The sequence below is a fragment of the Geotrypetes seraphini genome, chromosome 4, assembly GCF_902459505.1.
Source record: "Geotrypetes seraphini chromosome 4, aGeoSer1.1, whole genome shotgun sequence".
Lineage (NCBI taxonomy): Eukaryota > Metazoa > Chordata > Amphibia > Gymnophiona > Dermophiidae > Geotrypetes > Geotrypetes seraphini.
Window position 1 is genome coordinate 269,038,344 of NC_047087.1, and position 144,179 is coordinate 269,182,522.

Here is a 144,179-nt window from a genome sequence, read left to right on the forward strand (position 1 = left end):
TGATTGGGTCCTGGGTTGGCCACTTTTGGAAACAGGATACTGGGCTTGATGGATCTTCAGTCTGTCCCAGTATGACAATTCTTATTTTTTTAAGTTTAAGAACTTTTGTAGAAAGGGCTACAGCCAAGTTATCAGCAAAGGTGAGATGATTTTAGTCAAGATGTTCCAATGGTTGTTTAGTAAGAGATGTGGTAAAGCAAAATTGTTAAAAGAATCAGCTTAGAAGAGTGTGGTGCAGTAGTTAACGCTACAGCCTCAGCACCCTGAGGTTGTAGGTTCAAACCCACGCTGCTCCCTGTGACCCTGGGCAAGTCATTTAATCCCCCCATTGTCCCAGGTACATTAGGTAGATTGTGAGCCTGCCAGGACAGACAGGGAAAAATGCTTTAGTACCTGAATAAATTAATGTAAACCCCTGGGAGAATGGTATAGAAAACTGAATATATATAAAGTAAGAAGCTTTGGCCTGTTTAAGAAGACAATTGAAATGGTGGTTTTCAGACTTATAACGATCACCTAGAGCAGTAGTATGATATTTGTGCCAAAGGCGTTAGAAATGACGCAGGTTGAATTTTGATTGATGGAGTTTGTCATCATATCAAAGGGACCTTGGGTGAGATTTTTTACGAATCTGTTGCAAGGGAGCAAAAGCATCCAGACCTTCCTGGACTGATGTTGTCCAATGATCAACCTTTTCATCTAGAGAAAAGATATCAAAATCTGGGCTAAGAAATGGACCCAAGGCCAGCATGGTAGTAGGGCTGAATCTTGAAAGCTGCCTGGACATTAAAGGAGTTGAACTAATGGCCATAGTCAGAATAGTGGAAATAGAGGAAATACTTACAATGAATAAGTAATCAGCATATGGATGGTGTAAGGTGTTACAAAAATTTGAAGGTCCTGATTAGATCGCCTGGAGACGCAATATAAAACTGCTATCTGTGGGGGGATGGGACGGGAGGGCGGGGGGTTGGGGCTTCTTTGCTGTGGGGTGGGGGTGAGGTGGGTCCGGGGAGGGCATAAGAGTCCAGCCCTCCGCGGTTGTTTGATGAAAATGTAAACCATAGTTATTCTTGCTGTTGTATTTCCTTCTGCTTAATAAAATAGATTTGAACATAAAACTGCTATAGTATCTATCCCAGCATCCATCACTGTATTAAAATCCCCTAAGATTATCATAGGCAATTGGCCCTTCATAAAAGGAGCCAAAGCAGCTAGCAAATCTCTCTAAAAAAAAGATCTGTGGTGCATGTTGGGTGCATACACAGAAACTAGGATTATCTCCTTGTGAAACAGATGCCCCTGCACAACAAACCTGCCCAAAGGGTCTAAGATATATTTAGAGACTTTAAAAGAGAGAGTTTTATGAAAGAATGGCTGTGCCAGAAGAGGCGAGAGAACATTGACTCACCCATGACATCTTTAATTTCTCATGCTCTAGGCCAGAGAGCTTAGTCTCTTGCAGGCATGCAATAACTGCCTGATGCCCGTGGAGTGCTTGTAAGAACTTAGTATGTTTAGCCTGAGATCCAGTCCCTACAACATTCCAAGACAGGAATCTAATTCTCCTAGCGCTCATGGTACATCTAAGGAGCTAAAACCAAACAGCATGTAATTTTGATATTCAGTGAAACTTGCAGGCCCCAGCCCTAACTTCCCAGCCAATCTCACACACCATACATTAGAAAGAAAAAAAAACCCCACACATACATATCCTGGTTGCACACATCCCACACCATCTCAACCCAGAAACTCACCCAGTGTCACCCCAAATCCCCAATTCCAACCCATGGAAGGGAGACGTCAACAATTCAGATGCACACTGACACTCCCTGGCAAGGATATTCCCATATACCGTGTTTCCCCGAAAATAAGACCTACCCCGAAAATAAACCCTATGATGATTTTTGGGGTAGGTCTTAATATAAGCTCTACCCAAAAAATAAGCCCTAGTTGAAGCGCTTATTTTTGGGGTAGGGGAAAGCAAAATAAAAGTCCACTGCTGGTACCGGAATCTTCCTAAATACTGCAGCAGACCCTTCCATCTCTCCTTCCCCACATTGACCGTGAGACTGACCTATCAATACCTACTTCCTAAAGGCAGCGTCGCGGCAGCAATCTAAATGGGCTGCTTCAGGCCTTCTCACATCGGGATGTTCCTCTGCCGCATCACTGATGATGTCATCAGCAACGCGGCAGTGGAACGTCCTGACATGAGAAGGCCCGAAGCAGCCTGTTTAGATTGCTGCCGCGATGCTGCCTTTTGAAAGTAGGTAATGATAGGTCAGTCTCGCGGTCAGTGTGGGGAGGGAGTGATGGAAGGGTCAGTGGAGGTTCGGCTGTGTGGCAGGGGAGATAGAAAAATGCCGTGGGTTTGTGACTGGGCAGTTTTTCCGAAAATAGGGCCCAAAAATAATATAAGACAGTGTCTTATTTTCAGGGAAACACGGTAAATAACACAATAAACAATAACATAAGAAACAGCATAAGGAACAACAGTAGAGATCCATCTTTTGTCAGAAATCAGAATATAAGGTAAAGTCCTCAGTGCTAAGTAGTGGCATAGTAAGGGTCAGCGGCGTCCAAGGCAGTGGTGCCCCTCCCCCACCCTCTTCCCCGCCTCTCCACCACACGCACACCCCCTTACCTTTCCCCGTGCCGTTTAAACTTCTCCGGCATGAGCAGTATACCCACGTCAGTGTCGATTCATCCTTTGATGTCACTTCCTAGGCGTGGGTCCCGGAAGTGGCGTCAGAAAGAGCGCCGATGCTGATACGGGCAGAAACCTCATGCTGGGGAAGTACAAAAGATACGGGGTAAGGCAGAGGGCATGCACGCACGGTAAGGAGAGGAGCGGGAGGTGGATGGGGGTGGAGAGGAGGTGGGGTGCCATGCCCTTAGGCCGGACTGCCCCCTCTCCCCTCCCCCCTTACTACGCCACTGGTGCTAAGATATCCCAATTACTGTGTGTCTCTGCCTAAACACAATGTCCATTTACTACTACTATTTATTATTTCTATAGCACTGAAAGCAGCGCTGTACATTCTAACCCAGGGGTAGGGAACTCCGGTCCTCGAGAGCCGATTCCAGTCGGGTTTTCAGGATTTCCCCAATGAATATGCATTGAAAGCAGTGCATGCAAATAGATCTCATGCATATTCATTGCGGAAATCCTGAAAACCCGACTGGAATACGGCTCTCGAGGACCGGAGTTCCCTACCCCTGGGTTAGAGAAAGGCCACTACAGACAGGTAATAACATTGCAGCCCCAAAAAGAGACAAATATGGAGTGAACTCTCAAGAGACTAGTTCTTTTCCCGTAGATTAGTCATTCTCTCCCAGAAACCACTTAGTAACCTGAGAATGGGCTTCTTTAGCAGAATCAAAGGTAAGGGAAAGGGAATTTTGTGGCTTTGGCATTCAAAGCAGTGGGCAGTAGGAGATTAAAGTGACTTGCCCAGAGTCACAAGAAGCAGCACTGGGATTTGATCTCACAACCTCTGATGTAAAAGGAAATGGCTCTGCACCTTCCTCTGTCCCTTATAGTTCACTTTCAGGCCAACTGGGAATTGCATAATGAACTTTACTTTATGCACAGTTAGGGCCTGATTTTGTAAAAAGTGTCTGATATAACATGTTGTTAAAGGTCAGCTCTGGAAGGGGAGAAGTAGGCAAAAAGATTTGATATACAATAGTCCAGGCAAGAGGTTTATAAGCGAGTGAAAAAAGAACACATAATGGTGCAATGTGAAATGATTATAGACATGGACGCATGGGTAAGACAAGAAACAGAGAAAGAGGAGGGGGAATATTCCAAGAGGAGGGAAACGGAGATGATGGAAGAGGCCCGCAGATATGGTAGGCAAATGCAGTTAAGGAGGGAAGAAGAGACACAAGAGTGCAGAGTGCAGGATAGAACCAGGAAGCTGCAATATCTGTTAAAGTTTAATGATGCAGTCAGAAATAATGTGTCTCTCATACATATGTAATAGTAGAACATTTTGATACCTCCGAATCAAAGACGCTGTATAAATTGCATTCCAATGTGGAAAGTAGATAAGAGCTGTGAAAGAAGGGAGATGAATAGGAGCGGCAGAGTGCAATGGAAGACGAATAAGTTAGGAAAAAAGAAATGAAGGGAAAGAAAGGTTTGGGAGCTGACAATGATGGATGAAAACCAAGAGAGATAAAGGACTGCAGCTGCACAGCATCACCTTACAAGTGTGTGGCTGATTTTGGAGGTGTGTATATGTGTTATATAAGATGTATGTGCCTGTGCGCAACAACCTGTACACTGAATACAGCAGAAAATGGTGTGTGTGAGACAAATATAGCTAACTTTTTCGAATTACCTTATATTGGCCCTTTTTTTGCAAAGGTGCACTAAGGGCTCCTTTTACTAAGGTGCGCTAGCGTTTTTAGCGCACACGAGCCGAAAAATTACCGCCTGCTTAAAAGGAGGCGGTCGCGGCTAGCGCATGTGGCAATTTAGCGTGCACTATTCCGCACATTAACGCACCTTTGTAAAAGGAGCCCTTAAGTGTTTTAGCGGGCATTTAGCGTGCACTAAATCAACATGTGCGCTAACCGCTAACACATCCATAGGATAACATGCACACATTAGCGTTTAGTGTGTGATTAGCATGTGCTAATATTTACCGCGTGCTAAAAGCATAGCGCACCTCTGTAAAAGAGGGGGTTAGAGCTATATGCAGAGCTCACATTTATGAACTGAGACAAGAATTTTATTTCTTAATTATTTTAACATTTTCTAATCTTACCCTCCCCCCCTTCCTTTTACCTAACCATAGTGCGGTTTTTAGCGCCGGCCTCGGCAGTAACAGCTCCAACGCTCATAGGAACTCTATGAGCGTCAGAGCTGTTCCCACCGCAGCTGGTGCTAAAAAATGTGCTGCGGTTTTGTAAAAGGGAGGTGGGGGGAGGGGCTTAGTCTCATAACACAATGTGCCTGACTGGAGACAAGAATAAAGACTAACAATAATATTCTTGTATTACTCTGAACTGTTAATTTAAACTGCATCAGTATTTTAGTAAAACCTGATGCTGATATTATATATTTTTATTATATTTACCTCCTCCTTCACAAAAACACGCTAACTTTTTTAGTGCCAGCCGCGGTGGTAAGAACTACGATGCTCATGGAATTCCTATGCGCATTGGAGTTCTTACCACCATGGCCGGCGCTAAGAACACTAGTACGGTTTTGTAAAGGAGGGGCTTGGTACATTCAATATAGGGCTGTTAGTTATAGGACATCAAAGTAGGTTACAAAATAACTGAAAAATGTTAGACATAAAAACAAAAAGGAGGACAACATAGTAGAAGTCAAAAGAAACAAATACACTAAAGTTAAAATTTATTAATGTAGAGAGGATGACAACAAAAGGGATGGACCACTGTGCCTTACTAGGTCAGACCAATGGTTCATCAAGCCCAGTTGCCCATTCTCACAGTGGCCAATCCAGGTCCCTAGTACCTGGCCAAAACCCAAGGAGTAGCAACATTCCATGCTACCGATCCAGGGCAAGCAGCGGCTTCTCCCATGTCTCTCTCAATAACAGACTATGGACTTTTCTTCCAGAAATTTGTCCAAACCTTTCTTAAAACCAGCTATGCTATTCATTCTTACCACAACCTCTGGCAATGCGTTCCAGAGCTTACCTAGTCTCTGAGTGAAAAAATATTTCCTCCTATTTGTTAAAAGTATTTCCTTGTAACTTCATCGAGTGTCTCCTAGTCTTTGTAATTTTTGACAGAGTGAAAAATCGATCCACTTGAACCTATTCTACTCAACTTAGGATTTTATAGACTTCAATCATATCTCCCCTCAGTCGTCTCTTTTCCAAGCTGAAGAGCCCTAACTGTTTTAGTCTTTCCTCATATGAGAGGAGTTCCATCCCCTTTATCATCTTGGTTGCTCTTTGATCCTTTTCTAGTGCCAGTATATCTTTCTTGAGATAAGGTGATGGCATTCCAGATTCTTAATAATAATAATAATAATAATAATAATTTTATTTCTTATATACCGCTATACCATAAGTCCCCACCTAACAAAGTGGAAAATAACCAGGTTTAACCCTAGCTTTGAACTTTTGTTCTCCTCTCTAGCATATATAATTTATGTTCACAGGTCTCTTTCAAATTATTTTTATTTCAGTAATATCAATGAATTTCTAAAATAATTGAATATGAAATGGTATGCTATGCAAGCAGATGTACTGTATATTTGCAGATTAAAGATACTTAGAGGGGCACATTTGATAGGATGTCTGAAGTCTAAGTTTGGGCGATTTGGGAAAGATGTTCAGAAATCCAGTAATGAAAATGTCATTGGCACTGTTAACATTTGAAAATTAATAAAGATTTATTTAAAAAAAAAAAAGAAAGAAAATGTCCATTTTCAAAACAGCAAGACGTCTATCTTTTTTTTTTTAAAGACTTATCTAGATGTTTTGGCCTTTAGTACATATATCTTTTTTGGTCCATTTTTGAAAAAAAAGATGTCCAAATGAAAAAATGCACAAAAAAAGCTTTTGGAATGTTCACGCAGCCAGCATTCTTAGCAAAATGGCCACACAGACATTTGAACAGAGCAGAGGGGCATTCTAGGGGGTACTGCAGTGAATGTCAAATTTAAAAGTCCCAGAAACACTTCACTATATTGTATGGTGAACTGTCCAAAACCCACCTAAAACGTACTGTACCCACCTGTACTCCACAATAGCTGTTATGCAGTGGCGTAGTGAGGGGGGGAGGGGGCTTGTCCGCCCTGGGCGCCATTATGCTTGGGGCGCTGGCATCCCTCCTGCTTTCTACCCCCTCCTTCCCACTCCTCATCCTGCTGTGCGCGTGCCCCTTCCCTTCCCCCGTCCCTTTATAGCTTTAGCACGAGCAGCCTCCAACTTGCTGCCCGCGTCAGCTTCGGCACTTTCTCTGATGGCACGTCTAGGACCCGTGTCTAGGAAGTGATATCAGAGAAAGCGCCAAAGCCGACACGGGCAGTAAGTTGGTGTCTGCTCACACTGCATTTAAAAAGGTACGGAGAAGGGGAACGCACAGGGCAGGGGGGATTGGGAAGAGGGCGGGGGAGGAGCACAACCACCCCGGTCGCTGCTCACCCTCGCTACACCACTGTCCTTATGTCTGCAGGTGTCATCTTTATGCAGGTACTGTAGGTTTTGGGTGGGTTTTGGGGGGCTCACTATACAATATAAGCAGGTTATTGTGACAAGTATATCTTGGACTTTTAAATATGACATTCACTGCAGTACTTCTAGAGTGTTCCTCTGTTCTGTTCTGCTCAGCTGTCTATGTGACAATCTGAAGCTGGAAAACAGGCTGGAATGTACTGTTTTGTTTTCACACCTTTGGGTGGTGGGATGGAGGTCGATGACCACTGAGGGAGTAAGGGAAGGTCATGCCTTAGGGCTCCTTTTACAAAGGTGCATTAGGGCCTTAACGCGCGGAATAACACACGCTAAAATGCCAAGCGCGCTAGCCGCTAACGCTTCCTTTTAAGCAGGCAGTAATTTTTCAGCTAGCGTGCGCTAATCTTGTGCGTGTGCTAAAAACACTAGCGCACCTTAGTAAAAGGAACCTTTAATCTCTTCAGTGGTCATCTGGTCAGATTGGGCACCTTTTTGACCCTTATTTGTTTTTAAAACAGGTCTAGCTCCAAACATCTAAATGATGCCCTGGACATTTTGTTAAAAGTTATACCTGCAGAGCATCCAAGTCCTAAGCCCACCCAGAGCATACCTCTAACACACCCCCTTAAGATTTAGAGGCAGTGAAGACACAACAACCAGAAAGACATCTGGAAAGTCAGTTTTGAAAATGCCCACTTGGACGTTTTGACTAGTAAGATGTCCAAGTACCAGGGTAGTTGGTTGTTTGTTTTTTTTAAATGAGCCCCATCATTTTTTTTTATTGAAAATGAGCCCCGCTGTTTTCAGGAACCATCTGTTTTGTAATATTTCATTTACAAATTTTCATTTAATCACATTTTCCTACAGATATTCGAACAGTTGGCATTTGGAAGCATGCTGAAGATCAGGAGTCCGACTGCTAGCTATTCTGTACAAAACTGATAAATAGCAGAATGGATGATCTGTAAAGTTTTGTCTGAACTTCTGTTTCTTGGGCTCATAGCAAAATTCTGCCATCCCAGTGCTCACTGTTTCTCCTGTACTCAGAGGAAGGATTCCTGCATTGCAGAAGTTCTTATTTTCTCACGAGTAACAGAAAGTGGATCCTCAGACCTGTTTTGACTTCTCACTGTTTTTGTCCGTCAATAAGTTTTTTTTCCCCCTAGGTCTGCAGTGACTCCTCTCTCCTCTAGGGACCTAGGAAGCAAACCACTGGCATCACACTCATGGCATCTTTCCTTCTGAGGCATGAGATGATTCAGGACTGAAGCCCTGATTCTATAAATGACACCTAACTTCTAGGTTCCAAGGAACGCAATTGTCAATCATCTGCTAGATGCCATTTAAAGAATCGAGCCAAGTGGTGCCTAAGCAGTCTTAGGTGCCAGTAGACGTTGAAACCTTAGGCACACTGCCATTTATGCCAGGGTTTTCTTGGCCTAAATGAGTGCGCCTAAGTCAAACCATACCCAAAGTCTACCCGGAATCCACAACTAACCACACCTATTTTCTGGTAGGTACCTCGGAGTGGACGCCTACCAAGTTAGGCACCAACAGGTGAATTAATATTTTAAAAAATTGCTTTTTAATAGCACTGTTCAATTAATGGCGCTGATGAAGCCAAATTTAATGATTAAGTTAGGTACCTGGATCAGCTAAGCACACCAATCTGCCTAACTTCAAGTGCTATTTTTAGAATCTGGGTCTGACTGTTTATCTCCTTCATGGACTCAAGGACAAGATTTGCTGGGTCAGTGCATATGTATTAGAGGTGCATTATTTCTGACTGTATCATTAAACTTTAACAAGTTTTGCAACTTCCTTTCCTATCCTGAAATCTTGCTTCATGAAATAGAGATAATCTTATGTTGAGCAAACCCTTTCAGGGAGTACATTCCAGAGTATGGGGGCTACTCCAGAGAAGGCAATCTATAATATCTTAATGGAGTTAAATATAAGGTAAGGTCCCCATAGTTTCTCAGTTTTGCCCTCAGTTATAGAAGAACACCAGTCATCTGGTGTGATATAACATTAGCTGAGCTGATGTCACCTGCTGGTAATATTTATTGGATAGTGATGTGGGTGAAATGGGTGTGGTGGATGGGGGCAGAGGGTGAGGGGAATATATGAGGTGATGTCAAATAAAATAAGGATTGACAAGTTTATAAGAGGAGGTAAGAAAGGGTTAATAGACAGAATGGGGAGGCTTCTAAGGTGATGGTGATGGAGCAGTCACAGGATTGTTTGGATGTTGTGGCAGGTTGGAGGGAGTTCTGTGAGGAAAAGGGAAGAGTATAGTAGTCTCTTCAGGAAAAAATTATCCCTCCCTCCCATGTGTGCTGGTGGTATGTTTTGTGTCAGTGTTGGGGGTCTGTGTTACAGGTTATATGTGGACTTGGGTGGGTTTGATTGAGCTTATGGGGTTGGGGAACTTGGTCGCAGCTTTGGATGGGGTGGAAAATGGGGTTTAGCCCAGTTGGATCTGGGAGATGAGCAGTTAATAAATAAATAAATGTAACACTTGTAGGCAACGCCGCTGCGAGAGGAAGCATGGCCTGGTGTCATCATGGATCATGTTTGGTGGTGGGGAAGCATGCCTAGCATCACCATAGGTCATGTTTGGGGGAATGTTATAAGTTTAAAGACTTAACGGGAGCTACTTTCGACACCGAATATCTCCCTGTGGGTTTGTGAAATATGCATTGGGGGCTTGTTGGTTTTGGACACGGATTGTATTGTAAATGGAGATAATATTAAGATGGATAATAAAATTGTAGCCAAATATTTATTCCAATAAAACTGAGTTGTGTAATTATTGATTGATGGTGATTAGCTTTCAGTTTCAGGTGATGGGAATGCGAATGCCAATGTTAAGGCATTCATATCTCTGGTTACTGCTTTGAAGTTCTTAGGAGGTCTGAGCAAATACTCAAGGGCAAAGGGAAATCTAGATAGTATATGGCTTTGCAGTTCCCAGCCACCTATGCTGGCAGATTAAGCCCTCTGATGAAAATTACGTCAATTAGCTTTCGGCTTCCATTTTTATATATTTTAAATTGTGTATTTAGCACTGATTGCACTTTGGCCAGTTTCCAGCGTTAGTTCTCCTAACCAAAAAATAAAGGAAACTGATAACACTTCCCAAACCTCCTCCTTGACAAAGCCACACTGGTGTTCTTAGCGCCAGCCCCTGCAGTAACAGCTCCAACGCTCATAGAATTCCTATGAACATCAGACCTGTTACCGCCCTGGCCGGCGTTAAAAGCACTAATGCAGCTTTGTAAAAGAGGGGGTAAGTTTTTAATCTAAAGTATTGTTTCACTAGACTAGGAGGAAGATTTAATTATTTTGTGAAAATTTAGTTCACAATTTTTTTTTGTTATCTTAAGGCAAGTTATTTTTAACATAACATGACAATTTGCTTGTATACTGCGGCTGACTCTCAGTTCTGTGCGGTTTACAAAGTAAAGATACTGGACATTCACAGTGAATTACAATCTATTACTTAAAAAATTTACCAAACAAGTATGTTTATAATATTTTTCCAGATAGGTGTTGGAAATTAGTATAAAATTACCAAGATGTTTATCTGATATACCGGGATAATAGTTATTTTCATGTCCCTAAGAGTTTACAACCAAAGGGCCTTATTTACAAAGCTACATTTTAAGACCAATAGGAGGAAATATTTTTTCACTCAGAGAATAGTTAAACTCTGGAATGCGTTGTCAGAGGTTAAGGTAAGAGTAGTTAACATAGCTGGTTTTTAAAAAAGTTTGGACAATTTCCTGGAGGAAAAGTTTATAGTTTATTATTGAGACAGACATGGGAGACGCCACTGCTTGCCCTGGATTGGTAACATGGAATGTTGCTACTCTTTGGGTTTTTGCCAGGTACTAGTGACCTGGATTGGTCACCGTAAAGATGGGCTATTGGGCTAGATGGACCATTGGTCTGACCCAGTAAGGCTGTTCTTATGTTCTTAGGCTTTTTTATGCACAATAAGCTATTCCATACAAATGCATGCAAAGCAGTTCATTATTATGTAAAATAATAATAAGGGATGAAACATAGAAACATAGAAATAGACGGCAGATAAGGGCCTCGGCCCATCTAGTCTGCCCACCCCAATGACCCTCCCCTACCTTTCTCTGTGAATAGATCCCACGTGTCTATCCCATTTGGCCTTAAAATCAGGCACACTGCTGGCCTCAATAACCTGAAGTGGAAGACTATTCCAGCGATCAACCACCCTTTCAGTGAAAAAGAATTTCCTGGTGTCCCCGTGCAGTTTCCCGCCCCTGATTTTCCACGGATGCCCCCTTGTTGCCGCGGGACCCTTGAAAAAGAAGATATCTTCTTCCACCTCGATGCGGCCCGTGAGATACTTGAATGTCTCGATCATGTCACCCCTCTCTCTGCGTTCCTCGAGTGAGTACAGCTGCAACTTATCCAGCCGTTCCCAAAAAAATGAAGAGGCAAATGAAGTAGAGGACATGAAATGAAGTTGTAAGGAGGGAAATAATAATAATAAAAAAATCAGGAAATACTTTTTTCATACAGAGGGTGGTGGATGCCTGGGATGTTGTTCCGTGAAAAATGTGACTGAATTCAAAAAGACACAGGATAAACGCAGAGGTTCCCTGTATAGTATGAAGATGAAATAAAAGTAGGTCTATAGATTTAGCATATTAATAACAGGATGAACATGCTAAGGGGCTCATAACTGAAAGAAAAATGCATCTAAAAACCTGTCCAAGTTGGCACTTAGACGATCTAAAAGACAGTTCAAGTGCCGATAATTGAAGCGGGGTTTGTAGACATATCCAGAGACTTTTTAGGCCTCTGAATCCAGTTCTGCGCCCAGAGCAAAAAGGGGCATTTTTGGAGTAGTAGTTCAGGTGGGATGTAGGTGGGATGTGGTCCGACCTAGACTTAGTCATCCTGCAGGAATAATTGAAGGTTTGACGAGACTGCTAAGACGGAACTTATACATTGTGGCTTAGGCAATCTAAAAACAGGTATAAGTGCCCAAAAGGTATCCACAATGACCAGATAACCACTGCAGGGACAAAGTAAAAACCCAAACACCCCCCTCCCTCCTGTGTTCACTGACTCCCTCACACCAACCACAAAAATCAGAATAATAATGTACATATCTGCCTCCGGAACATCAGCACCTGGCATAGGAAAGAGAAGGCTTAAGTAGTCTGGGGTGTGGGCTAGTGAACCATAGAGAGGAGGACCCAGGCCCATAAGCCATTCTAATCACTACATTGATGGTGGAAAATGTGAGCCCACCAAAAAAAACCAAAATCTCATTCTACTGCCAAATAGGTGCCACCTGCATCATAAGGGCTATTGGGGTTGTAGACAGGTGGGTATAGTGGGTTTTGGGGGGGCTCACCCTGACCTATAAGGGAGTTGTGGTGAGATTTTTATGTGGCACCCTTTTTGTGAAGTTCACAGCAGTGCCCTGTAAGGTGCCCCACTGCTCTGTTACCATGCCTGGAAGACCAGTCCATTACAATGCTGACCCCTCCCATGCCCAAAAGGTCTTGTTTCAGACTTGGATGAATATTTGAACGAGAATGTGGTATAAAGATAGACGTACTGGCGCTCTGGACGATCAAACGCCTGGACGTACAGAGAGACGATTTAACAAAAATCTTTTGAATGTCCTTTTCGAGAATGGACCTTTTGAGGTTGCCGACTATGGATGACTAGTGCCCTACATCCAGATCAGATGGACGTTTCTTTCGATTATGCCCCTCCACATCTTTAACACAGATTTTAAAAAATTTAATTACAATTAAAACGTGATTATCTGACCTGCTGTTTCCATGCTGGATCCGCCACTTCTATGTCTCTGGAAAGAGGCTGTAGTGTCAGCGTCAGCATGTGTGCACTGCTGCAGGCTCTGTCTGACCCAAAAGAACATAAGAATTGCCGCTGTTGGGTCAGACCAGTGGTCCATCGTGCCCAGCAGTCCACTCACACGGCGGCCCTTGGTCAAAGACCATCGCCCTAACTGAGACTAGCCCTACCTGCATACGTTCTGCGTGTGTTCTGCAGCAGAATAGGAAGTTACATCAAGCTCTGATTTAACTTTCTGTTTCTGGGTCAGACAGAGCCAACGGTAGCACAGACGGGCTGATGCTGACACCTGCAGCTTCTTTCAGACCCCAAGAAGTGGCAGGTCCGATGCAGGAGCGACAGATCAGACTCACAGTTCATCCACATGTTCCCATTTCTCATACCTCCCACCATGGTAGACCAGAGCAGCAGCAGATAAAAGGTTGGGGCAGGCAGTGAATGGGGGAGTGTTGGGACTCATCCAGTAAGATCAGGCCTGCAAGATGATAGGGCTTGGGAAGGCCGGTCAACTGGTTGCCAGGAATTGAGAGAGGGAGGAGTCGGACAACTGGTTGTCGAGCTTGGGTGAGGTGCTTCCCCTATGCTTCCAGAGATCATAGGTGCCAGGGTATCTGTTTGCTGTGCTCCGCATCTCTTTGGCTTACTGCACTGGTTACAAATGTGTAAGTTTATTCGGTTGTGCAGGTGTTTAATATTTATGACTTAGATTACAATGGAATCACATGCAACATTTCAAATGCCATCCTTGTATACAGTATTCAGGCAATCTCATTTTCACTGATGAAAAAGTGTATTTTCTTGATCGTTCTTTCTCCATATCAATGTGAACTAACCTGGAATCCAAATTATTTCATGTCAGCTATTTGAAATGAAAATAATTTTGAAGATGAGGGTGATTATTCTGTGAGGTAAATTGTGGGGTTGAAATTGTAGATTCCTTCCACTGACTTCTTTGCTAAATGGATTTAGTAAGATATATTTACTGAAATTGGAGGTTTCCTGGTTTATTTTGGATGGAATTTCAGTGGCAGTTCTGGATCATGACCTGAGTGTGACCAGAAGCAAGCCATTTCATCTTCCCGTGTCTCTGGGACCTAGTTGAAATCTAGAGTAATCTAATTATAGATGCCATCTCTGTGGGCGCTTGAGCACCCCCAATATTGAGCAAACACCATTATTCTGACAAGGGAACATTCACTTTTGATGAGGTTAGCACCCCCAATATTTTTGAAAAGTTGGCTTCTATGAACCTAATGGTTAGTGCAGAAGGATCTGATGCTGGTAAACTGGGTTCAATTCTCACTGCAGCTTGCTGTGACCTTAAGCAAGTCACATAACCCTCCATTGCCCTAGGCAGAAAAAACTTACCCCCTCCCCCTTTTACAAAAAAGTAGTGTGGTTTTTAGCACCACCTGCGGTGCTAAACTCATAGAAGTTCTAGGAGCGTATGAGCTGTTACCGCCGTGACCGGCACTTAAAACCATGCTATGCTTTTGTAAAAAGGGGGAAGGGGAGTTAGATTGTTGTGAGTAATAGTTGCTTTCAGGAATTTTTTGTCTTTTCTTTTTAAAATATCTTACGTATTAATCACAATTAATCACTAATGTACAGTATGATTAATCGTGATTAAAATGTTTAATTTTCCTGCAGTCCTAAAGTATTGAGCATTTCCAGTCACTGCAAAACTTTCACACTTTAAAGAAAAAAAAAAAAGAGAGAGATAATGAGGCCCATTCAGTCTGCCCAGCAAAGTAGCCGAAGCTGCACACAACACTCTGTGCAGGCTATAGTTCAGGGGTAGGGAACTGTATTCCAGTCGAGTTTTCAGGAATGAATAATAATAATAATAATAACAGCTTATATACCGCAGGACCGTGAAGTTCTATGCGGTTTACAAAAGATTAAGCAAAGGTACAAATTGATTGACTTCAAGAGGGGTAGAAGAAAGAGAATTAATAGGACAGGAAATTCATTGTTGAGGAAAAAGTGATCAATAGGACAAGTTAATCGCTATTGGGGGGAGAGAGATGAGTGGATCAATTGTCTAGATGCTTTAGGAACAGGTGTGTTTTTAGACGTTTCCTAAATTCCTCATAAGTAGTGGGTGAAAGTAATTGTTCTAGGTCTTTACCCCATGATGCTGCTTGGTGTGAGAGAAGGTGTTCATGGTGTTTTTTCAGTTTGCAACTTCTCACTGGGGGGGAAACGAAGTTGGAATGTGAGCTTCTCTTGTGTCTGTTGGCTGAGAAGGAGAAAAGGTCAGTAATGTATTTAGGGGCAAGTCCATATAATGCTTTAAAGCAAAAACAGGCGAATTTGAACTTTACGCGTGCCTCCATCGGCAGCCAATGCAGCTGCCGGTAGTAAGGTGTCACGTGGTCAAATTTCTTTAGTCCAAAGATCAATCTAACAGCTGCATTTTGCATCAGTTGTAGGCGTTGCATATTCTTTGGGGAAATTGCTAAATAGGCGATGTTACAGTAGTCAAGTAGACTCAGTACGAGGGATTGGACTAGGGTTCTGAAAGCCGATGTATCAAAATAAGCTTTAATGGATTTGAGTTTCCAGAGAGTAAAGAATCCCTTTCTGATTATGGAGTCTACCTGGTCTTTCATGGTTAGGCATTGATCCAGAGTTATACCTAGTATCTTTATGGTAGGCTGGATAGGGTAACTAAGGTTATTGATACATAGTGGTAATTTGGTGTCAAGCGGATGTGGTGAAGCAACAAAGAAGGTCGTTTTTTCTGAATTGAGTTTGAGCCTAAAGTTTGTCATCCATTGCTCCATCACATTTATGGCTTCTGAAGCTTTGGGAATAGTTTCAGAGACAGAATTAGTGAATGGGATGATAATCGTAAAGTCATCTGCATAACTAAATAGTTTTATCCCCAGCTGGGTTAGCTGCGTGCCCAGTGAGGACATGTAGACGTTGAAGAGCAATGGGGATAGTGGAGACCCTTGTGGCACACCGGATGGATTGCTCCAGGTGTCAGAAAGCTCATAATTAAAACGTACCTGATAGGTGCGGGATATAAGGAAGCCACGGAACCAGTTCAGCACCTTATCCCTGATACCAATGGCGTCTAGGCATTGCAGCAGTTTTACGTGGTCTACTAGATCAAAGGCAGAACTCATATCGAATTGCATAACCAGGGCATTAAGGCCCCTACTAAACAGTAGGTGCAAATTGTTTAAGATAGACGCAATTACTGTCTCCGTACTGAATAGCGGTCTGAAACCGGATTGAGTTTCATGTAGGAGAGAGAATTGATCAAGATAACCCATCAGTTGGGTGTGTACCAATCCCTCCATAATTTTTACAATAAACGGAATGGATGCTACCGGTCTGTAGTTGGATATTAGGGCTGAGGATACCTTACGATTTTTTAGAATTGGGGTTATTATAATGTGACCATTATTAGAGAGGAACTTCCCATTTTTTAGGTTGTGAGCCAAGTATTGCATCAGCGATAGTTTAAATTCTAAAGGTGCCACTTTCATGATTTCTGGGGGACATGAGTCCAGAACGCAATGGGATCTAGAGTATTTGTTATATAGTCTGATGTAATCATTCCACTCTAAATCTTGAAAGGAGCACCAGATCATGTCTGCCGGTACATCATTTCCTTGGGTGTTAGCTATTTGATGATCACTAGAGTCGTTTGTTGAGCAATGGATTCTAAGGTTTTTAATTTTAGAATCGAAGTACAGAGCTAAGTCATTTGCAGAGGGTAGTTTAATGTTATGTGTGGGTGAGGTGTAGCGAGTGGTGTCAAATAAATTTGTGATCAGGTTGAATAGCTCTTTAGTATTGATTCCTTGTGAACCATTGCAAGATGAGTTGATTTTAGTGGAGTAGAATGCTTTACGTTTGTCTTTTATCATTTGTTTGTAGATTTTTATGTTAGCTCTCCAGTTGTTACGGTCTGCTAGTTCACCTGATTTTTTCCAAGTTCTTTCCAGTCGTCTAGCTAGTTGTTTCATTTTTAGAAGTTCGGTGTCAAACCATTTGTTATATTTATTTGCATTGCTTTTGCTATTACGTATAGGGGCGATTTTATCTAAAATAGATGTGCTGGTTGTCATTCAATGATCCCAGAAATTGATTCCTTCTTCTATCTCTGTTTGCAATTTGTATTGTGACCAGAATTCTTTTGGATTAATATAGCCTCTTGTGTGATGGTCTCTTTTTATCATTGGGCATGTTTTAGATTTATGATAAGACCAGAATAGCTTGAAATAATAAGTAAAATGGTCAGACCAGATATCATGACACCAGGTGCCTTTAAGTAGAGAGATGGCAGGGTCTGGGATATCCTTTGTAGACATGGCTACCACATTCAATTGATGGCCTTTTTCATGTTTTTGTGTGGATAGAAGGAGGTTGTAATTGAGTAGGGATAGAAAGTTTTTAAACTCTTTCATGTTTGTGTTGTCCACTTCATCTAGGTGTATGTTTATGTCTCCTGCGATGATATTGTAAGAAGGACCGATTGAATTGTTTAGGACAAATGCACAGAAGTCTTCTTTTGCTTTTGGCCAGCTTTTTGGTGGGACATAGAATAATATGCAAGATAGGGATTCTTCTAGTTGACAGTTACTAATTTTACAGGCTAAAATTTCTAGTTGGTCGGTCATTTTGGAATCCAGTAGTTCAAAGTCAAATCCTTCTTTAAGAATAATTGCTAATCCCCCTCCTTTTTTCCCATGCGGTTTAGCGTAAGGATTTTGAAATTGTCTGGTAGGAGATCAATTATTATTGGATCATCTTCTGATAGTAGCCATGTTTCAGTTAGTAAAAGGCTTGTTGATGATCCAATCATTAATTAGGAAGGCTTTATTCCTGACAGATCTAGTATTAAGGTATGCACAGGGGACAGATGTGGGTGGGATAGGTTTGGAAACTGTAGTGGTTTTGATGGGTTTTACTTGCCTTATTCTTTTTATAAGTGTTCGTTGATGTCTTCTTTTATTTGAGATAGCAGTAATGTGATTTGTTATGTTTTCTTGTGAATTAGTGATGTGTAAAATTGATAGATCCGGGTAGTTGATTGATTGTAATTGTGGGTGGAGTGAGTTAACATCTTTGATGTTGCCAATTAACAGACAGATCAGTAAAATCAGTAGCAGATTCATGTTTGCAGGGTAAAGTATTTTTCTTAGCACAAAAGTGTAATGGTATCCCTGTAAATTGTTGAGTTATCGTTTATATGGTTGTTAATTGGATTGGTGTAGTTTTTGAAGGTGGCCCAAGTGGATATAGTTCATTAAGCAGTTCTATTGCAAGTTTCTAGTAATTACGCATGCATCTACCAATTACTCATGCATTTAACAACTATATGTGTCTTTGATGGTAACACATGCCTCTATAGTTCCTAAGCAGTCCTAATTCAAGTCTCCAACAATTACACATGCATCTAACAGTTACACCTCCATCTAGCAATTATATGTGTCTGATGTTAACATATGCCTAACAGTTACATATGCAGGCAGGCAGTTCTTTCTCCCAGCGGACTGCGGGGGGGCGGGGGGGGTCGAGCTCACACTTCCGGCAGGATCGGGTCTATGGGCTCCCGGTAGTGGTGGCTGGTCCCGCTGCTGCTGAGATTTAAAAGCAGGCAGTTGTTCTCCCCAGCGGACTGCAGGGGGAGGAGCTCACACACCTGGCAGGATCGAGTCGATGGGTTTCCGGTAGTGCCAGGCAGTTGTTCAATGCATTTATTGGGGAAATCCTGAAAACCTGACTGGAATACAGCTCTCGAGGACCAGAGTTCCCTACCCCTACTATAGTTATTGGGCTTATTTATCCCTTCCCCCCACCCTTTTGCAAAACCATAGTGTGGATTTTAGTTCTGGACGCGGCAGTAACAGCTCCAACGCCCCCAATGCATGCTTAGGGGCTCATAATCAAAAAATATAAACATGCAAAAACCATCCTAAATCAGCACTAATTGCCAGGATGTCCAAATGCCGTTAATCAAAACTGCCTTTCTAGCGAGATGTCTCAGCTCTGCATTCAGAGCTCGAGATGGGTGGGTGGAGGTGTGTTATGGGTGGGCTTTGGGCGTGCATATGGAGGGTTAAACTTGGATTTCTTGCAGCAATAACTTAATGTTTTAGAAGACGTCCTGGACAGAACTTAGACGTTCAAAGCTAGATTTGATTTAGAAGTATCTAAGTGCTACAAAGGTGCCCAGACTGACCAGATGACTACTGCATGCATCAAGGTAAGACACTCCCCCAGTGCTCACTAACCCCCTTCCACAACACAAAAATAAGAAGAAAAAGTTACTGCATAATTTGGTATGGGGAAGCCTAGTAGAGCATCAGTTGTGTAGAGTTAGCTGGTAGGTGGGCTAGTGAACCACAGAGAGGAAGACCCAGGCCCATAAGACACTCCAACCACAATATCTAAGTATGAACCCATCAAAACCCACCGAAACCCTACTATACTGCCATTTAGGGGCCACCTGCAGCTTAAGGGCTATTGGGGTGGTAGACAGATGGTTATAGTAGGCTTTGGGGGAGTGTAGGGGACTCACTATAAATTATAAGGGGGTTATGGTGAGATACACATCTTACACACCTTTATTTGAAGTTCACAGCAGTGCTCTCTAAGGTGCCCCACTGCTCTGTTGGGATATCTATGTGGCCAATCCATTACTATGCTGGCCCCTCCCATATCCAAATGGGTCTGAATTAGGACATTTTGAACATGGACTTTTTGTATTCAAAAATGGCCCCAAAAGTTAGATGTCCTTAGAGGTCAAGATGTCCAAATAGGTCATTTTTTAAAAAAAAATTTGAACGTCTAGCAGTTTGAAAAATGGATATTTCCTTGCCCCAATATTTGGACTTCTTGCGGGATACATCAAAAGTCGGGCTTATACGTACTATTGAAAACTAACAAGGAATGCTTTAGTGTGCCCTGCATTAGGTTCTCATTTGTGCTTGACACCACTTAGCTACAGGTCCTCTGAATTTCTTCTTATACTGTATAAGAAGAAAAATATGAAAATTGGATTAAAAAATAGGAGCTGAATATATTTCTGTATGTATCTCTGAAAGATGTTAAAGCACATACAAGGCAGATCATCCTGCTGAGTTACTAAAATATACAGTATATTGATATCTCTGTAGATGGGTGAGAAGAAGAAGAAAAAAAACTTCTCAGGCATCCTAATTCATTAGAAAACAGAGATGGGGAACTTGAGTAGTGAGTCATATTCTGCCAGCTCACAGAGTTTCATAACTTTGAGCAGATGCATTATTTAAAATAGGTAAGAGTATATGAGAAGAATTGAAGGAAAACAACACTTAAAAAAAGAAGACACAAGCTCATCAAAATAAGGGGTCCTTTTACTAAGGCGCGTGAGCCATTTTAGCGTGCATTAAATATTAGCACTCGCTAAATGCAAACGTGTCCATTATAGTCTATGGATGCATTAGCGTTTAGTACGCACTAAAACGGCTCACGCGCCTTAGAAAAGGACCCTTATATTTCTGAGATTTGAAAAAAAAAAACCACTACATTGTGAATGTAGTTATATTTGATAAGAAATCAGGAGAATTAGAGTTGGTACAAAGCAAGCACTAATGGACAGGGTTAAAAAAAATTGATTTTGCAAACAAGAGTGGCTATTTAAAGTTTTATAGACACAAAGTTTGAATTTTAGAGGTTTGTTTTAAATTTATGTTCAAGTTGTCACATGAGGAAAGAATGCAATAATGCAGTACTAAGAAAAGGCATGAAATCCAACAGTTATTTCTTCTCCCTCTGCCCAAAACAGCATTGAATAAACAAGAGTAAGGAAAAAGAAAAAAAAAAAAAGAAAGCAGAAAAACAACTGTGTTCCTCAGGGTTATAAGAAACATGAATCAAGAGACTCTTTCACATGATTCAAGAAACTCTTTCACCTCTAGCCTCTGGGAAAATCTATCAGTGCAAAAAAAAAAAAAAGAACAAAAGACAGAAAATAAGGTCTGAAGAGATTTCAGCTATTGCTATACTTTTATAATTGAGGAAAGGAAAAGAAAAACAATTGAGATGTATGTTTGAGAGAAGTTCAAATAGTCTTTACCTTTTGATTTTAAAAAATCATAAAATAAGATGTGAGCATTGGGGAAAATATTAAATTAAAATACTCTTTAGGGAAGGCAGTTTTAGTGCTTACATATTTTCTGTGTGTTTAACTAACCAAAAGATGTTTTCTGTGGAGATAAATTATGATTAAATGTGATAATTTTTCAAGGGTTTTAAGGTTCAAACATCAGCTCCTATTTACAAAATCAGACTACCTAGATCAAAATTAACACGGTTCATATTATCTTTATTGCATGTTAATTAACATGGTTCTGTAATTTTAAATAGGGCTGCTTCATTTTAATCAATATGAAAGAGAATGTGAGCTGCATTAAAGCCCTCTTTTACAAAGCCTTTATAGCGCTGGCCGCAGCAGTAAGAACTCCGAAGCTCATAGGAATTCTATGAGCGTCGGAGTTCTTACCGCTTCAGCCGGCATTAAAAACGCTAGCACGGCTTTGTAAAGGAGGGGATAATTTAAGCATTGGTTAAAATGCTTTGTAATTAGGTGCCATAGCAAGTAAGATTCTGAAACTAGTTCCTTTGAAAAGTGATTAGGACTGATATCTAAAATTTGGGTGGATAAAATGTATGCAGTTTTGTGGAAGGAATTAGGCTATAAAGAAAGGCAAGTATCTATGTTTTTCAGCAAAAATAAAAAAGGTGGGGGAGGGGGGAAGAATATCAGGTATGTGTGGCACAGTGGTTAGACCTAGAGCATCAGCACCCTGAGGATATAGGTTCAAATCCCATTCTGCTCCCTGTGGCCCTAGATAAGTCACTTGACTATGGCGGTGTAGAAGAATAAAGTTATTATTATTATTAATCCCCCATTGACCCAGGTATATTAGATAGAGTGTGAGTCCACCGGGACAGATAGGAAAAAATGCTTGAGTATCTGAATATAAACAGGCAATAAGTGATATCTAAATACTTAAATAAAATAAAAACTGAGGAACATATTTAAGCAGGTAACTTAATTACCTCAGTGGGGTAGTTCTGAAGGTACATTTCATTTTGAAAGGCTGCAGGTGGGATCATTGCACCTTTGTGGCTGCAGTAATGCAATGACAATGGATCCCAAACTAACCAGCTCCATGACAATCCTTACCTCAATCCCTAATGTAACACCCCAGTCTCCAATCACAAGCCCCCACAGCCCTAAAAGTTCTTTTCATAAACGCCCACCTTCAATCCCCTATTCATAACTCTCCTCCTCCAGAAAGCCTATTTTTCAGAGCCACTCCAGTTCCCAAACCTCTGTCTTCTCCAATCCATCCCTCAGATCATCTCCCAGCACCTACTGTGGAACTCATTTTGTGGCTAGCTGGGACAAGGCAGGAGCAATGCTAAGGTTCAAAATGGTACCCTAAGGCACCTAAAAGCAGTCACACCATATTACTAGTAGGAGTCAACCAAATAATGAACTGTTTTGCATATATTCACATGTTTTGTATCTTTTTATTACATAGCTTCTTGTACTGGCTAAAATTTCATGTGTTAAACTAAGGAAAATAACATGGTTTGGGCATTTATTCCTACACTCTCCCTAGGAATGCCCAGGCTAATTTCTTGTTGTAAACCGCCCAGAACCAGGGGCGTATTAAGGGGGGGGGGGTGGTCCGCCCCGGTTGCCAGCCATTAGAGGGTGTTCCCAGCCTAGGAGTCATGGCTCGGGAACTTCCCTTCTCACGGCCCGGTTCCAAGGCTCTGGATAGTCCCCGTGGCCCAGCATGTTCCCAGCCTTCTCTCCCTTTACCTTCCGTGAAGCTGAAAAAAACCTGCCGGCCTCAGCAGTGATTCAACTACGTTGCCCGCGGTTCCCCTTCCTGCTTTCTACATCTGCCAATGACGCAACTTCCTATTTCTGCTCAGGTGGATTGCAGAGGCAGACACGGAAAGCAGGAAGGGGAGCCGCAGGCGATGTAGCTGAATCATTGCCGAGGCCGGCAGTTTTTTCAGCTTCACAGAAGGTAAAGGGAGAGAAGGCTGGGAACATGCTGGTCCATGGGGACTATCCAGAGCCTTGGCACTGGGCTGTGAGAAGGGAAGTTCCCGGACCATGACTCCTAGGCCGGGAACACCCCATCATGGCTGGCACCTGGGGGGAACAATACTAAAAATATTTTTTTAAATTGGGGGAGGGGTTGTCAAAAATGATGGCAGGGGTTGTCAAAAAACAGTGGGCCCCAGATGTCACATACCCTAGGTACGCCTCTGCCCAGAACTGAAAGGTATTGGCGGGATAGAAGACATCAATCTAATGTAATGTAATATTCTATATAGTTTGCCAAAATTTGGGTGTGGATCCCAGATCCACGCACAAAATAATTTGTTAATGAACCCTTAACCATACATAACTTATTTGGGTTTGCATTTATTTGGGTTTGCACTTATTTGGGTTTGCATGCAAATCTGCTCTCATTCTATTTTATAAAATGCGTGCCTAAATTTTATAGCACACAACTCAAAAGGGGTGTGGCCATAAAAGGGGGCATGGGTGAGTGAGGGGCGTTCCTAAATATTAGGAGCAATGTATTCACTCATTTGACCCAAAGTTTCATGACTTTATTTTTTTTTAGTTCAATATTTTTATCGATATTTCAAGGTGTTAACACAAAATATTAAAAACATATACAAACATGAATCAATACATCAACAGTTAGCCAGCAAATATTACATGCCAAGTAGAAACATTAATGAATAGGTAAAGTATGCACAGTCAGTGGGTATTAAGATAGTATATGTAGATAAGGCCAGATATGACAGAGTCGTTGGGATTAACAGTTGTCTAGTAGTAGTAATCTATAGAAGACGATCGCAATAACATAGTATAACCTAAATTGTTGGTTAAACTACTTCAGTACTATTCAACTGTGTATCCGATCGGAAATTATATTTAGTTGAAAGCAGATCACAATGAATAGATAAGGGTTCCCAAATAAGTAAAAACTTATGATAGGAATTTGACTTTTTAGCAATTACTCCTTCATAATGCATAATTGAACATACCAGGTTCCACCAGGAAGCATAAGAGTACCGCAATTCACATGTAAGAGGATATCGGCAGTATATTTACTTTAAACATAGGCAAGAAAGAATACTCCAAGTAACAAGGCAACAATGAGAAGAAATATGAAGTTGAGAATAGCTGTGAGCAGAAATATAGACAGAGGTTTCCCTCAGATAAAGACAGAGCACAGAATCTCAAGCCATCATATATGGCAATATAGTCATGAGGATTCACTGTAATGAAATGTATGCATAACAGTAAGAGAACACAAGTGAGTGGTTACCAACAGAAAGTTTCATGACATTTTAATCATTACAGTCCTCCAAATATGGTGGAGATCTCGCTATTTGTTTAACTGACCATTTGTGACTTCAGAGATTCCTTCTTTTTTCTTCTGTTATCCTGAGATTTTGACGATGAATATCACTTCGCTTGTTTATTTAGTTATTTTGGTTTGTTATTCTTCTGCTTCTCTCAATGTGACTTGGACTCTGCTTCAGTCTATAGCTGATGCTTCAATCCAGTTCTCAAATGTTCACACTGATGTGCCTTCATCATCTAGAAAAGATTACATGTAGACATGGGCCTTCTCCTGTGAGTACATTTTCCTGTGCACTTGGCGGACCATACTTTAAATTTGGTGCTTCTTCATCAAGAAGCTTCTGTAACACTTGCCCCCTCTTTTACTAAGGTGTGCTATGCTTTTTACTGATTTTCTAAAATTAAAGTAGGATGAAGAATGCGGGATGATGTTACCCAGCCAATTGTTCCATTTACCTGCCTGGAAGGCGAAAGTTCTGTCCATAAATCTTTTGGCAGATGAATTTTAAGTATGGGCCTAATAGAACTATCCAGATTAAATTGAGACACCAAGTATGTGGGGGCCAGGCCAAATATTGATTAAAAACAGAGGCAAAAACAAAACTCATGCTTCCAGGGGCAGCCATTGAAGTTTTTGATAATAGGGGCTTATGTATTCCCATTTATTCAGCCCAAAAATCAGTCAAACTGCCGAGTTTTGGATAACTCGGAGTCTTTGAAGGTTTTTTTTTGAAAGATCCCAAGTAAATGATGTTGCAGTAATCGAGCATGCTCAAGATGGAAGATTGGACCAATAAACGGAATGATGCTGCATCAAAGTATTTTCATAGTTCTTCTTCACTCAGAGGGTGGTGGACACCTGGAACGCGCTTCCCGGAGAGGTGATAAGACAGAGTACAATTCTGGGGTTCAAAAAGGGACTGGATGACTTCCTGGAAGCAAAGGGGATTACAGGGTACAGATAGAGTTACCTTACAGGACATTGAGCGAATAGGGTATAGATATTTTAGGTTAGGTAGGGAACACTTCCAGGTCATGGACCTGGGGGGCCGCCGCGGGAGCGAACTGCCGGGCACGATGGACCCCTGTTCTGACCCAGCAGAGGCAATGCTTATGTTCTTATGTTAAAAGTTTTCATAGTGTCAAGAAGCATTTTCTAACCAGTAAATCTGTGTGAGCATTTAGAGTAAGGTGACGGTCCAAAGTCACTCCCAGAATTTTTATGGAAAAGACGATGGGGAAGACCTGACCATTCAAGAAAATCGATGAGTTTTTAATTTTATCATTCGGGCTTGCCAAGAAAAATTTGGTTTTGTCTGAGTTGAGATTCAGTTTGAAGTTGGTCATCCATAATTCAATTTGCTTTAATATGGATGATAGAAGACAGGGTGGTGAGGGGAATAACTATGGTGATATCATCTGCGTATATGTAAAATTTAACTTTTAAGCTTTGCAGTAGGTTCCCCAATGAGGCAAGGTAAATGTTGAATAATGTAGGAGAAAGAGGAGAGCCCTGCGGAACTCTGCAAGAGTTTACCCAGTTGCGTGATTGTTTATTATCACTATAGACTTGGTATGATCGTTTGCTCAAAAAACCCTGAAACCATTTTAACACATTGCCTGAAAGACCAATTGTCCCCAAACAGTCAATCAGAATAGCATGGTCAACCAAATCGAAGTCATTGGTTAAGTCTAATTGCAGAACTAATATGCTTGTGCCTTGACCGAATAAGGTATGAAGGAAATCTAGCAATGACTGTTTCTGTGCTAAACCCCGATCGAAAACCTGACTGATTGTCTTGTAGAATGCTAAATTTGTCCAAATACTTAACTAATTCCTGGTTGACCAAGCCTTCCATCAGCTTAACGAATAAGGGGGTGCTCGCAATAGGTCTGTAATTTGAAGTCAACTGGATAGATTCCTTTGGATTTTTTACGATCAGTGTGATCAGAATCTGGCCTAGATCCTCAGGAAATGTACCGGTTAGTAATAGAGAGGAAAGTCAATTGTATATCTTGGCTTTAAAAGTGACTGGAGAGACTTTCATAATATTTGGAGGACAGCAGTCTAATCTACAATAGGAATCAGCGTATTTCATGTAAAATTTGCAGAATTGCTGCCAGGATGGAATAGTAAAATTATTCCATGGCATATCTACCCTGGATTCATCTTTATATTGGGCAGCTGGGTGGTTTAGATGGTTGGTTGTGGCGCCCATTAGTTTGGATCTCAAGTTATTGAATTTGTTGTTAAAAAAATTGGCCAGAGCATCTGCAGATGGTAGGGGATCTGAGGTAGAACAAGTAAAGGCCTGAACATCATAGAAATTGTTGACTAGTTTAAAGAGATTTTGACTATTAGTGTTTGGTGAGCCAATTTTTTGGGCGTAAAAGTTAGTACGGTTTTTTGTTATTCATTTACTTTTAGTCTCCAATTCACTCTCCCTTCACTGCTCCCTGATTTCAACCATTGTCTTTCGAGTTTCCGTAACTCTCTAAACCCATCTTAGTATTAAACTGTACCATGCAGTGATCACTGGATGCCAGATGATCACCCACTGTAACATCAGATCTCCTGAATTGTAAAATTATACACCAATTATCCTTAAGTACCAATAATAACCTTTAAGTGGGGCCCACTCATTATTCAAACTGGGCTGCTTCATGTATAAGGCCCTTTATGGCCTTAAACTGAAAAGTAGTATCACCGATCATTAGGAAGTTCTCTTATTAGCACACTGTAGGCTAATAAAATCTAGTTGGTCTTTGTTCAATTAAACTGCAAATAGATAGAATATAGCTTTATGTAAATTCTAAGTGCTGCAGTTGTAGAAGCAAAGAAAGAAAACAGAAGATAGTAAAAATATGTTATACTGTTATCATGTGGCTAGTGTAGAAGCCTGGAATCCAAAGGAATAGGGTTTGATTCCCACTACAACTCACTGTTACTCTGGGTATTACCCATAAGAAGTGCCTTTTTATGACCAGTCAGACTTTGTGCCTGACATGTTCCCAGCTAGAAACCCCAGGAGAGGCAGAAATAGGGCTAGGAAAGTTGTTCCCAAGCCCCACAAAGCCCAGCAGCCTAGGTTCCCTGACTACACTAGGGAGAATTCCGCTGAAGATTAAGTCCTATCTGACTATTCAGAAGCTGAGGAGATGGACACTCAGCCCAGCTCTGCAAGGTTTATCTCCAAACCTGTGAATATTATAGGTTTAGGCAGAATGCTCCTGTGAGAAAACCCTGCATTTACCAGAACATCCACAGGGGGAGCCCAAGAGAGCCTCAGAACAGTGCAGGCACACTGAGAGAAGGGTGTGGCTCTCACTCTGAAAAGCCAGCAGCTTTCTCTTCAGAGTGGGAGAGGACAAGGAAGGGAAAGGTTCCTCTCTCCTGTGCTCAGTAGTCAGCCAGACCAGAGCAACTGAATAACCTGGACCTCATGGAAGTGGAGGTCACACCTCAAGTAGAAGAAATGGAGGTTTGTAAACAGATATTTCCAGAACATGAAGCAATGGAAATAGATATTGTATGCAAGGCCACTAACTGAAAAACTGTGTTTTCTTGTTGAGAAGTTTCCCAAGCTAGCCACTGTTTTTGTATGCTGTTTTGAAGCTTTGTATGGACAATTACCAGGGCTAGTGTTACAGCCTGCAGCTTAGTGGGAAAGAGGTTTTTGTTTTTCACTTTCTCCTTTTTGCTACCTGGATCCACAGCACTACTGAGGCCCAGTGCAAGGCCCCAGGTGGAGGCGGGGCTCTTTAGCTGTAATGTTATAAAGGACTGTTGTTAGTGCTTTCATAATTTGTTTTACTGGAGAAATGTTTTGGGTTTTTTTTAACTGCATTGCTTTTGGTTTGAATGCAGTAATGTACAGGGACTGAGAACTGTTCTAAAGTAGGAGAAGTTTGTCAAGATCTCAGGTGGGAATATTTTAATATTTGTGTGAAGACAAACTTGGCAGTTCTCCTGCCCCAGCTCAGCTGCACAGAGCCGAGGGCCTCCTGAATTTTTCCTTTTTGCATTTGTGTGTTTGGTGGAAATAATGCAGTGAAGGTTATTACACCGTGCTAAGTGAGATTAACTCTCTCCAGAGTAAGGCCTAGGCCCAGGTGAGGCTTAGCTGCAGGAAGCTGTGCTATACTTGCTATAGCACAGGGACTTTGTATATCCTGATTTGCTGACCAGGATTTTTGCTTTGAGTTTTTCCTTTTTGTGTCTTGTTTGCCATTCTGATTTTTGGTGGAATAAAGAACCCTGGATAGGATTCTGACTAATTAGCTGGTTTCCTTTTGACTGTTTTATTTTATATTTTGCCTGTAGGGACTGTCTCCTTATTGAGCAGCATGCCAGCGCAGTTTTCCTGCGGTCCACTCGGGGCGCTATCAGCCTAGTCGAGGGCCCAGTGGCCACACTGTATATAATTGGTGAACTGGTACTGAAGGGAATAGACTTGGTAGATAAGGACACCCTCTCCAAGGTTGTTCACCCTCTCCAAGGTAGGGAGAACGAGAGGGCACTCTCTAAAATTGAAAGGGGATAGATTCCGTACGAACATAAGGAAGTTCTTCTTCACCCAGAGAGTGGTAGAAAACTGGAATGCTCTTCCGGAGGCTGTTATAGGGGAAAACACCCTCCAGGGATTCAAGACAAAGTTAGACAAGTTCCTGCTGAACCAGAACGTACGCAGGTAGGGCTAGTCTCAGTTAGGGTGCTAGTCTTTGACTAGAGGACTGCTGGGCACAATGGACCACTGGTCTGACCTAGCAGCGGCAAATCTTATGTTCTAACTGCTTTGATTTTAACCACATCATACTCAGGAACCTGTAAATCGACAGGAGTATGTTCAAAATTGTAATTGAATGTGTGTGTGCGTGTAAGATTGGATAGCAATAAGTATGTTTTTCATACATGTGGGTTGCAAGGTTATCTTTAATTGTAATATCACAATCATAAAAATCTTACTTAACCTCCCTCCTACAAACCTTCTCTATTTGACCAAAGGAGGGTCCTATTGTTTGCAGTGAATGCAGCAACTCAGAAATACATCATTTAAACACATCTGATGTTGTTTCGAAGACAACAGGTCCCAAGTCAAAGTTTATGTACTCAGTTGTCAAAACTGTAAGTAAGTTGTCAGAACTGAATTCTAAACCTAAACTCATAAAAATTTCATGCATCTCGAGAAAGAGAGATCAGACCAATAATACACAGTGCTCAAGAGAGTAGCTACATCTATTTTATTAATGAAAGGAATTGCATTTTGAGTGAATAAATTATCTTTCAGATATATTTCTTACAGTATATAGAGTTTGTCAACAAATAGTTAAATCATTTGTTCTCTTTTTCTATCCTTAATACATACAACATTTATGAAAACAACCAGGCTCTGTACTTTAGGCTTATTTTTCAAGTAGAAATGTGCTTATTCCATGGTTCCAGGAGCCAGGAAGAAGATCCTTTGCTCCATGACCATTAGATCACATTTGCTGACCATATAATAAAAGACTAAATTGAAATACCCTAGTGGGAACTTCACAAAATCATATAAAACACACACTTCCCACTTATCTTAAAGTGCAAATGCTATTCTATGTACACAGGAATCGGCCTCAGTAACGGAGCCTACGCGTAGTCGTAGTCAATGACTGGGGTATTCAGCGTAGTTTGTTTTCGCTCCTTTTTCTCCAATCATTGGCCATATTCCCGTATATTTATTACAAAGTATCCAGTTTATTCAATTTTAATTATTAAAAACTTCTAATAGTTTAATCTATAATTTATTTTTTATATAAATTTTCTTTTTTATCAGCTCACATTAAAACGTTTTTTAAATATTTTTATTGTTTTAACACACTCTCATTTCTAAGTGTATTTGCACTATTTCAGCTCTGAGAAGACTACCATATCGAAAGTTTGTCTTTTTTTTCCCTTATATATAGCAAAAGATATAATGAGTGCTATTCAAAGATCACTTAGCTTTTTTGTCAGCGCTTGTGTTTCAAGGAAAGCCAACGTGGCCAACGTTTCGTGGGTAGCAATTCAAACCCACTGTATCAGGGCCAAGTATATAAGAAACAAGCCGTATTCTATCTGGTTCAGCAGCAGTCTTAGTACTAAGACAAAGTTTCGATATGGTAGTCTTCTCAGAGCTGAAATAGTGCAAATACACTTAGAAATGAGAGTGTGTTAAAACAATAAAAATATTTAAAAAACGTTTTAATGTGAGCTGATAAAAAAGAAAATTTATATAAAAAATAAATTATAGATTAAACTATTAGAAGTTTTTAATAATTAAAATTGAATAAACTGGATACTTTGTAATAAATATACGGGAATATGGCCAATGACTGGAGAAAAAGGAGCGAAAACAAACTACGCTGAATACCCCAGTCATTGACTATGACTACGCGTAGGCTCCGTTACTGAGGCCGATTCCTGTGTACATAGAATAGCATTTGCACTTTAAGATAAGTGGGAAGTGTGTGTTTCATATAATAAAAGAACCTGCAGGAAAGTTTTATGAATTAGGTTTAGAATTCAGTTAAGAACATAAGAAGTTGCCTCCGCTGAGGCAGACCATAGGTCCATCCTGCCCAGCGGTCCGCTTCCGCGGCGGCCCATCAGGCCCATTGCCTGAGTAGTGGTCTATACCTATCTATACCCCTCAATCCCTTTTTCTTCTAGGAATCTATCCAAACCTTCTTTGAAACCATTTAATGTGCTCCTGTCTACCACAGCCTCTGGAAGCGCGTTCCATGTATCCACCACCCTCTGAGTGAGTTCTGACAACTGAGTACATAAACTTTGACTTGGGACCTGTTGTCTTTGAAACAACATCGGATGTGTTTAAATGATGTATTTCTGAGTTGCTGCATTCACTGCTAGAAATAGGACCCTCGTTTGGTCAAATAAAAAGATGATTTGTAGTGGGGGGCTTAGGTGAGATTTTTATGATTGTTGTAGGGAGGAAGACTTAGGAGAAACGTTAAGGACATTCTTTTGCACAGGGAGGGTAGTGGATGCATGGAATGCCCTCCCAAGGGAAGTGGTGGAGAGAAAAACAGTGAAAGATTTCAAAAAGGCATGGGATAAGCACAGAGAATCTCTAATTAGAAAATGAATGGTATAAATTATAGAACTAAGATCAGTATTGGGCAGCCTTGCATGGTCTATGTTCCATATAGTATATGGTGATTCAGTGTAGGATGGGCTGGGAGGGCATCAATGGGAACTCCAGTAACTTGGAACATGAGAACATTACTGGCTAGACTTTACAGTGGGAAGATTGGATGGACTGTTCAGGTCTTATCTGCTGTCATTTATTATTCTACTATGTTACCCTTTTGGGGTTAATTTTATAATTGCTCACATAAGCAAAAATAATTGCTTTCTCTGTAGTGGGGCCATTTTACTAAACTGTACTAGTAAATGGATTTAAATACACAATATTCCTAAAAAAAACTTTGTCATAGATTAATAACACCAAAATGTCACTTAGGACTTGTGATTATTTTGCCTGGGGAAGAAAAAGACTTCAAGGGCTCTCATTCACCTGAATTTAGAACTTGTCTTAGCAGGTCATCGAGCCCTTGAAGTCTTTTTCTTCCCCAGACAAAGTCCTAAGTGTGAAGTTTAAAGTTTAGGATTTACGTTGAGGAAGACAAGAAGGTAATAAGTATAGAAACCCAACAGGTTGTGCATGTGCAAGACCGGAGGGTTAGGACTACGATGGGAAGATAGGACTTCAATGAGAAACCAAGGTGGCAAGGGAGCCCCTTCTGGTGATTCAGACAGGTTGTGACCTGTTTGGGCCGCCTCGGGAGCGGACTGCCGGGCAGGATGGACCTATGGTCTGACCCGGCGGAGGCACTGCTTATGTTCTTATGTTCTTACATCTCCACTCATAACCACTGACATTTTGGGGTTACTAATAAATGGATTTACCATGCTCCAAAGCAGGAGTTTCCTATGCACTAAGCCAGTGTTCATCATTGTAAGACCCAGGAGCTAATGACACCCTCTGGAAACTTCTAGACCAACCCCTCAGCATCATTCTATTTTTTTTCTGCTGCTCTTTGCCTCTCTAGACAAGCTCATGACTGAAAGGGAAAGAGTGGAAGGAAATGTCACATGCTTGAAGGCCAAGGCATTATTTCTTAGTGTACAAAAATAATGTATTTGGAAATGCTCACTTCCTTGAGGAAACCCTCGATAAAATGTTTGCAGGTGGGTAAATGTTAACAAATACTGATCAGCAGTGTTGCAGCCTCCCATGGAAAGATATCTGGCAGCTCTCCAGCTCTTTTGGATTCAAAATTAGTGAAGACCACTGTACCAAGTTCATTTTTAGTAAATTTGTAAAACAGACATTTTATCTATTTGTTGGAATTCTGTCCATGTCCTATTTGGGAGGCACTAATGGCTCCTATATCATGAAGATGCTAATCAATTAGTATGCTGATAATATCAGCTCTGGCCCTGTGATCACATCTCTTATGACCTGTAAATGTCGTTAGAATCTTCATCCTCACAATAGTAGCTGGAACAGTCCTGCAGTAGGTAATGCAGTTCAGAGATGGATCACAGAGATGGAATTGAGCTGAGTCTTTCCAGGTCTGTTGATATGATCTCTTATCAGTCATGACCTTCAAAGCCCAATAACTCTCTCTAGATAAACAATATATTAGAAAGCATGAAAGATATAAGGAAACAAACTATGGTATAGTAATGTAAGAGGATAGAATGAAGAACTAAATATAACTTTAAATTTTCAGGTTACACTAATAAAGAAATAACAATGGACAGTGTAAATATATTTTAAATGTAAACAAAACTATTAGCTAATCTCACTCTGCAGAGAACTTGGCATACAAAATGTATGGCTTTATAGTAACATAGAACAGCAAAAGGCATATATGCATAGCAATACTAAAAACAGTAGATTTTTGTGCCAGCACTTTTTTGTTTGCTCCCCTCTCCTCCCTACCCCTCCAGCAGCCATGGTCCGGTATTTCCCCCCTTCCATCCTCAACCCCTTTCCCCTAGGCCAAGCTTCACTCTGTAAGAGGATAGAATGAAGAACTAAATATAACTTTAAATTTTCAGGTTACACTAATAAAGAAATAACAATGGACAGTGTAAATATATTTTAAATGCAAACAAAACTATTAGCTAATCTCACTCTGCAGAGAACTTGGCATACAAAATGTATGGCTTTATAGTAACATAGAACAGCAAAAGGCATAGATTTTTGTGCCAGCACTTTTTTGTTTGCTCCCCTCTCTTCCCTACCCCTCCAGCAGCCATGGTCCGGTATTTCCCCCCTTCCATCCTCAACCCCTTTCCCCTAGGCCAAGCTTCACTCTGGTGTTTCAAAAGTCTTAGAAAGCAGTGATTCATAAACTGCCTGGCCTCTTCTCTCTCAGTACTTCCTGTTTCCTCAGAAGGAGGCTGCGGTAGAAACAAGAGGCCAAGCTGGCTTCAGATCAGCATTTGAGAATCGCTGCCAACTTTTAAAACACCAAAATGAAGCATGAATCAGTTAGCAGAGCCACATTATCTCATGCTAACTGATTAGCATGGGATTTTCTTTATCAAAAAAATTAATATACAGCCAAACTACGGCACATCCAAATCTTACAAACTATACATAAAAATGAGCAGGAAAAGGGCTCCCCAAAAAATGATAGTAAAGCATGCAGACCAATCGTACAACATAAATGCCTACAAAATAGGTGATAGTTAGGCCTCAGGCACTAATTTTAGTAAATGGCTCTGTATGGCCATTCATTGGGAAATGGAAAATCAGCCATTTTCTGGTGAGGGTAAAAATGGCCTTAGTGTGTGGGAAAGTTCTGTGTAAGGGTGTGCTAAGGATACTTTATGTGGCAGCTTAATAAAAGATTCCCTTAATTATTAAAACATCTTGTGATGGGTTTTCTAAAAGATAATGGAAGGTGTTGTTGCTAGAACACATTCCATTATCTTTTAGAAAACCCATCAAAAGATGTTTAGGCAAAATTTTTTTTTACATTTATCACTTTTTTTCTGGAATAAACATTGTATTATTAATTACGAATGCATTTGTTTTCTTTGAAGTTTTGCACAGCACTGCCTTAGAAAATTCTGGAAGTCGCTTTCTGTTGTCAATATGGAAAATATCTTGCCGCTACCTTTTAAATCATTTTTTATTAATGCCAGCATTCCAGTGACACAAAGTTGCTATAGAAACATTACTTGAGTCTTTCTCACTTTTCCTTTTCCAGTCATCATTTAAAAGGAAACAAGGCAGTGGAGGAGAAGCCTAGTGTCTAAAGCAGCAGCCCAAGAACCAGGTTCACATACCACTGTCACTCCTTGTGATCTTGGAGAATCACTTAGGGCCAGATTCTACCAATGGTGCTGGTATTGGCGACCACCTAAAAAACAGCTGCCAATCGCTTGTCAGTCACACAAAGGTGCCATTTGTAGAATTGTAGCTACCTCAAACAGTGGTGCTGGAATCGTAGGCCAGGGTTTTCAAGGCCTACATTTCTGGTGCCTAAGTTTGGCATGAATTGCATCTAAGGAAGCGCCTAAGGCTACCTACGGTTATTTTTGGTGTTAGCCACATCTACTTCAACCTTAAGCGTTCTGAGGCACCCCTGAAATTGCAATCTAGGCGCCGGCTTTGTAGGTGCCTCTAGGCTTTGCCACTTAAGTTGGGCACCGGTAGAGAGCCGACACCTAACTTAAGGCGCCATTTATAGAGTATGGGCCTTAATTCTTCATGTCTTTAGTTACAAGCATGAAGGCAATTCTATAATTGCATACTTAAGTACGCAGAATATATTCTGTAGAGTAGCATGTAACTGCAGCAGAGTAAACAACTATATGGTGCATGAGTGGGACACAGGTGTGCCTTTCACTTATATGCATACCTTACAGAACACTATAAATTGGTGGCAAGTCAAATGCACGCAAGACAAAAGTGTGCAGACAATTGCGTGAAGACAACTGAGCGCAACGACAATTGTGCGAACCCTATAAATTACACATTTGACATGTAGCACTTAGGCAGAATGAATGTCCGTGGTGCCTGTATAATTTTTATGTACACCCCCCAGCGGGAACAGTGCCATAGTGGTCAGAGCCAATATTGAGCAGCATTGTCTGCATAATTGCTGGGGAACATTGGTCTGGGCCTGCTCAGCATGGTTTAAGCAGACAGGAGGCAGAATGTTAACCCCTGTCTGGATGAGCTAAGAAAAGCTAGGAAATTGGTCAAGAGTGCAAAGATACGAATGGAAGAAAAATAGCTAAATATAAGATCAGACTGTTTTTAAGATTTGTTATTGCCAGGAGGACGTACAAAAGTGGCACTCTGAGACCCAGTTGATGAGGGGAATATGTAGAAGCTGACGAGGAAAAAGCGAAAGAGTTTTACAAATGTATTCTCTGTTAGCTGAAAACTAAAGGAAGAAAACTGTGAAACTGATGTTCGTGATGCCAAAGTTTAGTGGGTAGATATGTAAATGTAAAAATCCGAAATCCACATAGGCCTGAGAAGTACGGACCCAACATGGGCCGTGTTTCAACTTCATCATATTCCTCTGGGGTCCTGGTTAATTGTGTAGGATAGCCCCTGCCAACTTAGTTATATTTTGTTCACTGCATCAGTGCATAGAGGTAACAACTCCTTGCTGTGAGAATTCATCAGGCTCTCCTAGCTTCTTTAGTGAGCCAGACCTTGGAGCAGGAACTGGCTTGCCTCGTGTTTTCCCACTAGCTAAGTCAGGGGTACCCAAATGGTCGATATGCGACCAGTGATGTACTTAAATGTCTCTATCATATCTCCCCTCTCCCTACGTTCTTCGAGAGAATATAGCCGCAACTTGTGCAGCCTGTCTTCATACGAGAAGGTTTCACCATTCAGTACTACAACAGAGCGGGATTTGGGGGTGATCATTAGTGGAGACATGAAATCAGCCAATCAAGTGGACAAGGCTTCATCCAAGGCTAGACAAATGCTGGGATGTATCCGTAGAAGCTTTGTTAGCCGGAAGCCAGAGGTCATTATGCTATTGTGCAGAAGCATGAGACCTCATCTGGAGTACTGTGTGCAATTCTGGAGGCCGCACTACCGTAAGGACGTGCTGAGAGTTGAGTCGGTTCAGTGAATGGCCACCAGGATGATCCTGGGGCTCAAGGATTTCTTGTATGAAGACAGGCTGCACAAGTTGCGGCTATACTCTCTCGAAGAACGTAGGGAGAGGGGAGATATGATACAGACATTTAAGTACATCACTGGTCGCATAGAGGTGGAAGACGACGTTTTCCTTCTAAAAGGACCCTTGTCCACAAGGGGACATCCGCTGAAAATCAGGGGGGGGGGGTAAATTTCATGGGGATACCAGGAAGTACTTCTTCACTGAAAGAGTGGTGGACCATTGGAACGAGCTCCCAGAGCAGGTGATCGTAGCCAGCAGCATACAAGATTTTAAGAATAAATGGGATGCCCACGTCGGATCCCTACGAGGGTAGCATAAAGGAGGGCAGCTTGGGGACGATTTATAGAGTGTAGATTGAGGGAGGGTTGTTGGAGTGGGCAGACTTGATGGGCTATGGCTCTTTTCTGCCGTCATTTTCTATGTTTCTATGTAAAGGCAACGCGAGTTGATCGTGTTGCCTTTGCAATCTTCTTCCTTCCTCCCAGTCTTCTGGGCCCGGCGCATGTATGCACCTGGCCTGGATCGGCGAGGAAGGAAGAAATCGGCATGGTGGCTTGGGGGGGGGGCATCAGGGAGAGAGAAAAAGAATCGGGGAAGTAGAGAAATCGGTGCGATGGCTTGGGGGGGCATGGGGAGAGAGAAAAAAAGACAGGTAAGGATAGGAAGAAAGAAATAAATAAAGAGGGGGGCAGGGGGAAAGAGAAAGAAAAGGGGAGGGGGCAGAAAGAAAGAAAAACAGAAAGAAAGAAATATTGGATTTACAGAAAAAGGAAGTGCAACTAGAGACTCATGAAATCACCAGACAAAAAGGTAGGAAAAATGATTTTATTTTTCAATTTAGTAATCAAAATGTGTCCATTTTGAGAATTTATATCTGTTGTTTATATTTTGCACTATGACCCCCTTTTACTAAACCGTGATAGTGGTTTTTAGCGTTGGGAGCTGCGAGGGGCATTCAGCGCAGCTTCCTGCGCTAAAAAACGCTATCACGGTTTAGTAAAAGGAGAGGGGGTATATCTGTCTATTATTGTATAGTTGTTACTGAGGTGACATTGCATATTTTAGTCATCTGCCTTGACCTCGAAAAAACTCCCAAATACAAATGATAATTACCATTTTCTCTGCATACAGTGTGCTTTGTGTTTTTAATAATTTTATTGTTGGTAGATCATTTTGACTTGGTCATTTTAAAAGTAGCGCGCAAGCCAAAAAAGTGTGGGCACCCCTGAGCTAAGTGGTTATTTTTGTTTGTTGTCTTCTCTATTAGCTGAGAAAGATCCAAGAACAGTACTATTGAAAACATACACAAATAGGGTATATCTCAAAGTAGGATGCCAATCTCTCATTCTTGAATTGGTGACATCATGTTGTCAATAGGGAGTGCAAAGCTTTGGAGTAATTTGCCGGGATCTCTGCACTTCTGTGCAATTAGGTTGGGTTTTAAGAAACTGTTGAAAACACAACTGTGAATGCTTTCTTATGACGAGATAATGTATAAATGTTACTACCTGCTCATGCTTTAATGCAATAGATTTTTTAAAAATTTGGATGAGAGGTTTTTTTAAGAGCAAAATGTTCATTCCTTTATTGAACATGCATGTAGTGTCCAATTTTATGCATGTTCTTATGTAAACTGTATAGGCCTTATATGGTATAGAAATTTTTAAAATAATGAATAAATAAATAAATAAATATTAAAATGTAAGACCCCCTTGTGAGTGACCCTGGGTCCAGGGCTGACCTGACTGGAGTCTCCTTTGAACAATCGTCGATAGGTCCTGGAATAGTTGCACCTGGAGTCTCCACCTGCTAAAGAAAAGTGTTAGCAGGTAGGATTTCCTTACTTTATGGTCTGTGGTTTGTTTATTTATAATCCGCCTTATTCAAGGCAAAGTACAACAGCACACATATAATAGTATTTCAAAGACATTTCAGACATCTTAAAAAAAACAAACCAATATACAGTGGTACCTTGGTTTACGAGCATAGTTCGTTCCAGAAGCATGCTCGTAAACCAAATTACTCGTATATCAAAGCGAGTTTCCCCATAGAAAGTAAGGGAAACTCGCTTGATTTGTTCCTACCCCCGAGGCCAGTGGCACTGCTCTTACCCCCCCCCCCCCTGAGAACCGGCATTGCTCCTCCCCGCTCACGAAGGCCCCCTCCCACATGATCCGCCATCCCCCCGCGTGATCTGCCATTCCCCCCGCGATCCGGAATCGCCCCCCCCCCCGTCGCGATCCGACATCCTCCCCGTACCCATCACCCACCCAAACACATCACTTACCCCCCATCTGGCACCTGGCATCGGCACCAACACACAGGACATGCTGGTGCCGGTGCCCAAAGATCTGTTGTCCTTTTTGCTGGGCCTTGAGCATCTGTGCATGCTCAAGGCCTTATTTCCTGCTCTCTCTGAGATTCTTGAGATCTCCAAGAATCTCGGAGAGAGCAGGATCTAAGGCCTTGAGCAGATGCTCAAGGCCCAGCAAAAAGGACGACAGATCTTTGGGCACCGGCACCGGCATGTCCTGTGCATTGGTGCTGGTGCTGGGTGCCAGATGGGGGGGTAAGTGATGTGTTCGGGTGGGTGATGGGTACGGGGAGGATGTCGGATCGCGGTGGGGGGGGGCGATACGAGTGGGGAGGGTGCCGGATCGCGCAGGGAGGGGTGTGCTCGTACATCGAGGCACGCTCGGTTTCCGAGGCGCTGATTTTGCAAATGTTTTGTTCGTCTTGCAAAACACTCGCAAACCAGTGCACTTGTAAACCGAGGTACCACTGTACATCATATTCAGCTTAAAATCAAAATAAAATACCAGCCTGACAATAATAGCAATATAATCACTTTTCTTATACTAAGAATCAATCTCAAGCAACCTAATACAACTTAGATTTTAACCAACCAACATCTCATATTGTTTATTTCACACAACAAAACAGATGTCTTTTCAACAGTTTCTTAAAGGCATCCAATTTTTTTTTTAATGTTTAATGTAAGACGGGAGTCTATTTCACTCTTCTGGACCACAACATGAAAATGCATCCACTCTCACAGCCAGCAGGCTCAGATCTTTTCTTGATGGAATCGTCAGGTCTTGTTGTGTATCTCCCTAGAAAATAAAAAAAAAAAAAGACCAGCATAAACAAGGCTTGCTGAAATGTTAGTTGATTAAAACAATTTATAATTTATGCTATATAAAAACATTAAGACATTTGTTAATGAGAAGTATTTGTAATAATCAACTTAAACCTTCAGAGTGAATGCTATTCAATAAGCAACCTGCTAATTGACCTTTAAACAGTTCTCTTGGAACCAGTTAATCTCTTTGCTGATGTGGCAGCTTTGAACACATTTTTCCGTTCCTTTATAAGTCTTTTATTAGAGTGTTAGGATTACCAATGTCCCATTTGCTACTTCACTGAGTCTTTCCCCTTGTCCTTCTTCATCAGATCTAGATCTCACTCTCTTGCTGGAGAATTCCGGACCAGTGCTTAAGGATGTTCAGTGAGGGCCAAATCAGTCTGGCTTGGCCAGTCCCTGCTATGAGTGCTGATTGTACTCCCAGGATACTCTGTTTCCAGTGGTATTTGAGTGCTGTGCTCTATGTGCCGCTTGCACTCTCAATACCTTTTCTGCTTCTGGGTCTTGGGCACTAACTGTACCCCCAAAGATCTTGTACTAAGCTGGCTCCCATGGTTCACTCTGCTCCAAGCCTGTTCCTATATGCTGCTCTGCTGCTGGGCCCTGGACAGTGAATGTGCCTCAGAGGCCTTCTGCTTTACCCTGAGAATGGTCCCAAGAGCATGCTCAACCTCACAGCCTTAGGCACTTCATTAGCCATTTACCTACCCTGAGTTTGCTCTCAAGGGCCTCCCTGGCCTGAGCCTGCTCCCACTACACTACTGACCTTGAGGTGTCCCCAGGGGTCCCTTTCCTACTAGGCCATCATTACTGGCTTTTTAGAGGGAAGCATCCCCTCTGAACTAAAAGGCCAAGAGCCAGAGATTCTAGATCAGGGGTGTCAAATTCTGGCCCATGTGTCAAAGCTGGCCTGCAGTGTAATTAGATTAGTCCTTTCCTCCCTCCAACCCATTATCCATCATCTCTCTCCCAGCTTCCCTGTCTTACCTTCAAAGCAGCAGCCTGCAGTGGATCACCGGTTATCTGTAGCGATCCTAGCAGGCTGCCATCAGCCTCTGCAGCACATTCCCTCTGCCACAGTCCCGTACGTCAGAGAAGGGACTGGGACTCCCTGAATATCCTGTTTCAATAGTATCCTCCAAAGATACCTTACACCAGTGGTCTTAAACTCGCGGCCCGGGGGCCACATGCGGCCCGCCAGGTACTATTTTGAGGCCCTCGGTATGTTTATCATAATCACAAAAGTAATATAAAACAGTTTCTTAATCATCTGTCTCTTTAGCTATAAATGACAATATTATTATTAAAATTTAACCAAAAGGAAAGATTTATAAACTATAGTTTTACCTCATGCAAAATTGTCATTTCTTTAATAAGACATTAACTATTTTTTCTGAGGCCTTCCAAGTACCTACAAATCCAAAATGTGGCCCTGCAAAGGGTTTGAGTTTGAGACCACTGTCTTACACTGAACCATCCTCTCCCGGGCGACTGTCGGCTTTCCCCCTCATCTCAGTTTAAAAGCTACATTATCTCCTTTTTAAACGTTAGTGCTAGCAGCCTGGTTCCATCCCAGTTAAGGTAGAGTCCATCCTTTCAGAACAAGCTCCCTCTTTTCCAGAAGGTTGCCCAGTTCCTAACAAATCTAAATCCCTCATCCCTGCACCATTATCTTAACCACACATTGAGACTTTGGAGCTCTATCTGCCTCTTGGGTTCTGCATGTGAAACTGGGAGCATTTATGAAAATGCTACTCTGGAGAATCTGGATTTCAGCTTTCTACCTAAGAGTTTAAATTTGGCTTCCAGAACTTCCCTCCAACATTTTCCTTTGTCATTGGTGCCTACATGTACTAAGACAGCTGGCTCCTCCACAGTACTATTTAAAATCCCATCTATATGATGCTTGAGGTCCACCACCTTCGCACTAGGCAGGCAAGTGACTAATCGATCCTTGGCCTTGAAGAACCTGAGTATCATTATTGCAAGGACTGTTGTTTTGTCTCAGGATCATAGTGGTGTAAGCATATTTCATCAGCAGTAACTAGTTCCAAAAAGTTGGCATCAGCTAGCTGAAAATGCTGCGCAATCAACTTGGAAGTGTCCACTTCATTTTTCATCAGCATTCAAACACCTGGGCACCCACTTGGCTGACAGCTTCTGCATACCCAGCTGCTCGTGGATTATACACTAACATGTTCCCTGGATATCTGTAGTGTCTCAGCAATTGTTTTAGCTGATATTTGTCAATCTGCCAAAATTAGGTCATGGACATGGTCAACAATTTTAGGAGTTGACACCGTTTGAGGCCTCCAGAACCTTGCTGCATCTTTGATCTCAAAATCGCCATGCTGAAAGTTTGTACACCACTTCTTCACTGTGGAGTAAGATGGGCATTTGTCACTCAGTGTTTGCATTATATATTCATGGATTTCTTTTGGCGTTTTCTTCTGAAGGAATAGGAACTTCATGACGGCTCAGAGTTTCATACTTGAAAATTCCACACTTTTTGCTGACATGGTTCAATCAGTGATTGGAAACAATGTCAAAACATAGCATTATGATTCTGCAAATTGGCACTTTGCAAAATAAAATAACACGCTTTTCAGCTACAGTGGCAAAATAACAATCAGAATTTGGGCTGAGAACTAACCAGGTCTCAATCTATAACAGGTCATTGGCTCCTATCCTACGACTTTTTAATTACCTCAGGAATCTCTCAGAGGGAACATATTGAATACAAGGTGCTGGGCCTGATGGACCTATGCAGTGGCGTAGTAAGGGTGAGAGGCACCCGGGGCAATGGCGCCCCTCCCTTGCCATCTTCCCTGCCCCCCTGCCATGCGCGTACCCCCTTCCCATTCCCCATACCTTTTTAACTGCTCCAGCGCGAGCAGAATGCCTGCATCGGTGTGCAGCGTATTTTCACGGTTTTTCTATTTTTAAGACCCATTGTACCTAATTATGCTAAATACTGCTTGAAATTAATTATTACACTCATTTATGTGAAATTTAACCTTTAGAAAATTTTTGGAAACTCAGCTAAGCCTCTACCATTTCCACAAGAAACACTGCACCTAGATTAAGAATTTAAAAAAAAATGCAATTCCGAAACAAAAATATCTGTTTTTAATTTATTAATTAACATCTGACAGATATAATGCTGACTTAATTCACTGTATTCTTTCAAACTGATAAGTAAACATGTCATTGACTTAGAGATAATGCTAAGCTTCAGTGACCTTTCATCTATAGGTAATATCAAGTTTATTATTAGTGGTATATTGCAAATAAAACACAAATTGAAGAAAAAATGAAATACCTGAAGGCAATTATACAGTAATACAAATAACTAAGGGGTCCTTTTACTAACGCGTGTTAACCGATTTAGCACACGCTAACCAATTTAGCACACGCTAAAGAATAGCGCGTACTAAATGCTAAGGCATCCATTATATTCTATGGACGCCGTAACATGTAGGGCACACTAATCTTTAGCATGCGCTAAATCGATTAGCGCACACTTAATCGGTTAGTGCGCTTTAGGGGTCTTTTTACGAAGCAGCGTTAGCGGTTTAACGCACATAATAGCGCGCGTTAATTTGCTGGCCACGCTAGCCGCTACCGCCTCCTCTTGAGCAGGCAGTTTTTCGCCTAGCGCAGGGGTTAGCGTGCGATAAAAATGTGCGTGCGATAAAGCCGCTAATGCGGCTTCGTAAAAGGAGCCCTTAGTAAAAGGACCCCTAAACATTTGAAAAGATTTTTTTCCAAAGAAACAAAGGCCCCTCCTTTTACTAACCTGCATAGTCAAGTGCCATGAGGCAAATGCTCCAACGTCCATTCAATTCCTAGGGGCATCGGAACATTTACCATGCCGGCCCACGCTGTCGTGCTTACTAAAAAGGGGGAAGTTAGCTAGAAGTGTATGACTCTTGTATGAAAGTGCATAAACATAGGCTGTTAACGTGCTAATTAGCTCAGGTTAACAGGCCATGTTATTGACATACATTACATTTACAATTGGAAAAAATGGAGAATGCTTTGAGATCTAGGAACCTCAGATTTCTGAATTTTCCTTTATCTCATTTTCTCTCTCCTTTAGAATTACTTAAAATGTACTTAAAAGATGTGTCATCTTATACTGGCTTAGAAAATTTTTCCCCAGACAATCTTTACTATTTGCCTAGTAGTATTATAAAGATTTCAGAAGAAGGGGGGAAAGATCAATTAGTGTCTCCTGATAGCTTGAATATTTCCCAATTTCTTGAGTCATCTAAAGACTATATAGCCAAAAGAGCAACATTATTAGTCACATTTAGGACTGAGATGGAAAAACAAGATATTCTTAAATTGTATTTCTTAAATAAAAATTCTGTGTTCTGTGGTCAACAGATTAATGTTTTTCCAGATGTCTCCAAGCAAACACAATACAGGAGGAAGCAATTCCTACAACTTAAGGATAAAGCCTTGAGTGTAGGTGCTTCATTTTTTTCTTAAGTTTCCCTGCAAGTGTTTGGTGGTATATCAAGATAACAAATATATTTTCTTAGATCCAACTCATTTAGATAATTTTCTTATAGATAAACCTAAATTAGATGTTTTGCCTATTATTAATGCAGAGGTTGAGATGGAAAGATGAAAATGATGATAATTTTTTTGTTTGACTCTAGAGTGTTTTAAAGTTAAATATGTTGATGCTTAATTATTGCTTCTGTAAAGCTCCAACAGAAATAGCCAGCCCCCAATAATGTGGACTTGATGATTATTATTGTTTTATTTGTGAGAGATTTTCTTTATATTGTTTAATTTGCTTAAATCTGTTATATGATGTAACAATTGATAAAATTTAATAAATAAATAAAAAAAAAAGACATACAAATGAGGTCTGCATTCAATTACTAACATTAAAAACAGCATATTAATGTATATGTTCTCACAAAAAAAATTAATAATTTTGCCTGCCTGAGGTGTTATTGACTCTGGGGCTCATTTTCAAAAGCATCACAAAGCGGTAAATTACGGTTTTCTTAACAAAATGTCAAAATTGCTATTTTTTTTCTGGGTTCATCCAAGTAGCAAGGGGGCATGTTGGGAAACATGTTTTGGGTGGCACCTGGCAGGCTTTAAATTTGCAGGATACCCAAATATATTCGGGAATAAATAATTACCTCAGGTGCATTGAACTAGAAACAGATATAAACATATGCACACACTGGTATAATTAGCACCACAAACTTTGTGACACTATTTAGTGCTCAGAGAACCATTTTTTTGCTTATGAGACCGATGGGTAAGCATAATTTAGCCCACTACTAACACGGCTCAAATTCTCAATCATTGCACTACACTTCCCCCTCCCCATTCACGGTTTCTGCACTCGCGATTTCACATAATCGCGATTTTTTTGTCTGAGGAGGGGGAAAATTTAAAAAAACATATTTTTTACCTCCCTGCCGCCTTCCCGGCCTTACCTGGTGGTCTAGCGGGCTTTCGGGGCAGGAGCAATCTTCCTACGCTCCTGCCCCGTGCAGATCGCCATGAGGAAATGGCTGCTGTGAGTTTCTGTAGTCTCTTGAGACTACGACGGGAACTCCCTACAGCTATTTCCTCATGGCGATCTGCACGGGGCAGGAGCATAGGAAGATTGCTCCTGCCCCGAAAGCCCGCTAGACCACCAGGTAAGGCCGGGAAGGCGGCAGGGAGGTAAAAAATATGTTTTTTTAAGTTTTCCCCCTCCCCAGAAAAAAATCGCGATTATGTGAAATCGCGAGTGCATAAACCGCGAATGGGGAGGGGGAAGTGTAGTGCAATGATTGAGAATTTTAGCCGTGTTAGTATGCTTACCCATCAGTCTCATAAGCAAAAAACGGTCCCTTTTTGTGAAGTTCACTGCATTGACCACTAGATTACATGTTTGCACTGCTAGGATGCTTGTGTGGCCAGTTCACAAGGAATTCTACCAGACAGATGTCCCTATGGTTTGCTTTTCAACATTTTTATTGAAAAGAAAAAAGTTATTGTGGGAACTGAACCTGGCTCCCTTTATTCACTGTCCACTGCACAGACCCATAGGCTAATCCATCCACTTGCTGCTTTTTTTTAGGAATGACCATAATATATAGAGCTGTCACTTTCACATCTTTAGGCTCAGTCCCTCCCCCCGAGCTTCAGTATCTGTTCAATGGCTAATGGGGTAGCTGAAGCTCTTTCAGCTGAAGAAATCTGCTACCAAAATCATCCCCTTCCTCCTCAAGTGTGAATAAAAGTGGCCTCAAGAGTGAATAAGCCAGCAGCATGCCTCCAGCCACCGATGCTTGTACTTTCCAAGCATGCTCAGTTCGTGCATGAACCAAGCATGCTCATGGAATGCTTGTGTCAGCGGCTGGAGGTACTCTGTTGACTTCCTTACTTTGAGGCAGCACAAGGCTGCGATTTTGGCAGTGGATTTGACGGAGGAGGGAGAGGAAATGAAAAGCCCTCCCCAGTCCACCCCTGTGACCCTGTCCCTTCCTGTGCTCTCCTCTCCCAGTGGATTGCTGGCTATGCCTCACCTTTAATAGTGCAATTAATTGCAAGATCAATTGTGATAAAAATGTTTAAAGCTAAATGCAGCCCTACTATAAATGTATCTATATTTAATTATGCACCTAACAGCTGTCTAATTGATGCCTAATTGCCTAATTTCCTTTATAGAATAGTAAAGTAATCAGGTATATATGTGCATATTTGGAAAAATGCAAGCCTTTATGCCAACCATAAATATGTGCACCTCGTATGTTTGCAGATGCATGTGTACCGTGCAGTATTAAAGTCACACATGTAAGTATGTACCCTACCCAACTCCACCTACACTTCCAATAAATACATCTGTCAAATACATGCTATGTAACATATGTACATATTTACAGAATAGCACCCAGGTAGAATTTTGGCATTTACATATGCATCTGTATGTACAGTGGTATAGTAAAGTGCCATTTTTGTGGAGGAACCACCACCTCTCTGCCCCCACGCCATGCTCGTGCTCTCCAGTACCTCTTTAAATCTTTGTCAGCGTGAGCAGCTTCTCTAGCCTGCTGCTCACACCGGCCTGCCTCCTCTCTGAAATCACTTTTGGGTCACAGGGCCAGGAAGTGAAGTCAGAGGGAAAGCCAGCGCAAGTAGCGGGCCAGAAAGCTACTCCTGCTGGTGAAGAGGTATGGGGAAGGGGGCATGAGTGTGGCGGGGGACATGGAAGGAGCAGTGGAGCAGAGAAGGAGCCGGAGGTACGTGGAAGGAGCGGAAAGGATGGAGAGGAGGGCACGGGGTGCCACCGCCTCAGGCACCTCCAATGCTTGCTACGCCACTGTGTACATATATATGCATGAATTTGTCCCCATTCTTTTTTTTTTTTTTTAGTTCAATAATCTTTATTGAATTTCAGAACTTACACAAATAACAAAAATACATCGGCCATCTGCATAAAGGGGAACATAGTACAGAAATATAAGTTCAACGGCCAATGAGCAAAATAAAAGAAAAAGAAAAACCGTAACCATGAACCTAGACAGAAGTGAATATTATAAAACAGTACAATGTAACAATGTATACTTAACAATAATGTCACACCTACAATTTGTCCCCATTCTAATCATTTCTACATGAAATTGTTGTGTAAATATTAGCATCAACTTTCCAATGCACATTTTGCTTTATTATTTTTTCTTGTTTTATTAAATATAATATGCATTTAAAATATGTTAAATGCGTACTCATTATATTTTATTGTTACCACTATCTAATAATTCATCAATATTATCTGACTACCTAGCTACCTAACTGTTTTGTATTTATGTGAAAACTGCTTCCTACTTTTATTTCAAGGAGAAGCAAAGTCTTGGTAAAAGCTATCAGAAGGATGGCAAAAATGAGTAGTTTCCCCATTGAAAGGTCATTTAAATTCAATGACTTTCTGAAAAACCCATTGCCATTGTAGCCACTGAAATGGAGAGGGCATTAACTAAGGGAGGGGATTTACAGGAAATCAATAAATAATGCATCTACTGAAAACGGTTCTTCAAGGATCCAGCAAAATTAAACAGCCACGTTCCTCTAATACCCTATTTCTCAAAACAAATTGTGTTTTTATGTCGGTGCTATTCCTTCTCCCTACTTCCTTTCTCTAGCCCAGTCTAATCCTCAGTCAGGAAATTCACAATGAATATGCATTAGATAAATTTGAATGCATTACCTCCACTGCATGCAAATCTATCTCATGCATGTTCATTTTAGGTACCCTGAAAACCTGATTGGCTAGGTGTGTCTTAAGGTTATCAATACATGCCGACAATACATCTTCTCTGTAATGGCTCCACAACTGTGGAATTCTCTTCCCATTCATCTAAGGCATTGGTCTCAAACTCAAACCCTTTGCAGAGCCACAATTTGAATTTGTAGGTACTTGGAGGGCCTTAGAAAAAAATAGTTAATGTCTTATTAAAGAAATGACAATTTTGCATGAGGTAAAACTCCTTTATAGTTTATAAATCTTTCCTTTTGGCTAAGTATTAATAAGAATATTATAGCTACAGAGACATTTGATCAAGAAACTGTTTTATTTTTTGTGATTATGATAAGCATACTGAGGGCCTCAAAATAGGACCTGGTGGGCCTCATGTGGTCCCCGGGCTGCGAGTTTGAGACCACTGGTCTATGGGAAGAACGCATGTTAGACCGATTCAAGAGTAAATTGAAGTGCTTTCTTTTTAAAGATGCCTTCAACTGCTAGTACTCTTGTCTTGATTCATTTCTTAGGGTCTGCCTTGCGATCTTATTTATTGTTACCCTCTCTTTTGTTCATTCCCTTTTTGTCCTATTTTCTTTAAAATATTGTATTTCTTTTCCCCTTTCCTCACTATGTGTAAGTCTTGTTTGTGGTTAAATGTGGCATGTTTTGTTCCCCCCAAAAGTTGTATGAATAACCCGGGGGGGAAGGGGGGGTTACATATTTGGTAATTTGTGAGTCCTTTGTTTCAGTCTTGAGACATGGGGGTGAGGGTTTAAAATGTCTGCAGTCAGCTGGGAGGGAAGGAGAGACTCACTGTTTAAGAAGTGATAATCGAAACAGTTATCCTCGCACCCAGTTTTGACCATATAGATTAGTATCTAACACAGAAAATCAGCATTAGGCACTTAAGGGATCCTTTTGCTAAGCTTGGGAAGTAATTACCGTATTTTCACGTAGATAACGCGCACCCGTGTAAAACGGGTATAGCGCGCGGAAAACACAAATTTATGTACAGAAATTTTTATATACTGCGCACACCCGTATACCGCGCATGCTGCCTGACTCTCCTTTCGCCTGCCCCGACTCTCCTCTGGCCACCCTGACTCTCCTTTCACCCGCCCCGACTCTCCTCTCCCCCTTGAAGTCCTGTCCCCACTCTGAAAGCCTGACGCCCCCCCCCCACCCCCGACGTCTGATTCACCCCCGCTGGACCGCTCGCACCCCCACCCCGAAGGACCGCTCGCACGCACTCGCACCTGCACCCCCACCCTGAAGGACCACTCGCACCCCCACAGCCTCCCGACCCCCCCCATCATGTAGAAGCTCCTACCTGTGTCCTGCTGCTTTCTCTTGGCTGTCCCGGCCCTTCCGTGAGCCCTGCGCCTGCGCTGCTTCCTCTTCCAGCGGTTCGCCCTTTCTCTAACGTCAATCCCTCTTGCCCCGCCGACTCCCCGACTCCACGACACGATCGGGGCAAGAGGGAGCTCAAGCCCTCTTGCCCCCCCGACACAATCAGGGCAAAAGGGAACCCAAGCCCTCTTGCACCGCCGACTCCCCAATTCCCCGACAATATCGGGCCAGGAGGGAGCCCAAACCCTCCTGGCCATGGTGACCCCTACCCCCACCCAGCACTACATTACGGCAGGAGGGATCCCAGGCCCTCCTGCCCTCGATGCAAACCCCCCTCCCCCCAACGACCGCCCCCCCCCAAATAACCTCCGACTGCCCCCCCAGCTGACCCGCGACCCCCCTGGCCGACCCCCACGACCCCCCCACCCCCTTCCCCGTACCTTTGTGTAGTTGGCCGGACAGACGGGAGCCAAACCCGCCTGTCGGCAGGCAGCCAATGACGGAATGAGGCCGAATTGGCCCATCCGTCCCAAAGCTCTGCCTATTGGTGGGGCCTAAGGCACCTGGGCCAATCAGAATAGGCCCGGGAGCCTTAGGTCCCTCCTGGGGGCGGGGCCTGAGGCACATGGGCCCAACCCGACCATGTGCCCCAGGCCCCGCCCCCAGGAGGGACCTAAGGCTCCCGGGCCTATTCTGATTGGCCCAGGCGCCTTAGGCTCCACCAGTAGGCGGAGCTTTGGGACGGATGGGCCAATCCGGCCTCATTCCGTCGTTGGCTGCCTGCCGGACAGGCGGGTTTGGCTCCCATCTGTCCGGCCAACTACACAAAGGTACGGGGAAGGGAGGTGGGGGTGTCGTGGGGGTCGGCCAGGGGGGTCGCGGGTCGGCTGGAGGGGGCGGTCGGAGGTTCTTTGGGGGGGGCGGTCGTTGGGGGGAGGGGGGTTTGCGTCGAGGGCAGGAGGGCCTGGGATCCCTCCTGCCCGTAATGTAGTGCGGGGTGGGGGTAGGGGGTCGCTGTGGCCAGGAGGGTTTGGGCTCCCTCCTGGCCCGATATTGTCGGGGAGATGGGGAGTCGGCGGGGCAAGAGGGCTTGGGCTCCCTTTTGCCCCGATCGTGTCGGGGGGGCAAGAGGGCTTGAGCTCCCTCTTGCCCCGATCGTGTCGGGGGTGCCGCGGTTGACTGGGGCAAGAGAGCTTGAGCTCTCTCTTGCCCCGATCGTGTCGGGGAGTCGGCGGGGCAAGAGGGCTTGACGTTAGAGAAAGGGCGAACCGCCAGAAGAGGAAGCAGCAGGACACCGGTAGGAGCTTCTACATGATGGGGGAGGGGTCGGGAGGCTGTGGGGGTGCGAGCGGTTCTTCAGGGTGGGGGTGCGGGTGCAGGTGGGAGTGCGTGCGAGCGGTCCTTCGGGGTGGGGGTGCGTCGGGGGGGAACTATATAAAAAAATTTATATATAGCGCGCTCACGCGTATACCGCGCAAGGCTATGCACGGTTTGTAAAAACACATATATGCGTGAAAATACGGTACATGTGCTTGCTGCAGATTAAAGAGCACTACTGAGGCGTGCGCTCAGGCATCCCAAAGTGGTTTTGAGATTGGCATAGGCTTCCCATGTGCTAAAAAGTAGAATTCATTTTTTAGTGTGTCTGGGGGCAGAGAGTAGGCATGTCTTGCACTAATTGGTTAGCTCAGCTATGTTGCTGCATGCTAACCAATTAGCATATGGTTAAGTGTGTGAGCCCTTTCTGCAATACAAAATAAAGCTACAGCCTCGGCACCCTGGGGTTGTGGGTTCAAACCCATACTGCTCCTTGTGACCCTGGGCAAGTCATTTAATCCCCCCCCCCATTGCCCCAGGTACACTGGATAGATTGTGAACCCGCCGGGACAGACAGGGAAAAATGCTTGAGTACCTGAATAAACTCATGTAAACCATTCTGAGCTCTCCTGGGAGAACGGTATAGAATTTTTTTTTAAAAAAATATCTTATTATATCATTTCTAATAGGGCTCATGCACTAATGGCCATGTGCTAATGGAGAAGTTAGCACATAGCAATTAATAGGAATAGCTGGTTTGATCTCTTCCAGAATCGATTTGTTAATTCTTCTGGTGGTCCACGGCACGCATAAAATCTTTCTCCAGCACCAAAGCTCGAATGAGTCAATCTTCTTTCTGTCTTGTTACTATAAAAGATCTTAAACTCAAAATAAATATACAAAAAAAATGCACAAAATAGTGAATAAATTGTGCTCCGTTAAATTAACATCAAACCACTGGGCAATGGTGTTATAAAGTACATCCTAGCACACCCTGCCTGCCTCCCTCAAATAAGTGTACAACCCTTTGCCCTTCGCCTGCAATTTCAGGATTGTTTTCTAAAGCTAGTGTTGCATTTGCAACAACGAGACAAGTGGATCAACACTATGTTGAAGGTTCATTGCTGTGCTTATAAAGACATGAAAAGTGAACCTTTATATTTTTATATCCTGTTGTAGACTTATTTGAGGGAAGCAGGCAGGGTGTGCTAGGATGTACTTTATAACACCATTGCCAGTGGTTTGGTGATAATTTAACTGAGCGCAATTTATTCACTATTTTGTATGATTTTTGTATATTTATTTTGAGTTTAAGGTTATTATAGCAACAGATCTTAAGATTTTTTGAAGAGTCTCCCGATTTATGAGGTCTTGTTTCCATTGTGTCCATCTTTCGCATCCATAATTGACCACTGAGAAAATGAGTGCTTCTGTATTCTGCCAAGAAAACTTGATGAAAAATAGATACCCTGTTTCCCCAATGGTAAGACACTGTCTTATTTTTTTTGGAAGGCCAAAATATGCTCTAGGGCTTATTTTCGGGGGGATGCCTTATTTACCCATGAAGAAGACTACAGTACACAGTTATTGTTGAAAAAAACCAGAATTTTATTACCTGTATTGGATGTTCTGGCCGTGAACAAACTCCTGCAGTCTCCGTTAGGGAGGGATGAGGGAAGCTGCCTGTGTTTCCTTGCACGGAGTCACGTGCGCGCGCTGCAGTCCTGTCACTTCCTCCTCTTCACTTCATGACGAGGCGCGGCACGCAGCCATGGAGGCAAATACGGTAGACAGAGGGACCACACGGAGTCACCCACCGTACCACCCGATTCGGGTAAGCGCAGGTATTGGTGGGTGGCTTATTTGTGGCTTATTTTACATTTTTTTCTAAAAAGGGGGGGCTGTCTTATTTGATGGCCCTGCCTTATCATCGGGGAAACACGGTATATAAGTGGTATATAAATCACATTCATATTCACCAGGCTTCATTTTGACTTGGAAAAGCAGCTCTAAGCAGTATTTTATAAAATAGCACTTCATGTGGATTTTATTTTTGTGATTCCTTTACTGAATCCAGTCCTAAGTGTTCCTACATTTACCCCCTAAACGCTAATGTATGCATGTTATCCTATGGATGCGTTAGCGGTTAGCACATGCGTTGATTCAGCGCGTGCCAAATCCGCGCTAAAACGTTTAACTCGCCTTTGTAAAAGAGGGCCTAAGTCTGTTTTATCCGGTTAACATGTGCAATCAAAATGTTCTATCTGTATAATGCTTCCATACTCGTGACACACCACCTAGTGAAAAATTTGGAAAAAATATAAACATGAGATTAGTGCATATAAACAGGCAAATTGCCACTAAGCACTTTAACACATTTTGCAATAAGACTGATTTGGCACGTTAACTGCGTATTAGGACTGAACACCCTTTAATAAGAGGGCCCTAAATCTTTTGAGTATCTACTTTGTAATATTTAGATATTTCCATACAGAAAATTCTTTCTTAGTTTTGTTAGCATTTTGTCAGCATATTACAATTTAGTTTAACAACAATGTTCATTATTAGGTTGATAAAAATTCAAGCTGGTTCCAGACTTGAATAATGAAATTTTAGTATCAGAAGAATGAAGTCCAGTAATTGCTAGTTATTAAACGATCATTTAGTTCTCTTTATATCTCTTCCACTGGAATGAAGTGCAGTGGAGGTCAACGGAATGTACACTCAGTGTGAGCAGAGGACCTCATTCAATTCAGACTATAAGCTAGAGTATGTTACAGATAATGAATGTTAATAACATAATAATGCTTGTGAAAATGGCCTATAATATTCCATAAACAAATGCAAACAGCACTTTTGTTTGAGATGTAAATGTAGGAGATTGGTCTGGTGCCATGAGCCAGAAATAGAGGTAGATATAGTTACAAATGCAGATATGGAAATACAGTACACAGGCCCTTTTTCTAAAGTGCATTAAGCACTTACCCCTGGATTCTATATATGGCACCCATTATTACATGCTCACATTTTTGTATGTATTGAAAGGTATTAACGTAGAAAAAAATCTATTCCAGAGAAAGGAAAATGGTAAAACCAGAGGGCATAATTTGAGGTTGAGGGATGGTAGGTTCAAGAGAAATGTTAGGAAATTCTTCTTTACGGATAGGGTGGTTGCTGTGTGGAGTGCGCTCCCGAGGGAGGTGGTGGAGAAGAAAATGGTGACAGAGTTCAAACAAGCGTGGGATGAACACAGAGGATCTCTAATCAGAAAATAATGGGTATACATTGAAGGAACAAAGGCCCGATTCACTAAAGTCAGCGATCATTGCTAAACTGACCCGATTCAAAAAATGACCCACCGTGTGCTTTTTCCCTTGATCATCCATTTTACAATGAGGCCAAGCAAATTTGTAAAATCCATGCAAAACAGCCAAGCAATTGATTCACTAACATTTGTATGGTTATTTTGCATCGGGTTTTACGATCCTAAAACCTGACTGTAGACCTGTTGGTAACTGTGTTGGTAACTGTGTTTTTTTTAATTATTATTATTTTATTTTAATGGCACCCTGATAACAATCGTGCACGCTCTCCTCCCCCAACAATCACGGCAACCCATCCGAACCCCCAAAAGATGGCAGGAGGGATGCCCACTCCCTCTTTCCCCTGAAGGTGCCTGCCTCCTCCTCGAAGAAAAAAAACCGGCAGGAGGGATGCCCACTCCCATCTGCCCAAAAATACCCCCTCTTAAAAAAATGGCAGGAGGGATGCCCACTCCCTCCTGTTGTTGTCTCCCCTCACTATCGCTCCCCAGTCAGCCCTCTCCCCCCATTCCTTTATGTCGGGAGCAGGAGGGGTGCCCAGTCAGACCCTTATGCTCCTCTGGCATCCTCATGAGCAATGCGGGCCTGAGGCCCCGCCCCGGTGTATCATGTGATGCATGGGGGAGGGGCCTAAGGCCCTGATTGGCCCAGATGCCTTGGGCTCCTCCCTTGGGAGGGGCCTGAGGTGCCTGAGCCAATCAGGGGCTTGCTTAGGGAGGAGATTTAGTGAATCTGGGCCTTTGTTAAGGAGACAGAGAGGTGATAAAGCAGTTTAAGTTTCTTTTTAGTGGGAAAGAAAATACTTAGAGTACCTGATTTTAAAACTCGCTGTATATCTCCTTGGGTGAATATCTTCATAAAAGCAGTTCATAAATCCCAATCCCAATAAATAACTTACACACCAGGATTCACATCAGATTTCAGTTGATGTAAATCCTCATACACAAAGTTGGGCATGGATCCCAGCACTATTCTATAAATGGTGCCCTACTCATAGCTCTATTTATAGAATAGCGCACTGCACCTACTTTTTCCTGTGGCCAAATTTGGACACCATTTACTGACTATAGTCCTCAACATGCTGTTTAACATGTAGTAACTGCAAGCACACAGCTATATTAAGGGACTTTGTGGTATTTATGCAGGTTCTGCTTGTTAAACTGTGTGTTAAATGCGTTTTGAGCCAGGGGTTAGGACAAGGATGGAAAATAAGCATGGAAGTCTTTTTGCAGTTATTTCCAAATTCTGTATATGTCACCTAAGATTGTATGCACACATCAGTGTGTGTAGCTAATGTACACATATAATTTAATTGGCCTAATTGGTGCTGATAATTGGCAGTTAATAACTGATTGATACTAATTAAAAACTGCACACACAACTCAGCACAATTCTATAAAAAGTATGTGCCATGTGCAGTGTGCGAATATGAAAGGAGGCATGGCCAGGGGCAGATAGTGGGCACTGCTAAAAGTTATACGCACTGTTATAGAATATGCCTGATCTATGCACAACTTAGGTGCACCCATTTAGGTCAGCTAAAACCACGTCTAAATGCCTGGGCCTAGCTTATGTGATGCACAGAGGTGTTAAGTATGATTCCATAAAAGGTACGTTCAACCTGCAGAATTATACTAAGTGCCATTTTAAACAGCAGCAATTTTTTGGGCACTTTATAGAGAATTTCAGTGTCAGTGTATTGCACTTGGGTGTAAAATACAAGATACACTTTAATGATTTTAGCACTACGAAGACTCAAAGACCCAACACTGGCAGTGTTTTGGCGTCTATGCCTTTGTCAAGAGTCTCAAAGGCTTATTACTCATGACCCTCAGCTTTGCTTTGGACACCAGTTGCTGCTGTGTTCGCTCCTTACATTGACCTGTGTTGAATGCTCTATTCATGTGATAGAGTAATAAGCCTTTGAGACTCTTGACAAAGACATAGACACCGAAACACTGTCAGTGTCGAGTTTTTGAGTCTTTGCAGAGCTACAGTCAATAAAGCGTATCATGTATTTTACACCCAGGGCTGAATTATTGATATCTTATTCTCCCAACTCCTCTGTTATGGTGTGCTCTTCTCGTCTGTGAGACCGCCTTGGGCTTTTTTCTTCAGTGGATTGCACTTAGCACACATTGACTAATATACAGCATTGGACTACTTACTACTCCCTAAATAGGAGACGCTAAGAGGGAAATTCTATAAATGGTGTCTAAAAAGATAGGTGCCTATAATATAGGCACCTATCTCTTGTCAATCACAGGTGCCTATTATAGAATCACACCTAACTTAAAACTTAGGCACCTGTAATGTAGGCCAAGGTTTTAAAGGCATACCTGTACATTATAGGCATCTAAGTCCTTTAGAGAATCGTGCCTAGTGGCGCTTAAGTCCTTCTCTGCCCCTAAACATGTCTACTTTGGAGTTAGGCACCTATCTTTTGTAGGATTGCACCTATGAAGATAGGTGCCTATTACCCAATTATTATTTTTTTTTTTTTTGTAATTATGAGCTTGTTAAAACTCATAATTGAAGCCAATTTAGCAATTGTTAGGCCCCTAACATTAGACACCTAATTATTTGCATGCCTATCTTTTTGCACCTCTTATAGAATTTCCTCCTATGTTCCTCCGCAGCTAACTTCAACCTGTGTACTGCATGTTAATGGGCATTTTAATGTGGCAACCATAGGCTGCATACTGGGTATACCCCCCCCAACAGGAGCTGTGTGTGAATTTTCTTTGTTAACGTATGTTAAGTTGAAAACCTAACTTACTTAATAAAAAGGCCCCATAGTTATGTAGAGTAGATAAGATTTATCCAACTGAATATCTAGTTACATGTATGCACGGATACAGATGTTTCTAGAAAAGGGAACAGCACAATGGAATGCTCTTTTGAGAAGGCTAGATATGAAAGCTGAATCCATTCTTGTAGTTTTCTCATGGATTCTATTTCTTTATGAAGGGTTTCAGGATTTGGAATGTAAATGGAGAAAATCATAAGCTTTTGTTGATAATGTTGTAGGAAATATAGGAGGCAGCATCAACAGGTATTTTTGTCTAATAAGAAAGGCTGCATTAATGAAAGGTTAGATTGCACTGGGAATAGACCTCAAGAGGTTTTTCAGATAGTTAGTCTTTGACAGACAATAGTTATTGTAGTGAATTGTTGTTCTGTAATCTTTTTTTTTGTCATAATTTTGTTGCTTATTTTGATGGTAAAGTTTTGGACCTTAGTAAGACATTGGAACATCCAGTAATTACTGAGATGAGGGAGGTTCCAATTAAGGGAGACATTAGTACATCTTCAATGTTATCATTTATGATTTATTATTTTTAATATACTGCTTTTTACAAATAGTAGCAATATTGCATTCCACTACCTATTTCAGCTATGGATACTAATCATAGAGACAATTTAAGTAAGTTAGATTCTCTTTTAAGAATGCCTAATAAGAAAGTAAATTTGATATGGAAAGAAAGCAATATTATTTGTGATTTGGACATTGCTGCACAACACTGGCAGAAGACAATAATAAGAGGATCCCACTGGTCTTGACTGATAGGATCATAATATTAGCTTAGCCAGTCACCAGGTAGTGGGATTTGGGGATTGATGGGGTGGGGAGTGGAGGAGGGAGAGAGAGAGGTAGGATTGGTGGTAGTAAGGAGGGATCCAGGGGTTGTGGGGTTAAAATTTGTAGTTAGGGGATAGAGCTGAGAATAGAGGAGTGAGGTGATTGGTTGGATGTGAAGAGCGAGGATTGGAGGAAATTGTTTGGTGATTTTGGTGGGAGGATAGTTTATCGGGTTGTGAGGGAAGCGGGTGGTAGGTTAGGAAGGTGGTGTGTGAATGTGATTCCCTCCCGCCCTCCCTAGTAGGGTACGTGTATGGGGCGGGTGTTTCTGTGAGGGAGGTTGGGAAGGGAGGGGAGCGGTCGCAGCGTTATGAGGGGTGGTGATGTCCGAAGTATGGAAAAAATTATTGTGATAAGTGGCTGAGGGGAGAGTTAATGTACATGAAAAGGGGAAATGGAAATGAATCACTCATGGGTGATACTGCCATGAGGTTGGGGGAATTGAAGTTAAATCACTCATGGGTGTTACCGCCTTGAGTTTGGGAGGAGTATGATCTGACGATACCGTGGTGCTATGGGAAAAGGGGCATGGGGTTTTGAAGAAGGAAGAGCTACTTTCATTACCGAATAGCTCAATAAAAAGGGTTATTCGGGGAATAACCGCATTATGTGTTGGAATTATTGAGGTTGTAATATGTTATTGTACCATGTTAATTTTGTTTGAATAAAGCTGCAGCCAAATATTATACGACAAATTTGGTGTAAGTGGTGTTATTGAATTATGTTTAAAGTATTCAATGATGGTGACGATGTGCGAATGCTAATATTAGGATGATCATGATGTCCATTCTGAATCCTTGATGGCTTTCTGTCTTAGAAGATGCTGCAATAAAATGGTTTCAGTTACGCATGCTAATTAGCATAGATTCTGTTTATGTCGTCTAAAAACTCAGAGCCAAAATATCCTAGCTTAGTGCTATTCTTTAAACTGCATCTGGACTCATAGAGAATGACACAGTGATAGAATTCATCACCGTTCCTATCCCCGCGGATAACTGTGAGAAACCATCCCCATGTCATTCTTTAAGAAGAGAGGGAAGAATCAGAGTATGAATGGGCACAACCATTGACCTTCAAGCTTTGCATTGAAGCATGCTGATGTAGAAGGACTGAGGTTGAGATAGACACTAAAGAATGATACGAGATGGTTTCCCATGGTTCAACTCATAGGGATTGTTGTTTCTGCTTAATATTGCAGGGAAAATATTCCAGGCATTAAAGAGCAAATGAGAAAGTTTAAGCCACTTACTTAATTTTTCAAACATAGGTCCCCGCTGCTTCTCTGAGCCCCAAAACAGGAAGTTACATCAAGCTCTGATGTAACATCCTGCTTCTGGGTCGCACAGAGCCAGCAGCAGCACTGCACATGCCGACGCTGACACTGAAGCCACTTTCAGTATGGAGAAGCAGCAAAGTATTGCATGGGAGAAGGTAATCACATTAATTGTGATTAAATTTTTTCATGCACATTAAATATTTAGCATGTTATTAATGTGCTAAATATACAGCCCTATTTTTCTACCATGCCGAGTTCCAAAAGGCACAGAGATGCCATAAAAGAAAATTGTGTAAAATAGAGTCCTAGTTTTTGTATAAAAGGATTTAGATATTCAATTTATATGTCCAGGGAGCTTTGCTACTTTACTGGAGTCTAGTGCGCTCTTTGCATGAGGATTAATGAGTTTTGAGTTAGAGCTACAAACAAAGAAGGGCAAAGTGACTAAGTGGTCCTCTTACTAAGTTGCACTAATGAATTAGTGTGTTAAGTGCTATATTTATCCAACAGGTGGTGTGGCATTTAGCATGCACTAATTGTTAGCGTGCACTAAATCCACTAGCACAGCGTAGAAAAAAGGACCACTAAGTACGTTAGGTGTCCTTTTACTAAGCTGTGTTAGTCACTAATGCAAGTCTAACACAGAAAAATAGCCTTACATGGGGCACACTAAAGTTTCACTTGTTATTGTGGTATGTCAATGTGGTAACTATGCAATAATTTTTGGGGGTAGGGGGAATTTTTTTTCAGAGGGCACATCAGAGTCGGAGAGTAGGCTAACCAGTTAGTGTGTCTACTGTACATTCTTGCACATTGGTTACTGCATGGATAACATGGGAGCCCTTACTGCCTACAAAACAGGTGGCCACATGTTTATGGAAACATTAGGTCAAACAAACTAGGAGAAAGATCTCCACAGTCCAAGTAGAAATGAACAAACAACTATGCAAACTTGAAACAGTACAGTAAATTCAAATAACAAAGTATGCTGAGTCGCACTGCGCCTCCCGCCAACAGCTAGCCCTCTTTGCGATATTCCTGTTTTCTTCATGATTCCTTAATAAAAATGATTATAAAAAAAGAAATGAACAAACCAAAGTGGAGATACATAGTGATGTTGGTGTGCAATTTATTCTTGAATCATAAAAATGTGTGTGGTGGCTCGACACGCATGTGTTTCGACCAATGGTGGCCTACCTCAGGAGCCTTTCTCAGAATAATGAGTTACTTGTATGGATCACCTCATACAAATATTGTACAGTTGGTTGGAGATACTGTACTGGTCTCTATGCACATAAACAGCTGATTATTCAGAGAAAGGCTCCTGAGGCAAGCCACATTGGCTGAAACACGTGCGTACCGAGCCACCGCACAGATTTTTATGATTCATGAATAAATTGTACACCAACATCACTACATATCTCCACTATGGAAACATTAGCACATGGCTATTAATGGTAAAAAGAAAAAGAAAATTAGGGCTTTTATGGTTGTGGTAAAAATGACTGTGTGGAAAAGACACACGTAAGGGCATAGTAAGACCAATTTTGACCGCTGCTTTATAAAAGGACCCATAATTACTAAATAGCAAATGACCCCGACACGTGGTTTTTTTAAAATCTTGAAACAACATTTGGCAATAGTTTCTCAAAGGTGGTACAGCCCATGGTTATGGAACTATCCACTGCACCAACCAATCCCAAATATTTTAGAGGGAAACCTCGATGAGGAATATCCATTTGAAATTGACTTGTAAGACCGTGGTTAAAAAAAGAAATGGCTCTTAAAGACTGCTCTGCGATGAATAGAGTGGCTTCGTGGTTAGGACCCCTGCCTCAGCACCATGAGGTTGTGGGTTTAATCCCTGTGCCACTCCTTGTGATGCTGCGTACGTTACTTAACCCCCAGGTGCTATAGTTAGATTGTGAGCCTGTTGGGACAGATAGAGAGAAATTATACCTGAATGTAAACTGCTTCAAATAGAAGCAGTATATAAGAAATGTATATAAATAACAAAAAAATTACAATTTTCAGAGTATATCAGAATTGTGGTTGGAGATAGTAATATTTTCTGTTGACAGATCATATATCTTATATTAGTGCATAAAATAAAAATACAGTACAGCACATTTTGCTTATCAATATGTGAAAAATTTATTGCAAAGGACATTCGGTTCCTGATGTTACTTTTCATAATCTGTCATTATTAATGAGTGCTGTTATTCTTGTTTATATTTATGTTAAGTTCTTGGATAATAAGGCAGTGAAAGGGACAGTAAAGGCAATGATGGTCCCTATGGCAACCACAGTTTGGTGAAATATACTGAACAGCATGGTTTAAGGGTCTGTGCACTTTACATTTATAAAAATGTTATTTATTGATTGTCCTGTGATTGTTTGGAGTTTGATTATTAATAAGTGATCATCAAGAATGCTCATTTGATTTCAGATTAAGTTTAGTTGAAGTAGCATCTGGTCTCCAATTAATCCAAGCTAACATGGTAAATGACCTGAACTATTTTGTTTATGTATATAAACCAATTGTGCCAGTACTTATTATAGACGTAATCTGGAAATATAACAATGCTTTCAGCAAAAATAGAATATACTATACCAAGCATTATTCATTAAGAATTGTTTTGTCTCATAAGAAAAATGCTCACGTACAGTAAATTAAGTCCAGCACATATTATGCTTTGCTCTCATGGTAGTTGTGCTTTCTTTTATTAAGATATACAAATATTTGTGATAGAGAACGGTATTTGCACTACATACTTCATTTTCCTATTACTGAAACAATATGACTTGCAGCAAGAATCACAAAATAAAAATAATTTAAATGGTCTTGTTGAGCAGATGCCACTGTGTTGTCACCCATGGGGACTGACAGCTTTAACAGATTAATATATTTGAATTCAAACATTGCTGTTTTCACTTCTAGGGGAAAGACTTTCTTTTCTAATGTCATGACAAAATGGTCAAAGCTTTAATTTCCAATATCCAAGTACAAATATTCTCTAATAAAAGTTATAGAAATGGGATTTGATATACTGTCTTTCTTTCGTTACAATGGGATTGTCTAAATATGATCACATTTCGCCACATCTCCATAAATGCATTAGCTACCAGTCGCCTTCAGAGTACAGTAAAAAGCAGTAATGATTTGTCATCAGTTCTTGTATGGAAACATTCCAGAATTGTTTTAAAATAATATACGTAGCTATACCTGTACACCAAAAAGATCATTGCGCTCGGAGAATCTATCTTTACTGAAGACGACTGTGAATCCAAGGCTTGTCAAGACTGGTAAAATGACTTTTTGGTATGCAGGAGTTAAGATATGGAACTCCTTGGTGGGTCAGATATGAAACTGCCGTGAAAAGGGCATGTTTAGAAAACTATTTAAGATGCAGCTATTTGTAGATGCCTTTCTCTAGCCAATAATTTTCCTCTCTGGGAGAGTTGATCTTTACTATGCAAGCTATGGTATTACCGTATTTTCACGCATATAACGCGCGCGTTATACGCGTTTTTACCTACCGCGCATACCCCTCGCGCGTTATATGCGTGAGCGCGGTATACAAAAGTTTTAAAACATAGTTCCCACCCCGCCCGACGCCCGATTCACCCCCCCCAGCAGGACCGCTCGCACCCCCACCCCGAACGACCCGCTCGCACGCGCTCCCACCCGCACCCGCATCCACGATCGGAGCAAGAGGGAGCCCAAGCCCTCTTGCCCGGCCGACTCCCCGACGTCCGATACATCCCACCCCCCCCCCGGCAGGACCACTCGCACCCCCACCCCAAACGACCGCTCACACGCGCTCCCACCCGCACCCGCATCCACGATCGGAGCAAGAGGGAGCCCAAGCCCTCTTGCCCGGCCGACTCCCCGACGTCCGATACATCCCACCCCCCCCCCGGCAGGACCACTCGCACCCCCACCCCGAACGACCGCTCGCACGCGCTCCCACCCGCACCCGCATCCACGATCGGAGCAAGAGGGAGCCCAAGCCCTCTTGCCCGGCCGACTCCCCGACGTCCGATACATCCCACCCACCCCCCCGGCAGGACCACTCGCACTCCCACCCCGAAGGACCGCCGACTTCCCGACAATATCGGGCCAGAAGGGAGCCCAAACCCTCCTGGCCACGGCGACCCCCTAACCCCACCCCGCACTACATTACGGGCAGGAGGGATCCCAGGCCCTCCTGCCCTCGACGCAAACCCCCCTCCCCCCCAACGACCGTCCCCCCCAAGAACCTCCGACCGCCCCCCAGCCGACCCGCGATCCCCCTGGCGACCCCCACGACCCCCCCACCCCCCTTCCCCGTACCTTTGGTAGTTGGCCGGACAGACGGGAGCCAAACCCGCCTGTCCGGCAGGCAGCCAACGAAGGAATGAGGCCGGATTGGCCCATCCATCCTAAAGCTCCGCCTACTGGTGGGGCCTAAGGCGCGTGGGCCAATCAGAATAGGCCCTGGAGCCTTAGGTCCCACCTGGGGGCGCGGCCTGAGGCACATGGGCCCAACCCGACCATGTGCCTCAGGCCGCGCCCCCAGGTGGGACCTAAGGCTCCAGGGCCTATTCTGATTGGCCCACGCGCCTTAGGCCCCACCAGTAGGCGGAGCTTTAGGATGGATGGGCCAATCCGGCCTCATTCCTTCGTTGGCTGCCTGCCGGACAGGCGGGTTTGGCTCCCGTCTGTCCGGCCAACTACCAAAGGTACGGGGAAGGGGGGTGGGGGGGGTCGCCAGGGGGGTCGCGGGTCGGCTGGGGGGGCGGTCGGAGGTTCTTGGGGGGGGGCGGGGGGGGGGGGGGGGGGTTTGCGTCGAGGGCAGGAGGGCCTGGGATCCCTCCTGCCCGTAATGTAGTGCGGGGTGGGGTTAGGGGGTCGCCGTGGCCAGGAGGGTTTGGGCTCCCTTCTGGCCCAACTACCAAAGGTAAGGGGGGTGGGGGGGGTCGTGGGGGTCGCCAGGGGGGTCGCGGGTCGGCTGGGGGGCGGTCGGAGGTTCTTGGGGGGGGCGGTCGTTGGGGGGAGGGGGGTTTGCGTCGAGGGCAGGAGGGCCTGGGATCCCTCCTGCCCGTAATGTAGTGCGGGGTGGGGTTAGGGGGTCGCCGTGGCCAGGAGGATTTGGGCTCCCTCCTGGCCCGATATTGTTGGGGAGTCGGCGGTCCTTCGGGGGGAGGGATGTATCGGACGTCGGGGGGGGGGGCATCAGGCTTTCAGGATGGGGACAGACCTTCAAGGGGGGACAGTGCACGGAAGTCAGGGGGGGGTGAACGGAGAGTCGGGACAGCGCACGGAAAGTCAGGGCGGGCGAAAGGAGCGTCGGGCAGCATGCGCGGTATACCCGTGAGCGCGGTATACCAAAGTTTTTGTACATATCATCGTGATTTCTGCGCGCTATACCCGTGTGCGCGTTTTATACGGGTGCGCGTTATTTGCGTGAAAATACGGTATTTGGTAGACGTGATTTTTGAGGATTGTTTGCATGTTTATTTTATCGTGTTTTTGTTTTAAAATGTTGTATGTAAATTATGTAAAACGTTTCATCTTAAACAGTATATACATTTTTGAAATAATAAATAAATTATATACAGGTGCTTATTTTGTACCTGGGCCAATGGAGGGTTAAGTGACTTATCCAAAGTCACAAGGAGCTGCAGTGGGCATTGAATCCAGTTCCCCTGGCTCTCAGGCTACTACTCCCTGAACCTTATTTTGGGCAGCAGGATATTTTCTTGCTGTCTTGTATAATGACGGGTCCATAAAACAATCTCTTCCCCACCAATGGGTATTGAGAAGAGCAGGATGCATTGACTTTGCCTGAAGATTGGCTCCTATCCAGAAAAGTAAGAACCTAAAAGAATGTGGACTCAGGAACTACAGGGTATCCATAATGAAGGCTATCTTGAAAGGAAATACCAAGTTTTATGGGCTAAGATACTGCAGTACAATGGACCCAGATAAAATCACTGTCCTGGACAGATACACAGCTGTCAGGTAGGCACACTCTTACCTTGCCTTCTTCCTGGTTTCTTGACTACTAGGGTACAAGATCAAGATGGCTTGAAGAGGTTAGAGGACCACATAGCATCATTTGGTATCTATGTGATAATCTTGTTGTAAAAAAAAATAGTGATAGCTGTCTAGATTCTGTCTTGATAGCTGTCTAGATAGCTGTCTTGGGTTCCTCAGACACATCCTACTGCAATATATGGCTAATGGACTATTAAAAAAAAAAAAAAAAAAATGACAAAGGTAGACTAATCCAAACGTTATGAATAGAAAAGGTCTTCTCAATCCAGTCCTCCGAGCACACCATCAGGTTTTCTGAATGTCCATCATGAATATGCATGAGATAGATTTATATACTGAGGAAGAAGTAAATGCCAGTCTTTCTCATGCATATTCATAGTGCATATCCAGAAAATCCGATGCAACTTGGTGTGCCCTGAGGACTGGGTTGAGAAGCCCTGGAATAGATGAAGCAACAGACACAAACAGGGGACAGGAGTTAATACACAAGACAGGAATACGACCCATATGCTACTTACATGATTTTTTGACAAAAAGTAATCTGTCTTTCTTTATAAATGGAAGATTTATAGAATAGGACCCAATATATGTGCTAAGCTAAAACACGGAAAAGCATGCTATGACACCGTGATTAAGATTAGCCTCTCTACAAGTAAAGTACTTATCCAACCATGTTTTAAAAATACTCCTTTGAAACCTATCATCATGGCCCATTACAGACCTATTTCTGATCTCTCATTCCTATCACAAATTATTTAAAAGGTAGTTTAACTTTTACTAGAAAACTTTTACTAGAAAACACAAACCAACACACAAATTAATGCCCTGGGGAGGGGGGGGTGTCATCTTAAAGTGGCCAGAGAGGCAGCAACAAAAGGAAAGGCCTATTATTTGAAGCAAATGCTCTAGGACACAATGTCCACAATGAATATGCCTAAAATAAATTTGCATATAATGGAGGCAGCATATGCAAATCAAGTTTAGGCATATTCATTGTGGATATCCTGAAAACCCAACTGGCAAGGGGGTACTCCAGGACTGGGTTGAGAAACACTACTCTAGGGCATTTTGTATGAAAGATGGTAGCTCCACAAGTATTGCAATCCTTATTAATGATCTCCTACTCTTTGATCCTCATACTCACAAAAAACTCCATTAAATTCTCGTAGGGTAGCCTCCATTGGTCCCTTGGTTTGCTCAAGCCATGTTAACAATGAAACATGGAACTTTATAGATTAATATATTAGAAGACTTGTTAGATTGTTGAAGCCCTTTATTGAACACTTGTGTTTTTCAAATTGCATAACATTTTTTGTTAAACATTGAAGAATATAGATATATTCATTGAAAAGACTAATTTTTTTAATTAAAGTGTTAATGCGTGCTTACCACACATTAAAAAGGCTTACATTGGGACATGCACTGGTGTCCTGCGGTAAATTTGCCAATTTGCATATGCATATACTGCATGTTAAAAGCTATTTTTTTTATTTTCTGGAAAGGGGATATATTTGGGTGTAATAGCGCTAATAAGTTAGTGCATAGGGTATTGCTGCATGCTAACTTATTAGTGTGAGGTTGACATGGGGGCTCCTACCATTTAATATGCAATAGGCTCATACGCTTTTTTTTTATAAAGGCCATGTGCTAATGGCAAAATTAGGGCATGGCCATTAATTCAGAAAATGAAAACAGCAGCCATTTTCCAGCAACCGCAAAAGTGTCTAGCATGCGAGAAAGACCAACATAAGCACCGAATCTACTTTTGATGTGGCTTTAGTAAAAGGGACCCTTATTTTGGTAGGTTGTTGTTTTTGTTTTTTTAAGTATGTGCAATTATTGAAGTTGATAACCAATGAAATGCTCTAAATTGTGTTAATATACTAATATACTAATGGTGACCCCCCCTTCTGAACATATGCATTCACTTTATAATTTTAATATTAATTTTTTATTTATATAACGTGGCTAAATGTTTTATTTTTCCTAAAAAGGGAAAATTATATTCAAATTGTCTCCACAAGAAAAATAAAAAATCAATCATTCAAAAGTAGCCCACAAATTCAATTGTCCAATTAATGTTGGTCATCAAATTCTTCTTCTATTGGTGCATTGTTGTTGTATAATTGTCCTATTATTCAAAAAAATAAATCATTGAACTGGAACAGTTCAGTAAAAATATCAGTTTTCCATTGACATCTGAGAACATATACTGTGTATATATAAGTATATATATATATATACTAGCTGATGCCCCGGCGTTGCACGGGTATTTAATTATAGCAATAACACTATAAATGGATTCAAATAAAGATACTTTATAGTGGTGAATGAAATTATTTTTTTACAGCTTAATAAAAAGTACAATATTCAAATTATAATGTGAAATATTTGACAAAATGAATACAATATAACTAACACAAAACGTGATTATAAACAACATTTTTAGTTTCACCTCCTGGAGCAAGAACATATAAATTCTTGGGTGAACCCACCCTTGAGCAAGCAACATAGAGTTGTGGGCCGCGAGACCCCCAGAACATATCACCCCAGGTAGTGAGGGATCTGCATACCAAGTTTCGTTCAAATCGGTCAAGCCGTTTTTGAATTACTGTGAGAATGGCAGCTTTTTACATATTTTCCATTGACATGAATGGGTGAAATCAGATTTTTTGTTTGTAGCTCCGCCCACGTGTGCAGGTGAGCCGCGAGACCCCCAGAACATATCACCCCAGGTAGTGAGGGATCTGCATACCAAGTTTCGTTCAAATCGGTCAAGCCGTTTTTGAATTACTGTGAGAATGGCAGCTTTTTACATTTTTTCCATTGACATGAATGGGTGAAATCTGATTTTATGTTTGTAGCTCCGCCCACGTGTGCAGGTGGGTCGCGAGACCCCCAGAACATATCATCCCGGGTAGTGAGGGATCTGCATACTAAGTTTCGTTCAAATCGGTCAAGCCGTTTTTGCGTGATCGCGGCACATACACACACATACACACATACATACCTCCGATTTTATATATATATATATATATATAGATGTGTATATATATATATATATATATATATATATATTTTTTTTTTTTATTTATTTATTTATTTATTTTTTTTTTTTAAGGAGGCTTCAAGAAAATAGTCATTTCTAGGCCCCAAGACCCTAGAACATAACTGAAGAAATGTTTGCTGGATCACATGCACAAGGTACAGGTGTTGGTGGTACAGTGATGTTGTTATCTGCTGAGCTTGGCTGCAGCAAGTTCTGGGCCTTTAGAGGATGTCTCAATTGGCTAGGCTTGCGGATCCCTGTCAGTTCAGGTATTTACATTTAAAATTTAAGTAGTGGGTATGCAGGGCAGAGAAGGGAAGAAAAGAGAATAGGAAGGTGGGGGCAGGGGACAAAAAGGATATTCTATGTCCACCCAATAGCCCTACCCCATATTTACTGGTAGCTGTATAACAATATTTAAGTCATGTAGAAAGTTCTTGACATTAATTTTCGATTGCTACTTCAAAGTTTTCTCTGTCATAAAAGCCGTGATGCTTGATTTTGTTGGCTGAAAAAATAGGCCAATAAAATTAAATAATCAGGCTCCTTAATATTACAGTATTAGTGTTGACATTTTCTAAATGGGTTTGGGAAATGTCATGCTACAAAGACAAAGATTGACAACAGTGCTAAAAGAGAGTGCAATGATTATGTAGTGCTATAAATGGAAATTCAGAGTCCAGTTAGGGTTGGAAAAGATCAAATGGAAATGTTTATCAATCTGATATTCAGAAATGATTTTACCTACTAGAACCATGGCATGTATTTTATTTATTATATATTTAAAACACTTTTATCCCGCCTGAAACCACCACATAATACTCTTACACAGTACATTGCCACAAAACAAAGAACAGAGGAAAAGCCTTCTGCCTTTTATCCTATATTTATTTGTGAAAACTTAAGCATATCAAATAGGCCCAGATTCTATAAACGACGCTTCAGGCAGCAGCCGCCAATTGTGTGTCAATCATGCGATGGCGCTGTTTGGGTACGATAGGCACTGGAAATGCAGGACAGGGTTTTCAAGGCCTACATTTCTGGCTCCTAGCCGTTACATTAATCGGTGGCGGTAAAAGTTCTGACACTCATACGGAATCTATAAGAGTCAGAGCTTTTACCGCCATGGCTGGTAATATAAAACAACACGTCTTCATAAAAGGGGGGTTAAGTTAGGTGCCACACTCGTGTCCTCCCTTCCCACCCCCATGCTTTTTTTATTTCGATAACTTTTTTATTGGTATTTAAGAAAAAAATCATACATACATCTATGAATCTCATCACAATATAATGCAATATAAACTAGATCATATGTATGAAAAACAAAAAAATAAACACAAAACAAACAGAACTAGCAAAATAGCAAATTAACAATTAAATAATGATTATTGATAGTATCCTAAATATAATATACTTCTTTAAATCTTCGTCAGCGCGAGCAGCTTCTCCGGCCTGCTGCTCACACTGGCATTGGCTTTCCCTCCGAAAACATTTCCTGGCCCCACGACCCAGAAGTGATTTCAGAGGGTGCCAGGCTGGCATGAGCAGCAGGTCAGAGTAGTTGCTCGCACTGGTGAAGATTTTAAAGAGGTGCGGGGAACAGGGACAGGAGGGCGCAAGCATGGTGTAGGGGGCAAAGAGGTGCTGGCTCCCCCACCAAGATGGCACACGGGATGGTAAGCCCCCCCCTCCCCTTCTTATTATGCCACTGAATGTTGGAGCTAATACCACCAGGGCCAGCGATAACGAAGCTTAATGCGGCTTTGTAAAAGGGGGTGGGGCTACTAGTTCCAGAAGAGGGAAAGCGAATAGGGACTTGTATACTGCCTTTTTGTTGCTTTGACATTCAAAGCGGTGGACACTGGAGGATTAAGTGACTTTGCCCAGGGTCACAAGGAGCAGCACTGGGATTTGAGCTCACAACCTCTGGGTGCAGAGGCAAAAGCTCTACCAGTGAGCCACAGCCCTTCATCCTAGCTTAACACTAGCGATACATTCCCCCCCCCCCCCCCCTTCCCATGTTTAAAGTCCAAACAGTAAGCAAGCATCCTTGGCTTACTGCTTTTTTTTTTTTTTTGCACTGATTACATGTGTATGATCAATGTGGTCTCACTCCAATTTCAGATGTATAGGATATCAGCAGGGCAACACACAGATTGTAAATAGGATAATGAGTTTCTTGTATTGTACAATGAGGTTAATAGCATACCATGAAATTCAGAGAGGGGCCAAGCAAGACAGGGTGCCAATTCCTTCCTCTCTTAACGTTGTTCTGTTTTCATCATTTCTCCATGTTTTCTGGCTTCTGCTGTGACTGCTCTAATAATTACTATATTACCACATCTTTTCTCTACTTGAGTTTAAGCCTCAGTGTCCCTCAGTCAAAATGGCAAAGCTTACATGCATCTGTTTACAAGCACAGATTGTGATCTTTAATAACTGGCTCAAATGTAGATTTTCTACTCAAGGGCACTCAAATTTCCTATTGTGTAATCAGCAATCATCATATCACCATTTTTCCTATTTCTATTTAAACTAAATCGATGTGTATGAGGTCTGCCAAAATTTCATAGGGCCGATTTTCACAGAGGTCAGCCAACTTCTAAAGTTAAGTGCCAATATTATACTAACCAGAACACTTCAACTAATCTGCTGACGTTTTTAGATGTGCCATGGAGAAAAAAAAACCCCCAGCATAAAATGTCACTTGTTTTTCATGTTTGTTTAGTTTAAAAATTATAGCACCCCCCCAATGGAAAAGGAAACAACAGAAATGCCAGTTCTTCTCCCCTTCCACATTCCAACCACCATTTTGCCCATGTTTACAGCTACATGTGCTATCTATGGAAAGAAATGGGAGCAGAAGTGATTTCCAATTGCTCTTGGCCTATGGGTGCATATATCTAATATGGTGCTACCTACTATATCATCTGCAGATCGTACCTCCCTCCTCTTCTATCCATGTACAGTTTCAGAAGCTGGGGATATCTGGGGATACCTTTTCTGTCTTTGCCTTCTCTGGATGCTTTGGGATATTTCCACCACTCTAGCAGTTGCGTCTTCCGTCCTGCCCCTCTCTTCTACTACTACTACTACTTATCACTGACATAGCCCTGAAAGGCATAGGCATTTGGACGCTGTACATTTGGACATTTATAGACAGTCCCTGCTCGGAAGAGCTTACAATCTAACTTGGACATATAGGGTTGGGGATGCAGAAGCCAAGGTAAGAGGAGTTAGGAGGCGAAAGCACTCTCGAAGAGGTGGGCTTTTAACTGGGCCTTGAATACTACCAGAGACTGAGCCCGCCGTAGGGATTCGGGCAGCTTGTTCCAAGCTTATGGCGCAGCAAGGAAGAAGGGACGGAATCTGCAGTTGAAGAGAAGAGCACAGATAGAAGGGACTTACCAGCTGAGTGGAGTTCATGGGGTGATGAGGCTCTTTTGAACCTGGGCGTGGCAGCCTATTAAAAATGGACAGATATGTGGTTGAATGGGCAAGCATGAAAAATAAAATAGCCATTATATTTTCCTTCCATTGCTCTGGATTTACTAGTCAGGGTTTGATTTATAAGATAAGGACCTATCCAAGGGCAGAGGAGGAGGGGTTATAAATGGCTATATAAAGTTACAATTGGAGAAGCCAGAACACAAACCAGATAAGACAAATATGGGATAATATATTGACCTAAATTTGTGTTTTGTGCTGAGGTCACTGGAAACAGGAGTAGGCCTTCTCTCAGGTCACTAGAATTAATATATAAGCTCTGTTGAAGACCAGAGAAGATACACCCAGGCTGTAGCTTAGTTTTATGAAGTTCCATTATTTTAATGTGTGCCCAGTCTGGTCTCCAAAGACCTGTGTGGCAGATAAGGTTTGGTTTTTGACCTGGTTGTTATAGAGCTGGACTTTACTTCTTACTACAGAGATTACATTCCAGCGGAGGGGGTTCCCTCTCCTTTTTGCAGGGTAAAGTTAGAAATTCTAATTGGATATACAAAATGCATATATGATGAATTAAATTTTAGTAAACTAACAATGTAGGGATTTTCATATTTAAGGGATCAGATTGAAATATAATTACCTCTAAAAATTGTACTGGAGGATGCACATAGGAAAATGTAGGGTTTGTGGGAGTGGATTTCACTGAGACACAGGATTTTCAGTGCATGCTCTTAAATGATTCAGTAACATGGGAGCAGTAGTTTGACTTTTAAGGAGAAATGATTTACAGCTGTGTGTATGGATACTTTTTCCTCTGTAAGTATATTATATTACTTTTTCCTGGTTTTTTCTGTACCTTTTCTTTATTAGATAAGCTAGTATTAAAATATAACTTTTAAGAATTCTTGTGTGAGGGGGACAGACACTGCCTCAATATGCATACAAGCGCCTTATATGGTATCAAGTATTCATCACCAATTATATGCAGGCAGTAAAATGTCATCGTGTATTAGGTATATTTAAGTGAACCTAGCAGAACAGAATTTTGAGGGCGTTAAGTCAGGGAAGTTTCATTTACACTCTCTGACTGGTTCCTCCATTGTGCAAATGAATGCCTTGAAACAGGACTGTCTGTAAACTCTGAATAAAAATATTTGTTGGGAAATATTTGTACAATTACCATCATTTCAATGCACCTATGAGCAGGGTAGAACCAAAACTCTACTCAGGGGGAAGGGGAGACACAAAGAGAGATAAACGAAGAGAGTTAGGGCTCCTTTTACTAAGCTGCGCTAGCGGTTTTAGCGTGCGCTTAACACACGCTAAATTGCCATGTGCACTAGATGCTAAGGCCAGCATTGAGGTAGCATTAATTCTTGGGGTGTAGCATGGGGTTAGCGCATGTGGCAATGCAGCGTGCGCTATAAACGCTAGCGCACCTTAGTAAAAGGAGCCTTTAGTGAGGGGCAGCTGAGTGAGTGCATTTGAAGGTCAGTAAGAGGAGCTTGAATTGTAGTTACAGTTCAGTGCTCTGCGATTTTCCTTGCCACTTCCACTCTTTCACTAATATTCTGCTGATCTTTTGGAATCCCTGGAAATCGTTATTGGGATGTTGTGTGTGGTGTGCTGTTTTTTTTTTTCTATAGTCTTGGAAATTTAAATGAAAAGAATATATAAGAAGATGGTAGATCTATGTCACACAAGTCTGTCGAAAGAGCTTTCTGATTCCTTAATACAGTGGCTTTCGAATTTTTATAAACTGAAACTTTTACAGGCCAAATGGGAAAGATCATTCTGTCCGATGCACAAAAAAAAAGCCGAGAGAAAATATGAGAATAAAATATGGTATTAAACTTTATTGTATTGGAGGAAAAGCCTCAGAGTAGACTAGAGAGGACAGTAACATCATTGGCAGAAAAACCTGCAAATTGTATATCACGCTGTCTTTGTGGTACAGGCTTTATGGTTTATCCAATAACTTGCCTTATATATACAATATATATATTTTAAATTACTTAGCTTTAGACACGCTTGTAGGTAAATAAGATGTGGTCGCACTGACAATGGCCAATGCTTTAGGATCGAACTTAAACGGCACTGTTTTATGCTCTCTTAGACATATGCCTACACAAAGCCTATGGCAGAAAGACAGTGTGATATACAATTTGCGTGGAGGTTTTTCTGCCAGTGAACTTACTGTCCTTTCTAGTTGGGGTTCTGAGGCTTTTCTTCCAAACAAATAAGGTTTAAAAATATTATGTCTCAGGGATGTCTTCTCTTGTATGCTTAATTAGATTGTGAGACCTTTCAGAAAAGTGAGAGTAGCTCAATGCCTATATTTAGCATTGTAAACTACTTAATACTTATAGTATGTTCAAGCGGTATATCGAATTCAATAAATCCAATCCATGTTTTCTTTTCATATATTGTCAGTTTTTTTTGTGTATCATATTAGTAATTTTGAAAGCTGAGGGATTCAGTGGTTTATTTTGAAAAAATTATTCTGTCCCCATTGCTAAAAAAAAAACCCTATCTACTTTAGATAGACACAAGTGTAGCTGTTACCAGCTGGTGGCAAACTTACGTATCTACTGTAACTAAAATTATGGAAGTGATAGTTACTGATTAACTTCACAGACATCTAGACACTGACACTTCTATACTAAAGAAAATAAAGCCTTTGATCCCTAAAAGACCTCATCTCTGAAAGGGAAATATATCTACCCTTCAATGAGGTAGAGATGGTTCCCACATATTCAGTGATGTCTAAAAGGGAACATCTGTCCCTGCCTAACATAAAAAGACACATTAGTCTTCTGGTAGTTACCATAATGGGAAAAAGACTAAGATATCATGGCACATATGCCACATATCAGGCACAGTAATATTTTCACAACAAAATACAGTGGTGCCTCACACAACGAACTTAATTCGTTCCAGGAGCAAGTTTGTTATGCGAAAAGTTCGTTATGTGAAACGCATTTTCCCATAACAATACATGTAAAAAAAAATAATTCATTCTGTAGCATAAAATATGCTAAGATGACATAAAAAAAGATAAATTTACCTTGTTAGAGCTGTTAGCATGATATAGAGGGGATATATGTGAAGGGGAGGGGAGACAGGGGTTTTGTTGATCCTTGCTGTGTATTATAATCACCCCCCACATACTCCCCAGTACCTTTTTTAATTCCTCCCATCTTTCCCAGCCAGTGGCGTACAGGCCAGAAGCGCAGAGATCAGGAGCAATTCCTCTGCACGCCTGTGTGGGCCCATGCCGATCTCCGAATGGCTGCAGTTAGTTCTTGTGAGTCCCGCGAGAGCTGACTGCAGCCATTCAGAGATCAGCGCAGGCCCAGGCGGCGGGGGGGGGAGGTTTAAAAATATGCGGTGGCGGCGGGGGGAGGTTTAAACATATGCGGTGGCGGCGGGGGGAGGTTTAAAATATGTAGCGCCAGTTAAGCGATGCAGCTCGGGCGACTTCGTTGTGTGAAACGAAGTCCGTTGTACGGATCAAGACAAGAAGTTCATTGTGCGCAGCGTTCGCTGTGCGAGGCGGCCGTTATGCGAGGCACCACTGTATAGAAATATACAGTAGAAACATGATGGCAGATAAAGGCCAAATGGCCCATCTAGTCTGCCCATCCACAGTAACCATTATCTCGTTCTCTCTCTGATAGATACCAAGTGCCTATTCCAGGCCCTTATGAATTCAGACACAGTCTCTGTCTCCACCTCTTCTGGGAGACTGTTCCATGCATCTACCACCCTTTCTGCAAAAAAAATATTTTATTAGATTACTCCGGAGCCTATCATCTCAGTATTACCTCTTAACTTCATCCTATGCCCTCTCATTGCAGTTTCCTTTCAAATGAAAGAGACTCGACTCATGCGCATTTACATTATGTAGGTATTTAAATGTCTCACAAGTAAAAAATAAATAATAACAATATTCAAAAATCCAAGTAACAAACAATGTTATTAGCCAAGTGGTGGAGATACCCACTGAAACACATTTACTAATTAGTGGAGAAAAAAGCTTCAACTGCATTCAATATCAGACGGCAACCCAAACAGGTTTCTAGCCGTTCATCTTCTATATCACAGGCAAAAAAAATCCACTATGCAAAAATGCAACTTTCAAAATGTGTTACCCAGCCACCACTGTGCACAGTTTTTTCTTTTTCCAGTGCACAGTGGTGGGTGGGTAACCCATTTTGAAGTTGCATTTTTGCAGTGTGGAGTTTTATGCATGACCTTGCATTTCTTAGCATTAAATTTTAGCTGCCAAATTTCAGACCATCCTTCAAGCTTCGCCAGGTCTTTTTTCATGTTATTCACACCATCCGGCATGTCTACTCTATTGCAGATTTTTGTATCATCCGCAAAGAGGCAAATCTTACCCGACAACTCTTCAGCAATATCGTTTATAAAAATGTTAAAAAGAACAGGCCCAAGAACAAAACATTGAGGCACACGACTGGTAACATCCCTTTCCTCAAAGCAATCTCCATTGATCACTACCCTTTGTCACCTTCCACTCAACCAGTTCTTGACCTAGCCTGTCACTTTGTGACCCATCCCGAAGGCATTCAATTTATTTATTAGACGTCTGTGTGGAACATTATCAAAGGCAGAGAATAGTGCCAGTGTTCCTTCCCCACATTTTTGCTGTCCGTCTGTGCTGTTGATGCACCAAAGACATAGACTGAAGCATCAAAACCATGAGCATGACACAGACCAAAAGCAAAAAAAAAAAGCTTGGTGCAGACCAATGGTACTAGGAACTCAATGACGATCAACAGCATCAAGAAATCAGCAAAGAGTGACAGCAAAAATGTGGGGATGGAAAACTGGCACTATTCTCTGGTGTGTAGAAAGCCAAAATCTCAGGCTTCAACTGACTCATCAAGGAACTGGTGCAGAGAATTGGCATCTATTTTCTCTGATTCTGAGACTATCACTAGCTTGCCAGCTCAAAGAAGAAAGAAGATTGATTAGCAATTATTGTCGCCATACCACTGGCCATCTCCCCTGCTGGTATTAATATCAAAGGCAGACAGCTATTAACCATCACCACTCTACTAGTCATTAATATTACGATGTTTCAAAATGCGATGAATGATTTCAAATGCCACTTATTTTCATGGAAAATCCATTCTGTGGCTTCATATGGGCTCACTGCAAATTATCCTGACACAAAGGAAACAGGAACATTGGGTCTCAGTAGTCTTCTAGCTGTACTTAATTTGCAAATCCAATTGCCAGTGACTTGTGCTAAGTCCCTCCAGGTACACTCCTGTATTTGGAAGTAGCACACACCTTTCTTAGTAGTTCAAGACAAGACGTGTTTAGATACAATAGCTATTTCCTATCCCTGTGTGGATGTACAATCGAAGAGGTCCTTTATTAAGATAATGGTTACTGTGGATGGGCAGACTAGATGGGCCATTTGGCCTTTATCTGCCGTCATGTTTCTATGTTTCTATTTTGCACCTAAATATGAATAATGGGCATTGAGCTTTAACATAACAAATAATAGAAGCGGCAATGTGAAATCAGATGAGATGTTTATTTCAGTAGGATCTAGCATAGTAGAGCCCCAGATTATTCATATTTAATTTTAATCATTATTTAGCTAAATAAAAATAATGTATTTGGGACCAAATCTAATCGAATATAAATATTCGATAGAGCCCTTTTTCATAGGCAAGGCTTCCACTCACAAGTATAATTTGTATTAAACACATACAGTATGCTTAGAGGGAAATTCTATACAGTGGAACGCTGATTATCCAAACTCCAATTATCCGGATGTCAAATTATCCAGATTACTTCGGGGGTCATGAGCCCAGCCCAGTCCAGAACCCCCCAAACTGGGATTCTTTCCCCCACCCATGACTAGACATTAATTTTTTTTCTTCGGTTTTAATAATTGTTAATTAAAAAAATACCTTCAGTGCACCTCTTCCCTCCCTCCGCCCGACAAGCAAAGGCAGCATTCTCCCTTCCTCCCTGAACAGGCACCACCAATCTCTTCTGGACTCAGAGGAAAGACCCCAGACCTACCTTGTTTCCCTGGTGGTCTAGCAGCAGCACTGGGGCAGGAGCAATCCTACTCGCTCCTGCCCATATCAGTGACAAAAATAGCTGCCGAGAGTTCCTGCACCCAGCTCCCATCCGCCACCCTTCCCAGACTTATTGCAGACCTCTGCCTGGCCACCAGGCTCTGCACCCTATCCCTCTCCCTGCCCTGTCCATTGTACCCCCTCTGCTGCTGGAATCCCTGGTGGTCCAGAGGTATAGCGGGCAGGAGAAATCTTTCTGTGCGCCTGCCCCATTGCTAACCTGGTTGATCACTGCTGAGAATTCAGGCTTCAGCCACTGACTAGTACCAAACAGCAGCGTGCTTTGGTGCTGCTGCTCAGTGCTAAGCAGCTTCCTGAATGGCTCCCGCAAGGCAGGGAGGCGGGACAGGGTGGAGAGCCTGGAAGGGAAGGAGGGAAATGGGGGCTGTGTGCAGTGCCTGGCAGGGAGGGAGCTGGGTGCAGAACCTGACTGATGAACGATGGAAGGGGTCTGGGTGCAGATCCTGGCAGGGCAGGGCACTTGAATATTAATTTGCCTGACTTAAGAACATAAGAATAGCCTTACTGGGTCAGACCAATGGTCCATCAAGTCCAATAGCCTGTTCTCCCGGTGGCCAATCCAGATCACTAGTACCTGGCCAAAACCCAAGGAGTAGTAATATTCCATGCTACCGATACAGGGCAGTCAACCATTTTTCTTCCTTTTTAGGGGGAAAAATGGGGGTCTTAACTTATATTCTGATCAACTTATATTCAGTAGGTGCGCTTAGGCACCGTTTATAGAATCTGGCCCTTAGACCCCTATTCTGTAAACTGCGCCTAGTTTTAGGCTTGCTTTAGACGTTCGCATGATGCAAAGTGCAATAAGCGTTACATAGGTGTCGGGTAGGCGTCCGATGCCCGTTCCCAAAAATCACACTTTTTCTGATATAGACGCCAGATAGACATCTGTATGACGTTAGTTATATATAAAAATGTGTTTTTTTACTAATTTATCATTATTTCAGGATTGTAAGCTTTAACATAATAAACCCAAAGTATACCATCATTAAAAGGATAATAAAAACACAGTATACCATGTTTAAAAGGATATTTATAATATAGTAGTTTCAGTGGGAGTTGAACTGGGAACATCAGTGTGAATTTTGAAAAAATGTGACATGCTTACAAGCTAACTTTCACTCTAATCCGCTGTGCTATACAATGAGCCATACAATAATAGCCATTCTGATTTGATTATACTGCTCCTTATAGGTATTGAATGGCAGTTAATTCTTCTAGGAGACAAAACAAGGTAGATCTCACTGCCCTGTTAAATCCTTTTTCTTCATTATTTCAGAATTGTATACTTCAACAGTATAAAAACAAAAAAAGTAACAAAGTATGACGTTTCAAAGTATAAGTATAATATTACTTTTTGACTGAGAGGTACTGATTGGGAGTTGAACTGGAAACATCAGCATAGAAGGGTGGAAGCTTCACTCCTGTGCTACAGAGAAACTTGTTTAGTAATGGTAAAATTAACTCCTATAAGAAGTGTAAAGCATAGGAGTTTGAGCATTGTAGAGGCTTTAGATAGACGTGGTTTAAGCTGCAGAAAGGCTTTAGCAGGATATATGCTATTTAGGCAGCCTAGGTCAACCAATGAGCTTTCTCTGGGCATCTCATAGACATAATATTTGAGAGATGTTTTTAGACGTTTCCAAAGTGATCTTTTAAATACAGTTCAGGGATTTTTATTTTGTTTTTCAGGCACCACATAAACAGGACACATCCATACAAGCAAACGCTCAAACACTCCTACAGCCACTTCAATCCCCAACTCTGGAACCAACTCCCCCCTCAACTCAGACTACAGAACTCACTAATGACATTCCAGAAAATGGTAAAGACCCTCCTCTTCAACTAAAGGTCACCCTCAGTCTACACCCAACCCCCTTAAACCCCATCTCTACCCTTCTTTCTCCATTCTAATCTTCTGCCTAAATTCCTGTATAGTCCACTCTCAGCCTATACTCAAATAACTTGTATCTAAACTAAACTACTTATATTTAACTTACTGTTCTTAATTTGCTGTATAGTCCCTATATCTAAACTACTGCACAGTCTCGTATGTCCAAGTATTTAAATCTACTGTATAATCTTGTATGTCCAATTCAATCCATTGTGAATGTTTACTTGTAAACCGTTCTGAGCTACTGGGAGGATGGGATAAAAATCTAAATAAATAAATATTGAATTTAAAATTGCCTAAAGAAGCAATGTTATTAGCTAATAATGAAAATCACAGCTTTAGTTTCCCTGCTCTAAATAACACTCTCTTTCTCATTAAACATTGCTACAATCAGCACATTCTTCAAAGCAAAGAGAAAGCCCAGAATTTCATTTGGCCAAGCTTAAAAACAGAATAACACACAGAACAGACCTGAATGTGGCTTCTAATTAATTGCAAAGGGAGGTGTGCAGCTGCACAATGCTGACTTCATTGTGAGATCATCAAGGTGCACCTGCAAGATACGATGCCACAAGTAAAAGATGGGCTGGGAGCTGTACTCACAACCTCTGCAAAATCAGCACAGCACTTTTACTCATTAAGCTACACCACCTTCTACTCCAGGTTCTCTGATTCCCCTGTCCTATCATAGCTTACTGACCTGCCTATGTATCATATGCTTAGCTATCATATCACAAAAGACTGGTAGCTCAATGGCTTAAAGTACTGCTTTCATTGTCCCAAAAGCCAGTATCTCAAGTATGGTTTAATAAATGTGACATGGAGTCAAATACTGCTGTTTTTATCAAATGCAAACTCCACTTTTAGAATAGATTGCTTCTAGTATTGTTAATGTTGTGCTGTTTGAGATGAAAATTAGATTTGATTGGTCTGTATCTTGTAATTTTTATTAAAATGGGTATTGTGTCAGCTGAAGTACATGAGGAAGTCAAACCCAGACCAGGCTCACACCCCAACCTTCATTCTAACCACTGTGCTACACAATAAGCCATAAAATCATAGCAATTCTGGTTTGATTATACTGTTCCGTTTAGGCATCGTTACGGCAGTAGCTACGACGTGCTTGTGGCTTTGTAGCAGAGCACTGGAAGCACGCCGTAATGGCTGCAATTAACCATATCTTAAGCCTTAGTGTAGGAAACCTCTCCCCTGACTGAAAGAAGCCACTTCTGGCTCACCAAGTTAAAGCACCTCGTTGTACTTTTTCATCCTCTCCAGCTCTCATATAATCTAATTTTCTCAAATATAATGCTGGTTGCAGGCTGTGAGGCAGGAGCCATACCAGCTACCCTGTTTGCCACCCCCTAAGGGCCTCCCCACTGCTCTCCTTTGCAGCCTGGGCCTCATGGAACACTAGATAAGACAAAGGCCAATGTGATGAAGTAGCTGAAATGGTGCTTATTTAGGAAACACTAATGCCTGGCTGCTACTCAATATAAATAAGCACAAGGTGAAAAATGGTTTAAGATTTTTATTGCACAGTCTAGGAAAGCAGCATGCAAGTGTAATATCAGGCAATTGCAGTTCAATGAGATGGATGACAGGTATGCAGAGTAAGCCACTCCTAGGGCCAAGTTGTTACTGTGGTAAAATTGTTAAGGTCCCATAATCTGCTCCTGGTAGGAGAAGGCAAGCTGTAAAAAAAGGAAGATGGATTGAGACATGATGATTGCTGTCCTCTCTATCTTCTCTTGATTCTCCAGCCACAGGTCCGTGTCCCTGGTGTATGTCCATCTCTACAGCCATAGGTCTGTGTCCTTTGTTCCCGTCCATTTTCTCTCATCCTGGTGTTGGCTTACACTGGATTTGTCTTTTTGTGGGTCCCCTCCGCTGTTTCCTGGTGGTTGTCCATCGGGTGGTCCACACTCTCTGTAGGAGTATCTCAGCAGTTCCACTGTTGTTGGTGATTTTCCATGGCCTCCCTATATGCCTCCTCTATGAACTTCTCCAGCTCTCAGACTTCTTCTTCGATGGTGTCCTCTGTCTTGATTTTCTCTGCATCCTCTGTCTTGATGTTCTCTGCATCTCTGTCTTCCTCCTCCACTGCTTGAAGTGCCTCCAATTCCGGTATTCTGCTCTCCGAGAGTCTGACTTGTTTCTTCAGGCTCTCCAGTTCTCTGCTTCGAGTGCATATGTAAGACTGCCTCCCAGAGGGGAGGTAGTCATACATATGGCAGACGGTGCAGAAAATTGGGTAGCTCAACATCATGCTTCTGTCTGCTGTTTCCATTGCTGCCCACTTGCCGGTCTGCTGTGGATGTTTTCTGTGTCTGCTGTGGCTGTCCTCTGTGCCTGCTGTGTCATCTGTGTCTGCCTGGTTGTGTGTCCTCTGCATCTGCTGTGTCCTCTGTGTCTGCCTGGCTGTGTGTCCTTTGCACCTGCTGTGATCTCCTTCTGCTCTCCTTTAGCGGTGGCTCGTCCCTTCTCAAGGCCCTTTCACAAAGGCACTCTTGCTAAGGCCCTTCCCCTTTTAAGGAGGAGCTCTGGTGGATGATGTCATGGGTGGCTGAAAATTGTTGCGGTCAATTAAACCAATTTAAAATAAGTTGCATGTGGATTCCAAAGTTAGATGTTGCTAGGTATCCTTGTGTGTGTTGCCACGGGTCAGTAGCTGACTTGGTGGCATAATCCATCCATCCAATAAGGAAAACTAAAAAGGCAGTGCCTCTAGATAACTTCTGTTTTTATGTTCGTATGTGAGTTAAACTATATTTTGATAGCTAGAAGATAAACCCTTGATTACAATTTATAAGAGAGGATATTGACAGTGAATTGTAGTAATTCATACTTAATAGAAACACAGATAATTTTCACTGTTTCTTGGATTTTCAGACACAGCTTCAAAAGCATCAGCAACCTCATTATCATCCACCTCATTTGATTAGATTAAACACATTAGTATAACTTTCATTAATGGTTCCATTATACCTTTGCTACAATTTACTATTTTGACAGTAATAACCTGAAGGATAAAAAATTGACAAAGAAAGGTCACTCATCTCCCAACAAAACCTTTATCATGCTTCACTAGCTATACCTGTGGCATTTTCTTGCGATCCAATGCTGCATATTTTAACCAGGGCAATGAATTAGCAGTATACATGTGTGTGAATTAGATAAATAAGAGAATAAAAATCAACAAATGTTTTAAACAGGAAACGTATGCAGATCCTCTAAAATATATAGGGATCCTTTTACTAAAGCCATGACAAAAGTGGCCTTAGTGTATTCTTATTGCAAGTCTTTGCCGTGTTCTAAGGCCACTTTTGCCGCAGCTGGAAATAGGCCAATTTTTCCATTTTTCTAATTAATGGCACACACTAATTTCACTATTAGCACACAGCCATTAAATAAATTACCACTTGAACTCCTACTGCCTCCATTTTGTAGGTGGTGAGGGTTCCTGCACTAATCCCAAGTAATCAATTACCATGCAGCAATGCCTCTTGCGCTATCCGATTAGCGCTATCGTGTCCATTCTCTAACCCCCTAACATGCCTGCTTTCCAGAAAATTAAAAAATATTTTTTAGTGCACAGTTTGGGCATGCAAATTGTTCATTTTACTGCAGGACACCAGCGCATATCCCATAGTAAGCCTTATTAATGTGCGGTAAGCATTTGCTATCAATTACCACAATTTAGTAAAAGGACCTGTAATAGGAACTGGTGTCATAGATAATCACTTTGTCTGGAGGCACTCTGCCAACAGTCAAAAGTCCCCTGACTAGCAATTTTCTGGGCAAGATGGTCTAAGGCCTTCGGGCCAGACACGGCCCTCCAAGGTCATTTACCCAGCCCCGCTCCAGAGGTTACCGCTCATGTTCCTAACCATTGCGACCTGCTTCATTGTGGCTTTCTTACTATAGCGCTCTGCATTTCTCACCACTCCTCACTGCTTGCTGCCAGTAACCCCCTCACATGAGCTGTACAGCCAGGCACACAGCGCTAGCGTCATGCGTCCATGGCATGTGACCCATCCGCTGACTGCGTGGGCTAGTATGCACAGCCCTGCTGCCACTGGGAGGGTTTCTTGGAAGTTCGGTACGGCTGGCGGGAAACGTTTGGCATTAGTGAGTTGCTGGATATTTGGGCTACTTTATTGCAGGGGCTTGGTAGTACTTCACTAAACGCTCCAAACTTCAGTATGCTGTTTCAGTTCTTTTTGTGAATTCAAAACCTCATTCTGGCGCTCCAATAGCTTTTCTCAGTATATTTCAAGCCTCATGCTGGTGCTCCAATAGCTTCTCTCTGTGCGTTCTAAGATTCATTCTGCAGGTGTTTTAGAGTCCTTTGTTGTGAACCCCAATGACCATCTGTTAGTTTTTTGCTGCTCCAGCGTCATTAGTGTTGGCTGGGGGGATGTGGTGACATGATAACTAGTGTGGGGCTTTCCCCATTGCTGAGGCCACTTTTAACTTGGCTGTAAAAAGACTGCATTTCCCACTTCCTTAATTTAATAGCCATGTACTAATTTCCTTGCACAAAACAACTAAGCTTCTTGTCATATACAGTAAGTGAATGTATTGAAAGAAAGGATAAAGCATCTAGGAAACCTGCTCAGATATGTTTAGAACCAAACTGGTTCGAGACTTATCAGTTCCAGTTCCAATTCAATAAACAATTACTGGAAAATCCCAATATACCCTCATAAACTAAGCAATATAATTCCAAAGAAAAATCCATTAAGCCCACATTAAGAGAAATGGGACTTGTATACTGCTTTTTTGTAGTTATACAACTATTCTCAAAGTGGTTCTTAATTTTAAATATTGTATTGTTCTTTCATTTTTTTTTTTGCACTACAAATAAGATATGTGCAGTGTGCATGGGAATTTGTTCATGGGTTTTGGTTTTTTTTTTTTTCAAACTATAGTCTGGCCCCCAACAGTCTGAGGGACCGTGAACTGGCCCTCTGTTTAAAAAATCTGAGGACCCCTGGTCTAGGGGAATAAGTTAGGTTAGAAAAGCTCCATCTAAATATTTCACAATAAACAATGCCAAGGTAGAATATACATATATTTATTACAGAATAATAAATACTTGTGAAAATAAAAATTGGTAAAATGCAAAGGAATGCACACTGAATTCTAGAAAAACGCTTATAACTAGTAGTGCAGAATACAACATAGTATCTAAACCAGGGATCTCAAAGTCCCTCCTTGAGGGCCGCAATCCAGTCGGGTTTTCAGGATTTCCCCAATGAATATGCATTGAAAGCAGTGCATGCACATAGATCTCATGCATATTCATGGAGGAAATCTTGAAAACCGACTGGATTGCGGCCCTCAAGGAGGGACTTTGAGATCCCTGATCTAAATAAATATTTTGTTACAGTGCTAAAGAAATATTACATTACATTACTGATTTCTATTCCGCCTCAACCTTGCAGTTCTGGGCGGATCCTGAGAAGAACTCCAGCAGCAGAATAGCTCATGCTCACAATGTCCTTACGCTGACTGTCACATTGGACTGAATCTAGCTACTCCCACAGTAATATTTACCATAGCCCAGTATCAGCTGTTTTGATGAATGTGGTATTCCCCTTGCACATGTTGGTCGGGCGTGGCAATCACTTCAGGTTATCTGAAGCAAAGGGGCCGCTTTGGCTCAGCAGGCAACAAGAACTGGTCACTCTTATAAGGTGAGAAGCCTGGGATATGAGCTTGTCCTTCTCTGCAGAAATACAGAGAGGCTCTTACTTAGGCTAGTAGGGTCTCTAGGGAAGAGCTCACAGAAATCAAGCTGCCCTCTCCAAAAGCCAAAGTTTATTTTTCTCTTAGTCAGACCAAAATCTTCCAGCAGACCTCAGGTCAGTGTTCAGGTGTCCATCTTGGCCCAATCAGATCACACATTTCTCCTGTCCGGATGACAGAAAACAGGCCAAGGGAACTCGCTGGCCCACATTGATTCAGACACCAATGCCGATGTTACTGGCCACCACTAAAGGGTCTTATGGCATTCTGGTGTCTCATAAATTTGTTTTCTATTCCTCTCAATACATTGTGATGAAGTGCAGATGTTACTTGGTATGCCAGCATCCATGGTGATGGCAGGGCTGAATGCAGACACAAGAAGCAGGTACTCAGCCATGAAAGATTTGGTTTGGGCCTAGTCAAAATTTGGTTCATACGCCTCTGTTGCACAAAAGTGACACACCAGGGATATCACTACAGATCCTGTAATGAATCACTGTAAATCAATATTAGTGTAACCACACACACCCCAGAGCAAAGTCCTGCCTTACTTTATCAGCTATTGTTATAGTCGCTGACCAGGCCAATACCTCAGGCAGTACTTCACTCTGAGAGATGTGGGCACAAATAAATAGGAAAAGGGAATGGGGAACACAGCAAGCTGCAGTTGCTGGACAAGTAAGAATAGGATGACAATAACTTACATTATTATATATCATAAATAAATGACACAGAAATAGAATTTGTTTCAATAGGTTACTTATATTTTTATTTAAAAAGACCCTAGCCGGATCCAGTTCACAAACTACAATAAATACAACTAAAAACAATTGGTACTCTCTAATTAAAAATTTATTTAAATCATCCTACTTAAAATTTCAATGTTTAAAAATATAACAAAAAGTGTTTAAGTACTTTTCCTTGTTTCTCCTCTAGTTCCCAAGTCTTCAGACTCTACCAACCCACATTAATATCAAGTTTATCAAGTTTATTATAACATTTGATTAATTGCTTATTCCGAATTCTAAGCGATGTACAAAGTGATAAAATTACAAAATATAGGAAGATAAACATAAAAGAGATATACTATAACTACTAATACATTGTAGTAAATTAAATTACACATACATTAATAAAAACATAGGGAAAACTCGGGATGAAATACAATCTAGTTATAAAAGTAGAACAATTAAGGTTAAAAACAATAGGAAGGGGAATAAAAAACAATAAAAGTAGCTAAAATGGATTAAGAGCCAAAAGCAGTTCAATATCAGATACGTGTCTTCTTATGTTTCAGTAATTTACTCTATTTTCATAAAAGAAATGGTTCTTTGTGTATAAATCTTGTTTATTTCCTTTTCAGATCTAGTGACACCCTCCCTCCCTTTTGAGTGCCCCAATTTATAACTCTATACTCCCCTTTTAATAAGTCCACTTTTGCCAGTGACCTGCATACTCAATCAAGTAGGAAAATTAGTGTCCCAAAACATGTGTGCACACAAAATAATTTTTAAAAACTTATCTTCCAGCTCTTCTCTCTCATGTTGGCAGGCTTTCTTTCCTCCTTGTTCAGGTCTTCTGGAATGTAGGCTTCCCAGTCTCTCAGAAGTTTGGCTGTAAAGGAAAAACCTACACACTCTACTGGCCCAACTTTTATATTTAGCTCTATAACCCAGGTTCTCACTCTGCTCAGCCTGTTTAAAATAATTTACTCAGAATTCTCTAGGCTTTTCTATGTTAAGCCTTCAACACCTTAGGCCTCTCTTTTCCTTTGGCTCAGCCCTACCATCCCTAGCTGCACTCACTTCAACCTTCACTAATGTTCAGCTACAGTAAACACCCTTTAAGGAAATAACACCAAGATAATGTTGCGGTCTGGCCGGCTCCCTTAAGTTTTTTTTAAAAGTTCAAAGCTGCCGCCGCGGTTCCTCTCATGAGCAATACCTGTGTCGGAGAAGGCTTCCGATGCAGGCGGTGATCGTGAGCTGAGCCACCGCGGCATCTTTAAACTTAAAAATAACTCTGGCAAGGGACTGAGGGAGCCGGCCAGACCGTGGGAAGGGAAGGGTGGGATGGCGAAATGCTGCTGCTGCTGCTGCACAGGGATGTGGAGGGGGAGGAAAATACCACTGCTGCTGCTTCTGCACAGAGAAGTGGAGGGGGAGAGAATGCTGCTGTGGCTTCTGCACAGGGAAGTGGGGGTGGGGGTGGGGTGAAAGAAATGGAGGGGGAAGGAATGCTTCTGCGACTGCTGCACAGGGAAGTGGGGGGAGGGAAATGCTGCTGCTGCACAGGAAAGTGGGGTGGGGGAATGATGCTGCTGCTGCTGCACAGGGAAGTGGGGGGGAGGGAAATGCTGCTGCTACATAGGGGGCAGGAAGAGAGACATACCGAAAGAAAGACACACAGCAGGAGGGAGACAGAAAGAAAGGAAGAAAGACACAGGGACAGGGAGAGAGACAGAAAGACAGACAGACCAAAGGGGCCAGGGAGAGAGACAGACAGAAAGAAAGACAGCAGGAGGGAGAGAGACAGAAAAAAAGAGACAGGGGTAGGAAGAAAGAAAGAAAGACAGACAGACATATATTCTAGAACCCGTTAATGTAACGGGCTTAAAGACTAGTATTCTTATAAATTCGTAGGCTAATTCTTTAAAGTGCTACATTAATTCTAGTGCACAAATCTGAAAAGAGGGTATGGCTAGGGGAGGAGAATGCTTTTGTATGGCACAGTGGTCAAAGCTACAACCTCAACACCTTGAGGTTATGGGTTCAAACCCATACTGTTCTCTGTGACCGTGGGCATGTCACCCAATCCCCCCATTGCCCCAGGTACATTAGCTAGATTGTGAGTCCACCAGGATAGACAGGGAAAAATTCTTGAGTACCTGAGAACAGTATAGAAAATTGAATAAATAAATGATAGAATTTGCAGTTCTTTAGGCCTCGTTTTCCATGACCTAAATAGGTATGCCCAAAAGTTATGACGCACACTGGCATCTAGCATGATTCTATAAGGTGCACATACCTTTTATAGAATCACGGTAAGCACTACTGTAGTCCGCACCTGTTTTTTGGGTGTCATTCTATATAATAAAAGCCTAAGCGAACATGCGCACTTAGGATTTCGTGTTCCCTGCCGCTGAGGTGTGTGATCCGTGGCCGCCAATCCGGTGGCAGGGAACATTCTGTCCACTCCCCTCCTCCCGCCCTCACTCACCATGGAAGCCAGGCAAGCTCTCTCCCTGCCTGCGTCCTCAGCAGGGAACACACCTCCCGCCCTCACTCGCCGCTGCTGCCGCCGCCGCCACTGCTGCTGATCCTCCTCTTCAGAGCAGCCTGCGATGGTGGCCGGCTTTAGTGAACCTCGCAGGCCGCTCTCCAACCTCGGTAGCACGTTCCCTCTGACGCACGGGATCGCGTCAGAGGGAACGTGTTACCGAGTTGGAGAGCGGCCTGCAAGTTTCGATAAAGCTGGCCACCATCACAGGCTGCTCTTTAGAGGAGGATCAGCCACCACGATCGCCAAAAAGTAGAGTCCTGCATTTGTGGCAGCAAGGGGACCTGGAGGGGAAGGGAAATACCGCTGCTGCTTCTGCAAAGGAAAGTGGGGGGGGGGAGAAAAGGGAATGGGGGGTGGGGGAAAATGCTGCTACTACTTCACAGGGACCTGGAGAGGAAGGGAAATACCGCTGCTGCTTCTGCAAAGGAAAGTGTGTGTGTGTGTGGGGGGGGGGGAGGAGAGACAGAAAGAAATACAGGCAGACAAAAGAGGCCAGGGAGAGAGACAGACAGAAAGAAAGACAGACAGACAAAGGGTGCCAGGGAGAGAGAGAGAAAAATAGCAGGAGGGAGAGAGACAGAAAGAAAGGAAGAAAGAGACAGGAGCAGGGAGAGAGACATAAATAAAGAAAGACAGACAGGCATATATTCTAGCACCCATTAATGTAACAAGCTTAAACACTAGTACTTAGAATATTGCCCTTATAGTACAATACAAAAAGATACAAATACTGATACCATAAGTGATGGAAGAATTCTATTCATAGTGGATAGATCCTAATCTTTGCACATTATTTTACAAAAACATTCATTTTCATAGACCTGTTGAGCATTTGTTTTGTTGAAATAAGAAAACTAAAGTAAAATGTGTTTGATTTTGCAGCAATCATTTTTTCCTTTGTTTGCCAAAGGACAAGAAAATAAGTTAAATAATTTCTGCATTGTCTACAGTGGAAATGAACTCCTCCTCCCCCTCCCCCCCAATAATCATAATTTAAACATTGGCTTATTGCACTCCCATACTGCATGGTACATGCATTAATTTGGTTAGCAGCATGTAAACAAAAGCACCGGTGATAAAGCATGCTTGCCATGAACTTCACATTGTTTTCTATGCCTAGGGGGAATCAGTTGATAAACCAGGTCCTTGAGTTTTCAATCACATCGCTAAAGAAATACCTATGCAAACAACTTGCTTATATCAAAACTAATATTGAGAATGTAGTCTAATTACTTTCTTTCTTATACATGGGACAAATAAGCTTGAGGATGGTGAAAGACACAAGGATGGGTATGAAGAAATCTCATTTCTTGAATAAATGTTGAATTGTGTATTCAGCTGCATTACATGGATTGAGATTCTATATCTGTAGATCATTTACTAGGACTAATTCAGTAACAGGCAATCACAAATTGATGTCAACTGCAGCAATCAGCATTAGGAAATAGACTTTAATAATGTCACTCTAGAAAGCACATGCTAAAGGCTGATTTACTATTTATATGCAGATTTGCTAATGGAAATGTGTGAAAAAGATGCAGAAAAAAAAGCCCTTTATAAACCTCATGTAATATCCTCTTGAATTCTTAAAGAGATCAAAATGCAAATACTTACAAACATTTTCTAACAAGCATTAGACCTTTACATTATGATATTTGGAGCCTGATTCAGGGCTCTTAGGCACATGGTTATATGGCACTAAATATCCAATGCAATTATACGCTGTGTGAAATTTTTCACAGAAGATAGAATTCAGAATTCCATCGCTCTGCCCAATTTGGAGGATCATTCACCCCTCAGCAGCCAACCTCATACAAATTGTAATGAAACCATCTGTTCTTTTCCAGCAGGGGGAATCTTTTACTGAGATATCTACAGAACTAGAGACCTGTTTAAAAAGTGAAAATGGAATTGATGTTCTGGGAGATTTTTTTCACCTTTCGAGTGAGCCCTGTGAGTACTGGCAAGCAACACTCATCAAAACAGTTTGTTTTTCTGACATTTTTATAAACTGATTAGGGTTTTTATACAGCAAACAATAACCAAATTGTAATTTAAATGAAGGTTACATGTTCTTGGGAATAAATAACTAATAGAAACATTCCGGTTTGTGACAGTTTGAAACTTTGGTTTAACTGAAGTAAACAATCGGAATCAGGAAACATGATTTGAGATTTAAGGAATTTCCCAGGAGAAACTTAAAGAAAATGCTACTTAGTGCAGACTTCTTTTTTTTTTTCATGTTACGATAAGAAAGTGAAACCTTAACTTGTGACAAATAGATCATAAATATGAAGAAGTAAAACGTGGCGCTTTAAGAGAATCCTAAAAATTGGGTAAAATGATGTGATTTCAAGTAAGCAGGTACATATGATGGAAGATTTGGTCAGAAAGTCAGATTAATAAAGGACTTTGTCAACGTGTGCTACTGTTAAGAAGCGATATTTTACCACAAGTTGTGCCATTTTAGCAAAAGTTTTCATTGCATAAAATGGGACCTTGTGCCAAAATAGCACGGTTTGTGGTATAATGACCCGTCTTAACAGTAACACACATTAATGAATTCCCTCAGTACCTTAATGGTCCTTTTGCAGTAAATAATAGCTTTATTTATATCCCGTCATATCTTTTCATTTCAAGATGGTGTATTATGAAGGAGAGGTACAATGTAAGATTACAGCATTGGTTTAGAGTGGGAGTGGGAAGGCAGAAGAGTAGTGAGATGCAAAGGGAGAAAGAGCAGGGGTGAGATGGGGGTATAGTTTGTCTGGATTGGGAGTTTGGAAGTTCAGACAAACTTGTTGAATAAGTGGGTTTTCAGAGTTTTTCTGAAAGATTGGTATGATGGAGAATTCAGGAGAAGGTCGCTTAGGGTATTGGAAGGATAGTGTCCTGTCCAGGAATCTTTTGTACTGGCATCCCTTGGGAGTTGGGAACGAAAATAGTAATGTTTTGCGGGAGAAGCCTTGTCTGATTGTGGCAGAGGAATCCCCAATAGCTGAGCCGGTTTCGTGGATTCCTGCCAGATCAGCTGATGGGGATTCCCCTTGCCAGAATCAGCTGAGCCCTACACCCTTCCCCCTGACATCCCTGGAACTCCCCCTCCTCACATTCCCTAACATTTTTGGACCTCCCCCACAACCCCGGACCCCCTCTCCCCATGCCTTCCTTTGTCAAATCGGTAGGAAGGAAGGCCACCCTCCTGCTTACAGGACTGTGTGTTGAGAAAGACAGGCCTTCCCCCTCCCAATGCATCTTGGAATGCAGTGGGAGGGGCTTAAGGCCCTGATTGGCTCAAAATTGTAAATGGTACCATCGTGTGATTGACACATGATCAGCGGCCGCTTTTAAAGTGGCCATTGACAACAGCGCTGTTTATAGAATCTGAGCCTAACTGCCTACAAAATAGGTGGCAGTAGGGGCTCATACACTAATAGCCATGCACTGGTGGTAAATTAGTGTGTAGCCATTAATACTGAAAATGGCTGCAATAAAAATGGCCTTAATCTAATCTAATCTTTGATTTTTTTAATACCGATTCAACCCAACAGGATGGCTCGACTCGGTTAACAAAATATTAATAAAATTATACAGGAAATTAGAACAGAAACTATATCTTTTTAGTCCAGAATTTTATTTTTTATTTTTTTGTAAATCTTTATCCCAGGACAAGCAGGCAGCATATTCTTAACGTATGGGTGACGTCACCGACGGAGCCCCGGTACGGACCTTTTTAACTAGAAAGTTCTAGTTGGCCGCACCGCGCATGCGCGAGTGCCTTCCCGCCCGACGGAGGAGTGCGTGGTCTCCAGTTTCTTCGTTTCCGCGGAGCGAAGAAGACGCATGTGGTTTCAACGGCTGTTGAACACTCCTTTTTTGCCTTCCCGCTCGCGTTAATTCTGATTTTTTCTACTTTTTTCCTTCGGGTTTTCTCTTTTCTTTCCAATTGGTAAAAAAAAAAAAAAAAAAAAACTTTATTTTTTCCTTTATTTTTCAACCGGCCCCGGCGGGGCCTGTTGCCATCATACAAGCCTCCGGCTTTGATTTCGCGGAGGCCGTATTCCCCTTCATGCCCCCCCAGCCGGGTTTTAAGAAGTGCCAGCGGTGTGCACGCCCGATTTCCCTTTCGGACCCACACAACTGGTGCCTACAGTGCTTGGGTCCGGAACATCGGGCTGACACCTGCACCCGCTGCGCGACTCTCCAAAAACGCACACTTAAAAATAGACAAATCCAGCAGAATCTCCTCTTCGGCACCGGTTCTGCTATGGATCCGACCCCGACGTCGACGGCACCGCCGAAATCGGCACCGTCAACATCGACACCACCTGATCCTTCTGCGGGGTCGATAGCGCCAGGTAAGCCGGCTAAGAAGCCTTCCACTTCCCTCGAGCGCCCTCCTGCCACGGCGGTGACACCGGTCCTTCCGACGTCCCGCAAGTCCCGTAAGCGCTCCGCTCCGATAACGGTGAGTGCCTCTTCATCGGCCTCCTCATCACCGGAGCGTAGAGCGGCACCTATGGTACCGAAGAAAAGTAAAACGGTACCGGTGCCCCCATTGGAGGACCGTATCTCGGCCATCCTCCAGACCAAACTGCAGGAACACCTACAGCACCAGCTTCAGGAACTGCTTCCAACCCTGCTGGCACCACTCCTTCCGGTACCGGTCCGGCCCGAGCATCGCACCACTACGCCAGTGGCCACCCCCTCGGTACCGATGAACACTTCGATGCCGGTCTTATCGGCACAGCCTACACTCCAGACCTGCGCGGCGGAGGACCCCTCCCGGCCCCCGGATCGACATCAATCGTCTCGGGACCGGGATCGGCACCACTCCTCCCGGGACAGAGATCGGCACCGGTCTTCATCTCCCGGCACCGTATCCATGAGATCTGGCAAGTCCCTTTCTAAAACCCGCCATGCTGAGCCGGCCATCAGGGACCCTGACTTATGGGAGCAATCCCCACTCGGTACCGAGGAGGATGCCTCTTCCACTGATGAGGAACCCTCCATGGCTGAATCCACCTCAAAACCTGAGCAGTCCTCATTTACGAAATTCCTTCGGGAGATGTCTGGGGCTCTCTCCATCCCACTTGAGTCCGACTCCAAGAAGTCCCAGGCCTTTCTAGAAGCCTTGGACTTCGATCAACCCCCCAAGGAATTTCTCAAACTCCCCGTCCATGATATTCTACGGGAGACGTTTTATAAAAATTTGGAGAATCCCCTTACTGTTCCAGGTGCCCCTAAGAAACTGGACAGTTTATACCGGGTCATCCCTATCCCAGGATTTGATAAACCCCAGTTGCCACATGAGAGCCTCCTGGTAGAATCCACTCTCAAAAAATCTCATGGTTCCAGTGTCTATGCCTCCACCCCTCCTGGCAGAGAGGGTAAAACAATGGACAAATTTGGAAAGCGCCTGTACCAGAATGCCATGCTGGCTAGCAGAGCCAACAATTACTCATTTCATTTTTCTTTTTACATGAAATATCTGGTACAACAACTTTCTGCTCTGCAAAAGTATATCCCTGAACGCAAGGTTCCATTATTTCAGCAACAAATTTCCACCCTTCTTCAGCTTAGGAAATTCATGGTACGCTCGATCTATGACTCCTTCGAGCTCTCCTCCCGAGCCTCTGCTCTGGCAGTGGCCATGCGACGCCTTGCCTGGCTGAGGGTATCTGACCTTGATGTGAACCACCAGGACCGCCTTGCCAACGCGCCCTGTCTTGGTGATGAACTTTTTGGGGAGTCTCTGGATACCACGACACAAAAACTTTCGGCACATGAGACGAGATGGGACACCCTCATTAAGCCTAAAAAGAAGACTCCGCCAACACGACCATACAGACCTCAGTCCTCTTACCAACGTCGTTTTTCTGCTAGGCCACTTAATCCTCCTCAACAGCAGTCTCGTCGGCCTCGCCAACAACAACAACAACACACTCAGGCTCGCTCGCAATCTCACCAGACAGCCAAGCCTCTCCCTCAAACTAAGCCTCCTCAGCCCTTTTGACTCCTTTCTCCAGGGCATAGCCAGTCTCCAACCCTCGCTGCCTCTGCCTCAACCTATCGGGGGCCGCCTCACCATCTTTCTACGACGCTGGGAGGCCATCACATCAGACCTGTGGGTTCTAAGCATCATCCGTCACGGATACTCACTAAGGTTCCAGACTCTTCCTGCAGACCATCCTCCCGTAGAGTCTGCTTCTCACTCCTCCCAAACTCCACTCCTCCTCAGGGAGGTCCAATCCCTCCTCCTTCTCAATGCCATCGAAGAAGTTCCACCAGACCAAAGAGGTCAGGGTTTTTACTCCCGCTACTTCTTGGTACCCAAGAAAACAGGGGATCTTCGTCCTATCCTCGACCTCAGGAACCTCAACAAGTGTTTGGTCAAGGAAAAGTTCAGGATGCTCTCCCTTGCCACACTTTATCCTCTTCTGTCTCAACACGACTGGCTATGTTCCCTGGACCTCAAGGAGGCCTACACTCACATCCCAATCCATCAGGCTTCACGTCGCTACCTCCGATTCCAGATACTGAATCACCACTATCAGTACAAAGTGCTACCCTTTGGTCTCGCATCATCACCCAGGGTGTTCACCAAGTGCCTGATTGTGGTAGCGGCCTGTCTCAGGTCCCACAACCTACAAGTGTTCCCCTACTTGGACGATTGGTTGGTGAAAGCAACAACCTCTCCACTTGTGCTGCAATCAACGCACCACACCATCTCTTTCCTCCATCTCTTGGGGTTCGAGATCAATTATCCCAAGTCGCATCTGCTTCCCACGCAGCGCCTTCAGTTCATCGGAGCACTCCTCGATACCAACCTCATGAGAGCGTTCCTTCCGGCCGACCGGCACCGGACACTGCTTCACCTCTGTCGACAGGTGCTCCTCCAACCATCCATCCCTGCTCGCCAGATGATGATTCTTCTGGGTCACATGGCCTCGACAGTCCATGTAGTTCCTCTGGCGCGACTCCATCTGAGGATACCACAATGGACCCTCGCCAACCAATGGTCACAGACCAGGGATCCTCTTTCTCATCCCATCTCTGTGACATCGTCTCTTCAGCGATCTCTTCAATGGTGGTTGAACTCCTCAAATCTTTCCAGGGGCCTCCTTTTTCATCCGCCCCCTCATTCCATGATCATCACCACAGATGCCTCCCCCTATGCATGGGGAGCTCACATAGGGGATTTACGCACCCAGGGACTCTGGACCCCTCAGGAGCGTCAACATCACATCAATTTCCTGGAACTCAGAGCCATGTTTTATGCTCTCAAGGCCTTCCAGCACCTTCTCTATCCTCAGGTTCTTCTCCTGTGCACGGACAATCAGGTCGCCATGTACTACATCAACAAGCAAGGCGGCACGGGATCTCGTCTCCTTTGTCAGGAGGCCCTCCGAATTTGGACCTGGGCCACAGCCCGCAACCTTTATCTCAAAGCGGTCTATATCCAGGGCGAACAGAACTCCCTGGCCGACCAGCTCAGCCGCATCCTTCAACCTCACGAGTGGACCCTGGATCCTCCCACTCTCCACTCCATCTTTACTCGTTGGGGCACTCCGCAGGTGGACCTCTTTGCAGCTCCTCACAACCATCAGCTGCCCCAGTTCTGCTCCAGACTCTTCTCTCCACATCGTCTGGCCCCGGATGCATTCCTTCTCGACTGGACGGATCGGTTCCTCTATGCCTTCCCTCCACTTCCTCTGATGTTGCGGACCCTGTTCAAACTCCGCAAGGACAGAGCCACCATGATTCTCATCGCCCCTCGGTGGCCCAGGCAACACTGGTTCTCCCTCCTACTTCAACTCAGCTCCAGGGAGCCCATTCCTCTTCCTGTATTTCCTTCTCTGCTTACGCAGCAACATCAGTCTCTGCTACATCCCAATCTGTCTTCCCTCCACCTGACAGCTTGGTTTCTCTCGGGCTGACCTCTCCAGAAAACCTGTCTCAGCCTGTCCGTCGCATTTTGGATGCCTCCAGGAAACCCTCCACACTCCAATGTTACCATCAGAAATGGACCCGGTTCTCCTCTTGGTGCCTCCTGCATCATCACAATCCCACCTCATTGGCGGTGGAAACTGTACTGGACTATTTGCTCTCTCTGTCTAACGCTGGCCTCAAGTCTACCTCAATCAGAGTCCACCTCAGTGCCATCACTGCTTTTCACGAGCCTATCCTTGGAAAACCCCTCACGGCTCATCCTCTGGTTTCCCGGTTCATGAGAGGCCTCTTCAATATCAAACCACCTCTTCAGCCTCCCCCGGTCGTCTGGGACCTCAATGTGGTTTTGTCAGCCCTCATGAAACCCCCCTTTGAGCCTCTTGCTACTACCTCGCTCAAACTTCTCACATGGAAGGTGCTTTTCCTCATTGCCATCACCTCTGCCAGGAGGGTTAGTGAGCTACATGCACTGGTCACCGATCCACCGTTCACTGTTTTTCACCATGACAAGGTGGTTCTGCGTACCCATCCTAAATTCCTTCCTAAGGTGGTTTCAGCCTTTCACCTCAACCAGTCCATCGTGCTACCGATCTTCTTCCCAAAACCCCATTCTCATCCTGGGGAACAGGCTCTTCACACGCTGGATTGTAAGCGTGCCTTGGCGTACTACCTTGACCGTACCAGGGCTCACCGCTCCTCTCCTCAACTTTTTCTGACCTTCGATCCTAACCGTCTGGGTCACCCTGTATCTAAACGAACGCTGTCCAATTGGCTTGCTGCCTGTATTGCGTTCTGTTATGCTCGGGCCGGCCTGTCGCTGGAAGGTGCTGTCACGGCCCATAAAGTCAGGGCTATGGCTGCTTCTGTGGCTTTCCTCCGTTCCACGCCTATTGAGGAAATCTGCAAGGCGGCCACTTGGTCTTCAGTTCACACGTTCACTACTCACTACTGTCTGGATGCCTTCTCCAGACGGGATGGGCACTTTGGTCAATCTGTGTTACAAAATTTATTTTCCTAATGGCCAACCATCCCTCCTCCCTCTCTGTTAGCTTAGAGGTCACCCATACGTTAAGAATATGCTGCCTGCTTGTCCTGGGATAAAGCACAGTTACTTACCGTAACAGGTGTTATCCAGGGACAGCAGGCAGATATTCTTACGACCCACCCACCTCCCCGGGTTGGCTTCTTAGCTGGCTTATCCTAACTGGAGACCACGCACTCCTCCGTCGGGCGGGAAGGCACTCGCGCATGCGCGGTGCGGCCAACTAGAACTTTCTAGTTAAAAAGGTCCGTACCGGGGCTCCGTCGGTGACGTCACCCATACGTTAAGAATATCTGCCTGCTGTCCCTGGATAACACCTGTTACGGTAAGTAACTGTGCTTTATTGATTTTTAAACTTTGATAGTGCAATACAAATGGTAAATCATACAAACTGCATAAAAACACATTATTAACTATACAATTATTACATTAAACAATCATTTTCTCCCCTTCTTATTTTAACTATTAAAACAACAATACATATGATATGATTTCAATATTTTAATGAAATAATTTAACTCCTCAAAATACGTCAGAGGGAAGGCTTCCAGATGAGGCACGGGACGCGCAAGGAGCCACTGCCCGCAGCTTTATGCACTGCATCAGTGAGGAAGAGGGAGCTGGCCTGAAGATAACACCGGGGGCAGCATAAAATGGCCAGGTGGGAGCAGGCCAGAAGGTAAGGCATAGCATGGAGGGAGGGAGACAACAAAGGTAGGGGGGAATTATTTTATTTTTGAATTTAGTGATTGAATTATGTCAATTTTGAGAATTTACATCTGCTGTCAGTGTGCTTTGTGTAGTTTAATTTTGTGGTTAACCATTATGTGTTAATAAGATTATATTGTGTATCTGTGAAAAATGAATGGAAAAAAATAGTGTTATGGGGGTGGGGTCTGGGGTGAAGATTGGGTAGAGATGGGTGGGGTCTGGCCCACGATATAGCCCAGTGTTCTTCAACCGCTGGTCCACTGACCGATGCCGGTCTACAAAATAATTATTTTATGTCTGCCGGTCCATAGGTGTAAAAAGGTTGAAGAACACTGGTCTAAATCACATGGGTGAAACAAGCATACAAGCGGCAAATAAAATATAATTTATCAAAGCCTGGACATTTGTGGTAGCTTATGAACTGTGGTAGCTTATGAACTGCATGCTGTCTTTCCCTTATCTCTGCATGACTGTCCAGCTCTCTTCATTGTAAACTATTGTATCTATTGCCTCATTTTAAAGATTCTGCATACTGTATTTCTTTTATCTCTGCATATTGTAATTCGCTGACTGTCCAGCCCTCTTCAATGTAAACCGCCTAGAAGTCTCACGACTAGGGCGGTATAGAAGAATAAAGTTATTATTATTATACTTTAAATCAAGGACTGATTTTAGTTAGCTACTCTTAGGGCTCCTTTTACAAAGGCGCGCTAGCGGGGTTAACGCAATGACTTTTCATCACGCGCCAACCCCCACGCTGGCCAAAAACTACTGCCTGCTTAAAAGGCTAGTGCGTCTGGTGGTTTAGCGTGTGCTATTACGCGCGTTAAACTGCTAGTGTGCCTTTGTAAAAGGAGCCCTTAATGTTTTACAAAGAAAAATAGGTGCCTATTTTATTTTATTTGTTTATTTGATTCAATTTATATTCTGTTCTCCCGAAGGAGCCCAGAACGGGTGACATGGTAACATACATAACAGTTAGCAATAAGACATAATACAATCAACAACAAGGAACAGAAGACCCGGCAATAGGGTGCCTTTATAAAGTTGGCTTCAAATAGTAATTTTAGATTGTTCTTTTAGTATGTACCCTGTTAAAATATTACCCCCTACAGTGCTAATTTTATAAAAGCTTGAGACTAGCCTTAAACAGACTGTTCTAAGAAGATGGAACAGCATATATATAATGCTAATATCAATATGTAAAAACTTAACACATCTTAGAAAATGAGCAACTGGAATTCATTGATTTTTTTTTTTTTAAAGCATCTTCAGAATAGTTGGCAGCGGCGGCAAACTTCCATTCGGCATTTCCACTGTCAGCATTTGAATTCGGCAGAAGGCAAAGCTCCTGACGAAGGGTATACTACCTGAAACTGGGCCAGTTGAGCTGGACAACTTGGCAGTTAACAGCGCCATGGTCAAAATCTACAAGGAGTTGTTTTGAACAACACTGCAAAGATTGATGGAACTAACCGAAGATAAGTACTGAGAAACATGCCGGCTTTTGAGCATTAATTCTGACTACTTGATAGCACTACAATTTTGCTTGTGTTTATACACGTGTGAAATTTTTCACCTAACATGGGTTACACTATAATTGTATCTTTATTAGTGCTATCAACTTCTCTGAATTATTATCTGGCGATTTTGATATCTGTACATGACATAAATAACATAATAATATAATAATAAATGTGTCACAAATTGCTATGATTAATGGTATATAATAGAAGGTAATGGTATATAATAGAAGGTACTCAAATGATAACCACAAACCAATAATGAATGGTGAAATCCAATTGCTTGTAAAGATATGTGAGAATGATGTATATTGTGCATGAGGATGTCATAATGCATACATAAAAGAGAAGCAGCCACATGACAAAGTCTTAACATGAAAATATCCCATGGACTCTCAAAATAAAAACATCACGCATTACTTATTGTGCAGAGTTAATTGTCTCCTATGTGGTTGTTGGTCCACTTGTGGAACCACACCTGTGGTTCAAAATGGTTGCTCATGACCTCTAGTGGTAGACTCATGGAACTTCCAGGCTACGTAAACCTTTTAGAATAACTTCCAATAAGTATAAAGAGTAGTTGATGAAGAGTTAATTCAGTGGGCTGAGAACTTGATAAACTGTGTTTGATTTCTACTGCAACCTCTAATGGTTAGTGCAGTGGTCCAGGGAACTGGGTTCAATTCCCACTGCCCTGGTAAAGAGCCCACTAGGGACAAAAAAAGTATCTGCCTTCAGCAGGGGTGCCTAAAAGGTTGATCGTGACCCTTTACCCTTTTCAGATATGCCAGGTTCAAGAGATGTGTTTTTGGTCTTGATGTGGGAGGGGAGGTAGTGTGGATTTTGAAAGTGAGGGTGGATATAGCTGAAAGCTCTCTTACAGAGACATGAAATTTACATATGTTATCTTTACTTTAAAGAGCTTGCAATATATACAGTAGTTACTCCTAAGACTAAACAAACTTTTCTGCTATTAACTCCAATCGATGATTTCCCTGGATGAAAGGAAGAAAGGCTTAAGAAAGACTGAAGCAGATAAATGAAGTTTAGATTGGATTCAAGTAGATTGATTCTATATTGCTATTACAAGTAAATACTCATATTGAACTGATAATTGCTTTTGAGAACAAATGCAGCAATGCTATACTATATAGCTGTATACTTAAGTTAGTGCAAATATAATTCTCTTTGCAGTTTATATTGTGTGGAAACTGCTCTTGCTGATTCATGTATATCTAACACTAGTAATCGGTTTTGCAATATCGCCTCAGTAAAGTTTACCTCTTGTAACTGTGAGGTTTATTGTTACTGAGTACTTAAATTACTGCATGCTTAAAAACAACATTTGCAGAAGAATGGAGAATTGGGGAATTAAACTCGTGTATTAGGGTAAAATTGCAGTCAAATTTCACCTTGAAGAACTGATTTTTATACCAGCATTAAAGGCATAAACATGTGATCAAAGGACTGTATAAAATCCTGATTGAAGAAGGGAGTCAAGAAAAGTATTTAGTGATACAAAAAATTTTGTGAAGAAGACTCTTTTTATAACTGCATGCTCACAATACCTTGTGCAAGTTACACTGTTTGGATTAAGTTTATCTTTTATCGTTGAGACTCCTGATGCAGGTCATAGGACCGAAACACGCTCGTGTTGATTCTTTTAAAATCTGAATAATAAAATACCTTAGCACCATTGATCATCTTCACTGTGTTCATTTTGATTTTCCCCATGTGTCTAAAACCACATAGATTGTAATTACTTGCCGCCACTTGATTGAAGGATGTAATGAGACTCATCAAGATTATGGGGGTCCTCTGTTAGAGGACACTTACAGCGCTGATTGGATGGAGCACAGGGCTCACCTCTTTCATTCGGCTTAGAACACTGAAAATTTGGGAACAACTGCAGAGGTTTTGAAATGCATGAACAGGCTGAGCTTTGCCTGAGTCTATTGAATATCAAGCCATTTAGTAAAATAGCTCCCATGTTTCTTGAAGTAGTCTTTGAAATAATTGGTTGACCTAGCTGTCTGGGTTAAATTATGTATAACGTCGAAAAAGGAGTGGGGAAGGGACACAGAGTTAAACCGCTGTGAGGACAATCAATTTATTAAAACATCATATATTCAAAACATATATATGTGTCATGTACATAAAATACGGTAGGCATAAAATCATAACAGGCATAAAATCATAGTAGGCGTAGAAACATAAATGTGTAGACTACTGGACCCCAACACGGTCCGTGTTTCGGCTGGGATAGCCTTCCTCAGGGGTGTATGAAATGGAAGCCCAGTAGATGGTGCAAGATTACAACTTGTCATAAAAGAACTGCTCTTAAAGTCTGCTATCAGACATGGTCCTAAAAAGAACACTATGCCAATGCTGAAAAGAACGCTGACAAATATAAAAGTATCACCGTGATACATTGAATTATGTATATACATATATATCTTCCAGATAGTCAGTGCTACTTAACCAGCTAGGAATGGCTTCTGGCTAGTGAAATAGAATTTAGCCAGCTAAGCATAAATATTCAGTGAGAGACATCTGGCTATCTCTACTGAATATTAGCACTTAGCAGCTAAAACTTTGTAGGTGATATCACGCAATAGCTGATGATTTTAAGAGCTATCTGGCCAAACTGGGGCACACAAATAGCTGGTCTATCTTTAGCTAGTATGACTTAACCAGCCAGTGGTTAAAATTGACTCAGCTGGCTAAGTTTGAGCTGGTCAAAAATAGACAATGCTGGTCATTGGAAATAGGCTGGCATACTTATTTCATCTGCTTGGCTTCTTTGGTATCAAAGGGTTTTTCTATGAAGTTTAAAAAGTACTATAATGACAATCCATTGGCCAAAATAATGATAAATGGAAGCTCCTCTGCCAGTTTTCTGTTGAAGAGAGATACAAGGCAGGGTGCCTCCTTTCTCCTTTGCTATATATCGTATTCTTGAAACCCCTGCTGCTTACACTAAAACACAAATACCAAAACTCAAAGGGGAATATCTCAGAAAGTAGCAATCAAAAAATCCCCAGTGAAAGATTAGAGGCCTCTTCTTTCTTGAGCAGAGGAGATTGAGAGGGGACACAATCGAAACATTCAAGGTACTGAAGTGAATAGACTTAGTAGATAAGGACAGGTTGTTCACCCTCTCCAAGGTAGGGAGAATGAGAGGGCACTCTCTAAAATTGAAAGGGGATAGATTCTGTACAAACGTAAGGAAGTTCTTTTTCACCCAGAGAGTGGTAGAAAACTGGAACGCTCTTCCGGAGGCTGTTATAGGGGAAAGCACCCTCCAGAGATTCAAGACAAAGTTAGACAAGTTCCTGCTGAACCAGAACGTACGCAGGTAAAGCTAGACTCGGGGCACTGGGCTTTGACCTAAGGGCCGCCGCGGGAGTGGACTGCTGGGCACGATGGACCACTGGTCTGACCCAGCAGTGGCAATTCTTATGTTCTTATAAATCAAGGGAGGTGGGTGATTATATTTTAATTTTATAAATATAAATATATAATTATATGTGGCCTCAGTGTAGTAGTAAAGGCTACTACGGTGCTCTGGCGAACCAGTGCTTCAGGCTTAACACTTTAGGGAAGCTATTTTTCAAGCCCCTCCATGCAGCATCATGGACCTACATACTTGCACAAATCATATTAATAACCTGTTAAATAAATAAACTTTTTTCACACAGTGCTAATAAAATTGCAGTGCTACCAACATCTCAAGATTAAGGCTCAAAACCAGCGAAGTACTTGAAACTTATCTGCAATGTTTGCCTGAAAAATTCATATCCAATGTTGCTCAAAATGTCCCCTTGATATCCAACAATGCATAATATGTAGCCGAGTTTTAAAGCTCAACACTAAAACAACATGAAGACATTCCAGGAGTTAAATTCAGTAGTGACGATAAATGTCTTGCCTTTGATGATGGTTACTACTGAACCTAAAAGGGCCTTACCACATATCTTGTCCATATTTAAAACCTTTGGGCAACTTTCTGGGATTATATTAAATGTTACTAAATTGGAGGCTCTCCCTTTAAATTGTACAGTACAAGATTTAGGGGAGAATTTGCCCCTTAGGGGGCTAATAACAACACGTTTTGATATCTGGGACAGAATTTGTCACCATCCCATGGGATATCCATGGCAAACTCCTCACATCATTCTTTAAGGAGAGAGAGAAGAATCAGAGTATGAATGGGCACAACCACTGACCCTCAAGCCTTGCACTGTAGAATGCTGGTGTAGAAGGACTGAGGTTGAGATAGACACTAAAGAATGACACAGGATATTTTCCTATGGTTATCTGCGGGGAAAGAGACGGTGAGAAATTCTGTCACTGTGTCATTCTCTAACTGGGGCCAAATATTCCTGATGTAAAGGCTAAATTATATGCTTTGAATGTGCATCCCATGTTAAAAACTACAATAGATAAGCTTGTAGTTTAGGTAAAACTGCCCCTTATGCTCTCTGGAAAAAAATATTTCTCTACAAAACAGGAACTGAAAAACCAAGGGAGCCAGATGAAAGAAGAGGAGGATAGGAGGAGTGTACTACAAGGGGAAGACAAAATGGAGCAAGATGAAGGGAAGGAACAAAAAGAGGACAATAAGAATGTACCACAAGGGGATGACAAGCGAGACAATAACCAGGAGGCTGCAGGACAGGAAGGAGACGGAAAGAAAAATGAAACACAAGGGAAAATAACAAGGAGGAAAAAATACCGAGACTTGAACTGCATGTACACTAATGCAAGAAGCTTAAAGAACAAAATGGGGGAACTAGAGGTCATGGCCAAAGATGAGAACCTAGACATCATAGCGATCATGGAAACATGGTGGAACGAGGAAAACAAATGGGACATATTACTGCCAGGGTACAAGCTCTACCGAAGAGACAGGACACATCAGAAGGGTGGAGGAGTAGCACTTTACATAAATGACACCATTCACTCGACCAGAGTGGACACAGCCAACTGGAGTCACTATGGGTTAAAATACCGGGAAGAAAGTGAGCCGAGATAAAGATGGGCACCTGGGCAAACTGAAGCAAAAAATACAGAACTGGGAGCCGAATTGAGGCGGGAATGCAAAATCGCAAACATCATAGTTATGGGAGATTTCAACTATGCCGGGATAGACTGGAGTCTTGGAGTTTCAAACTGTACAAAGGAAACGGAATTCCTGGAGGCTGTACGGGACTGCTTCTTGGAACAGCTTGTCAAGGAACCAACGAGAGGGACAGCTGTTTTGGACTTAATCCTCAACGGGCTGAAATCCACCCGAGAATACTGAAAGAGCTCAGAGACGAAACAGCGGAGTTACTGCAGCAGATTTGCAACCTATCCTTGAAAACAGGGGTAATCCCAGAGGACTGGAGGATAGCAAATGTCACACCTATCTTTTTTTTTTTTTATATATTCTTTATTCATTTTCAAGATTACATTAAGTATTAAACTATATTCAATCACATAAACAATAAATATATCACTTAGAAATAATCATTGACACATCTCACAAATTCTTATCCCCATTCTTATTCTAACCCTCCCTCCCATAAATTCCATTCTCATATAAAACATGTAATAATAAAATCCCCCCTATCTTTAAAAAAGGATCAAGAGGCGACCCGGGGAACTACAGACTGGTGAGCTTAACCTCAATTCTGGGGAAGATGGCTGAATCATTGATCAAGGACAGTATCAATGAGCATACAGAAAGAAATAATCTGATGAGAACAAGCCAGCATGGTTTCTGTAAAGGAAGATCATGCCAAACGAACCTACTGCACTTCTTTGAGGGGATAAGTGAACAATTGGACAAAGGTGACCCCATAGACATCGTATATCTGGACTTCCAAAAAGCCTTCGACAAGGTACCCCATGAGCGCCTACTAAGGAAACTGTGGAACCACGGGGTGGAGGGAGATGTGCACAGATAGATCAGAAATTGGCTGGCAGACAGGAAACAAAGGGTAGGAGTTAAGGGACACTACTCTGACTGTAAAGGGGTCACGAGTGGTGTCCCGCAGGGGTCAGTGCTGGGACCGCTGCTGTTCAATATATTCATTAATGACCTGGAATCAGGGACGAAGTGCGAAGTTATAAAATTCACGGATGAGACAAAACTATCCAGTAGGGTTAGAACTGTGGAGGAATGCAAAGAACTACAAAGGGACCTGAACAAACTGAGTGACTTGGCAAATAAATGGCAGATGAGCTTCAATGTAGAGAAATGTAAAGTCTTGCACATAGGGAAAGGAAACCCGATGTATAACTACACGATGGGGGGGATGGTACTGGGGGAAGGCAAACTAGAAAATGACTTGGGGGTTCTGGTGGATAAAACAATGAAGCCAGCGGCACAATGCGCAGCGGCCTCAAAGAAGTCAAACAGAATGTTGGGCATTATCAAAAAAGATATCACTACCAGAACGAAGGAGGCTATCCTGCCACTGTATCGAGCGATGGTGCGCCCGCATCTGGAATACTGTGTTCAATACTGGTTGCAGTACCTTAAGAAGGATATGGCGATTCTTGAGAGGGTCCAGAGAAGAGCAACAAGGATGATAATAGGCATGGAAAACCTTTCATATGCTGAAAGGCTAGAGAAGCTGGGGCTCTTTTCCCTGGAAAAGCGGAGACTTAGAGGGGACATGATAGAAACTTATAAGATCATGAAGGGTATAGAGAAAGTAGAGAGGGACAGATTCTTCAGACTAGCGGGGGCAACAAAAACAAGAGGGCATTCAAAAAATTGAAAGGAGACAGATTCAGAACAAATGCTAGGAAGTTCTTCTTCACTCAGAGGTTGGTGGACACCTGGAATGCGCTTCCAGAGGAGGTGGTAGGGCAGAGTACGATTGTGGGTTTCAAAATGGAATTGGATGATTTCCTGAAGGAAAAGGGGATTGAAGGGTATAGTTAGAGGGTTACTATACAGGATATTTAACGGTTAAGGAATAACATGTTTGAAGAAAAAGATCACTTACAAGTCATGGACCTGGGGGGGGCCGCTGTGGAAGCGGACTGCTGGGCATGATGGACCCATGGTCTGACCCGGCAGAGGCAATGCTTATGTTCTTACAATATATTGTTGCTGCCAAGATGGCTCTCTCTCATTCATACATTGTTGCTGAGATGGCTCTATCTCCTTCAGGCATTGCCCATAAAAAAACTGTAGCGTGTAGCAGACCCACTGCTAAATTATGCCAAACCAACTCCTCCATGTGCACCAAAATTGATTGCTGATCCACTACATTATAAGACAATAGCTTGTAGCAGACACACCAGAATTGTTGGATGGTTGCGAGTAATACATTTTTAAATAAATAAATCAAGAATGAACTTGATGGACTCTGCGAGACCCTGGAAAGCTCAGGAAGTCAGGCCAGTGTGGGAGGCTCACTTATCCACCCTAAACCCTCCCAGCACCATGCTGCCTAAACCATTCTTTGGTAGGACCCAATCATCCAACCAACATGCGGTAGCCGACTATCCTCACTTAGAATAGTGGCATGGGATGGACTATGGATGGTCCAAGGCAAATCCATTTCCACTATACAATTACCAGATCCAACACATATCTGGGAGTTCCATCTACATTCTGAACCATAACTGACTGTCATGAAACCTTTGCAAAACCAATCCAAACTATATACAATCAACATCACAAAGCCACACAGCCCAAGTCTAGGAAAGTCAGAACCTTATCCACTCTGCCGTGGTTACTAGATCACCAGGCAATCAACTACCTCTCCATCCCTTGTGTGTATGCCAACGTAAGATCTGTCAGGAACACAGCCAACCTCATCAGGGACTGGATCTCGGAGGAAAAACTAGGTGCTTATTCCTAACAGAAATGTGGCTATCTTCAACAGAAGACCCACTCATCAAAGACTTTTGCCCACCAGGGTACAAAATATTACCACTATGTAGGGAGAACAAAAAAGGGGGTGGCCTCTTGCTCATAGTGCAAGAATTTCTTGAACTCAACATACTAGAGTTCAAGCAAAATGAGAGCAAAATCCTATCATTTCAGCTGTCCAGTCCTACCCTAAAAGCCTCCTCAAATGTATCCTATTCAACATGATACCCAAAAGCTGGCCCAACACAAGGAATACATTCGATTTTGTATTTAAAATCTTCAAACTGCATACAGCTAGGGGACCTAAACTTCCACCTAGAAATAAATGACAAAACAGTCACAGACCTAGACTATACATGGTCACCCATCTGCTCCACGCATATAAAGGGACTCCACTTAGACCTAGTTGCCAACTCAACCAAAGACCCACTGTCCCCCTCAATTTCCTCCACAGAAGGCAAATGGTTGCAATCTCTGTGGTCTGACCTTTACTTACACAGGTTCAAGTTAAACTGACAACAAACTAGAAATAAGACTCATCTCCCAACTACTACCATTTTAACCAGAGGGCCAATAGATGAGACAATCTTCTGGGCCAGTTACGAAACCAGTTTCACTGAACATCCTCCAGAGGACTTTTATACCCCCTGGGACTCCTTCAGCAATGACACTTTAAATCGCTTAGTGCCCAAACAAATGAATGCCAAATGCCAGAGAAAATCAGACATAATTATGGTTTCACAATGAATTGCAGTTATTGAAATGACAAATATGATGCCTGGAATGTGCATGGAACGAGACTAAAGGAGAAGATGCCAAACTGAAATCATGAGAAAGCTAATGCAAATTGAAAGAGAAACGTAAAAACTATTACTCCACCCTCATAAGCCAGCGGGGACTCAACTCAAAAGAGCTATTCAGACGAGTCATTAACCTGACAGACACCACCCTTTTAACATGCACCTCACATGGCTCCGCACCTTCGGATGACACACTTGCTCAATATTTCTGCTCGAAAATACAAATTGTAAGAGAATCTCTTGATGTAAAAAAAATCAACTAATTCCTCTGACCCTAAGGGGACATGCTCACTGAACCAACTTGATATGGAGCTCCTTCACCATACTCACTTAGACTAAAGTTATCCATCTATTTTAAAAAAATTAACCCCAAAATACTCTCCCATTGACTCCTGCCCTCCTAAACTAATGTATAAAGCCTCAGATAAGTTCCTAGCTAACCAGTAACATGGTTAGTTGACACACTAAACAGAAGAGGCCACGTCATCATCAGAACTATTTTAAAAGACAAGAAAAAGCCAACCTAACAATTACAGACCCATTACATTAATCTCCTTCTTCATAAAACTGCAAATACCCTCCCCCCCCCGCCTTTTACTAAGCCATGGTAGAGGTTTCTACCGTGGCCTGGGGTGCTAAATGCTCTGATGCTCATAGGAATTCTCTAGCCCACAGTAGAAACCTCTACTGCGGTCTACTAAAAGGGGGCATTATTAGCATGTTCTGCAGTAACCCTTCTCTTCAACTGCCAGCTCCAGACTCCATCCCTTCTGTCATGCTGTGCCATATGCTTGGAACAAGCTGCCTGAATCCCTATTGCGGACTCCGTCTCTGGCAATGTTCAAGGCCCAGTTAAAAGCCCACCTCTTTGAGAGTGCTTTCGACTCCTAACTCCTCTTACCTTAGGTTCTGCAACCTCAACCCTATATGTCATGTCTGTCTGTCCAAGCTGGGTTGTAAGCTCTTCCGAGCAGGGACCGTCTATAAATGTCAAAATGTACAGCGCTGCATACAGCTTTCAGCGCTATATAAGTGATAAGTCTTAGTTCACCTTAGTAAAAAAGCCCCTCAGTGTTTTGTTTTGTTTTTTTTAAATATCAAACCCATAATTTAGCTGAAGCAATTAGGCTGAGCATTATATTTATAGGCTAGCTACAGTGCACTAACTGAAAATATCAACTCATACTTCTAAACCACAAGTTTTCAGCCCAGTCATCAAGACCCAGCCAGGTTTTCAGGATGCCATAATGAATATACATGAGATAGATTTGCATAGAATGGAAGTAGTGCATGCAGATCTATCTCATGCATATTCATTGTGGATATCCTGAAACCCTGACTGACAAGGTGCGTCCTGAAAACTGGATTGAGAACCCGAACACTAAACAAAACAAAGCTAACCCAATACTATCGACTGAAAAATGATCTCATCTCTCATTTGGCATTTGAAGATCTTTTACTGGCTCATCACTATATGACTCTATAATTTAAAAGCTTACAGTATATAAAGGAAACTGGTATCTGCAGCTCCATAAACAAAAGCACCTGCTCAGTAATAATGCCAATTAAAATCTACTAGATATCTTAAATCCTCACAAAATCTCTGCCTTTGTCAGGTGCTAAAATATTTATGACTTGAAACCAGAAAACAATTATTCACCACCTTTGATTTAGAAGATTGAGGAAAGAGAACCTCACTGACACCATTTTTAAAGTTGTTTTCCCACTCTTTCACTTTGACTTGCAAGCTTATTGTTCTTTTTCAAAAGAAGCCATACTGCTGGTCTATAACAACCACCACTTTTGATCCTATTTTCTCCATTAATCTAAAAACAGCCTCTCATCAAGGGGCCTAATTCATCTTTACAATTCCCTTTTAATTCATTCTCAGTTATTTATTTTTAATTAGTATATGCACACGTTTGTTTTATTTATTTATTTATTATGCTCTATTTACCACCTTTTTATTATTTTGTTTTAAACTTTATTAATTTTCAAAACTAATACAAAGTGCCATGAATTTTACAAACATTAATAATCAACATAAGCACTTAAATTCTATCAATAACAATACAGAAGAAAATATCCCACCCCTTCCTTCCAACTATTCAATCAAGAAATAAACCAAAAAGATATCCCCCCACCCACCCTGTCCTGGATATGCATAAAAATAAAATTAAATAAAGACAATTATGTTGAATTAACAAAGGATGTCAACTGGCCCCATATCAATTTAAATACTTTGCTGTGCCCCAACATATCCGCATTCATCTTTTCATATTTATAGCCTAAACATCATATTTATGGCCCATCAAAATGAAAAATTGAGGCGGTCACAATTTTTCCAATTGCATGTTATCATTTGCATCGCTATCCCTGTCATAATAAGGAAAAACCTGCATTGGTAACGATCCATAGGAGGCTTGATATGCAGCAAAGTTCCACATATAATTGCCTCATATGTCAAAGGGATTGTTGATTCCAGTATGAGGTAAATCTGTCCCCGTATTGACTTCCAGAAGCTGAGTATCAAAGGAAATTTAAAGAAATTCACCCATGGTGGTATATAGGAAGAATACAACAAGACATAAGTAATAGACAAGAACAACAGTAAAAGTACATACTACTTACAATGCAAACCACATTAACACACCTTACTAGATGGGGGTCTCCAATCATGGTACATGTGCTTGACATGCCACTTGGGCTTGTGCACATCTGACAAGCTGAAAGCTATGTCGTCGGTAGTTTCACTACCAGCAAGGCATCACAAGGTGGACAGGTTTTTGGCCGTTTTTGAATATGAAAAGGTCCAAATGAAAATCTCACAAAAACAAGCCATTGGGTCGTGCAAACAGCACTTAGCAAACTGGCCACACAGACATCTGAGCAAAGAAGAGGGCCACTCTAGGGGGTACTGCAGTGAACATCACTTAAAGTCCCAGGTACAGATCTCACCGTAACCAGCTTATATTGTGAATCCTCCAATGCTCACCCAAAGCTTACTGTAGCCATCTGTAGACCACAACAATAGCCCTTATCCATGTAGGTGTCATCTTTATGTAGGCACAGTAGGTTTTGGGTGGGTTTTCGAAGGATCAACATACAGTATGAGTAGATTATGGTGAGATCTGTACCTGGGACTTTTTAAAGTGACGTTCATTGCAGTACCCCCTAGAGTGCCTCTCTGCTCTGCTCATATGTGTCTGTATGCCCATCTGAAGCTGTCATACAGGCTGGAATGTACTGTTTCTTGCACATCTTTGGGTGGTGGGAGGTGGTCAGTGATTAAGGCGGTCATGCCTGATCCCTCCAGTGGTCATCTGGTTAGTTTTGGCACTTTTATGATCATTATGTCCAAATGTCTAAATGGTGCCGTGGACATTTTGTTAAATGTTTGATCATCCCTAAGCCTGCCCATAACATGCTTCCAACACGCCCCCCTTGAGATTTAGATGCACTGCAGCCAAAAAGCCTAGCAAAACATCTAGAAAGCCAGTTTTGAAGATGACAACTTGGATGTTTTGATGAGAAAAACATCCAAGTGTCACTTTATGCCCCAGTGTCTTGATTGGTTCCCCATTGTAGGGTTTTGCAGCCCAAATGCATGACGTTGCAATTCTTAGCATTAAATTTTAGCTGCCAAATTTAAGACCATTCTTCAAGCTTTGCCAGGTATTTCTTCATATTATTCACACCTTTCGGCATGTCTACTCTATTGCAGATTTTGGTATCATCCGCAAAGAGGCAAATCTTACCCGACAACCCTTCAGCAATATCGTTTATAAAAATGTTAAAAAGAACAGGCCCAAGAACAGAATCTTGAGGCACACCACTGATAACATCCCTTTCCTCAGAGCAATCTCCATTGATCACTACACTTTGTTGCCTTCCACTCAACCAGTTCTTGACCCAGCCCATCACTTTGGGGCCCATCTCGAGGGCACTCAGTTTATTTATTAGATGTCTGTGGGGAACACTGTCAAAGGCTTTGCTAAAATCTAAATACACCACATCTAGCACACATCCTCTATACAATTCTCTGGTTACCCAGTCAAAGAAATTGATCAGATTTGTCTGACAAGACCTACTTCTAGTGAATCCATGTTGCCTCTGGTGCTGTAATCCACAGGATTCCAGAAACTTGACCATTTTCTGTTTTAAAAGTGTTTCTATTAATTTGCTTACCACAGAAGTCAGACTTACCGGTCTGTAATTCCCTACTTCTTTCTTACTTCCACTTTTCTGGAGAGGGACCACATCTGCCCTTCTCCAGTCCTCTGGTACTACTCCCGACTCCAGAGACTCATTGAAAAGGTCAGTAAGCGGAGCTACCAGAACTTCCCTAAGCTCCTTCAACACCCTAGGATGTACACCATTCGGCCCCATCACTTTGTCTACCTTTATTTTAGCTAACTCCTCATGAACACAACCCTCTGAAAATCGATCATAGTCTTTAATGTAGGCCAGTAATCTCCCTGCTGCAATCAGTTTAGCAGCCACAGCAGGGGAACCCGCCTACCCCGCGAAGTCAGTTGGCAGAAGGGATGCCCACTCCCTCCTGCCAGAACTCCTGAAGCACCCCCCTCAATTGCCAATGGCAGGATGAGTGCCCAATTCCTCCTGCTGCAATGGCGAACCCTTCCAACACAGTCCAAGGCAGGAGGGATGCCCATTCCCTCCAGCCACTGGCCCCATCATCCCATGAACCCCACCAAACACTCGCCGACTCCACCCCGACTCCTCCCCTGACACTCCCAAGATCCAAGGTCTCAAACAAAATATTACCCACAATGGCTTAATAAAGGGGGTAATAATTAACCAAATAACAAAAAATATTTTTTAGGCAGCGGCAAATTGCTGCCAGTCAGTCTACCTGCTGGTTGGCTCTCTCTGTCGCTCCCTTTCATGGCATCTAATGCTTTCACCCTTCTCCCCCCAATCAGTATTTTTCCCATTCCACCCCCCACCTTCCCACATCTACCTTCAATTTATCGTAAAAGTTGTCGGGCGGTTATAGCAATTCACAGAGCTACCCTGCTGCTGGTCCTGATGTCTTCTCTCCACTTTGGCCCGCCCGCTCTGACATCTTCTTATTTCTGCTGGGGCAGACCGCAGTGGAGAGAAGACGCTGGGACTGGCAGCAGGGTAGCTCTGTGAATTGCTACCGCCGCCTGGCAACTTGTACGACAAATTGAAGGTAGTTGCAGGGAGTTGAGGGTGGGGATGGAATGGGAAAAATGATTGTGGGAGAGAAGGATGAAAACAGAAAGTCTAATAGTTAGAACAGCCCTTGTTCCACCCCCATTATGGATGTTCAAGGGGGGGGGGGTGCCACGTCATTCCTCGCCTCAGACAGCAGATTGCCTTGAGCCACTCCTGTAGCTCAAGCTATAATTAACATACTGTTAATACAGTGCCATTATTTTAGTGTGTATTAAAGGTAGTATTAAACAGCTAACACTGCTTAGTAAATAGGCCCCCTGGTGTTTCAGTAGCTAAAAATGAAATATAATTAATCAATCATTATTTAAAGATTATATTGTACTCTCTCTCTTTCTCTCTACAACTTAATTTCATTAACAACAATCACCTTTTATGATGTATTCCTTAAGCACACTGATGGCATTTTTGTCTGCTTAAATCACTCCTGCTCCCTGCAGTTTTCTTTTTATTTGATTCTCTCAGTCAAACATCCAGCTTTTCATCTTTCATTTTCACTTCATTTCTATCTCTTTCTGCACATCTCTGTCTGACTCTCAGGCTTCAAAGAGACAGCTGTGATTAGTTAATGAACCCAATTGATGTTCAATCTCCAGTCCATCCTAGGCTAACAGAGATGGATAGAACACATACAACTTAATTAAATGATGCGTCTTGAACAGCTTATGAGATCTAACACTCCCTTCTTCAGGTCAAAATAAAATGAGCAAAAGACAGCAATCATAGAAAGTGTTCCAGTGGTAGTATGAATGGGAAAGGTGTATTGTTGACAATCAGTTTAATGGGTGATCAGAAGGCATCAGAATGTAGAATTGTATGGTTTGCAATACATTAGAAAGCCCAGACCTGTGTTAAGTCCATTCTTATCAAGCACTTTTATTTTACCATATTGGCTATTTTTTTCAATCATTTGCATACCTGACCACCAGCTATTCCAGATCTTGTATTTGTCTTCTTGTTCTTCGATCTCTTGTAGTTTATGAAGGCTCACTTTTTTTTTTTCTTACCTTTTCAGCTTCTACTTTTGAGAACCAACACAGCCTTCTTTTCCTCTTACTTTTATTTACTTTCCTTACAAAAAGGTTTGTTGCCCTTAAAATAGCTCCTTTCAGTTTCCCCATGGCTTTCCTACTTCTTCCAGATGTTCCCATGTAGACAACTTCTTGAGGTAATCTCCCATCTCAAGAAAGTATTTTTTTTTTTAAAGTCTAGAACCTTCACTTTTGTGCACTATTTGTAAAGATGTTGCTGACTGCATTTACACTAATGACTCTGAAAGTGTGTATTAAGCGCTCATGCACAAAGAGTATGCCCTTTTCGCACATAGGGCACCCTCTTCAAAAGAGAGTGTACTCCCCAACTTTGCTCCTGTGATGAAAAAGATGACCAAATGAAAATGAATAAAACAAATATTCTTGGAAGTGACACAGAATAAACATTTTCTGGCTGCCCACCCCTAGCAGCTCTTAAGTAGAGTTGGAGAAGAGTTGACAGTTACTTGGGCTTATAAATAAACTGAATGCTCTCAGTATGGGTCCTAATGTGATTGACAGGGTTAGGAACTGACTGGGTGAAATGCAAGAGGCCAAAGATAGGACTGCTATGCATGCATTACTATTTGGCAATTTGACTTAGTTGGCTAAGGGCTGCAAACTGGCACTTACATAAGAAACGCCTTCACCGGATCAGACCAAGGTCCATCTAGTCCGGCGATCCGCACACGCGGAGACCCATTTAGATGCTCCTTTTTGGAGACCCGGTTTTCCCGTATCCCTCAATATGATCTGCAAGAAGGTATGCATCCAACATGCGTTTGAAACCCAGCACAGTATTTTCTGCCACCACCTCCTCCGGGAGAGCATTCCAAGCACCCACCACTCTTAGTATGAAACAGAACTTCCCGACATTTGTCCTGAACCTGCTGCCATTCAGTTTTAGGCTATGACCTCTTGTCCGCGTCACATCTGAAAATGTCAGTAATGCTGCTTCCTGGTCAATTTGATCAAATCCCTTTAATATTTTAAAAGTCTCTATTAGATCCCCACGCAGTCTTCTCTTTTCGAGAGTGAACAGTCCCAGTTTTCCGAGGCGTTCCATGTAGCTTAAATTCTCCATGCGTTTGACTAGTTTCGTGGCTCGCCTCTGTACCCTCTCCAACAGAATTTTATCCTTCTTAAGGTATGGAGACCAGTTTTGGACACAGTATTCTAAGTGTGGTCTGACCATTGTTTTGTAAAGTGGCATTATAACATCTTCCGACCTACACTTATCCAGTTAAATACTGACTCCATCCCAACTTTGTCTTTGGACCACCCACAAAATAGCTGGTTTCCATTTTTGCAGTTAGAGAGAGTATCAAACAGCACTATCCAGGTAAGTGCTGCTGAATATCCCTGGCTAGAGAGCTGAGTGCTATTTAACCAATTAGGGGCCTGTTAACCTGGTTAAATGTTTTTCAATATCAGCCCCATTGTTACTTATGTGTCTTTACAAAATATGAGTCCTTAGGCCTGGATTCTCTAACTGGTGCTATTGATGGTGGCCGCCTTAAAAGTGGCTGCCAATCACGTGTCAATCATGCGATGGTGCTGGTTTGAGAATCACAACTCCGGCAAAGGTAGGCGCCGGAAGTATAGTCCAGGGTTTTCCAGACCTACATTTCTGGTGCCTGCCTTTGATGTGAATCACCCCTCCTGAGGTGCTTAATGCCACTTCCAGCATTAGCTATGCACACAGTGGCATTAGGCACTATAAAGTGACTATGGGAGGCGTGATTCCGATGCCTATTTGTTTTAGGCATTGATAGGCGCCTTGAAAATCAGTGAAAGCTGGTGTTTAAATGACGTTTTTAATTGAGCTTAAGCACCCTACCTGTGTCTTAGTGCCTAGATTGTGGGCCCTAAGGGCCTGATTCTATACAGGATGCCGGTCTCAGCGGCTGCCTAAGAAGCGGTTGAGAATCACGTTCCAGCATCCTATGCAGAATTGTGTCTGCCCTAACAAAGAGATGCCTAACTTCCCCTCCCCCTAATTCTCTAAGTGGCACTAATGCCACTGGCGCAGGTAAGAGGATCGCACCTTAGCCAGATCGCAAAGATAGACAGCTTTGGGGAGTCCTTCTAGCTCAGCTGATCGGGAATTCCCTTGCTGCGATCAGCTCAGCCAGCTGCATCTCCTTTTTTTTTTTCTCCTTAATTTATTTATTGCAATTTTAACATAGTTTTACAAGAGATCTCTTGTTCAGGAAAAACAGAAACATCTTACAAGCAACTCAACTAAATTGATGATAGATGAAAAAAGTTTACATCTTTCTTAGACCACAATAAAGGAGGCTACAACAGAGCAAAGAGAAACTCAAATTTCATTTAGGAATAAGCTTAACAGCAAAGTCCCCTTTAACCTAATTGCTGTTCAAAAAGATTCTTGCTAAGCCTTCCCGGCTGCCAATTTCTTCAAATCCAGGAAAGCTCATAACTGTTCTGGCACAAAAAAAAAGACATATTTCACTCCTAAATACTTTACCATGCATTTACATGAATATGCCAGAAGAAATGTTGCTCCAAGAGTTAATGTCTCAGTTTTCATAGCTAGAAACAATTTTCTCCACTCCTATGTGTTCCTTGTGATGTCAGGAAATATCCAAACTTTTTTTTTTTCCATGAAACAAACTTTGAGAGCTACAAAAATATAATCTCAGCACAGTATTAGCATATTGTTAAAAAATGAAGGATATTAGTAGATTAGCTCTCTGTAGCTTCGGATAATGTGGCTTCTAGCAGTTCAGTAACATTTAATGGATCACTCGTATTTAAATTCAATTCTTCAGCTTCTGGGGTAGCAGCTACTGCTTTTTTAGTAGTCAAATAATATATACGATTCAAAGGCAGAACATATTCAGAAGAAATTTCCAATACTTCAATCAGATATTTTTTTTAACATTTCTATAGGTGCTATCCCCAGAGCTTTTGGAAAATTCAACAAACAAATATTTAACCTACTACTATAATTTTCCAGTTGTTCGATTTTCCTATGTAAGTTATTTTTTTCTTTAAGCATTCCATTAGTTATAGTCTGCAAGTCTTCCACATTGTCTTTAACCTTTTTTATTTCTGAGGCAAATTCTTCCTAAGTATTATTCAGACTTCCCCAAACCATCAACAGTACTCACAAGATTGCTAGATCTTCCCAGGAAGTAGCCAAAGGAAGAGTTCAGCCTTTTGAAAGCCTCCCAAATGCTTTCAAGGGTCACCACCTTAGGTGTCAATATTTCTGAGCCAGCTCCCAGAACTCCATGCTCTCCTTGAACTAGCTCCAGCCCCTTCAATCGGGGTCTCCCCTGTTATTGTCTCAACACAGGGTTCCCCCAACTGGGCTACGAGTGGAGCAAGGTGCGGTGGCAGAACAGCCTCTGGAGTAGAGGAAAACCTCCAATTCAAAGTCTCCCACGACTCCTCCTACCGGAGACAATTTGAACTGCAATCCAGTTAATCCATGGGGGGCCATCGGGGGTTCGGGGGGGCTGGTCGTGGGGGGTTGTGTCGAGGGCAGGTGGGCTTGGGATCCCTCCTGACCGTATTTTAGTGGGGGGTGGGGGTTAGGGGGTGTCGCCGGACCAGGAGGGCTTGGGTTCTCTCCTGGCCCCATTGGACTCGGGGGGGGGGGGTTGGGGGATCGCGGGGCAAGAGGGCTAGGGCTCCCTCTTGCCCCTAACCTAATTGGGGAGTGGGGTGCTGCAGGGCAGGAGGGCTTGGGCTCCCTCCTGCCCCGAACATAATCAGGGGTTCGGTAGTGCCGCGGGGCAGGAGGGCTTGGGCTCACTCCTGCCCTGATCGTTGGGGGGGGGTGGATCACGGCAGGGGAGATGAGCCATCTCTCCTGCCGGGATCATTGCTGTAAGGGGTAGGCAGGTTGCTGGGGCCGCTGAGCTGATTGCAGCAGCCACGATCAGCTCAGCGGCCCCTTTTTGGCACTTATACCTGTTTTGACTTGGTCTAAGTCAAAACGACTAGGCAACCTGTCAAAATCTTTGGTTATATGTGCAGGTCAGCCCACCTCCCTCCCACCGCCCGCCCTTCCCCTCCTCTAAAAACGCCTCTTTTCTCTCTGTACGTTTAGAGGCAGGGGAAAGGCCTAAGCTGGTTTTAGATATGTCTAAAACCAGCTTTGATTATGGGTACTTGGATGATCAGGCTTTTTGATCATCTCCAAGTAGCCATTTAGGCCACTTTTTAGATTTTTTTTTTTATTATTATGAGCCCCTGAGTTCCTGAAGTGTAGAACTGTTCAGCAAAACAAAAAATAGGAACTGTGATACCTGTTTCAACCTTTGTAACCAAAGCGGTGCTCAGAACTGTATAACGGTAAGAAAATCACAAAATGGGGAATACTCCCCTGTAAGTGTTTTCAATCATCTATCATTGCACCATCTTTATTTGGTAGAAAGGTGATGTACAAAAAGGTGATGTACAAAAAAATCTTAAGTGTTCATTGTGGTATAGAACAAACTTCAAAAAATAAAGCTCATAAATTATCGTGTAACAAATTCTTAACTTGACTCAACTTAAGAAAAGGAGTAAGGAAGATGTTTCACTCCAGCGGGTCCTGACACGTTTCGCCAGTGGACGCCACTTGCTGGCTGTAATCAAAGAGCAAAACGTCTCCTCTGCTCCCAAAATTACATCACCATTTTTTTTTAATTTACATTTTTATATTGCATTTATTTCATCCAACATGAAATACAAAGAAATAATAGTCCACATCAATGGAAGGTAGCTGAAAAGTAAAACAATATAATCAAAATATACATATGTATAGCAATTTATTCGCCTATCAACCTACTATTCCTTACATTTTTAATTATTTTACATCTCCCCTACTACTACCCATCTGTAGTACCCTTTTTTCAATCAGTAATCTCTCAGGCTGGGCAGGCGCCAATAGTCATCTGTAACTTAGGCTCTGTATATTAGGCCAGGTTTTTCCTGGCCTAATATACCAGCATCTAACTCAATCCAGGCCCTAACTCCACCCCTAACCATGCCTACCTTTATCCCAGGACAAGCAGGCAGCATATTCTTAACGCATGGGTGACGTCACCGACGGAGCCCCGGTACGGACCTTTTTAACTAGAAAGTTCTAGTTGGCCGCACCACGCATGCGCGAGTGCCTTCCCGCCCGACGGAGGAGAGCGTGGTCCCCAGTTTCTTCGTTTCCGCGGAGCGAAGAAGACGCATGTGTTTTCAACGGCCGTTGAAAAACTAATTTTTGCCTTCCCGCTCGCGTATTTTTTCACTTTTTTTCCTTTTTTCTTATCGGATTCCCTTTATTTTTGTTTACAAAAAAAAAAAAAACTCGTCGAGTTTTCCTTATTTTTTCAGGCCTGCCCCGGCGGGGCCTGTTGCCACCATACAGGCCTCCGGGTTCGATTTTGCGGAGGCCGTGTTTCCATTCATGCCCCCTCAACCGGGTTTTAAGAAGTGCCAGCGGTGTGCACGCCCGATCTCCCTCACCGACCCACACAATTGGTGCCTCCAGTGCTTGGGTCCAGAGCATCGGGCTGACACCTGCACCCGCTGTGCTACGCTTAAAAAGCGTACTTTGAAAAATCGGCAGATCCAGCAAAATATTTTGTTTGGTACCGGATCTGCCATGGAACTGGCTGCGATGTCGACGGCACCACAAAAGTCGGCACCGACGACATCATCACCACCGGACCCTTCCTCGGGGTCGTTGGGCCCAGGTAAGCCGGCTAAGAAGCCTCCCACTTCCCTTGAGCGCCCTCCTGCCACGGTTGCGACACCGGCCCCGCAAACGCTCCGCTCCGATCTCGGTGAGTGCCTCATCATCGGCCTCCTCATCACCGGAGCGTAGAGCGGCACCTATGGTACCGAAGAAGAAAAAAGCGGTACCGGTGCCTCCCCTGGACGACTGCATCGCGGCCATACTCCAAACACAGTTACAGGAACAGCTGCAACAACAGCTCCAACAACTGTTGCCGGCGTTGCTGGCACCGCACCTTCCGGTACGGGACCGGTCCGAGCCTCACACTGTCCCATCGGTGTCGACCCCCTCGGTACCGATTAATACTTCCATGCCGGTGCTCTTGGCAGAAACACCTACAGTACATACCCGTGATGCTGCCGACCCTGTCCGGTCCCAGGAACGACATCGGTCTTCCTCACCCGGTATCGCCTCGGTGCGCTCAGGCAAATCTCTTTCAAAGACCCGCCATGCCGAGCCCTCCACACCGATGTCCAAACGTACGCACCCCGACGTTAGGGAACCAGATTTGTGGGAAGACTCCCCTCACGGTACCGAGGAGGACGCTTCGTCAACCGACGAAGAGCCCTCCATGACCGACACCGTCTCCAAACCAGAGCAATCCTCTTTCTCCAAATTCCTTAGGGAGATGTCAGCAGCTCTTTCCATTCCCTTAGAGTCCGACTCTAAAAAGTCTCAGGCTTTCCTCGATGCCCTAGACTTTGAGCAACCTCCCAAAGAATTTCTGAAGTTGCCCGTCTACGACATCTTACGGGAAACTTTCTATAAAAACTGGGAAGCTCCCCTCACAGTTCGTGGAGCCCCTCGTAAATTGGATAGCTTGTACCGGGTTATTCCAATCCCAGGGTTTGATAAACCTCAATTGCCCCACGAGTCCCTCCTGGTGGAATCTACTTTGAAAAAATCTCAGGGTTCCAGTGTATATGCCTCCACCCCTCCTGGCAGAGAGGGAAAGACCATGGATAAATTTGGTAAGCGCCTTTTCCAAAATGCCATGTTAGCCAATAGAGCCAACAACTACACCTTCCACTTCTCCTTCTACATGAAGCATCTGGTGCAACAGCTCTCCTCCTTACAGAAATACCTTCCTGAACGTAAGGTCCCTCTTTTCCAGCAACATATTTCCAGCCTCCTCCAACTCAGGAAATTCATGGTTCGCTCCATCTACGACTCATTTGAGCTGACCTCTCGCGCATCGCCATGGTGGTGGCCATGCGACGTTTGGCATGGCTGAGAGTCTCTGACCTGGACATTAACCACTAGGACCGCTTGGCTAACGCACCTTGTCTGGGTGATGAACTCTTCGGAGAGTCCCTGGACTCAACAACCCAGAAACTCTCAGCACATGAGACCAGGGGGGACACTCTGATTAAACCTAAAAAGAAGACTCCACCTGCTCGCACCTACAGACAGCAGTCTTCATACCAGCGCAGGTTCTCGGCCAGACCTCTCAACCCGCCTCAACAGCAGCCCCGCCGACCTCGTCAACAGCATCAATCTCAGGCTCGCTCACAGTCTCACCAACCTGCCAAGCCTCTCCCTCCGTCAAAACCATCTCAGCCCTTTTGACTTTTTCCTCCAGGGCATAGCCAGTCTCCCATCATCATTGCCTCTTCCTCAGCCTATCGGAGGTCGCCTCCAAATCTTCCTCAACCGTTGGGAGGTCATCACATCAGACCAATGGGTCCTCAACATCATTCGCCACGGCTACTCTCTCAACTTCCAGACTCTTCCACCAGACAATCCTCCCGTAGAGTCTGCTTCTCACTCCTCCCAAACCCCCCTCCTCCTGAGGGAGGTCCAATCCCTCCTTCTTCTCAATGCCATCGAAGAGGTGCCTCCGGACCAAAGGGGTCAGGGATTCTACTCCCGCTACTTCCTGGTTCCCAAGAAGACAGGAGAACTTCGTCCCATCCTCGATCTCAGGAACCTCAACAAGTGTCTGGTCAAGGAGAAGTTCAGAATGCTCTCCCTTGCCATGCTTTACCCTCTTCTCTCTCAACACGACTGGCTATGTTCCCTGGACCTCAAAGAGGCCTACACTCACATCCCAATCAATCCGACTTCACGTTGCTACCTACGGTTTCAGATACAGCACCGTCACTATCAGTACAAAGTGATGGCCTCGCTTCATCGCCCAGGGTGTTCACCAAGTGCCTTATTGTGGTGGCGGCCTTCCTCAGGTCTCACAACCTCCAGGTGTTCCCCTACTTGGACGATTGGTTGGTGAAAGCACCTACGTCTCCACTTGTGCTACAAGCCACTCATCACACCATCTCTTTCCTCCATCTCCTGAGGTTCGAGATCAACTACCCCAAGTCGCATCTGCTTCCCACACAGCGACTTCAGTTCATTGGAGCAGTTCTCGACACCACACTAATGAGGGCGTTTCTCCCCTCCGACCGTCAACGGACCCTGCTCTACCTCTGTCGTCAGGTGCTCCTTCATCACTCCATTCCTGCCCGACAGATGATGGTCCTCCTGGGCCACATGGCCTCGACGGTCCATGTGCTTCCTCTGGCGCGACTCCACCTCAGGACACCTCAATGGACTCTTGCCAACCAATGGTCACAGACCACGGATCTTCTTTCTCATCCCATCTCTGTGACATCGTCTCTTCAGCAATCTCTTCAATGGTGGTTGAACTCCTCAATTTTTTCATCTACCACTTCACTCCATGATCATAACCACTTCTCTCCTCATCGTCTGACCCCAGATGCATTCCTGCTTGACTGGACGGATCGGTTCCTCTATGCCTTTCCTCCACTACCTCTGATGTTGCGGACGTTAGCCAAACTCCGCAGGGACAGGACCACCATGATTCTCATCGCTCCTCGGTGGCCTCGCCAACACTGGTTCTCCCTCCTGCTTCAGCTCAGCTCCAGGGAGCCCATTCCTCTTCCTGTGTTTCCTACTCTACTTACGCAGCAACGTCAGACTCTACTGCATCCCAATCTGTCTTCGCTCCACCTGACAGCTTGGTTTCTCTCGGGCTGACCTCTCCAGAGAATCTGTCTCAGCCTGTCCGTCGCATTTTGGATGCCTCCAGGAAACCGGCCACCCTCCAATGTTACCATCAGAAGTGGACCAGGTTCTCCTCTTGGTGTCTACTGCATCATCACGATCCCACCTCATTAGTGGTGGAAACTGTACTGGACTATTTGCTCTCTCTGTCCAACGCTGGCCTCAAGTCTACCTCAATCAGAGTCCACCTCAGTGCCATCACTGCGTTTCATGAGCCTATCCTCGGAAAACCTCTCACGGCTCATCCACTGGTTTCCCGGTTCATGAGAGGCCTCTTCAATGTCAAACCACCTCTGAAGCCTCCTCCTGTCGTCTGGGACCTGAATGTGGTTTTATCAGCCCTCATGAAACCCCCTTTTGAGCCTCTTGCCACAACTTCGCTCAAACTTCTAACATGGAAGGTGCTTTTACTCATTGCCATCACCTCTGCCAGGAAGGTTAGTGAGATGCATGCACTGGTCGCCGATCCACCGTTCACTGTTTTTCACCATGACAAGGTGGTTCTGCGTACCCATCCTAAATTCCTTCCCAAGGTGGTCTCGGCTTTTCACCTCAACCAGTCCATTGTGTTGCCTGTCTTTTTCCCTAAACCCCATTCTCATCCTGGGGAACAGGCGTTGCACACGCTGGATTGTAAGCGTGCCCTTGCATACTACCTTGACCGTACCAGGGCTCACCGCTCGTCCCCTCAGCTCTTTCTGACCTTCGATCCTAACCGTCTAGGTCATCCTGTCTCTAAACGGACGCTTTCCAACTGGCTTGCTGCCTGTATTGCGTTCTGTTATGCTCGGGCCGGTCTCTCACTGGAAGGTGCTGTCATGGCCCACAGGGTCAGAGCTATGGCTGCTTCTGTGGCTTTCCTCCGTTCCACGCCCATCGAGGAAATCTGCAAGGCTGCCATTTGGTCCTCAGTTCACACGTTCACTACTCACTACTGTCTGGATGCCTTCTCCAGACGGGATGGACACTTCGGCCAATCTGTGTTACAAAATGTATTTTCCTAATGGCCAACCATCCCTCCTCCCTCTCTGTTAGCTTGGAGGTCACCCATGCGTTAAGAATATGCTGCCTGCTTGTCCTGGGATAAAGCACAGTTACTTACCGTAACAGGTGTTATCCAGGGACAGCAGGCAGATATTCTTACGTCCCACCCTCCTCCCCGGGTTGGCTTCTTAGCTGGCTTATCTTAACTGGGGACCACGCTCTCCTCCGTCGGGCGGGAAGGCACTCACGCATGCGCGGTGCGGCCAACTAGAACTTTCTAGTTAAAAAGGTCTGTACCGGGGCTCCGTCGGTGACGTCACCCATGCGTTAAGAATATCTGCCTGCTGTCCCTGGATAACACCTGTTACGGTAAGTAACTGTGCTTTTTGGGTAGGCATTGCTTGTAGGCACCCCAGTGTAGATGCCTACATGGTGTCTACCGAGTTTGGTGCCTTCCTAAAAATTAATTTTTTTAAATTGTTTTTTTAATAGTGCTGTTCAATTAATAGCACCAAGTAAACCAATTAAAAAATTAAGTTACGTGCCTAGATTATTTAGGCATGCCGATCTGGATGCCTAACAGCAGACATTTTTTATAGAATTAGGACCTAAATGTCAGTGCACAGTTTGCATGTGTGCAAATAGTTTATAAAATATGCAGGTAAATCATGACATCCACGCTCTGCCCAACCCCCTTGCCTGAGAATTCCTACTCTACAAATATGTGCCCTTTTGTACAGTGGGTATGCTTTAGGAAGTGAAGCCTTTTATGGGTGAAAAGGTTTAGAGAATTACCTTCTCAAAGTTTACCTCTGTACTGTTTATATTAGGTCTCAGTAGAGGCAATTACAAAGTCCTATCAGTACTTGAAGACAAGTATTTACCACATCAAGGGATATATAGTAATTATTTGACTTCTACAATCACTGTATCTAATGCCCAAAGTAAACATTGCCATGTCTTTAGTCAGCGTGGGAGAAATGTGATTGATCTCTCTCTGAAAAAGCATTCAATCTGAAACAACTAACTAAATATAAAACTTTGAAGTCTCTTAGATAACAACTTTAAATCTCCCATATTTTAGCTTTGAGGATATTCATTAAGTAGAACTTTCACTTTCCCTTTTTTTTTACCCAGGCTTTCACCTTGGACTGAGTCATCAGATAAACCAAATGATTCCTCGCATCATTTTACTTTTCAAGTATTTTCACTACCTTATTTTGATTCCTTACTTTAGGTCTGAACTTGTAAAATGCATTAACTTTAAAGGGGGGGGGAGGGGAGGTATGAAGCAAGCAAATTAACAAATTAGCTCTTACATAACATAACATTGTGCTTCTTAACCCCGTAACCGTAAGTTCAATGTGGTTTACAAAAGATTCTAAACAATAAACAATATCATGAAGAACAAGAAGAGTTATTTGACCAAGTATTTTGAGAAATGAGTTCTAAAATGTTTATAAGAACAAGCTATAAGCAATAACAATCGGAATTTTTTATCGTGGGAAGCTGCTTGGAATGCTAAAGTATGATCAAAAATTTTCTTGCTTTTACAATCCTGTACAGAAGGAAAAGTAAACAGGGCGTGAGATCTTCTACTATGTTTAGACGATGCAATAAAAAAAATCTATTGACCATATAAAATGGAACAGTGCCGTATATAACAAAGACAGCCCAACTTCTAATCTAATCTAATTTCCATTTTATATACTGGATCATTCCAGCAAGGACTCGGGCCGGTTAACAAAGATTAAAAGAATATAATAGAAAACAATAATGAAGGTAATAGAAAAATTTTCAATAAATTAGATCAGTCCTCAGTTAAGAATCTCTGAAAGAGATAAGTTTTCAGTTTTTTCCAAAAAAGTGATAGAGATAATGACGTTCTGATAATCGAGGAAAGATCGTTCCAAACTTTTACCAATGAATAGGATAAGGAATGTGAAAATTTACCTAGGGTTTTAATCCCTTTAACAGAAGGGAAGAGACAATTCAATTTGCAATAGAACGGCATCACATGGTCGTACTTCTTCAGACCATAGATCAATCTGACCACTGTATTCTGAATCAATATGAGTCTGTCCATGTCTTTCTTAGTACTTGTCAGGTAGACAATGTTGCAATAATCAAGAAACCTCAGCATAGAAATTGAACCAGGAGTTTAAAAGCGAAAAATTCAAAATATGGATTAATGGTGTGTAGTTTTCATAGAGTTCAAGAAATTTAAAATTTTGGATGCAGAGCATTATCATTATCCAAATGTTCCATATTCACGGATTTGCATAGTAAATAATGGCAAAGTCTAATCTACCTATTCATGTTCACAACACATAAATATAAGTGCTACTAACAACAAAACATGATTCTCATTTACTATTGGTTTTTGCTCAACCAGTTTCTTTTTTTTTCCAATTCTTTATTCATTTTCATATCTCATAACAAGCATATAATAATCATTCAATATTCATACAATTCACTTGTATATTTCATATAATATTAAATCTTATATTATCCCCCCTCCCCCCTTCCCTTCCACACATATCAACATTTTATTTGAATCTCACACATTATACCCTCCCAATCCCATATCATATTATTCTTCTATATAAAAAAAAAAGTGTCTAATCATTCGAATATTCAATCAATGGCCCCCAAATTTTTTTAAACTTGTTATAATTTCCTTTTTGCATAGCAAGAATTCGTTCCATTTTATAAATATAACATATAGAATTCCACCAAAAAGTATAGTTAAGTCTTGTATAATCTTTCCAATTTCTAGTTATATTTTGAATGGCAACCCCTGTCATAATCATTAGTAATTTATTATTATTTGCTGAAATTTGACTTTTTGCTCTCATCATTGTTCCAAACAAAATTGTATCATATGACATAGCAACTGGATTTTCTAGAAAATAATTAATTTGAGACCAAATTGACTTCCAGAAGGCGTTAATACAAGGACAATAAAAAATTAGATGATCCAAAGTCCCTGCTTCTAGATTACAGTGCCAACATTTATTAGATCTAGAGCTATCAAACTTTTGTAAATGTACTGGGGTCAAAAGAGCTCTATGCAACAAAAAGAACCAAGTCTGTCTCATAGATGCCGACACTGTACATCTAATTCTCCAAGACCAAATTCGTGGCCATTGAGAAGCAGAAATTTGATGCTTAATCTCAATGCTCCAAATGTCTCTTAGACCCGTTTTTTGTTTTTTATTTGTAAAACCATATATCAATTTATACCACTTAGCGGCTTGGTGACCCAAGAAATCCGCCTGGAAACACAGGATTTCCAAACTATATTGAGTATCAAGATCTTTCCATTCAGGGAACCCCTCCTGAATAGCCTGCTTCAGCTGCAACCATTTAAAACTTTGTGACTTAGTAAAACCATATTTATGTTGCATCTGTGAAAAACTTACCATTTGAAATAACATCATTTAAAGTTCTTATTCCTGCAATGATCCATTGTTTCCAGAGAATTTTATGACCGCCTATTTTAATCTTGGAGTTTAGCCAAATGGATTGATTTAATGATTTAAAAATTGGAATAGGTGATAATTTAGTAACATATCTCAAAGTCTTCCAAGTATCAATCAAAATTCTATTCCCTTTGTATCTATTAGGCATTGGTATACTCAAAAGATGAACCAAATGTATAGGAAACATGAGTCGCCATTCCAAATACAACCAGTCTGGGACATTCTCCATGAGCTCTGGAAGGACCCAATACATACCCTGTCTTAAAATATAGGCTTGATGGTACCTATAAAAATTTGGAAAATTTACCCCCCCCTTCCACAATTGTTTTTTGTAACTTTACTAAAGCAATTCTAGGTCTTTTCCCCAACCAAACAAATTTTGTAAGAATACCATTCAACTTTTTATAAAATGACCCCTGAAAAAAAACTGGTATCATACTCATTTGATAACAAACCACAGGCAATATCATCATTTTAATTGTTTGAACTCTCCCCCACCAAGATAAATATAAAGGATTCCATTGCTCACACATTTCCGTTACTTTCTTTAATAAAAGTTTTTCATTTTCCTTTACTGTATCTTCAATATTACTTTTGATATTGATTCCTAAATATTTTAATCCATCTTCTTTCCAAACAAATGTAAATGAATCAAATAATCCTTTGGTACAATGTACATTAAGTGGTAGCACTTCCGATTTGCTCCAATTAATCTTGTACCCAGAAAACTTTCCAAATTTTTCAATCAATTCAAGCAAACATGGAATAGTAGTCTCTGGTTTCCTCAAATAAAGCAGAATATCATCCGCATAAGCGGAGAGCTTATATTCCCAACTTGAAAACGGAATTCCTTGTATCTCCTTTGCCTGATTAATAGCTATCAACAAGGGTTCCAGAACAACATCAAAAAGCAAAGGAGACAAAGGACAACCTTGTCTAACCCCCCTTTGTAAACTAAATCTATCTGATAAATTATTATTAATATATAGCCTAGCACCAGGGGAGCTATACAATGTCTGAATCATTTGAATAAAACCAGTCCCTATACCAAACCATTCTAATGCTTGATACATAAAAGACCATTCAACTCTGTCAAAGGCTTTTTCTGCATCCAAAGAAATTAAGAATGCCGGATCCTGAATATCTTTTGTTAAATTTAAAGTATGAAAAGCCAGTCTGGTATTATTGGAAGAATGTCTTCTTGCAACGAATCCTGTTTGGTGAGTATCAATAATAAAAGGGAGAGCTTTGGCCAATCTTAATGCCAAAACTTTGGCTAAAAGTTTACCATCTACATTAATTAATGAAATAGGCCTGTAGTTTGATACCAAAGTATGATCTTTGTTTGGTTTTGGTAAGACAATAATTAATGAATCTGCCATAGTACCTGATATACAACTTTTATTCAGTTGGTATTGATATAATTTTAACAAATAGGGTAACAAAGTATTTTGAAATAATTTATAGAACTCTACCGTGTATCCATCACCACCTGGAGCGGATCCAACTCTAAGAGACTTCAATGCTGTTTCTAACTCTTTTAAAGATATAGGTTCTTCTAAACTTCCTTTTATATGTTCAGGAATTTGAGGCCCCTTAAGTGAACTTAAAAATTCCAATCCATCCTTTTCTCTATCTCTGTAAGATTCAGAAGAATACAAGTCTTTATAAAAACTAAAAAATTGTTTTAGAATCTGATCAATTTTATTATGTGATTTTCCATTTTTATCTTTTATTACAACAATTTTTGTTCTTCTTTTCCTTGCTTTAAGATAATTTGCTAGCATCCTACCTGCCTTATTTGAATTTCCATAGTATTGAGTTTGTTGAGAAAATAAATCATTCCTTACAAATTTAGAGGATAACTCATTATATTTAACTTTTGCTTTTAATAATAATTGTAAAGTATTCCACTCCCATCTATTAATTAAATTACTTTCTAATATTTTAATTTCCTTTTCCAAATCAACAAATTGTTTCGTAAACTTTTTCCTAACGTATGCTGAATATGAGATAATATTACCTCTCATGGTTGCTTTAAACGCATCCCATAATACTTCCATATTTATATCATTAGTATCATTAATTTGGAAGAAATCAATCATTTTTATTTTAAAATCTTCAGTAAAATTTGAATCTACTACCAAAGAATTATCAAATCTCCAAACCGGCTTAGAATAATCCTTTTCACCATCCTTTAACTCAATCCATACAGCACCATGATCAGATAAGAGAATAGGATCTATAATAGCTTTTATTACATTTTTCGCTAAATTATTTGAAACAAAAATATAATCAATTCTTGAAAAAGAATTATGGACCTGTGAACAAAAAGAGAATTCCCGATCATTAAAATGAAGAATACACCATATATCTATTAAATCACAAGATTTTACCAAATTATCTAGCCCTAATGATTTCATAACTCTACTTGGATTTTTATCCATAATTGAATCCATTACAGCATTGAAATCTCCAGCCACCACTAAATTAGAAGCAGCCAGTGGCATTAAAATTTGTAGTAGGTTCTTAAAAAACTCCATCTGATTCGTATTAGGAGCGTAGATGTTAAATAAGTCCAGGGTATTATTTTCCATGCTCATTTCAATATGCACCCACCTTCCTAATGGATCCATTTCTACCATCTTAAAATCAGCTGTACATTTTTTATTAATTAAAATGGCCACTCCAGCCTTTTTCCCATTTGCTGGAGCAAAAAATACTTTTGAAATCCATCCCCCTTCCAGCTTTCTAGATTCTATTGTGGACAGATGGGTCTCTTGGATGAAATATACATCCGCTTGTTGCTTTTTAAGGAAATTTAACATTTTTTTCCTTTTAATTTGGTGATTCAGGCCATTGACATTTAAAGAGTAAAATTTAGTATCCATCTTTCAACTCAATAAAATTCCAGCATTGACACTCCAGTTTATATAAATGAAATTGATTAGACACCATCCTTCCCATAACATCCATAAAATATAAGAATATGATATAATATCCCCTACTACACAGATATTCTTTCCCTTTACTCTTAAATATCCCCCCTCCCCATATCCCTCCCACCCCTCCCTTCATTATGGATAAACTTGAACCACGCATAAGATATGCAACCACTTCCACCCCCCAGGCATTTATACATTGTCTCCCACATATAAATGTACTTTTTCCCATCTTATATCTTACTACCATGACATATTATAAATATTAACATAACCATTTATTTCATTATTTTTCCATACTTTTATATAACCCAATTTCCAAAATGGTCAAATACCACCTTTACCTTTTTATCAATTCTTTTTTAAATCTTTTAAGTTCCCCCATATTCAATATTAATAAATGAACATTTCAAAACTTTACTTATTTTATAAATCCTCCTTAAGTTCATCTTATATTCCTCCCTCCTCCCACTTTCACAGCATAATATCTATATTTCTTTTAATTTATTTATGAATATGTTTCTTTAAATATATTTATATTAGAATTCTATACCATTTCATTCAATTTCATATTCACTACACACATACATAAAAGAAGAAATGTAACATTTTCATAAATCCTTAGCATTCCATCCATTCTATTCCAGTCTTACTTTTATATTCCACTCCTATTAATATATTTCTGTCTTCTAAACCTTTTCTTCCTTACATAGTCATTGGTTCAGAGTTATTCAGAAAGTCTTTCAACTTCCCTGGATCCTCAAAATATAGTGATTTACTCCCATAGGAAATCCTCATCTTTGCAGGGAAATATAAACCGTATCTATATCCTTTTTCTTTAAGCTTTGGTCTTAACTGCAGAAACTGCTGCCTCAATGCTGCTGTATTTTTTGCAAAGTCAGGCAAAAATAATAATTTTGATCCTTTATATGTCAAATTTTTTTCTGCTTTTGCCAACTTCAGTATTTCAAAGGCTTGCTGAAACCTTAACAGTTTAAAGATAAGTGGTCTGGGCTTTGACTGACTTTCTGACCGTTGGAACGGAATTCTGTGGGCTCTTTCAATTTCCAGAGGTTGTTTTGAGTTCAGCTGAAAAAGTTTTGGTATTAAAGTCTCCAGAAACTTTATGGGATTATCTCCCTCCAATTTTTCCGCCAGCCCAATTATTTTTATGTTCTTCCGACGTCCACGATTCTCATAATTTTCCAGTTGTTGTTGCATCTCTGAAATGATTTTTCTTTCAGCTTTAAACTGAACTTCTGTTAGTTCCAACTGTTCCATTTTTTTTTCCAGTGTTGTCACTCTCTGGTTTGCCAATTCCAATTGCTTATTTATGTTGACAACCTCTTCCTTTACTTCCTGTATGTAATCTGTGTTCTTTTGTAGCATCTGCTGTATTTTTTCCAGCGCTGTCATCACTTCTTTTTTATCAATTTCTTCCTGATCCAGGAGTGCAGTCTTTACTGGCGTCACATGATCATGCTTGACACGCTTACCAGTGCCCACAAAAGCCGTCTCAAGTTTCGTCTGTCTTAAAGTTGCCATCCTCTGACTTTATAGTATGTTCTTTTGATACAAGAAACTTTATTTTATAGCAAATTCTTCAGAATTAGTGCCTGGGGGAGCAGAGCAATGGTCACTGTTCCCTCTAAGCTGAGCAGGTGTCCTCCAGCTGCATTGCTACCACTAGGGGGTGGAATATTTTCAGTCGCTAAGGACAGGTATGTTCCCTGGAGTCCTGCAGAACTTGCCTGTCCCTCACAATTGAAAAATGTGACAGTGAAACAGCACCCTCTATTGGTGAGACTGTGGGTGGAGGACTCCTGCTCAGCTTAGAGGGAACACCATCTTGTGCGTGTTCCAAGCCACGCCCCCCTGCTCAACCAGTTTCTAATCTGCCACACATTTTGAGTACCAACCCCAGCTTCTAATCCACCATGTGAAAGGTAGAATAATAAATCAATCAATCAGAAAGGACAGGAGCTATGACGAGTAAAAGCAGGCATAAAACTATAACACATCACCCAATATGCCAATGTATTTCTGTATAGATATATTAAAGAACCAATGAGAACCTGGCAGGAAGAGTTGGACGAATCATTTACAGATTGCAGTCTACTTTGAACAGAAATGCATGATTCACTAACTTTAATTTTCACAGAGAGGAAAGGATCATTTTGACTTTGAAGACTAAAGAACTAGAATTTTAAAAAGCTGTAAAACAAAGCACTGAAAATGTTGCAAATTGCAATTATGTTAATTCACAAAATTGCCATGTTCTTTGCAATCAGAATCCATAGGCTTTAATAACAATGAAAGATGAGAGATCACATCCTCCCTACTCATACTTCATCAGCTTCATAGTTTATTGTTGTACTACAGTTTCTACAGAATGATTATTCTCTTTGGGGTTTTTTCTGCACTACAAGGAATATTTTCAAAGAACATAAGAATTTCAGCTGATGGATCAGACCAGTGGTCCATCATGCCCAGCAGTCTGCTCCCATGGTCAAAGACCATTGCCCTGACTGAGACTAACCCTACCTGTGTACGTTCCAGTTCAGCAGGAACTTGTCTAACTTTGTCTTGAATCCCTGGAGGGTGTTTTCCCCCGGAAGAGCGTTCCAGTTTTCTACCACTCTCTGGGTGAAGAAGAACTTTCTTACATTTGTACGGAATCTATCCCCTTTTAACTTTAATAATAATAACTTTATTCTTCTATACCGCCACAATCTTGCGACTTCTAGGCGGTTTACAATCAAGAGAGCTGGATATTCAGTGAGTTACAATGTGCAGATAGAGGAAATACAGAGTGCAGAAACATTTAGGAAGGAAAATTATAGATATACAATTTGCTGAGCAAGAGTATAAGGTCTACAGATTGGAAGAAATTTCCAAGTGGGCCTTTTAGGAGAAGGCCGTGCAATTCAAAAAGTACAGCGAAAATTACGATAATAACAATTTATATATATCATAGAACCAAGAGTTCTATGTGCAATTCTGAAAGTACAGCGAAAATTACGATATGATAATAATAACAATATGTATATATCACAGAACCAAGAGTTCTATGCGGACTTAAGAGGGGAGAGAGGAAAAGGGTAAGAGGTCGGGAGGACTGTTATTGAGGAGAGAGGGAAGAGCAGGTCAGTTGTTCAGGTATTTCAGGAACAGGTGTGTTTTTAGGCGCTTCCTAAATTCCTCATAGGTAGTGGGCGAAAGCAGTTGATCTAGGTCTTTACCCCATAAGGCTGCTTGGTGAGAGAAGGTGATCACGGTGTTTTTTCAGTTTGCAACCTTTAATTGGAGGGGAAACAAAGTTTGAATGTGTGCTTCTCTTATGTTTGTTGGTGGAAAAGGATAAAAGGTCAGTTATGTATTTGGGGGCTAGTCCATATAGTACTTTGAAGCAGAGGCAGGCGAATTTAAACTTTACACGTGCTTCCATCAGCAGCCAGTGCAATTGTCGGTAATAAGGTGTCACGTGATCAAATTTCTTCAGCCCGAAGATAAGTCTAACCGCAGCATTTTGCATTTTGCAACTTTAGAGAGTGTCCTCTCATTCTCTCTACCTTGGAGAGGGTGAACAACCTGTCCCTATCTCTATTCCCTTCATTATCTTGAATGTTTCGATCATGTCCCCTCTCAGTCTCCTCTTTTCAAGGGAGAAGAGGCCCAGTTTCTCTAATCTCTCACTGTACGGCAACTCCTCCAGCCCCTTAACCATTTTAGTTGCTCTTCTCTGGACCCTTTCGAGTAGTACCATGTCCTTCTTTGTGTATGGCAACTAGTGCTGGATGCAATATTCCTGGTGGGGGGTATACCATGGCCCAGTACAACGGCATGATACCTTCTCTGATCCGTTTGTGATCCCCTTCTTAATCATTCCTAGCATTCTGTTCGCCCTTTTCGCAGCCGTCTACTCACAGATGGCCTTTTCCCACAAGACCTCAGTGAAATCATCATCAACCCAATCCTAAAAGTCCCCAAAGGAGCAACAGACCAACCGACCAACTACAGACCCATAGCCTCAATACTGCTCTATGTCAAGCTAATGGAAGGACTCGTAGCCAAAGCCCTAACCTTATACCTAGAAAACCACAACTTATTCCACCCTACACAGTCCGGATTCAGAACCAACTACAGCACAGAGACCCTCCTAGGTTCTCTCATGGACACTGCTAGACAACACCTCTCCAAAAGCAAAAAAATGCTGATTATTCAACTGGATCTCTCCGCAGCTTTTGACCTGGTGGACCATGACATCCTTCTACAAATACTAGACTCTATAGGAATCACCGGCAAGGTACTATCATGATTTAAAGGATTCCTACAATCCAGAACCTACAGAGTCAAAACAAACAAATAAAAGTCAAAACCATGGTCCAACCCGTGCGGAGTACCCCAAGGATCACCTCTATCTCCCACGCTATTCAGCCTATACATTTCCTCCCTCAGTTCCCACCTAGATAAACTAGACTTAACCTCTTACAGCTATGCAGACGACATAACCATCCTCCTTCCTTTCGACCAACCAATACCCTCCATGGCAGACACAATACACAGAGCACTCGAAATAATAGCAACATGGATGAAAGAACACAAACTAAAACTAAATTCTGATAAAACAAACTTCATTCTACTTGAAAACAGCAAAACCACAACCATAACAAACCTAGTCATAAACTCTATCTCATACCCCATTCAACCCACTTTAAAACTCCTGGGAGTGCTGATACACAGACGCTGTACCAAGCAGCCACAAATCAACAAAACAATAAAAAAATAATAATTTGCAGTTATGAGAAACCTAAGGCAATTTTGAAAATTCTTCGACAGAAAACAATTTCAACTCGTGGTACAATCCCTAGTCCTAGGACTAATAGACTACTGTAACATACTATATCTCCCATGTCCAGCAACCATGATAAAACAACTTCAAACAATACAAAACACAGCCCTAAGACTTATCTACTCGCTGAAGAAATACGACCATATCACAGAGGCATGCCTCGAAACACACTGGCTCCCAGTTCAAGCGAGAGTACTCTTCAAATTCTACTTCTTACTATTTAAAGCCATAAAAGGAGACAGCCCAGCATACTGGAATAATCGACTAAATCAATCCTCCTCAACCAGACATAGGAGAACCCACACACCATTCACGCACCCGCAAACCAAAAACGTCAAACGAAAAAAACTGTATGACAACCTCCTAGCCACTAGAGCTGCAAAACTGGACCACCAACTCTCCAATCTACTAATCACAACCACAGACTTCAAAACTTTCAAAAAAGAAACAAAAACCCTACTATTCAAAAAATACATAAAACTAAACTAACAAAACCAGACTTGACCCAAGCACCACCTGCAGTACTCCCTGATCCTTACCATCTTAGTAAATTTCCAGATTACTTCTTAAGTATCTCCAAAAGACCTAATACCTCATATGTAATATGTAATAGTATAAACTGTAATAATGTAATCCGCCTTGAACCACAAGGTAATGGAGGAATAGAAATCACTAATGTAATGTAATGTAATTGCACAGACTGCTTCATTGACTTGTTGACTAGTACTCCCAAGTCTCTTTCCTGGGGAGTCTCTCCGAGTACTGCATCAGACATCCTGTATTTGTGTATAAGAATTTTGTTACCGACATGCATCACCTTACACTTATCCATGTTAAACCTCATTTGCCATGTTGTGGCCCATTTTTCCAGTGTGTTTATGTCACGTTGCAGGTCTTTGCAATCCTTCTGCGTCTTCACTACTCTGAATAGCTTCGTATTGTCCGCAAATTTAATCATCTTGCTCGTTGTACCAATTTCCAGGTCGTTTATAAATATGTTGAAGAGCACAGGTCCAAGCACCAAACCCTGTGACACTCCACTCGTGACGCTTTTCCAGTCTGAGTATTATCCATTTAACCCCACTCTCTGTTTCCTATCCGCCAACCAATTTTTGATCCACGTGAGTATTTCACCCTCGATTCCATGGCTCGCAATTTTTTGAAGTAGTCGTTCATGGGGAACCTTGTCGAACGCCTTCTGAAAATCCAGATATACAATGTCGACCAGCTTGCCCTTGTCTTTCTGCCTGTTTATTCCCTCAAAGAAGTGCAGTAAGTTCATCAAGCAAGGTCTTCCTTTGCTGAAGCCATGCTGGCTGGTCCTCATCAGACTGTCTGTCAAGGTAATCAATGATGCGGTCCTTTATCAGCGCTTCTACCATCTTTCCTGGTACCGAGGTCAGACTCACCAGTCTGTAGTTTCACGGATCTCCCCTCAAACCTTTCTTGAAGATCGGTGTAACATTCGCCACCTTCCAGTCTTTCAGAATCCTTCCCAATTTGACCGTCAACCCTGTCAGTTTCCTGTCTTCATTTCCTGTGTATAGCCTGTTGGCTTCCGATATGTTGTGTATATTCTCTTCGGTAAATACAGACACAAAAAATGTGTTCAGTTTGTCGGCGATGGCTTTGTCCTCCTTTAGCACTCCCTTTATTCCATGGTCATCCAACGACCCTACCGCTTCCTTCACGGGTCGTTTCCCCTTAATATATCAAAAGAATGGCTTGAAGTTTTTTGCCTCTTTGGCTATTTTTTCCTCATAGTCTCTTTTGGCCTCTCTTACCGCCTTGTGGCACCTGCTTTCATGTTGTTTGTGCTTTTTCCAGTTTTTGTTCGTTTTTGACCTTTTCCATTCCTTAAACAAAGTCTTCTTGTCTCTGATCGCTTTCTTCACTGCTACAGTGAGCCATGCTGGTTCCTTGTTCTTTTTCCTCTTGGATCCCTTGTTGATACGCGGTATATATAGATTTTGCGCCTCGGTGACTGTGTTCTTAAAAAGGGACCATGCTTGCTCTAGTGTTTTTACAGTGCTTATCCTCTTCTTAATCTTTTTGGAAGTTTTGTGCCGTGCCTGACATTCTGGATCGATGTTTTGCCCCTGTGTCCAGGTTGAAGCGGATCATATTGTGATCACTGCTTCCCAGCGTCCCTTCTACTTCTACACCTTGCGCCGGTCCTCGTAGTCCATTTAGAATTAATTCCAGAATTGCATTTCCTCTCGTGTTTTCCTTGTTCCAGGAAGCAATCACCTACAGCAACCAGGAATTTGGTCTCCCTACCGCAGCCGGAGCTGCCTAGATTCCAGTCTGTCCCCGGATAATTAAAGTCACCCATGATAACTGCGTTGCCTCCCTTGCAGTTGCATTTAATCTCGTCCGTCATCTCTCCATCAATTTCTACGGACTGCCCTGGGGGTTGGTAGTAGATGCTGATCTTCATTTCCATTCCTTTTGTTCCTGGAATTTTGGCCCATAGAGATTCTACCTTATTTTTCGTTTCCGGCGTGTTCTCTCTGGTTGACTCAATTCCCTCTTTAATGTATAGGGCAATGCCCCCACCTTTTTTACCTATTCTGTCTCTGCAGTATAGCTTGTATCCCGGTAGCACAGTGTCCCAGGCGTTTTCCTCCTTCCACCATGTTTCCGTGATGCCAATGAGGTCAAGGTTATCTTTTTGTGCCATAGCTTCCAATGCCCTCATCTTGTTTCTTAGGCTTCTTGGGTTTGTGTACATATACCTGAGTTTGCGGCCTGTTACTTTCATGCAATGCCTTCCCTTTTGTGTCCCTTTTGATTCGTCAGGATTTCTGTCTTGCCTATGATCTGGTGAGTCTTCCCCACTATCTTCCTGCACGGTATCCTCTGGGTATACCGGTTCCTGACCCATCGACTCTTTGTCAACTGTTGGCTTTCCCCTTCTTCCTAGTTTAAGAACTTCTCAATTTCTCTCTTGATGTTGCTTGCAAGTAGCCTCATTCCATATCCGCTGAGGTGGAGTCCATCCTTCCTGAATAGCTTTCTCTTCCCCCAGAATGTTGTCCAGTTGGGAGTTAACTAATTAAGGGACCCTTTGACTAAGCTGCCCTATAAGGTGTCCTATGTTATTTTTAACAAAAACAACTCGGATGTGTGAAAAGTCAATAGTATTTAAATATACACTTTCACCAAAACAATATGATAAATGTCACATAAAAAAGTGAACAGTACTGCTGCAGTTTCAATAAAGGGAGTTTCAAATAAATGGAGGAAAAGCCTCAGACTGGAACCCTTCCACCACCACAATGGTGGTCCAAGGTGGTTGGGCGAACACCTCACTTGATCATGAGATGCAGTTCGGCGTCCCGTTTAAAGTTTAATCGGATCATTTTACACCCTGAGGCAGCAGACTTGTGAAACGCTGGCCACCGTCGGTGTACCGATCAACTGAGAAGATAAGTGGATATTTCCTCTATCTTTTTGCACAAACAGCCCTGCTTAAAGTTTGTATATTGTGGGAGAACGAATGGAGGTTTTTTGCCAGTGAGGTGTTCGCCCAACCACCTTGGACCACCAGTGTGGTGGTGGAAGGGTTCTAGTCTGAGGCTTTTCCTCCATTTATTTGAAACTCCCTTTATTGAAACTGCAGCAGTACTATGTTATTTTTAACACATAAGTTACCCATGAGCTGAGGCTACTTTTTAGCATGGTTCTAAAATGGCTGCAATTTGGCTTTCTCTATTAATGGCCGTGTGCTAATTTCAATACCGGTGTGTTGTCATTAGTGAGTGAGACATTACTGTCACTTCTTTTGTAGGTGGTAAGGGCTCCTGTGTTAATACTGTGCTAATCAGTCAGCACATGCCACTATCCACAGGCCCACGGTAGCACAGGGCATGCCTACTCTCCACACCCAAACACATTCCCCCTGCACTAAAAAATAAAATGTATTTTTTAGTGCGTGGGTGACATGTGTCAAGCCCACAGTTAGTACGTGGTACCTGAGCATGACCTGATAGCATCATTTTTAAACAGTGGTAAGCACATATTAGATCTCTCTAATACTCTTTTTTCTACCAAACATTATCTAAAACCCATAATTTCACCCTATTCTTATCTCCTAAAGACCTCCACTTCCCTTTGGTAACTCTTTACCCAATATATATTACCTTAAAAATTCTATGTCATCGCTTATTCTATTCCTTCAAATTTTGAATGTAATTTTGTTTTAGTTTGGATGTAATCCGCCTTGAACCACAAGGTAATGGCAGGATAGAAATCACTAATGTAATGTAATGTAATATTATTACTTACTGCAGCTTAATAACAGGGACCCTAAGTAACTGATTGACTACTTTGCCCTGGCTGAAAACTGTTGCCCTCAGAGATGCTGAAAGTATATGTGGACTTTCACAGTTCACATTCATCTGACAAGAGGCAAACCTTCACAGAGCCTTTCAGCAATATCACTAATATTTTTTTTAAAAAAAATAACTTCCCCCAAAAAACAATCTTTGGGACACACCACTCCTCGCCTCCCCCTTCCTCAGACTGAGCTCTATCTTTCAGGTCCCTGAACCAACCTGGATTTGAATTAAGCTAAGTTGATTTATTAAGCTTTTTTAAAAATTGAAGATTTATTGTTGGTAATATATTTTGTGGTATATAAAAGAAAATATAAAAAATATTTATGAAAGTGATGTTTAGATATATAAATCCCAGCTAGCTATGAATATGTTGAGTCAGGTATGGGTAACATTGCTGAGGTTCAGTGAATTATGAAAATCATTATTTATATGAATTTCGTGCAGAGAATGTGAGTGGGCATACATTTAATTTATCTATATTCATTAGGATTCATTTTAAAATCTTTATTCATTTTTAAACTCACAATAAGTGTAACATAAAATACATACATTTTATACTTTAACAACACTTAATATATTTTCAAATTCTAACTTGCGTCAATTATTTCCCCTCCTTTAAACCCAACAATTATTCATAAGCAAAAGAAATCATAAAATATTCCCACCCCACCCTGGACATGTATGAACAAAAGGAAAAAAAAATAATATTTATTCTATGCAGTACTTTCAATCTTTACAGTATCTTGTTAATGGCTCCCAAATATCCTGAAATTTAATTTATCCATATTCATTAGAATTTTTCTAAACACTAATTGGTTGAAGTAGGTGATAGTGGGCATTGAGGACTAATGAGTACTAAAGCCATAGAAAATGGGAGAAAAGCTTTTGTGAATCAAGCCATATTTACTTTCAGTGAATCCATTTTGTCCTCCTCCCAAGAGTGAGCATTTCAATCCATTTTAATAACTTTAATAACTGTCTTTGACAAAAAAAAAAAGAGAAATGGAACTACACGGTGCTTTCTGAAGAAATAATTTTTAAACCTTCACATAAAGAGTGACTGAAAATTGATATAAAATGAATTCAACACAAAATGATGCATGGTGCATATGTTTTCATGAAAAAGGTCAAAGTACTTCCATTACTCATAGCCTGAAAAAGTAGGTATGTACTATTGATTTTAGATGAAAGTAGTGTTGTTGTTTTTTATTCTAGAAAAATGCATAATGCATGTCGTGACGGGTTTTTTTTTAAACTACTTACAAGCAGTTACATCCTTTTTGTAATATAACATATAAAAAAAGAATATTTTGTAGTACAAAATGAAAATACAGCAAACGGATTTCAAATATTCTATGGTTTTCTTATAAAAATATGCTATCATGTACATATTTGGTTTCAAGGCCAAGAAAAAAATGGCAAATGATTCTAGCATCAAATTTGCTCATTTTGGGACATGGTTCTTCTAGCTTTCTTGCTTTTGTTACATTAAATTAGTGATTTCTATTCCGCCATTACCTTATACTGATGATTTTGTGCTACAATTGGAGCAAGCACAAGGAATTTTGTTGCCTCAGGCAGCTTCAAAATTGGCTATCCTTTCCTCAACCCGGTGCTCCACCACCATTGTTCCCATCTATGATCTGCCATTACCTCCGTTTTACTTATGTATTCCCTCCATTGTGGTCATCCTTGAGTGTCAACATCTGTTCCTGTGAATGTGGATATCATAAACATAGTAACATAGATAAACTCATAGCATAAGGTATGATGTGATACTATATATGCATACATGATCTTGATTTGTTCTTTCTATAGAATTCTGCTGGCTCTAGCCTTGTCTTACAACTTCTGAAGCTGTCATTGAAGCTGTGTGCCACCTCAAATATCTCATGATCAGGGCACAGACCATAGAAGTCTGGCCTTGTTCTCCAAATACTGAAGGCAAATCTTTCCAGCTATGAGCAGGGCACAGACATAGAGTAGAAGTTTGCCAACATTTTTTTTGCTTCTCAACCACTGGTGGTGGAAAATCTAATTACTGCTAAGCTTGTTTGGTTCCATGCCTTCCATATAGATTCCTTTTTTTTTTTATCCCAACCATTTTTGAATTCTGTTACCATATTCATCTCCACCACCTCCCGTGGGAGATCCTTCCAGGCATCTACCACCTTATCCATGAAAAAGTACTTTCTGATGTTATTTCTGATTGCCTCCCCCCCTACAATCTAAATCCATGTCCTCCAGTTCTACCACCTTCCCTCCTCTTGAAAATGTTTGGGGTTTTTTTTTTTATATTATTACCTTTCAAATATTTGAATTTCTATATCATATCAACCTTGTTTCTCCTTTCTTCTAGGGTAGACAACTTTAGGACATCAAATTTCTCCTCATACTTCTTGTGGTGCAAACTATACATTTTTGCCAAATTTTATTGTATTCTAGCATATTGTATTTTACTCACCTATTTACCCACTGTATAATTCTAGTTCAACTTTTTAGATTATTGTATTTTATTCATTAACTGTATATTTTTAGTATTGTATGTGAACCGCCTAGAACTATGTGGTAGGGCGGTAAATAAAATTATTATTATTATTTTTGTTTTTCTCTGAATGACTTCAAGTCTTTTTACAATCTTACCAAGATACCACCTCCAAAACTGAACATAGTACTCAAAGTGGACATCAACACCTTCTATCTTCTTTTGGTTATATCCCTTTCTAGGCAACTTAGCATCCTTCTGGCCATGGCCACCACCTTGTTGCATTGTTTCATTTCCTTGAGATCCTCAGACACCATCTGCCTAATCTCTCTTCTATCTTGTATGTCTCCTTTGGATTTCTGCACCCCCAAGCACACTTTTTCACATTAAGTTTTAACTGCTAGACCTTTAGCCATTCTTCTAATTTCTCGATATTTCTTCTCATAATTCCTACTCCCTCTAAGGTATCCACTCTGTTGGCTATCTTCATGAACCATTATGCATTGCCGCTATTACTGCTAATCTTCCTCCTCCCAGACAAATTTCTGATTTTAAAAATCATGTGTGGAGAAAGGAGGCATAGACATAGCACCTGACTGCAATCATGCCCAATGTGGCCCTATACTGACAGCAAAGACCTGAACTTGTAGAAGATGAGGTAGAGAAAGACAAAGGCAGCACACAAGGGAGGGACACCAGAAAGACAAAAAAAAGTAAGAATGGTTGTTGTGGTAGAAAAAGCTCACAGGTACATTTTTTGCTACACCCTACAACTTACTATCCTGTGGCTACCTGTGCTATTTATTAGGTCAAGTAAACCCTCACCATAATGGATATGAATTAGCTTTTGCTTTCTCAGGGACCCTTTTACTGAAGCTTAGTATGCACTAATGAAGTTAGCATTTGCTAAATGCTAAGAAGCCCATATTATGGGCTAGATAGCATTTAACACATTCTAATACCATTAGCCTGTGCTAAGCTTTAGTAGAATGATCCCTCAAAGTCATGCTCACAGATAGGATATTGTAAGAGAAATGGAGAGAAGCAAAGTGAATTGAGAGGATGAGACAGTAGAAGAGAGTCAAAAGACTAACCCCCTGTTTTACAAAGGTGAGTTAGATGTTTTAGCGCACACTAAATCTATGTGCACGCTAACCGCTAATGCATCCATAGACTAACATACACTTATTAGCATTTAGTGCTTGGTTAGTGGTTTTAGCGCACGCTTAGTGTGCACTACAATGCCACGCACGCTAGATGCTAACACCTCCATTGACCTGGTGTTAGTTTTTGGCATGTAGCACAGGGTTAGTGCGCGTGGCAATGTAGCGCACGCTAAAAACTCTAGCGCACCTTAGTAAAAGGAGTCCTAAGAGTCAGAACATCAATGGAAGGTTAAAAATATCCAAGAGGGTGGATTGAAAAATATAGAATGAAAGAGAAAGATCAGAGAAGTGGGTAGAGAAACAGGTTATAAAAGGGTGACAGAGAGGTCAAGAAAGAAAAAGAATAGAGAATGGGAGTTAATTGTGAAAAGCAG

The 144,179-nt window shown here is 42.1% G+C and overlaps 1 long non-coding RNA gene across 1 annotated transcript; it reads left to right on the plus strand.

Moving 5' to 3' along the window:
* The first annotated feature begins 27,837 nt into the window (after positions 1–27,837).
* On the plus strand, positions 27,838–98,199 carry LOC117358754. Its single transcript, XR_004539076.1, has 3 exons — positions 27,838–27,947; positions 90,461–90,566; positions 98,145–98,199. It is a non-coding gene; the product is annotated as an uncharacterized LOC117358754 (long non-coding RNA).
* The last annotated feature ends 45,980 nt before the right edge of the window (positions 98,200–144,179 follow it).